General features: G+C 33.9%; 17 protein-coding genes, 1 long non-coding RNA gene, 1 other non-coding gene and 2 pseudogenes across 32 annotated transcripts; 9 read left to right on the top strand and 12 right to left on the bottom strand.

Annotated features, from left to right (window-relative positions):
- Nucleotides 1-12,038: 12,038 nt before the first annotated feature.
- CYP707A4 (cytochrome P450, family 707, subfamily A, polypeptide 4) lies at nt 12,039-15,499 on the top strand. 2 transcript variants are annotated; one of them, XM_021422061.1, is made up of 9 exons: nt 12,039-12,403; nt 12,536-12,860; nt 13,144-13,293; nt 13,385-13,633; nt 13,735-13,824; nt 13,912-13,990; nt 14,094-14,200; nt 14,297-14,415; nt 14,567-15,499. In XM_021422061.1, the coding sequence occupies exons 1-9, from the start codon at nt 12,198-12,200 to the stop codon at nt 14,736-14,738; spliced, it is 1,497 nt and encodes a 498-aa protein (XP_021277736.1). In that variant the 5' UTR covers nt 12,039-12,197; the 3' UTR covers nt 14,739-15,499. The 2 variants fall into 2 exon arrangements, with proteins under 2 accessions (XP_021277736.1, XP_021277734.1); XM_021422059.1 differs by having other exon boundaries at nt 14,294-14,415.
- Nucleotides 15,500-15,720: 221 nt separating this feature from the next.
- On the bottom strand, nt 15,721-18,548 carry LOC110411776 (uncharacterized). Of its 2 annotated transcripts, XR_016352332.1 has the most exons (3): nt 18,240-18,548; nt 17,878-17,952; nt 15,721-16,272 (listed from the first exon to the last, which is right to left on the bottom strand). It is a non-coding gene; the product is annotated as an uncharacterized LOC110411776 (long non-coding RNA). The 2 variants fall into 2 exon arrangements; XR_002444817.1 differs by having other exon boundaries at nt 15,721-17,952.
- A 2,901-nt stretch (nt 18,549-21,449) lies between these two features.
- On the top strand, nt 21,450-28,150 carry LOH2 (LAG1 homolog 2). The gene is made up of 6 exons (XM_021433223.2): nt 21,450-21,864; nt 24,427-24,635; nt 25,733-25,888; nt 26,677-26,862; nt 26,952-27,130; nt 27,817-28,150. Exons 1-6 carry the CDS (start codon nt 21,745-21,747, stop codon nt 27,834-27,836), a joined length of 870 nt encoding a protein of 289 aa, XP_021288898.1. The 5' UTR covers nt 21,450-21,744; the 3' UTR covers nt 27,837-28,150.
- Nucleotides 28,151-34,464: 6,314 nt separating this feature from the next.
- RRTF1 (redox responsive transcription factor 1) lies at nt 34,465-35,767 on the top strand. The gene is given in 2 exon segments (XM_021431363.2): nt 34,465-34,892; nt 34,895-35,767. Coding segments are annotated over 2 exon segments (873 nt in total). The 5' UTR covers nt 34,465-34,582; the 3' UTR covers nt 35,458-35,767.
- Nucleotides 35,768-38,465: 2,698 nt separating this feature from the next.
- On the bottom strand, nt 38,466-41,318 carry LOC110424232 (Vacuolar import/degradation, Vid27-related protein). Its single transcript, XM_021438772.2, has 2 exons — nt 39,573-41,318; nt 38,466-39,049 (listed from the first exon to the last, which is right to left on the bottom strand). Exons 1-2 carry the CDS (start codon nt 41,220-41,222, stop codon nt 38,768-38,770), a joined length of 1,932 nt encoding a protein of 643 aa, XP_021294447.1. The 5' UTR covers nt 41,223-41,318; the 3' UTR covers nt 38,466-38,767.
- A 1,513-nt stretch (nt 41,319-42,831) lies between these two features.
- Nucleotides 42,832-44,551, bottom strand: LOC110421157 (EKC/KEOPS complex subunit tprkb-like protein). 2 transcript variants are annotated; one of them, XM_021434665.2, is made up of 7 exons: nt 44,422-44,551; nt 43,924-43,990; nt 43,687-43,809; nt 43,512-43,595; nt 43,338-43,424; nt 43,142-43,233; nt 42,832-43,038 (listed from the first exon to the last, which is right to left on the bottom strand). In XM_021434665.2, exons 1-6 carry the CDS (start codon nt 44,487-44,489, stop codon nt 43,147-43,149), a joined length of 516 nt encoding a protein of 171 aa, XP_021290340.1. In that variant the 5' UTR covers nt 44,490-44,551; the 3' UTR covers nt 42,832-43,038; nt 43,142-43,146. The 2 variants fall into 2 exon arrangements, with proteins under 2 accessions (XP_021290340.1, XP_021290332.1); XM_021434657.2 differs by having other exon boundaries at nt 42,832-43,233.
- A 63-nt stretch (nt 44,552-44,614) lies between these two features.
- Nucleotides 44,615-44,687, bottom strand: TRNAR-CCU (transfer RNA arginine (anticodon CCU)). Its single transcript has one exon. It is a non-coding gene; the product is annotated as a tRNA-Arg (tRNA).
- Nucleotides 44,688-45,040: 353 nt separating this feature from the next.
- LOC110428119 (Leucine-rich repeat (LRR) family protein) lies at nt 45,041-48,296 on the top strand. Its single transcript, XM_021443840.1, has 9 exons — nt 45,041-45,172; nt 45,373-45,916; nt 46,345-46,808; nt 46,907-47,042; nt 47,214-47,285; nt 47,395-47,463; nt 47,575-47,646; nt 47,745-47,816; nt 47,931-48,296. Exons 1-9 carry the CDS (start codon nt 45,097-45,099, stop codon nt 47,959-47,961), a joined length of 1,536 nt encoding a protein of 511 aa, XP_021299515.1. The 5' UTR covers nt 45,041-45,096; the 3' UTR covers nt 47,962-48,296.
- A 183-nt stretch (nt 48,297-48,479) lies between these two features.
- On the top strand, nt 48,480-50,740 carry SCO2 (protein disulfide isomerase). Of its 2 annotated transcripts, none has more exons than XM_021443852.2 (3): nt 48,480-48,998; nt 49,101-49,287; nt 50,143-50,740. In XM_021443852.2, exons 1-3 carry the CDS (start codon nt 48,630-48,632, stop codon nt 50,214-50,216), a joined length of 630 nt encoding a protein of 209 aa, XP_021299527.1. In that variant the 5' UTR covers nt 48,480-48,629; the 3' UTR covers nt 50,217-50,740. The 2 variants fall into 2 exon arrangements, with proteins under 2 accessions (XP_021299527.1, XP_021299534.1); XM_021443859.2 differs by having other exon boundaries at nt 48,482-48,998; nt 49,101-49,227.
- On the top strand, nt 50,732-51,407 carry CML30 (Calcium-binding EF-hand family protein). The gene is given in 1 exon segment (XM_021443870.1): nt 50,732-51,407. A coding segment is annotated over 1 exon segment (555 nt). The 3' UTR covers nt 51,287-51,407.
- Nucleotides 51,408-52,140: 733 nt separating this feature from the next.
- Nucleotides 52,141-54,257, bottom strand: LOC110412445 (Tetratricopeptide repeat (TPR)-like superfamily protein). Its single transcript, XM_021422979.1, has one exon. The coding sequence runs from the start codon at nt 54,169-54,171 to the stop codon at nt 52,330-52,332; it is 1,842 nt and encodes a 613-aa protein (XP_021278654.1). The 5' UTR covers nt 54,172-54,257; the 3' UTR covers nt 52,141-52,329.
- Nucleotides 54,258-56,610: 2,353 nt separating this feature from the next.
- Nucleotides 56,611-58,564, bottom strand: LOC110411693 (protein PLANT CADMIUM RESISTANCE 2-like; annotated as a pseudogene).
- A 4,367-nt stretch (nt 58,565-62,931) lies between these two features.
- On the top strand, nt 62,932-70,303 carry RAD54 (DNA repair/recombination protein). Its single transcript, XM_021421950.2, has 21 exons — nt 62,932-63,262; nt 63,558-63,938; nt 64,296-64,382; nt 64,482-64,722; nt 64,817-64,942; nt 65,215-65,271; nt 65,365-65,451; nt 65,855-65,950; nt 66,174-66,224; nt 66,379-66,453; nt 66,548-66,634; nt 66,929-67,020; nt 67,108-67,240; nt 67,498-67,617; nt 67,722-67,835; nt 67,931-68,014; nt 68,115-68,192; nt 68,272-68,330; nt 68,851-69,040; nt 69,132-69,230; nt 69,857-70,303. Exons 1-21 carry the CDS (start codon nt 63,033-63,035, stop codon nt 70,271-70,273), a joined length of 2,904 nt encoding a protein of 967 aa, XP_021277625.1. The 5' UTR covers nt 62,932-63,032; the 3' UTR covers nt 70,274-70,303.
- Nucleotides 70,304-71,733: 1,430 nt separating this feature from the next.
- Nucleotides 71,734-73,214, top strand: LOC110427544 (uncharacterized). Of its 3 annotated transcripts, none has more exons than XM_021443104.1 (2): nt 71,734-72,302; nt 72,880-73,214. In XM_021443104.1, the coding sequence occupies exon 1, from the start codon at nt 71,820-71,822 to the stop codon at nt 72,300-72,302; it is 483 nt and encodes a 160-aa protein (XP_021298779.1). In that variant the 5' UTR covers nt 71,734-71,819; the 3' UTR covers nt 72,880-73,214. The 3 variants fall into 3 exon arrangements, with proteins under 3 accessions (XP_021298779.1, XP_021298785.1, XP_021298775.1); XM_021443110.2 differs by lacking the exon at nt 72,880-73,214 and adding an exon at nt 72,711-72,850; XM_021443100.2 differs by lacking the exon at nt 72,880-73,214 and adding an exon at nt 72,485-72,850.
- Nucleotides 73,033-84,819, bottom strand: LOC110427524 (autophagy 2). 3 transcript variants are annotated; one of them, XM_021443088.2, is made up of 15 exons: nt 84,266-84,819; nt 82,596-83,695; nt 81,998-82,146; nt 81,400-81,575; nt 78,069-81,281; nt 77,863-77,975; nt 76,983-77,181; nt 76,389-76,502; nt 75,627-75,734; nt 75,395-75,527; nt 75,117-75,319; nt 74,735-74,931; nt 73,854-73,954; nt 73,651-73,744; nt 73,033-73,354 (listed from the first exon to the last, which is right to left on the bottom strand). In XM_021443088.2, exons 1-13 carry the CDS (start codon nt 84,473-84,475, stop codon nt 73,882-73,884), a joined length of 5,988 nt encoding a protein of 1,995 aa, XP_021298763.1. In that variant the 5' UTR covers nt 84,476-84,819; the 3' UTR covers nt 73,033-73,354; nt 73,651-73,744; nt 73,854-73,881. The 3 variants fall into 3 exon arrangements, with proteins under 3 accessions (XP_021298763.1, XP_021298769.1, XP_021298756.1); XM_021443094.2 differs by having other exon boundaries at nt 73,651-73,954; nt 82,596-83,500; nt 83,623-83,695; nt 84,266-84,318; XM_021443081.2 differs by having other exon boundaries at nt 73,651-73,954.
- A 2,884-nt stretch (nt 84,820-87,703) lies between these two features.
- On the top strand, nt 87,704-95,941 carry LOC110413300 (ARP protein (REF)). Its single transcript, XM_021424064.2, has 18 exons — nt 87,704-88,017; nt 88,236-88,409; nt 88,513-88,694; nt 88,782-88,887; nt 89,226-89,302; nt 89,505-89,592; nt 90,041-90,233; nt 91,260-91,386; nt 92,285-92,365; nt 92,502-92,603; nt 92,749-92,844; nt 93,087-93,161; nt 93,591-93,710; nt 94,197-94,325; nt 94,775-94,852; nt 95,189-95,275; nt 95,489-95,575; nt 95,678-95,941. Exons 1-18 carry the CDS (start codon nt 87,963-87,965, stop codon nt 95,726-95,728), a joined length of 1,908 nt encoding a protein of 635 aa, XP_021279739.1. The 5' UTR covers nt 87,704-87,962; the 3' UTR covers nt 95,729-95,941.
- A 225-nt stretch (nt 95,942-96,166) lies between these two features.
- LOC110413309 (B3 domain-containing protein At3g19184-like) lies at nt 96,167-98,365 on the bottom strand. Of its 3 annotated transcripts, none has more exons than XM_021424075.2 (7): nt 97,969-98,365; nt 97,782-97,883; nt 97,627-97,658; nt 97,352-97,514; nt 96,979-97,185; nt 96,681-96,798; nt 96,167-96,378 (listed from the first exon to the last, which is right to left on the bottom strand). In XM_021424075.2, the coding sequence occupies exons 1-7, from the start codon at nt 98,104-98,106 to the stop codon at nt 96,371-96,373; spliced, it is 768 nt and encodes a 255-aa protein (XP_021279750.1). In that variant the 5' UTR covers nt 98,107-98,365; the 3' UTR covers nt 96,167-96,370. The 3 variants fall into 3 exon arrangements, with proteins under 3 accessions (XP_021279750.1, XP_021279764.1, XP_021279758.1); XM_021424089.2 differs by having other exon boundaries at nt 97,782-97,874; nt 97,975-98,365; XM_021424083.2 differs by having other exon boundaries at nt 97,975-98,364.
- Nucleotides 98,366-99,677: 1,312 nt separating this feature from the next.
- On the bottom strand, nt 99,678-102,514 carry LOC110425630 (B3 domain-containing protein Os01g0234100-like). The gene is made up of 7 exons (XM_089785031.1): nt 102,476-102,514; nt 102,233-102,310; nt 101,705-101,736; nt 101,460-101,616; nt 101,163-101,369; nt 100,694-100,784; nt 99,678-100,507 (listed from the first exon to the last, which is right to left on the bottom strand). Exons 1-7 carry the CDS (start codon nt 102,512-102,514, stop codon nt 99,804-99,806), a joined length of 1,308 nt encoding a protein of 435 aa, XP_089641157.1. The 3' UTR covers nt 99,678-99,803.
- An 821-nt stretch (nt 102,515-103,335) lies between these two features.
- LOC110415615 (B3 domain-containing protein Os01g0234100-like) lies at nt 103,336-106,861 on the bottom strand. 3 transcript variants are annotated; one of them, XM_021427329.1, is made up of 6 exons: nt 106,644-106,861; nt 106,455-106,542; nt 105,086-105,193; nt 104,777-104,983; nt 104,405-104,495; nt 103,336-104,258 (listed from the first exon to the last, which is right to left on the bottom strand). In XM_021427329.1, the coding sequence occupies exons 2-6, from the start codon at nt 106,521-106,523 to the stop codon at nt 103,507-103,509; spliced, it is 1,227 nt and encodes a 408-aa protein (XP_021283004.1). In that variant the 5' UTR covers nt 106,524-106,542; nt 106,644-106,861; the 3' UTR covers nt 103,336-103,506. The 3 variants fall into 3 exon arrangements, with proteins under 3 accessions (XP_021283004.1, XP_021282996.1, XP_021283010.1); XM_021427321.2 differs by having other exon boundaries at nt 106,455-106,546; nt 106,644-106,860; XM_021427335.2 differs by lacking the exons at nt 106,455-106,542; nt 106,644-106,861 and adding an exon at nt 105,868-106,437 and having other exon boundaries at nt 105,086-105,331.
- Nucleotides 106,862-107,969: 1,108 nt separating this feature from the next.
- On the bottom strand, nt 107,970-111,276 carry LOC110420576 (B3 domain-containing protein Os01g0234100-like; annotated as a pseudogene). Its single transcript, XR_016351626.1, has 6 exons — nt 110,940-111,276; nt 110,289-110,320; nt 109,986-110,181; nt 109,666-109,872; nt 109,162-109,252; nt 107,970-109,044 (listed from the first exon to the last, which is right to left on the bottom strand). The product of XR_016351626.1 is annotated as a B3 domain-containing protein Os01g0234100-like (transcript).
- A 374-nt stretch (nt 111,277-111,650) lies between these two features.
- LOC110425256 (peptide methionine sulfoxide reductase (Protein of unknown function DUF829, transmembrane 53)) lies at nt 111,651-116,535 on the bottom strand. Its single transcript, XM_021440121.2, has 7 exons — nt 116,175-116,535; nt 115,391-115,448; nt 115,206-115,286; nt 115,060-115,095; nt 113,580-113,819; nt 113,357-113,498; nt 111,651-112,813 (listed from the first exon to the last, which is right to left on the bottom strand). Exons 1-7 carry the CDS (start codon nt 116,348-116,350, stop codon nt 112,332-112,334), a joined length of 1,215 nt encoding a protein of 404 aa, XP_021295796.1. The 5' UTR covers nt 116,351-116,535; the 3' UTR covers nt 111,651-112,331.
- Between the last annotated feature and the right edge of the window lie 3,039 nt (nt 116,536-119,574).

Below are 119,574 nucleotides of genomic sequence, written 5' to 3'. Positions count from 1 at the left end.
TAACAGACAAAAAAATTCCCTTGAAATTGGTAAAAGGACATTTGTTTTCCCGAAATTTAGTAACAATTTAAGTTCACCAGTTATAGTAGTTTTTTGGTTCTAGTTGTTTCATGCATAAGCATAACATGTGCAATGTGTCACAGCTTTTGTGGATAATTGTGAGCTAGATTTGAGTGGATTAAAGTGGAGGGAATAGTGCATTTGGGCAATGGTTTTATTGGGGGAGGGGATTTTGTTCTAGTGATAGGTCACAGTCTGGGGAGGAAAAGTGGGTGGAGAGCCCATCCTTTAAGAATCATGTTGAAATTATCATAACTGAGAGGGATGGTTCAGTGCCGTACTGCTCTGGCAATCTGTCTCAAATGGAAATCTAATTGAAGATTTCAATCTTTACCTATTTGGAGGTCGCCTAGGAAGCTACATGTCCAAAATGTGCTCAATGTAAACTTTGGCATGATTGCAAGCATGGAGAAAGAGAGAGAGAAGAAAGCACTCCCCCTGGATGATCTTATTTGGCCCATTCTGATTCGAATTTCTGAATATCTTACGCAAAAAGGACCCATAAGATGATGAATCGATTGAACCATGGGATACCTATCCGCAGCCGCAATGTTCTGGTTTATCAGTTGCTAGAACCTTTACTGCTGTTTTCTCCTTGCTGATCCAACAATCAGCTCAGTAGCATATAATCTTTAAGAGATAATTGGAAAACGAGAGGATCTCAGTTCTCCTTATTGATGTGTTATCCAATCTTTCTATAATGCTTTCGTCGTTTATATTATGAACTTCTTTCCCTTTTATATAATTTGTCCTTGCTCTGCTCGTTTTTCCTCGATAATATTATTTCTTGAATGCAACATCACGTACAATAATGGCTCAAACATCCTTGGTATTCTATTCTAGTCAAATCAGTTCGATCAATTTAGGTCACACAAGCTTCAAGTACGACAGCCTAGACATAGTGTCCAGTTTCTTTTACAATTTGTTCAAGTTTGCCTAAGCTTTTATTGATGAAACCCATGGTGGCCATGGCAGACCTTGAAATGTGACATGCACCAACTAAGCAATTATAAGTACCAAACAGATCGTGTACCTAAGGAATAATTCAATATTCCATGGCCGCATGATTAATTGTTCACGTCAAAAAGGGATATCGAAAGCATGTGTGCCTGGTTATATATAGTTAGAAAATTGGGTTATTCATGTCTGATTAGCTAAACAACTCAAGAATTAGAACATGTGAAGAATAGGATAATGAGGAAAGATCTAGCAAATGTAATTAATTCGAGTCGTTCTCAGGGACATGCTTTCCTTGCTTTTTTTTTTTTTTTTCAGTTTGAGTTTGAAGTGCATGAATTGCTTCCACGTATATATATAGTTTTAGCTTTGCTAAAATTGGATGGTCCTTATGAGATTAATTATATATTCTTTTTGGATTAATTCATATAACTTATATGATAATTGGCAAGTGTAACTTCCTTTTGCATGGCCGATCATTGATTCATTTATCATATCATACCCACATTTTGTGATTTCTCTTCCAATTCTTAATGTACTTATGACATTTGGGTATGGGGAGTGAGTGTTGTAGGATTGTTTTTCCTATGAATATGATTTATTAATCTATAGATGTTAGCAATCAAGCAAAATTTTTTTAAAAAAAATGAGTTTATTATTATAATATAACCTACATGCCATAACAAGTCTTGAATCTTATATAAAAGACTTATAGTAGCATATTAAATTAAGCTATAGAGGAAAATAACAGAACAATTATAAAAAGGTCCACCACTTATACAGATAATGGCGGCTCAATCTCAACAATGAGTTCCTTACAAAAAAAGATTAAAATTCTCAACTTTTAAAACAATTTCTGAGATTACATTATAATCACGATTCAAATGTTATAAACCATGTCACTACATCTAAAAACATTCAACTTGAATTACAAAAGCTAATTAACTTCTATCATACCCTCATGACAAAGCAAACCAGTAAAATCTAGAGAATGTTCACCTCTTCTATCACACCCTCAATGAATTAATACTTCTAAGTTCTAAAAATAAACCTAATTTTTATTGTTATAAATATTGATTGACTTTTTTTTTCCTTATAACTTTCAGTTAATGTTCAATTGTTAATCAGCCTCTTACATTGTTACCTAATTTTTTTTAAAAAAAAGCTATAAATTATTTCATTGCATTTCAAATAGTAAAGACAATTTTCAACAATGTCGGCAAAGGCCAAAAAATTATATTCTTATTCTAAGAAAAAGGTTTGTTTGCTCCTAAGAAGTAGTAAAGACTAACAATGGATGCCAAGTTGCCAACTCAAGATCCTGAAAACCCAAAAAGGAAAAACAAATAATTGATGCCAACTTTGCAGGTTGATGACTTCCTGTAAGCCTTAGCTATTATCAAGAGTGAGTGAGCAATATATTATTCATGATTTCAGGCGACAAAGGTTTTGGGAGAAAGTGGCTTTTTGGCCACAAAGTTTTAGTATTGTTTCTATAAGATTTTCATAACCTCTCCTTCCTTAAGAACATACTATTTTAACCAAAATGTGTTGTCAATTAAATTTTTTTTTGACATAATATCTTAAAACATTTTTAAATTATTCAAAAAAATTTAAATAAATCCTTACTTTTAGGTCAAATAAACTTTTAGTTCCAAAAATATCGTTAGTCAATATATCATTTATTTTTATATATATCAAGTGACGTTGATTTAATACTAAGAAAAAAATAGAGTAAGGTTAGATTTTTTTTTTTTTGAGTATATGCAAATTGCAATAGAATAAAAATATATTCCGGAACCTACAACATAGAACAAAATTTTTGGAAATATTTTATTTATTTATAAAATTTTATTATTATTTCTTATCAGGTTACCAATTAAATAAATTTGTTGCATTTTCAATAAATAAATAAATAAATGTGTTGCAAAAATTCTTGTATATATGGAGAGTGTTTTATAAATTAGGTGCTCTATCTAAAAATCTTTATTCAAATACTTAGACTTTGACTTTCAAATGCTAAGGTTGGTGAGAGTTTAATTAGATTTTGAATTTTGAGTCTGCAAACAACAAAAACATTTATTATTTTTGTCTCAATTTATTTTTTTTCATTTGTTTTTCTTTGGGTGGGGAGGAAAGGGGGGAGTAGCATTTGGCATTAAAAGACAATAATAGAGACCCAAAGAAGGTACTCCCAATCTCTCATGAAATATTACATTTTTTGGACCTATCATAGTCCTGAAGAAAACGTTTCTTTTTCAAAAAAAAGGGTTACAAAATACATAAGATAAGTACAGTATACCATAATTAATGTGTGAGTTTGATTTTTTTTCAATCAATTCTTTTTTTTAAAGTTCAACCATCTTTTATTTATAAAATTAAAATTTTTTTTGAAAACTATGAATAACGTAGTTCTTTAATATATATTTGTTAAAACTTAATGTAAATCAAATATTTAAAACAATTAAAGTGAAATTTGAAAAGTTTTAATTAAAAGAAAATCAAATTATGACAATATTTGTGAAATAGAAAAAGTGTCAAATACTTCCTTCGTCAAGTTTTATTTGTTCTTATTTAACTTTCAAATTGTGTTAGAAAAAAATTTTAATTTTAGTGTATTTATATTAAACTTTTAAATTGTTATTCTAAAATTAATGTTTCAAGATTTTTGCTTTTAAATATATATAAATATATAAAATAATTTTAAAAATATTTAAAAGTAAACGGATTAAGTGTATAAAAAAATAAATTATATAATTTTGAGATATTAAAAAAATGAGATGGAAAGAGTTGCATTTAGTTACCTATAGAGGCAGAGCGATGGGGGCTAGTGGAGTACATCCTTTCAACGTTTTAAAATTTGTAAATTTTTTAGTTTTTTTTATTTTATTCAAATTTTATAATTTTGTTTATACAAATAATTAATTTTTTTTTCTGCTCTTTATACATGAAATCTTGGTTTCGCCATTAGTTACTAATAAAGTTTTTTCTTGACAAAATATATAAAAAAACCCTTACACTATTTTAAAAAATTTAAATAGATCTTTATACTTTTATTACGTTCAATCATATTTTTGTATTTTTATTTTGAATCAGATAAATTTTTATATTTTTTTTTGAATCAAATAAGTTTTTATAACGAATGATTAACTGAATCAAAATGTCATTTGTTATTTTATATCATATGATATTGATGTCGTAAGTTAAAATTTCATAATTGATTATAAGATAACATGATAATTTGACAATATAATATAATCATGTCAAAATTTTCACTCTTTATATCAATATCATGTCAACATCATATGGATATAAAATGATAAATAATATTTTTACTAATGATAATTAATCAATCATTAATTATAAAAATTTATTTGATAAAAATAAAAATAAAAAACTTAATTAAACTTAATAAAAATAAAAATTTATTTAAATATTTTTAAATAATTTAAAATTTTATTTAAACATAATGTCTTTCTTCTTCTAAACTTTCTTTATCTTTCCCATCAAAATTTTGACACGTGTTCAAGTTACAAGAAAAATTTTACTAGAATGACAATAGTTTCACTTCTGCACAAGTATATACGTAATCTAACGTTGCTTAACATTATGTATCATATGCTATTCAATATTAATTATTGATGTGTGATTTCTTTTAAGTTTTCCATTAACTTTACATGGCTAAAAAAGGAAAAATATAAAGGAGATAATAATGAAAAATTTGTCAAAAAAAACAATAAAAGAGGTGATAAAAATTCAGATTTTTCGCCTAATATGCGAAATATCACATTTTCTGGACATAATCACACAAAACAAAACGACGCAATGACCGATAATATTTGGTAACCGACATGTCGACCAATCAGACGGCTTGGATGTGAAATGCTTGATTTGGTTCCGTCTCCGAACTCTCTCGATCTCCACCAGCAGATCCATGACACGTGTTTGAACGGCTCTGCTCGGATCGTGATCTTTACTGCCTGATGGGTGGCTCCCGCGTACTGATCATGACGTCACAGTCTTATGACTTATGGGTCGTTTTCCTTGTGGGCCCTTGACCCTCGGGCGCCATCCCGTATACTCTTGAAGCTTCCAAGTCTGCAATCGTCCGTACCGTTGCGCCCCACTTCTAGAAATGTGACTTGACGTGGCGTAGGCCCAGCTGATTTGCCTTGGTTAATCAAGAAGATCATAACGGCTAGAACTTGTGAGCTGTGGTGCACCGCCGTATCAATTCTGGTTCCTCCATGGGTCCCCTCGGCCCAGCCCAGGGTGTCGTTACCTGCCCCACGGTTTTCCCATTTTAATGTTTTCACGTCTTTATCAGGTAATAGCTTTTTTGTTTCAAAAACTGTAGCCAATTTTATGCTAATCATGATCGTTAATTAGGGTCTTTTTATTCTGAAAAAATTACCTAAAAAGTTTTTAAATTGTATTTAAAATTTTAAATAAATTTTTATATTTTTATTACTCTTAATCATATTTTTATATTTTTATTTTAAATAAAATAAATTTTTATATTTTTATTTAAAATTAAATAAATTTTTATAATTAATAATTAATTTAATTAAAATATAATTTATTATTTTATGTCACATGATATTGACATGAAATACTAATATATTATAATTAATAATGTAACATACTGATATATCATAATTAATAATAATATTATATATTAATATAATATGATAATATGATCATTTTATATTTTTCACTCACATTAGGATTATGTCAGTGTCATGTGAATATAAAATAAAAATTAATGTTTTAATTAATAGAAGTTAATAAACTATTAATTATAAAAATTTATTTAATTTTAAATAAAAATATAAAATTTAATTAAATTTGATAAAAAATAAAAATTTATTTAAAATTTTTTAAATACCTTAGAGATTTTTTTAAGTATCATACTTGAAATTTTTTTTAGTTATATATTTCTTTTAAGTGTTAAAAAAAAAGGGAAAAAGAGATAAGGATAGTATCAACCGACAAATAGGATACGGAATTTATTATCTTTTTCTCGTTTGGCAAATATCAATTTCAATATCCAAGATCCAGGTAAAGGAATGTGGCACGAGTAACTTTACACATGTAAAGGCTTTTAGCCTTATCCGTGAATTCTTTTCTAAGTATGTTTTATTATGATTTTTGGAGGAAGGTGTTTAAATTCAAAGTATCAAAGGAGCACTCTTTAGTTACCATCTTTTCCTTGGTCTGGTCAACGAGATTTGCTACGCAACTGTACATAGAAGAAATAATAACATCTCATGACACGTTTAATGAAATAGAACGGGAATGAAATGATTATTTTGTTAAAATAAGATAAAAATAAGTTTTATGTGCTTCATTTATAAATTGAAATTTTTATTTTTTTTATTTTAATGTTTGATTGGTAAAAATAATTTTAAAATAATAAAAATTATATGATACAAGACAAAAGTACTTTTTATTAAAATTTATGATTTTTAATTTGATATTTTTTTTTATAATTTATTAAAATTATTAATAATTTTTAATTTAAACATTTGATGTGACTATTTATTTTTATTTTATTTTATTTTTTCCTCTATTTTTAATTTTTAAAATGTATGGGTTTAAGGAGGTTGATATTTTCTTTTCTGATGTAGGAGATAGCAAAAAAAATTCAAATCCTGCTTTGTGAGTTGGACTATATGGTGCACTACAAGGACATTACAAAAAATCTATATTTAGTTATTTATACATTTAAAAATAAATAAATTAGTTTAAAGTTCATCTGCATAAAAAATCTTGCATTGTTTTATGTAATGTTACCCAAACACAATCCAAGATAAAAATAAAGGTAAACTACTCTATTTTTAAGTTTGAATCGAAATTCTAAACCGGTTTATTAGTTTTTGAAATAACTAATTTATTTTAAAAAAATATATTTCGCTAGACATATAGATTCAATTGTTAGTTAACTGTTAGTGTTTTTATTAGTTTGATGACTTGATAATATTGAAATGATGATTTTACTTTTATTAATTTTAAAAATTACTATTATATAATTTTTATTAATTTTTTATTAATTTTTTTATTTTAAAATTTATATAATACTTTTTTAAATTAATAAAAAAATATTTTAATTTTTACATATTTTCTGTTAAAGATATTACATTTTTGAGACGCAGTGTCTATTTTAAAAACTAATAAGGATAAAATATCCCATCACTCTAAGTTTTAATCAAAATTCTAAGTAGATCCATTAGTTTTAGAAATAGACTATGTCCCAAAAGTGTAAATATCATTAACAAAAATTATGAAAAGATTAAAATATTTTTTTGTTTTTTGATTAATTTAAAAATATTATTATATTTTTAAAAAATATAAAAAAAAGCATCTCCAAGAAAAAGGAGCACTAGTGCTCCCAAGGGAAGAGAGCTACTCGTATGGGAGCTTTTTTTAATTAATAAAATTATATAATAGTAATTTTAAAAATTAATAAAAGATAAAATTATTTTTTCACTCTTATCACGTCATCAAATTGATAAAAATATTAACAGTTAACTAATAACTGGATTTAAGTATCCAATAAAAAATATTTTTTTGAAATAAAATATCAATTTTAAAAATTAATAGACTTTTGTATAATTTTAATCAAAACTTTGAAAGGTAAAAATATTTTACTCTAAAAACAAAAAAACTGAAATTTGTCATTTTTCATTTTCAAAATTGTAATTGATAGAATTATATTTAACATAAAAAAACCAAAGGATTCACATAAAAAAAATTTTAAATGTACATTGAAGAATTTAAACTAATTATATAAAAAAGTGTAATGGTACTGTTAAAATTATAAAGGGGGCCAAGTAAAAGTTTATACGAAAATGAGAAGAAATTTTGTGGGTTAAAAAGTAATTTTGGCAAAGTCGAGGGACCCATGACACTTATTATTAAACCAAATGTCGGAATCAAGGAAGTCGCTACTTGAGTTTGCGTGAAATGCTGCTAAGTGACCTTTTCCGTCGGATATACCTGTTGGCTGCTGACATGCCTCATTCCCTAATCGAGCCACGTAGCACATGGTTAAGGACATGACGATCTTTTAGGCATTTGCTATGGCTAAAGCCAGTCGCTTTTAAAGGGCCGGTCTTGTGATCCTTCTGGAAGGGTTTAATATGACCCTTTTGTGCTAATGCCCTTTAATCATCGCCTAAATACTCATTTAGTATAATTAGTTAATCAAGATTTCATTGTTACTCAAATTTTTTCTTGGCCTTCTCTTGTTAGCACAATTATTTTGCATGGTAATGGTTATTTGAGTCTTCCTTCACCGTAATCGTCCCAAATTTCTAATTTAAAAGCAAACTTCACCTGCCTTTTTTATAATTTTAATATTTGTTTCACATGATATTTTGTATTTTTTTCTCAATTATGTCTCACAAAAAGTCAACTATTAATTTTATTCAATAAAATTATAAAAATATTCTTAAATGTGAATAAATAAGTTAACTTTGAATTAAGAGTATTTTAGTAATTTTATTGAATAAATTCCACAGTTTAACTTTTGTAAAAAATTGAAATTTATCTCTAATCAATAGTGAATATATATGGAGTTAATGAAAAAATTAAAAAAGACGTATAATTATAAAATTCAATACAGAATTCCATGAGAAAAACGTAGATCACGCGAACTTAATTTCATTTCAAAATCAAATTAAAGACCAAAATGATTTCTATATTATAAATATTTTTTTTTAAAAAAAGAAGGGGAATCACAAGAGTACTTCCATTTCCATAAGTTGACGAACTTTACTAAACAATTTTCAAAGGAAGACATCATTATTTATAGCTGCGTCCACAGTCCTTGGCATGTGTGTTTTGATTTCAACCAATTTCATTTTATAAAACATCTGACTTTACTTGGCACTGCAAAATTAAATATTCCACATTAAACATTATAATATCCCAAAAAATGAATGTCGAGAACAATGCAATAAGCAAATTAACTGCCACGTCTCATATGTTCCTTCTATATGCGATTGCGTGTGTTCATGCACACACAGCTAAGCTTAGTGAGATTTTTTACCCAATCAAATGTTTCACCACTACATTCTTTTCTACCAACTTGATACCCTTTTATAATTTGGATCCATTCAATTTTTTAATATTTAATTAAATTGATGGAATAATTTAGGCACAATATTAAAAAATTTATTTGAAGTAATAAAAAATTCAAATAAATCTTTATTTAAATATAAACTAACCATTGACTAAATATTATAATTGAAAATATTATGAATCTATTTTATATCACATGGCATTCATATGATATGCTGACATATCATAATGGATAATAATGTATTATGTTGATATGATATAATGATATTATCAAGTAACATTTTCATCCTTCACATCATTATTATGCAAATATCATATTTGATTAAAGATAGTTAATCAATCGTTAGTTTTAACAATTTATTTAATCTAAAATAAAAATATAATAGGGTGAGCAAATGTCACGTGCTTGGAACTTTATACAAAATCCATTCGGCGTTTAAGGTTTGGGGTTTAAAAGCCTAAGCAAGCTTAATTTAGAATTTTGCACAAAGGTGCAAAAGGCAAAAACTCTTTGCACAAACATGCAAAAAGCAAAAACTCAATAAATTTGAAAAACAAACTTTGAAAAAAATAATTATATTATTCAAAGAGAAAAACAAATACATAAAATTTTAAGCAAAAAACATAATGCTTAAATGGCACTCGGACATTTGACTTATTGGTTGATACATTTGGCTCATTTTAAGCAAAATTCAAATCTCCTCTCTTTCAATTATATTAAAAAAAATATAATGCCTAAATGCTTGAATATAGACTATTGGGGCAATTGACTCTAATTGCCTTTGCCTAATATCTTAAGGTCCTAATGATATAAGATTTCTCTAATCTTAAAACAACTCTACTTCAAGTGGTCTAATACGATTAGGGTAGGTAACAAGAGATTAAAGTAAATAAATATTCTACAATTGGCCTAAAGTCTTAATAGGAGACTAGGTGGTGTGGTGTGTCTGTGACCCATTGGTTGTTGATGGGCCTATTTCTCTAATCTTAAAACAACTCTATTTCTAATAGTCTAATACAACTAAGGTAAATAATAAGAGATTAAAGTAAATAACTATTCTACGATTAGCCTAAAGTCTTAATACGAGACCAAGTGGCGTGATGTGTCTACGACCTATTGGTTGTCGACGGGCCTCCAATCAATGTTGGCCCAGGATCGATTTTTGACCCTAAGACGTGTGCGTCACTTGTTTTTGATGCTATCACAACTAGTTTTGTAGGTTGTGCATGTCACTGTTCATAGAACTATGACGAAAAAACTAGATCAAACTAATTACTCACCCGAATCAAATGTGATTTTAGTAAAACAGTTCTATCCAATTAGTCCATTGGGTCAATTAGTCTAAGACGTTTGATCCAATTGATTTATTTGGTCAATTTTTAACTTTAAAATTTTTAGATCAAATAGATAAAAAAATCAAATTAATTATATATATAATATTATATATTATTTTAAAATTTATATAAAATATAATATATATTTAATATTTTTAATTACTATTTACTAAGTTACATTTTAGACCTTTCACTTCTTCATTTTTATTTTTTAACCACCCATCTTTTACTCTTTCTTTTTTTCTCACCGAGTCACCTTTATACTTTACTTTTTCTTTTCTTCAAAACCTAAACTGAAATCCTAAACTCTCTAAGCAAGTTGAAAATTTTCGATGGTTAATGGTCTTGTATTAGATAATTTTATTTTGTAAATGTTAATTTTATTATCTTTGACTCTTTGGTATGTTGAATTGTGAATGGTAATTTGAAGATTTATGTAAAGAACATAATTATGTGAGTGAAAAAACATATGTTATATATTGTTTTAGATTATTTGTATATTTTATAATTATGGATAAAGTTTATAAATTTTAATATTGTAATTTGTAAAAACAAAAGTGATAAAATTTTACACTATTGGTTCAAAACCAAACTGATTGAACCAATTCAATATTTGGTCGAGTTGGTTTTTCTTTATGTTTAGTCGGTTTTAGTCAATGTTTTAAAAATGTTTAGTTTATTTGATCCTTAGTTATGGCAGACCAAATCGACCAAATTGTCCAATTGCTCACCTCTAAAGTATAAAGACTTAATTGAAAATAATAAAAACATAAAAATTTATTTTTATTTTCTTAAATAATTTAAAAACTTTTAAAAACATTTATCAAAATTTTATTATCCAAAATAACAAAACAATCTAAAACAACAAAAGTTACAACTTAATATCTTTACTTGTTAAAAACTATTTTCCTTATCTTTTTATCCTATAATTTTCATAAACTAGAATATAGTTAAGCCGCATTATTTCTTTTTGTTTTTCTTTTTGGGTATTGAAAATTTACTCTATAATGCTTAAGACTCAAGAAATAAAGAGAAATTACATATGAACATTTAATTTATTAATTGATATGTGATGTTTTACTTAAAAAATAAAATTAAAAATTATGACATTAAAAAATATATAAAGCAATTCTCTAATTTTAAATTGATAAAAAAAAAAAAAACTTCACCATATGCAGTAGATGTTATCAATGCCTATGACTTTCTTCAATAACAAGTAACTCAAAATATTGGAGAGAATCTTCCCAACTGTTAACAACCTGGTTCGCAAGTCAACTCCCAAGCTCATTTTCGAGATTCAAATTTTTTCCCCAGTCAGCCGGTCATTAATGGTTGATGTTCATCCAGGCCTGAGTAAATTCTAGGAGTCACTCGTTCTTTTCAGTATTTTCTTACGACTCGAAAGAGCTGACGTACGTCAATGTAATTCTCTGTAGCTTTAGTGTCAATATTACAAATCAAACACTAGCGAAGCCGAATTAGAGCAATCCACCATATCTACAAAAATTGTTGTCCCTATCAACTTCAGGCTGCACAAGTTCTTTTCACTCTATATAAACCCCGAACCACCTCGCCCTTCTCCCCACTGAAATCATCTTCACAAAGAAAAGCAGTCGTTCACCATATCGACTGATCATACTTTGGCAGAAACACATCGCTAGCGCTGCAACACCAAAATCTCATTGGGGAGAGAGAGAGAGAGAGGGGGGGAGGGGAAAGAGATAGGAGAAAGAAAGGGAGAGAAACATATACATTTCTCAATGGAGACTGTTTCTATTTTATTCTACGTAATTCTCTTTCTCTCCACTCTTCTTTCGTATCCTTTCCTAAGGAAGCAAAAGAGAGGACTGATTCCTATGAACAGATTTAAGCTTCCACCAGGCTCAATGGGTTGGCCATATGTTGGAGAAACTCTCCAACTCTACTCTCAAGACCCAAATATCTTCTTTTTAACAAAACAAAAAAGGTTCTTGCCTTATTAATTACTCTATAGGATATGTATTTTTTTTCTTGTTCATTTCCCTTCTCTTTATTAGCTCTCTGCTTTTGCATGTGGTACTGAACTTGGCTGGTGGGTGCCATCGTTTTCCATGTTCAGATATGGAGAGATTTTCAAAACCCACATACTTGGTTGCCCTTGTGTCATGCTGGCTAGCCCCGAAGCTGCAAGGTTTGTGCTGGTGACTCATGCTCACTTGTTCAAGCCAACGTACCCCAAAAGCAAAGAGAGGATGATCGGCCCTTACGCGCTGTTCTTTCACCAGGGTGAATACCACAATCGACTACGGAAGTTGGTTCAAAGCTCGCTAGCCCCTGATACCATCAGGAAGCTAATTCCTGGTATCGAAGACATAGCTGTTTCTGCCCTGGAGTCGTGGGCTGGCTCTGGACAAGTTATAAACACCTTTTATGAGATGAAGAAGGTTTGTTTAAGTAGAAAAGAAATAGAGCATTACAAAATTGGATTAGACCATATTTCTAATGTGAACCTCATGGTGCTTAAAGCATTTTTAAAAGGTTTTTTTGGCTCATCTATATCGTTTAATCAAGTGAAGAGTTTTTGATTCTCTTGTCCTATCCCTCACCTTTTTTTAACATGGGTTTCTTTTAGAATTTTGTTTTTATTGATGCTGGCTCTGAACCTGGGACCTCCACTTTGTTTGGATCATGATTTTCTAACGTGCGGGTTTCCTTGACTCTGCACAGTGCTCTTTCGACGTCGGCATTCTTTCCATTTTTGGTCACCTAGATAGAGGCTACAGAGAGAACTTGAAGGAGAACTACCGTATAGTAGATAAAGGTTACAACTCTTTTCCTACAAACATTCCTGGGACTGCATATCACAAAGCACTCCTGGTAAGATAAAGCATGTCCTCTGTCGCTATCAGAGAAACACATCTGATTACTTGGAGGCAATTCTGATGTAAATTTTTTCGGTGTTCAAAAGGCTAGAAAAAGATTAAATCAGATTCTGGGTGAAATAATTTGTGAGAGGAAGGAGAAAAGGCTGGTGGAGAAAGATCTGTTGGGCCATTTTTTGAACTTCAAGGATGAAAAGGGGCAAACTTTGACTGAGGATAAAATAGCCGATAACATCATTGGAGTACTTTTTGCTGCCCAGGACACCACAGCCAGTGTTATGACATGGATTCTCAAATTCCTCCATGATGACCCCAAACTTCTAGAAGCTGTTAAGGTAATCATAGAATTCCACTTGAGAAACCTTCCCGCAAGTTTAGAATTTTGTCATCAGACAAATCGAATTGTCTCAATTCATGATTTCCACAATCATTACAGGAGGAGCAAAAGGCGATATACGACTCAAACGATGGAGGAAAGAGGCCCCTAACATGGGCACAGACAAGGAGCATGCCTCTTACATATAGGGTATGTACTGTCTAAAAGTCATGTAGCTTTGTTTTAGGAAAAGCCAACTTCAAGAAACGTCTCTGAGTTTTTTTGGCTGATTTTCAGGTTGTACTAGAGAGCTTGAGGATGGCAAGCATCATATCTTTCACATTCAGGGAAGCAGTAGCTGATGTGGAATACAAGGGTAATTAAAGGCTTACAACTGGAATATTCTTTATCTTGGTTGTATTTGAGGGGCTTCCAATAATTAGTATCATCACTGTTTCTTTCAATTTTAAATGTTACAGGGTACCTGATACCGAGGGGTTGGAAAGTGATGCCATTGTTTAGGAACATTCATCACAATCCAGAATTCTTTTCTGACCCTCATGATTTTGATCCATCTAGATTTGAGGTACCTAATCTTGTCCATATCGTTTAAAGCATAATTTCATTTATTAAAACACACTAGTTTACATTAATTTATTTCCTTGGCTATGGCTTCAAGCAGGTAGCTCCAAGACCCAATACCTTCATGCCATTTGGCAACGGTGTTCACGCTTGCCCCGGCAACGAGCTTGCCAAGCTGGAGGCGTTCATTTTGATCCACCATCTGGTAACAAAATTCAGGTACTTTTGACTCGCAGTTTAGTATTACAAAAGATAGGTCATAATCTAAAGTGGCATAAGATTTTGTTAAGAAAAAAAAAAAGAAAATTGTTGTGCTCAATAATTTTGACAAGTCTCTTTCTGTTTGGGTGAAATGATGTTTTATTTGCAGGTGGGAGGTGGTGGGTTCTCAAAGTGGGATTCAATATGGCCCATTCCCAGTCCCTCGACAGGGACTCCCAGCCAGATTTTGGAAAGATTCCAGCAGAGATGTATGCCCTTTAGTTAGAGATTTGGGAAAGAATTCAACCAGCATTGAAGCAACAAAACTTTTCTGCTCCTGACCAAACCCTACTATTTTTCACCATGGGGTTTATGGGTCCATATCGGCTTTATCCTTCATGTTATTCTTGCAGCTAGTAATTGTAACTTTTATTATGTATATTAATCATTATGTAGTAATAAGGAAAAAAAAGAGTATTAACGGGAAAAAGAAATCATATTCCCAACTTTCTGATCTCTATATCTGTAGCCATGCGTGATTGTTATGTAACTTTCATTTTAACTATAAAATAAATATGAGAATTAGTAGGAAAATATTGCCAGCTTGCCACCCGCCATGACCCTCTGGAAAAAAAACACGTGTCTACTAGTGCATCTTGATTCACGTGGCAGTCGGCAGAAGTGGCCTTAAATAGGCGACGTGTCTGTCGTTTCAATTTGCCCGTGTAAAAAAAGACAGGTGCCCTTGGCTGGAGGGCACATTCTCTGTTAACGGCACAAAACTTTGGTGACAACTGAGGAGAGGTGGGGGGTGGCCTCATGGAACAATTCACGTCACAACGAGCCTACCTCTATTTTGGGTACAAATACAATGGGCCTACCTATATATCTTTCAACTTCGAAGGCCAAGGTGCCTTTGCCGGTGTCCCCAATGCACGTTCTTTCCTAAGCCTCGAATCTGCTTGCGAATGAGGGCACACTCTTGTTGAATGACCTAATAACCAAAGGCAGTGCACCAACAGGTGGCCCAAAGCACTTGGCCCCCACACTTCATCTGGAATTTTCCGACCAGTTATCCCTTCAAGCAAAAGTGATTGCTTAAGCTAAGCAGACACGATTCAAAATCAGATCAGTCAAATGATACTGCATAGGAACGTGAATGTGATGGAGAAGACAATTTAAAAACGACTAAGAAACTGAGAAAGAGAGTTTTAACAAGAGAAGATAAGTTCACAAAGTTAAGAAGTAGCTTTGAAGAAACAATATAAAAATTGTAGAGATAACGAGCAAAGAAAGAAAGAGAGAAGCAAACTACAGTACTCGAAAACAAAGTATAAACCTCGAATTTGAGGGTAAAACAATCTGAAACAACATTGAATCATTCAGGAGGATGAAGCAGCAGAGTGAAAGGCAAAACAACAGTATAAAAAACAATCTCAAACTTTACTTGGTGGTCGTTGCCTAGAGATCATTATAGCCGTCCCGGTTTGTTTCAATCATTTCTCTAGGAAGGACAAAGAACAGTGCATAACACTGCAAGTTCATAAGCATACTGTTAATGACCCACATGAGAACAGAAGACTGAACAGCACTTGTTATCCCGTTGTGCCTCGGGGATAATTTTAACCAACAACTTAGGTATTTTACAAACTCTTTCCTCCAAAAAACAGATTATTTACTCTTGTTGGGATAAAACCAAAAGCAATACTAGCACTGCCATCTTCATGCCTTAGAACAGTGCCATCCTTATTAAAACATGAGATGTATCACAACCATCAGCAGCTGGTTCACTACCATCATAGCAACACCATGCCAACGATCTTTTACACTGGATCCTATTATCATCATTACCGAATCACAGTGCCACAGCTGTACCTACATTCACATGGACCCATCAACATCAAGACTATAAGTTCAGAATACTATTAAAACATTTCCATCCTTACACAGATGCCACCTGCTGCTTGCTTCATGTTATCACATGCCGACAGTACGTCCAGCTTAATTATCTATCATGGCTAGAAATACTCAATATAGATAAAATTTCTTAAAACTACTTCAGAATGACAAACATCATAACAAGATTTGAGGGGAAAACTTAAGATGCTGATTAACTTTTGTTTATCACCACAGCCATGGGCACTGTACCACCTCAAGTCCTGGAAAATATCTCCATATTTCAGAAATTCTAGTAATGTGTATGAAATCCACTGAAATGTTGTATTGATTGGTCATAACACGACATGTAAGTGCCTAACTCCCATGTAGAGTAATCGTAGAAATAAATGGTAAGGAAGATCATTGTAAGAAAGATACTGACAGTTCAGCAATTCTCCATCAATCATATTCCTACAGCCAGTATAGCCACATTTTTCAACTGACCCCATCCCCTTTTTAAGAAGAAATCACATAGCTATGTTTTCAGAATTTAAAAATCGCATATTTTATCATACTCTACAGCAATTATAGCCACATCTCTCAACCAACACCATCTCATTGTTAAGGAATAATCCCCATGATTAAGGTTTCACAATTTAAGTATATCACGTCATTGTTGAGCAATTAGAATAAACAAAGTTCTTGCTCAAAACATAAAAAGACCTTTCAAACTATCTCAAACAAATTGCTAATCTCTATTGGTGTGAAAGATCATGAACCTTTGAGCACCAACAAAACAAATTGGGAAATACATCTGAGAAACAAAATTGTCTATTAACAGAATCAGGCTTGTCCTTAACTCTACTTTCTATGCTGTACCAATCTAATGTCGGCTTATCAGTCTAGATATTACATTTATATAGCAAAAGTATATGTCCTTGTATCCAAGCAAAGGGAAAATCAGGATCCTGATTATCTAAAAAATGTAAAAAAAAAAAAAAAATCTTGTGTGCCGAGATTTTGATTTACAGAACAATCAGCAAAGTCAAGATAAGTCACCACAATTTATGGTTTTTCTACTGTTGAATTCTTTTTGTAGTAATTTTTCCCCACTCACTGCTGCTAATGATACACCTAGTTACACCAGGATACCAGTTGTCCAACTCTTAGTTTCAATTTTTGAAACTATCAAAGCTTTTGGCTGAATGAGAATGGTGAACGAAAATTTCTAGATCACACTAAAGCTACTTACAGAATCAATATGCTCTAAAAAATTACAACACTTAATGACCTTCTTCTAGATGCTATTTGCCAAGTATTCGAATAACAGTCCATGTTCACATGTTATAAAAGATGAGGACAAAAAATATCTTGCATCTAAAATGGACTTTCTTAACGGATGGAGACACAGGTAAGTAACTAGGCAACTTCCTTCATAACAGAACTATCAAACAAGTCAGCAATAAAAATGCCATGTAAGTAATCCAGTGAGTTTTGGGTCATTACAAATTAAAATTTTATACGTAAATTAAAAGAATTAAAAGATATTGACAATGAAATGCAAGAATGACTGATGAAGCATGTAAAGTTAGAAGCACGAACAGTTACAGAAACAGATTAACATGCAAGTGATTGCCCTCCTTGATTCCACTTTCAGAAAGCAAAGAAGGAGGCCGCCTGCACCGGTTGGGATCCATTGAAACATAAGATAAATTCAAAGAACAAATCAGAACAAATCAACTTTCTCCAATTAACTAATCAGAACAAATCACGGTGAAACGACACATGCAGTGAAAGAATAACACACATAAACAGATTCAACCTTTGTATCCAATGATTCTCCTACATTGATTCGCGTCCGCGTAGATCTATTATCTATTCTTAATAAATAAATGCTTCATTACAAAAAATCACGGGGAATCGTTTATTATATACCGAAAGCGATCAGAAAGTACCACACTTACAGCATCGAAACTCGTTGGAAGATGCAAATCCATGAAAGACTAATCGACGAGATGTACAGTGGAGTCCGTTGACGTTGATATTGATCTTGTAGTTGTAGCTGCAGGCCGTTCACAACTCGTTTGTCAAACGCCGAGTCGCCCATTCTTTTTCCCTTTTTTGGACTCGGAGGGCTATTGGGCCTGTTAGGCCCAATTATAACCATCCTGCTTTTCGATTTTTCCTTTGCTTTCTCGGGCAGGTGCATCCTTTGAGTGGAAATATTTCTTGCTGGTAGTATAAAGTTTTCTTTCTGAAATTCCAGGACTTCTTTTTGGACAACCGAACCTAGATCGGATCACATCTTTTCATAAGGATTCGTTCCACTAATTTAATTTAAGCCCCACCGTCAAAATCGAACAGCCTTTTTTTTTTTAATTACTGTTTTGGTTATGAATCAACCATGGTTATGGCTTAAAATTGGATTGCCAATATTGAATGGACCATAAATCCAACAGCCGGTGGACCCAAAACCGCGATGTATTGGAGACATAGCTAAAGGTTTTGAGGTTGCATGAATAAATGTAAATACTATATCATTTGCAACGTAATTGTTCGAGGTAGTAGTTGAAATTATTGAAATACGTGACTCTCACGAGTCACGTTTTGTCTTACCGTGGAGGGTACTCTTACCCTAACCTGGAGTAAGCAATTTGACATCTGTGCATTTGTTCACCAAAGTAACCAAATGTAGCCTATGATCACTACTAGACTTGCACATTACACCAAGAGCCCACGGCTTGGTCTACTAATCTACTATGATACTCCTTTTTTATTTTGTTAGAATTTTGGTATTGTTTGAGATTTTCACTAAAAGCCTGCTTGGGAACTTGAATTTGAGGGGTCGAAGATTGTTCAATTAAAAAAAATTAATATCTCATTTGATAATTCTATCAAAAATTCGTTCCATTTTGTAATGTTAAAAATAAACTATATATACTCTATGTGTTAAACAAAATAGATAATGCTTTAATTGTTTTGAGATCATCTGATTCCTTTCGAAAGAAAGAAATTTGAAATTAACAAATAATAAAAGAAATGAAAGAAAAATAAAATTCATATTATGGCCTGCATAATTCCTTATCTCTTGTTACAAGATTCTACTTCAAAAAATGTCAAAATCTGTCTATCTAATGCCAGGAAATTCCATCTTTGTTTTGTAGAGATTCAGAAATTGAAACACCTAATTTCATGTATTTGCCTCCGAGAAATAAACAGAAAAAATCGAGCTGAAGCACTCTGTTTTTTTTTGGTGGAAGAGTTGAAGCATAATAGAAAAAGGACATGAACATGGAGAGAGAGAGAGACAGAGAGAGAGAGAGAGAGAGAGAGAGAGAGATCCAATATTGTTTGTTTCAAAACGCCATGAGAGAGAGAGAGAGAGAGTAAACAGAGTTACCATTGCCGAGAATAGCATAATTTTTCCAGTTTCTTGCCAAGAGAAATTCCAAACGTTCATTTCAATCAAAAAACTTGTGCGTTACCGCAAGGTAATCAGTAGCCAGGGGCGAAACTAGAGTAATTTTTAAGAGAAATCAAATAAAAAAAGATATTAAACAGTTAAAAAGAATTTTATATATAATTTAATTATTATTTATTTAAAAAATTAAATTAAATTTAAAAAATATTAAACATATAAAAAAATGTAAATTAACATTAATGGTATTGTCATTTATATATATATATATATATATATGATTGAAAATAACTATAAAATGAGTCTCTTTCACTCTTCACTCTTCGTGCATAATGGTGGAAGAGAAAATAATTTTTCAAACTCCAATAAATATAGTAATGAAATCCTTAACAATAGTGCAACACTACAATTTATATTTAAAATTTATAAAATAATTTATTTATTTTTAAAAATTAAAAATATAAAAAATAAAATTTATATAATAAAAAAAAGAAAAATATGAAAAGTAAAAAATAGAATACATATATGACATCATAAAAAAATAAAAAAATATAATTAATGGTTCGTAAAAATTTGTGAAATAAAATTTATAGAGATTTAGAATGTATGAGTAAATAGCATATAAATAAATAAATATTAATATTAATGATATAAATTAAAAAAACCTTTAAAATTGAGCCAAACATATAAAATTATTTTTTTATTATTTATTTATATTAATTATTAAATTAAAAATTATTTTAAAAATTATTAAAAATTTATAAATAATTTAAAAATTTTATATATTATATAAAAAAATTTAAAATTCCTATAAGGAGGCTCCGTGTAACTTGTTTGAAACTTTAGTCAAGTTTTGTGTAGCGTTGTAGTCTCATGTTCGTAAGACTAAGTAAACGTAAATGAAGTTTATTGATGATCGGAGCAAAAAAATATTAGAGAGAATAAATAAGTATTATATTTCAGTGAAAGAAAATTAAAATATTTAAAATCTACGTACAAAGTAAATTATTTGATCCGATAAACTTGATTTGATTACTTTTTAATGATTCTGAATGGTGCTATTTATAATAATTTATTAATCTAAATTTAGTGCGCAAGTAAATGTAATTACGAAAATATCTAACCTAAACTTTCTTAGAACATAAAATAAAATAAAATCTTAAAACTATACTTCATTGATGAACAAGTTATCAATAAAAAAGATTTTATTTTTAAAAAATAGTTCAATTATCCCATAATACTTTATTTAGTTGCTAAGACGACCATTGATGTACCCCTACATGTGAACTAACTCGATAATCTATACGAATTAAACTAATTACGGATTTACGGATTGTAACACTTCATCTAGAGGTGAAGCAGGTAAAATACTATTCAACAGCCAAATGGAATAAGCAATGTGCTCAAATTTGACAAAATATTGGTAAAATTATTCAACAGTCAAATGGAATAGGTAATGTGTTCAAATTTGACTAAATATTGGAAAATCATTGGCCAAAGCCAATCAATCAAATCTAATGAATGAGCCTTTTTTCCATTAAAATGAAAATCTCAATTACGCAAAATTTTTGGTGCTACATGTCACGCGGTGGAAGAGGAAGGACCCACATTACGAGAAAACTGGTTGAACCCTCAAGGGCGCAAGAAATGAAAAAAAGAAATAAAAAAACTTAAAAAAGAAAAAAATCCAGCGAAGCTAAGTAGCGCCTCACAGAAACATTCCGTTGCTGTGTTTGTTAAATAAAGCACGCGAGATCTTAACCTCAAAGTCTCGCTTTCTATTTTCCTCATTGTTTTTTTTATCATTTCCCGTTCCCACTCTCTCTCTTGAAAACCAGCTAAAATCTTCTCTTTCTCTCTCTAACTTTCTTTCTTTTGCTTTCTTCTTCCTATTTCTTTTAGCTGCAAAAAATTAGGGCTAAAAAGGCAGATCTCTCTTCATCTTCTCCAATGGAAGCGCAGTGCATGGGATTCTTGCATTAAGAATCTGGTTCTTTTACGAAATTTTGGAGTCATTTTGATTGATGCTTTCTCTTTGAAACTGGTGTCTGATGGAGTCATTTATTTGGAGCCGCAACGCCAAGCCAGACGCGTTGCATTTCCTCTTGGCGGTTTACTTCGCGTTCGGTTTCGTTGCCGCCAGGTTCTTCCTTGACAAAGTCATTTTTCGCGTAAGATTCTTTTATCTCTGTCTTTGTGTTCTTTGATTCCTAAATGAGTTATTGCTTTTTTAGTTTTCATAATATTTCGTTCTGTATGGATAAGCTTATAAAGGATAGAAATTTTTTTAATTCGAATTGAAATTCCTCGCATCCAGAAGGCCGTTTTCAACTTTGGTTGATTATACAGAAGTCCATTCTTTGAATCCTGGTTCTCTTTTTTTTTTTTATGCTTATATTTGGAAGGAAAGTTATCTTTAGTGGTTGAGCTTAATTAATAGTGCGTTGACTTGAGTCTTGGTCTGGATATGTTAATAAAGTATGTCGCTACTGAAAGAACAATAATAAAAAAGAATGAAAGAACGAAAGCATTGTAAGAATAAATAAGATAAGAGAAGAAAAGAGACGGGGTATAATGGTAGTTGGATGGCACCAGGCAATTCAGTCGTTTTCAGGTTAAGATGGTCACATCCAAGGTCAATTTCCTGGAGCTTTACATATGTAAGGATGATCTTTTGATGAAATGGTTAGATTTAGAGAAAAATGTGCTTAAGCCTTGAAAAGGTTATAGAAGATGGTGAGAAGAAGCATGTGCTCTGTTAATTGAAGTGTGTTAAGGCCGTGTTTGATGCATTAGATTACGGATAGGATATGAGTAACTTTCCTTTTATTTATCACATTTCTTTTTTATATGCACAACTGAAATGTTTAAAACCCCTTTTGCATCATGGTATTTATGTTGAATTGCTCAATCCTATGGAAAGAAAGGTAGGATTCCATAATTCCACATGGACAGGATTATGTAGGATGAGATGAGAACGTTTTAGTCATATATAAACAGACAAAATGAAAACAATTTACTTATCCCTATTGTCTTATCCTACCATAATCATAATCTGTTACACCCAATCCAACCTAAAATTTTGAGGATGAGATTTCCACTAGAAACCAAAGTGCAGGGAAGATATTCCTTGTCTTCTGGAAGTCATTGTGCAATGTAAGTACTACTAACAGATAAGTGTCGTTTTCAATAATTAGATTTTTCAAATTGTTTCTACCTGCTTTTCAATCGAAGTTTGAGCCTCTGTTTATAAACCTTGAAAAATAATTGGCTATTTCAGCAAAACTGAAATTTAAGGAAATCTTTTGCCATATGTGTGGGCTGTCTTGGAATTGATTTATCTAAGTTTTCAGAGCAGAGGATTTGCTTGCAGTGTATTAAGTAAAATGTCTCAAAATCCTAAATGAAGTTGTTACTCCAAGTGTCCTTGTGTCTCAGGGCTTAGGCATGGGTGATTTCAACTATACTTGTTACACTGATAGATAATTATCCTTTTGCATAAAAGCTCCTGATAAGTGAAGTGTATGTTTCACCAAAAAGGTGTATCCTCATGATATATTTCAAGAAATATTATGGGAATGTATGTTTGGTTCAATTGGGAATTGAAGAAACATTTCGGTTCCTAAATCTTGCATTGATGACTTGGGTACTATATGGTCATTATTCATGTTAATAGTCAGGTGGGGAGATATCATCGCAATACAATGTAGAATCACAGAATTCTCTTTGTTGCGTTTTCCAGTATGATGCCTTAGGATATGTAGATCTCCCATGATATTTCAGAGTTATAAAATTATTATCAAGCCTCATTGAAACAAAATACAAGGATATCGTGGAATTTGGATTAGAGAGACTAAAAGAAGTGTGTCAGGCCACCACAATATTTGCTATCCAAGGATTTGGTAACTGTTCAGAAAGTTCTCTCTTGTCCAGCAACACTTTGTGAGGTGGAAGTTTAATCAAATGCATTTGTACCGCATTGATTCAATTGTACCCAAACAAGGTGTAGCTGTAGAAACCTTTATGATGTACAGCAGGATCGTGTTAAATAAACTTTTGGAGGCTTTGGCCAAAAACAAAAATGAACTTTTAGTGGCAGTTTCTTAATGCAGAGACTGCTCCTCCCTGACATTTCTCCATCTTGTCATTGACTACATCTCTCATTATCTAGCCTATGCATTCATGTTAAACTTTTCCCCCTCTGCTCTTGAAAGCAAACATGCTAGTAATTCAACGGCTAGCTTTTGCTTTCAATATCTTGTAAAAATTGAATTTTAAGTTATGGATGAGCATTAACTTGCTCCAAGTATTTTCCTACTAGAACTTCTTGGAGGCAATTCTACTTTCCAAGTGAAGAAGCAAATATATTGCAGTTTAAAGTGGCAAGTGTAGGGAATGGATAAATGAGCTTTTATCGGCTAAGTAGCCAGCAATCTATGCTTCAGTTCCATAAGTTGATTGTTCCTCAATCTTGATATTTGAAATTTCTACTTTCATTAGAAATGATGTGCGTCTGTTTGAAAGTTCTGCTTAAATGTAATGCCTTGCTTATGATAGTAAAGAAAGCAATAACTTTGTTTAGTATATTGGTCATAATACACAGTAGATCAGATTTGTTCTTTCAATAGTTTCATTTCATATTTATATTACATGCAAGTGCATCTGCATAAAACTGGGTATAAAAAACTTGATCTTTTGTTAATACAAGTTGATTTTTCTTTATGTTCTTTAAGAGGTTGGCTATCTGGTTGTTGAGTAAGGGATCTGGTCCTTTGAAGATGAATGAGGCTACACGGGCAAAAATTGTGAAATGCTCAGAGTCTATGTGGAAGCTAGCCTACTATGCTACTGTTGAAACATGTGTTCTCAGAATCACCTACTATGAGCCATGGTTCAGTGATACAAAAGAGTACTTAAGGGGCTGGCCAGATCAAGAGTTGAAGTGAGTAACCTATATTCCTGGACTTACATTCAGCTGTTGTATTTATCAATCTCATATTTTGTGCTTGTATGCAGTCTTATGACATTTTTACTAAGATATATTGTCTTTGTCACTAATTGACAGAAAGTTGCTGTTTGTCTTAAATGTTGAGGCTCTACTTTTCTGATCCTTACATTGATATTGCATGAAAGGCTCTTCTCTTGTTTGTAATTATTCTTTTAAGAGAGGATGGCCAAAACTATTATTGCTCTTGTATTTAGGGATTAAAATGCTTTGATAACCACTCTTCTATTTACGGATGGAAAGGATGTATCTGTACTCAAAAAGCAAAAAAAAAAAGATTCCCTATCTTATTTTCTAATTCAGACAAATGGTTTATTTTTGTATGTGAAATCTGTGCGTTTTATGTGCTCAAAATGTTTCCCCTTTTTTTTATTTAAAAAAAAATCTGTTTGAAATTAGTTGTAGACAATTGTGTAGAAAAGATGGTATTTATTTGCGTGCACCTCTTTGTAAAGCTTTTGTGAATGCGTAATCTTTCTTGTATTAATGTATTTGAAAGCGAATTTGCATACAACATCTGATTTTTGTTGTTGTCTTTCTTGTTTTGTTTTTAGCACCCTTTGTCCTCCTATCTGATACAAATCTTAACCTTTTACCTTTCACTATTAGCAGATAAGCCTATGTTAAACTCATTGAGGTACACATTGTTATCTTCAAATGAGCTTGCGAGCTTGTTTTACTTGTCATTTGATTTAGTCTCTACTTTTCATTGGTGTTGGTTTAAATGTTCTCTTACCGTCCTTTGAGTGAATGTATCAGTTTTGACTCTGGAGTGTCTTGCTTGTCAACATCTCAAGGCAAAACATTTTCTCATGGGATATTATTCTCTTTCAAGGAATAAATCTGCTTTATCAGTATTTTATTGAAAATCATCTGCCTTTCCGTTGATGCATGGCCCTACTCATTTTGTTTCGTTCTTTTTAAATTTCCCTTTTCTTTGATTGCACAGTTCTGCATGGTGTGGAGTACTAGGGCTTCTTACACCTACTGACAACCTATTTGAATGTTAATGTCTTCCATTTTTTTTGGTTCAGTCTTCCCTTAAGCCTTTACTACATGTGCCAATGTGGATTCTACATCTATAGCATTGCGGCACTCCTTACATGGGAGACTCGAAGGAAGGATTTTGCTGTGATGATGTCTCATCATATAATTACTGTTATCCTGATTGGATACTCATACATTACAAGGTAACTTACCAGTTTCTGTGGAAGTGCGCCAAATTGCCAATCATTACCACATAGCAGAAAAGCAAATATTCTTTTGGTAGTCATTGTTGCTTACCTCTTGGCATCTTTGGAATCTCATCATTGGACCATTTTCTCTAGATTGCATAATTTTGATCTGGATATCTAACCTTTGGTTGTAACGAATTTTTAGTATTCCTTGTTGGTTTTTTTTATTATCATTTTGAATGCTACATTTTGAAAATTTTAATATTTTCTATTAATCTATACAAAGTTTCTAAAATTGTTTGCTATCTGTATCCATATATTGTGGGGTACAATAGCTGACAAAGTGTATGGTATGGTCAAATTAGTGCATCCCTGGTTCAATGTGCTATCGCTTTGTTGTTCTTTCAATTTACTTTCAGCAAGCCTCAATAAGCAGGCAGATTGTTGTTCTTTTAAAATCTTCTGTGATATGTTAACTTTTTTCATCAAATCATGGTGAAAATGCAGGCATTTTTCCACTTCTTCATTGCTATGATCACTTTCATATCCTCAGCATCTTATTTTAATGTTGCAAGTGCTGGAGTCATTACCTAATCAATGACCAAGATCAATGAAAGCTATTACTTGCAAGTTTTTAGGAATAGATGCTTACATCAGAATTGAGGAGTATTTAACGGAATTCTTGTGAAGGAAGAACATAGGACTTGAGAGTTTTACACTTTTCTTCATAAGAGTTGGTTTAATAAATTAAATTAACTTGAAGATATCCAAGTGGAAGAAGATTTTAATTTGCTTGTTTACAGGTTTTTCCGCATTGGTACAATTATCCTTGCCCTACATGATGCAAGTGACGTGTTTATGGAAGCAGCTAAAGTTTTCAAATATTCTGAAAGGGAGCTTGGAGCAAGTGTGTTCTTTGGATTGTTTGCCATCTCTTGGCTCTTGTTACGTTTAATATTCTTTCCATTTTGGGTCATCAGAACTTCAAGGTTTGCCCTTATGGTTAATAATTCGGTTTCAGTATGATATCTGCATAGTGATTGATCACTTAACTACTCTTGTGGTTGGCCTCTGACAGCTATGATGTGAGGGAGTACATGAATCTTTCCGAGGCATTCCCCAGATTCCTGTACTATGTTTGCAATACTCTGTTGCTGATGCTGCTTGTGTTCCATGTCTATTGGTGGGTTCTTATATGCTCAATGATCAGGAGACAATTGAACAATAGAGGGAAGGTTGGAGAAGATATTAGATCTGGTAAGCCTTTCTTTTTATCAAAATAAAAAAGGAAAAATCAATCTGTCTCTTGTTTTATGATATTAGGGAAATTGTGTGCAACTTTATGTTGTTATTCCTTGGAAATTGTTAATGCTTCTGTTTGCTATTGTCATTTAATGTTGGAAGATGTTAAAATTTCTCTCTCCCTCTCCACTCTTTCCCCCGAAACATGAGTCATAGAAAGCAGGAATGAGAGCAGGAGCAGAAGCATGAAAGTGCTGGAATTTAAAATTCTTGATAGGAAGACAATTTTAAAAGCACCTTAAAAATATATATATATATATGATGTAAAATAAATAACAACATTCCAAAGTATACCTACCAAATGTTTGGTCACATCATTTAAGTTTCTATGTAAAAGAAGGAAAACTTGGTATTAGACTTATAATGGAGAAAACTACTAATTCTCATCTAATTCTGTGGTAGTGGCTACATGTGGCTTCTTATCTCATAGTTGATATTAGACTTGTAAAACAAGGAAAACTTGCAACATTAGCCCTAAAATGTTTGAAAATAAAAATAAAAACTCTTAGATTTATAAAATTAGAATTCGGGAATTCAGTTTGTTTAATTTGCAAAAATCTTTATACACAAACTCCCAATGAGCAATTTCAGCTCTTGTCTCATCTTACTTGATAATTGTTATTTCTCTATGTTGAATGCAGATTCTGAGGATGATGATTAGACAGAAGATTTCATAAATTTTTTTGCTCTTGCTGGCAATGTTAAGCCCTGAGGAGATTACTTCTTGTAGGTTTTTCTCTGCACTCAATTGGTCATATTACTTTGGGGTAAAAATCCTCTATTTGTTTCAATTTTTGATTGATTCTTCTCAGGATAGAGATGTAGGAAGTAGGATGATCAAGCATGCCTTGATTTCTTTTTTACTGTATAAACGATAGGCAATTACTGTATAATTGTTTTCTTTGGATAAACTCCTGTTTTGGGATTAGTCATCATAAGGAGAAATGAATACAAGGGAAGGTTATCTTTGTTGAATGTGTCTCTTTCTCTTGTTTTTAGTAACACCTTTGAAACTGGATAGGCTGCCCTTTTTTTTCTTCTGATACTTCTAGAGGAAGATGCTTTTCTAGCAAATATGAACATATTAACTGTAAATACGAAGTAGAAGATAAGTTTTTATTGATGAGCGCTAGTAAATTATTTTTATTCTTTTTAACTCGGAAATTAAGATGTATAAATGTGCGTTGCTAAATCAACAGGTATTCATTTTGGTAAAAGGTTGATGAGTATATATATAAACTTATAATTGGTCTTACTTTCTACATTTTTACGTTAACTTTCATCTTAAGGAAAAGACAATGAGAAGAGGGTTTAAAACTCTTTAAATTTTCTTTTGTAAGTAAGGTGTGATCATACTTAAAAATATTGTCTTCACCGCTTTAATTTCGTCAAAGAAACAAACAGGGAGAAAACTGTAGAATAACATTTCAAAGCGGCTAGGCTGCTCGGCTGAGCTAGCCAGTCTTATCACAAAAATTTCTTGTCTGGGCACATGCCGCATTGCTTCGATGAAATTTCTCCAACGCTGTGGCTTCTTCTCGAGGGAGCATTGCCTGCAATTCGATTGTTGGGTTGGATGCAACTTTTGTTTGTGGATACCTTCCCGACACGAAATGACATTTTTTGTTCTGCTGTTGTTCGGGTTTTGGAATAAGGACTAGGAATCAAAATTAAAGTGTAATATGGGTGTAGCGGAGGAGGGGACAACTATAAATGAGCATGTACCTTGAATCATACATGTGTGGAAAGTGGGATCTCCGTAGACCCGATTACCGTTTTGTAAAAAGAGGATTATTCTTCGGATTTTGGTAACTTCTTTCCAGCACAAGGTCATTTTTATCTTATAAACAGTTGAGGCCTGATGGCGATCTTTTGGTGGAAAACAATCACTTCACCAAAGACACAGGAGAAAAAGAAACTTTCCAAAGTTAGAAAGAAATCACCGTCGAAATAATTAGTAAAATACGAACATTTAATTATGATCAAGACCTACACAAAATAAGGTTATCTGCCTTAGGACTTACTGATGTGAACCTACTCTATGATATATTCAAATATGTCTACGTACTTATTCTAAGATCATGAAATCATACTTTATTCGGTCAAACCATATTTATTTTTATTTAATTTGATTTTAATTGTTTTTTCTCATGTTATCAACCTCAAATAAAAACAAAACCCCAGCTGTCACGATCTAATCCTCTTACATGTTCTAAACGCAGCGTTGCGTCGCCTGTTTAAGGCTTCACCGTCCAAATTCAAAGCATCGCTTTCACACCCCAGTTGACCTGTGCCCTATGGTTCGGGCAGTATTATAGAAACGGCTGCAATCTGCGATGTGGCGACTTGGGTTTTACTTTCTGCGCCTGCATGTATTGTTTGGATGCTTGCTTTCCCTCCTCTAAAAGACGTTTCAGAATTTGACTCCAAATTCCAGTGGTCAAAGCCTCGGTGTTTCTTTATTAATATTTGAATTTGTCAAAGCAAGAGGGATGCTTCAGTCTGTTTCAAGTTGGTCTGTCGTACGTATCCTTACAGTTGCCCGCTAACTGTTTCTCCGCTGTCAAGTAACAAACTGTCAAACGAAAACAAACTGGCGACAGCAAGTGCCCCTGGTTGACGCCGTAGAAAGGGTAGCTGTCATGACCATGACAACAAACTGTCAAACTAAAACGGTTTGAGAAAGTCTTAGAGTAATTGCAAGAGCTAGAGTTGTCAGCGAAGTTTAAATGCTTCCCCAAAACTAGAATGGACGTTAATGCGAAAGAGTTTTCTATTTCCTAAGTTCATACGGATTGGCAGTTGGACTTTTTAATTTTTACCCTAATTTTCACTTGCACCAATTACTTGAAAATTTATATCAAGAAAAAGTATCATGTAAAATGATCTTTGTATATGTTGGATATTTTAAAATAATTTGTTTTTGAATTTAGAAATCATGTTATGATAAAAATTATTCGTCTAAAAATCTGTTTTATATAAACCACTAACACTTTGAGATCTGTTTATAAACCTTTGAGAACATGAATTATATTAACATCTATTCTAAAAATTAATAATTTTTTAAATATATATATTTTGCATCCTACATTTGTTTTAAAGTTATGATTTCATAAGTTTAAAAAATTTTACTTATGAGAGTTACTCTCTAAGCAATTCGATAAGACTTGTTTAAAGTTTTTAAGATACCATATTTTAAAGTATTTAGAAATGTCTCAATTTGATCTCTTTTGCTTTTACCCTAGCTATTTGGATGTCATTTTCTTAATTATGGTTAGTCTACTTGTTAGGCGTTGTGGTTTACGGAATTTTATTTTATTTTTAGATTAAGTTCAATATTGATTTGGATGCAAGTTTGACTGTTCAACAACTCACTCATTAGTTGGTGTATTATCCCTTTGTCAATGAGTAAAGTTTGAATTCCCCTCCCCCACTCTTAAAAAAAAAAAAACAATGATTTGCAAGAAAATAATATTAAATTTTAAAAGGAATTTCTTGATATTTAGAGTAGTTTTTGTAACTTTGAAATTTAACATTGTGTTTATATATGAAAATGATGTACAAACCTTGTGAACATATGAATAGTTACTTTTAACATTAAGCTGATACATGAAATCATTTATTTTAAACTATTTGGATAAGTTGTGACCTGGATATATGTTACGATGTTCGCACTTTGAATTATAAGTTAAACTGTAAATTTGAGATGTGACAAAAATTACCTAAAACATACGAAATTTTTGTTTTCAGAGACATGTATTTTAAGACAAAAATAATGAAAAGTAAATGTATCAAAAGTGAATTTATATGACCTTAATGGGGACCGTTCTGAAAAATTATTCTTCAGGAAAGGTTACACATTGGCTTATTAAGAAAGATACAAGAATATTGATAGGAGAATCTGCACTTAGCATAGTTACTGATACAGGCTAGTTGATAAGGAGATGTGCTAGGAAAACAAAATTAAATATAAATGCTTCACTTTTTTTGTTTGGAAAAAAAAAGAGATATGATTGGTGACATTATTAGATAGTTTCATGCATAAATATATAAACAAAAAGAGAAGAACACAACATTTTTCTGAAGGCATATACAAAAGATAAATAAAATTGACATAATATTTAAAAAGGCTCTTAAATTATTCAAGAAAATTTAAATAAATTATTATATTTTTATTATTTTTAATCAAATTTTTATATTTTATTTTAAATCAAATAAACTGTTATATTTTTATTTTAAACCAAATAAGTCCATATACTTTACTTTAAATCAAATAAACTCTTATTGTTAATAATTGATTTAGTCAAAATGTTATTTATCATTTTAAATTGCGTGACGCTGACATGGTATATTAACATATCATAATTGATAATTATATAACATGCTGATATAACGATAATTGATTATAGCATAATATGTTAATTTGGCATAATAATATAACCATGTGACATTTTTCACCTTCCACATCAATGCTACATAGATATAAATGATAAGTAGTATTTTGATTAATAATAATTAGTAAATTATTAATTATAAATACTTATTTGATTTAAAATAATAGTATAGAGACTTAATTTAACACAATAAAAGAATGGTCAAAAGACCTATCCCATCCCCGTACTCTTTAATTTTATTTAATTTAGTCCCTGAACTCAAAATAAAAGCAATTTGGTAATTAATTTTGAAAATTTATTCAATTTAGTCATTTCTCCCAATAGCATCTAATTTGGTAGTTAAAAAGGATGACGTTAGCCATGATGTGGCATATTTTGATAACATTGTGTTGAGATGATGACGTAACATGCTATGTGGCACTAACGTCATGACATGGCAATGCCAAGTGACACTAATATGAGAATATGATAATGTTGACATGGTAGATGAAAAATTTCAAAATAAAAAATTCTATTACGTCATAGGGACTAAATTGAATAAAAATATATAATACAGAGATTAAATTAAATAAAATTGAGATGTTGATGAACCAAATTGAAAAATATATTTGACAAATACAAGTCTTTAAATAGATTATTGATATATTTATTAATAAATTAAATATTTAAATGTAAAAGATTTATGGTATTAAAATATATATATTTTCTTACTTGATTATTTAATTATATAATGATGACATTAATTTATCATTTTTTGTAAAAATTAAGTTTGAATTCTCCTTCTATAAAAAAATTTAAAAAAATTTCATATCTAAAGTTAAATTTAGATGAATAACTGCATTACGTTATAATAAAATAATATAAAATAATTAAATAAATTATTTTTTCTTTTATTTATAATAATGTAAATTTTCAATTTAAAATTTATTTAATTTAGTTTTCAACTTGAGCTAAGCTCAAATTAGCAAAATAAGCTGATTTAGTTTTTCTTTTCAAAAAATGACGAACAAAGATATAGAGTTAATGATGATTATAAAAATAATTCTTCATTCTAACTTGCTTAATTTGGATATAATAAATCTCTTATTGCAACTATAGAATTTGAGCTCCACCTTTTTAATTTTTTATTTATTTTTTATGTTTTTACTTTTTTAATATTTCAAGTTATATTTTGTAAGTTAAAATTTTTTATATTAAAGACTACATTTATGATTGATAAATTTAAATATAATTGTAAATATTTATGCCATTTTATTTTATTAATAAATTTTTTATATATCTAAATTAATAATTTAAATTTAAATTTAACAGAATTGATTATGGTATTTGAACTTAAATAAAATTGTTTTATAAGAAAATTTGAGTAAATTTAAATAAAAGGTAATTTGAGCAAGAGTTGAATAATTTCAAATGAATGGGTATTTGTAAATTATGAAAGTTGAATTTAAATCTATCTATTTTACTAATTTGAGTTCAACTCAAGTTAAAAACTAAAGTTAAATAAAATTTAAATTTTTATACTATTACAAACAGAAGAAAAAAAATTATTTTGTCATTTTATATTATTTTATTATAATGTAATACAAGTTACTCATCTAAATTTAACTCTAACTATACAATTTTTTCAAAATTTTTTTTATAGAATGGGAATTCAAATTTAATTTTTACAAAAAAGATAAATTACTGTACATATTCTAAAATTAAATAGTCAAGTAAAATATATATATATATATATTTTCACGCCATAAATTTTTTACATTTAAATATTTGACTTTTTAATAAGTATATCGATAATTTGCTTAAAGATTTGTATTTTTTAAATATTTTTTTAATTTAGTCCCTTAACATATTAATTTTATTTAATTTAGTCTCTATATTATATATTATTATTCAATTTAATCTCTATAACGTGACAAATTTTTTTTATTTTAAAATTTTTTTAATTGGTCACATGATACTAACATATCAGCATGTCAGTACCACGTCAGCATTGTCATGTCATCATTTTAGTGTTACGTGGTATTACCACATCATCACGTTGTTACCAAGTGGCATGCCACGTCATCATCTTAATACCACATCATTAAAAGGTGCCATGTTAATGTTGGTATTATCAATTTTTAATGACAAAATTGGATACCGTTAAGAGGAGAGACTAAATTAAAAAAAATTTTAAAATTAAAAAATTAAATTATTTTGATTTTAAGTTCAAGAATTAAATTAGATAAAATTGAAGAGTACATGGACTCAATAAGTCTTTGATTATTAAAAATAAAAATTTATTTAAATTTTTTAAATAACTGAAAAACTTATTTGAGCAGTATGTAAATAATAATTAATCATCAATTTTTGTGAAAAAATAAATATATTTTTTACAGTAATTATTTGAAATTTAAATGATATCGTTGGATACTGAGTAGATAAATGAAAGTTATTGAAATATTAAAATATAAAATGAAAATTTTTATTATTGGAAGAGTATACTTGCGGTCGTGGTTGCATATTTACTGGGTCAAACAATTAAATAAAATGAGAAGTCCTTTTCACAGGGCTTTGGTTGAGCGAAACTTCTTGGGCCTCTGATCCACACTGGAAGTTTGTCACTCTGTCCACCCGTTAGCGGAAACATTTTATCTGCCACGACACTTTTGTTCCCATTTTTTAGCCGTCCAAAACCCCGCGTGTAAATTAATCTTTGTCACTGTCATAAATGACGTCATCTGCCACCTAATAAATGGGTCACTTTCTTTTATTTGTCCCTTTGCTATCCTATAAAATAATACCATGTGCCCGCTCTTAAAATCTCATAACCCCGTGTCCGTGTGTGATCGGTGTTGGCAGCTGGCATGCCACGTTGGCATCCTTACAGGTCTCCGTATAAAAGGCCTCTTTACTCTCTTTTCCCTTGTCCGACGAGAATCGAAATCTGGAAACTCATATGCGAAGACCAAGTTAGAAGTCCGGAAATTTCAAAAATACATCTCAACAATTACCAGAAGTCTATACCACGCTTATGCAGAGGTGCATGAAAAGGCAGAGACTTAGCCCAGCTCCGCAGTCAATGTCCCCGTCACCACCACCGCATCACCGTCTTTCTCCTGAACAAGAACTTTCCGTCATGGTCTCGCGCCTTAAAAACGTCATCACTGGTTCCACGCCCACCACCTTCACCGGAACCGCCGTTGATTTTCCTTTCCAATTCGGTGCCTCCGGGGCTTCTACTTCTACTGTTGCTGCTGGGTACAACGCTGATTGTGGAAACATGGTACTCCAAGCGAGTGAAGTCATGGACAAGTGCCACGTGTGCAAATTTGACGGTTGCCTCGGTGCAATCTTTTCCCGCCAAGTCAGCAAGAAGTAAAAAAGGGGAGTACTACTAAAACTAAACGAGTAAAGAAAAACTACAGGGGCGTAAGGCAAAGGCCATGGGGCAAATGGGCCGCGGAGATTCGAGATCCGAGACGCGCTACACGGGTATGGCTTGGAACCTTCAACACGGCGGAAGAAGCAGCTCGGGCTTACGATAAAGCAGCCATTGATTTCCGTGGACCCAGAGCTAAACTTAACTTCCCATTTCCTGATAGCAGCAGCAATGGCACTGTCACAACAACACCACCACCACCACCAGGAGCAGCGACAACAACAGTAACAACTGCTGTTGGGCTTGATCAAGGAAACAGTAGCTCGTTACATGTGCAACAAGAGAGTGAGAGAAATGCGATCAGCTTGGAAAGGAACGCGGAATTGGGTTTCGGGACTGATCAGTTTTGGGATGGAATAGGCGAATTAGATGAGATTCAGCAATGGATGATGACGATGACTGATTTTGGTGGGGACAATAATTCGTCAGATTCTGCTACAACCACCGGAAATGCTAATAGTTATTAAGTTTGAGGCCAAATATTATGAATCTGGTGTAAGCAGGCGACTTCATCTTCTACATATTTCTTTCCTCATGGCTTCCGGTAAAGAACTCAAAGTTATGCTGTTTGCAGAGGAGGTTTATTAAATTTTATGCGGGCGGTTGGCTCTTTCTTATTTTATTAGTTGCAAGAAAGAGTTTAATCAAGGTGATAAAACTTTGTGGGATGTTACGTGATTAAATTAGTGCATAATTGTAACTTCTCTTTGTCTACTAGATAGGACGTACTTCTGCTGTAGATCATTCATTATTAATCACTACAATCTCTTTGCAAGATTCGGGTCTTTGTTCTTCCCCTTTTTTTTTTTTTTGCCTCTTCGCTTTTTGACCTTCTGGTTTATGGGAAGAACGCTGCAAAATGCCCAAAAAGCAAAAAGCGTACTTGGTTCATTCTGGCGGCTTAGAACGCACCGGACTAATTCAAAGACTTGCCTTGGGACCCACAAACCCCGAATGAGATTGCATACGAAAGGAACGTTTCGTCTCACCTGACGAAAGCAGCACAGTGAGTTTCGCTTCTGCCCACGAGGTGGGGACCGCGTTGTAATCATGATCCAGAAGATCAAAAAAAACCCCCGACACGTGCAAACGGAATGTTTCGCAAGTGGGACCCTGTAATTCAACACGTGCAAAATGCTTGTTCCAAACTCCAATATTTTAAAGTAGAATAAGGAAACAAGTTATGCTAATTGAGCACAATAATACTATAAAGAAGATTTTCGGTTTTGATCACGTTTGACATCTGCCCAATTTCATCACGTGCTGATTAATTAGTTTACGATTAGAGAAACCGTAAGCATTAAATAAATGAAGAGATGACCTGAGATTCCTGCTTCATATTTATGAGATAATTGTATAAACGTCAGAGAGAGAGAGAGAGAGAGAGAAAGTGGCGGAATCTCACCCCCGCCGGGTGGTTGTATTTCAAGTCATTTCAATCGGAGTCAAAAGTACTAACTAGTAGGTGCGTGCTAGTGGAGGGGTCTTATTTCTACTTGATTTTAAAGAGCAACAACACGCTTCCTTGTTCATCCCACTCGTTGCATCTGGTCTAATGGTGTGATTGTGGACTTAACTTTCACGGGGTTTGGATCTTAAATTATAATAATTATTATTATTAAAAAAATAAATTATAAATGATAAATGTGATAAAAAGAAAATGAAAGCTATACATTTCTTTTTAATTTCCATTAGCCCAATGCGTTAAAAACTCTCATTTATGTTTAAAAAAACATTTCATATTTATGTTTTAAGAAAATTGAAAACTCTCCCACTTTGGAGAACGGAATAAACATTAGGACAAACTTTAGTTACACCTTTTATAATTTTAACTTTTTCCACATTGTACCAATATTTTTTCTCAATTTGCATTATGTAGATTTTTTTTTTTTGCAATTAGTATCTTGTGAAAAAGTTTTATTTTATAAGAGTTTACTCTTTTTTTTTCAATTAGTATCTTGTAAGTAACTTTTATTTTATAAGAGTTAAGTTGTTAATTGTATCTGATAAAATTATCAAAATATTCTTCATTTAAAGTTAATCTATTTGTTCACATTTAAAGATATTTTTGTAATTTTATTGAATAAAATTTACAATCTAATCCCTTAGGGGAGTAAAAGTTATTCACAATATATTAATTGAGAAAACAATATCTTTAGGATATTAATTGAGAAAAAAATTTATAATATATCAAGTGAAAATCACAAAAAATTTAAATAAAGTTACATCCGGAGTTACTATAATTTATCATAACAATTTTTTTTTTTAAAAAATGACCATATAAACAAGAGAATATGATACGAGGAGAGAGTAATTTGACCTTTTGTTAGAATTACAATACTCGGTAATCTATGCGGTAAAGTGTTTTTTATCATCCTTTTTTATTTTATGATTTGTTCATATCGGAAAAAGCTGCATGGCCCAGGGGCCGGGTGGACTCAGGAGTTGGCTAAAGCCAAAAGTTGACGGCTTGGTGCTGAATTGCATCAGCATTGTCCCTTGACGAAGAGACCAAGCAAAAAGACCGTGCAAGCTCACGTGGAGGAAACACGCCCGTTGTCTGGCACTCCGAGGAATTCCCTTTCTTAGGTAAGTTTCTCTCCTCCCAGTTCCGACCCAACAACAGTCTTTACCCCCAATGGAATTTTCCACGTGATCAACGTGGAGACAACAAAGATCCACTTCATATATTTTTTATAGGAGTTTTTCTTCAATATCCTAGTATTATTGTTCGGACCAAAGTCTTATCAATCCTAAGATGAGTATCATCGGTCATTTAAACGTAAAGACAGAGACGCAATCTCAAACATCATGGTATTGGGAATTTGGGATTGATATGATTCATGGTCTCCCTCTGAGGCGAAGATTACTATTTCCGTGCAGGAACAGACAGCAAATGCGTTCAAAATGAGCCCCATTTCTTGAAGAACTAACAGACCCATGTCGGCTGAGATTTGATTTGACATTGCAATTAGATTGCAAAACTATAAGTAAGTGTAGCATTTCAGATTAAAAATTGATTGAACTCATTGATATTTGCAGCAGCGATCCAACTAGCCATACATAACGTAAATCTAAATGGGGTCGGGGCACGTTAGTTTCTCACTTTGTCAAGTATCAATCAATGTGAAGTTAGACCTAGTTATGATAATCAAAATTGGGTCTAATGGCTTTTCGTGATCTTCACCTCCTCCACCTTCATTGGTCTTCTTTTAGTGCGGCTGTTTGTTTCAATTGGATGGAAAAAGTCAGGACTATTAGCCCAATAAGAGCCCAATTAGGTCAGCTTAGATAACATGCTGAGTCTCATCTGATCACAATTCAATGGAATTGGAACCATCATAACCCAATAAAGGGAAAGGTCTCCGCCCATCGCAATCCTAAAGGTTTGGGCCAAATCTCTGGTTTTGTCGGCCTCAATTGCACCTCAAGCACAAATCACACGGCAATGGATTGTATCCTAGTCTCTCTTGCCTTTGGTGAACCAAGCAAACTAAAATTCACTAGCAAGAAATTCACAAAAGATAATTTACAAGCGCAAGAACAATCAATCCCAGCTCTTTTCACCAACTATAAAGCCTATAACTATTTGCAAATGTATCAACCAGAGAATGAGAATCATAGATACAAAAACCCAAGATTTGGTATGCTATGGGGTTAAAAAAGAAGAAAAAAATTACACAAATTTAGATACAGAAACAAAGCATATTAATGCCGTAGAAGCAAGCCTACAAACAGATGGGAGTACAAGCATCTGAAGTAAGGTGTTGAGCAATGTCATCGTCTGCCAGAAAGGCTGATCGAGCTGACTTTCATGGGAGTTGCCACAACCAGCGGAGCTTCTGGTGAGTCACTAACAGCAAACTTGTCATGCATGAATCGAGACTCTACAATAGACTCGTCCTTCAATACAATCTTGTAGCAATAACAACTCTTGAGGCCCTGCTGATTCCGATAGCATTCATGAGCACTGTTCTTCACTTGCTGGAAATCCCATATCACACTGAACTTGCCCACAGTTGCAACTAGGTGACGCTCTTGTTTACCATTCTCAGTGACCTAAAGTGAGTGACAAGATGTAGTATCAGAGTGGCAAGATGTAGCAACACAAATGGACACTTAAACTATCCAATATCAATGATTAAGAATGGAGAAAAATTATTTAATAAGATTCACCATGACATTATATGACTTAAAGCGAACACAAAGCCTGGCCTGGCCCAAGCAACTAACAATTTTCAGACATGTGTATAGGCTCTTCAGGTAAAACAAATATGCCAATGACAAATGCAATAATTATGATGCATTTAGAAGGACATTCATAATGAAGAAAAACATCAAGCTAAACATGAATGAATATATGATGTGAGGTTTAGGACATCAAGGAAATATAAAAAGAAAGATTAAATAAACCTATTAGGCTAATACATGAGACATCAAATGATATGCACATTAAATAAGAATCCAGACATAAAGAAACACGAAGTTCAGTTCAGCAGATTACAAGAAAAGGCTGAAAAATAATAACGTGGATGAAAACTTATAAAGGAATGTGTCACGTATTAAAGTAATTTGATCTTACCCATGAGAAATGGCCACCATGAAATTTATTATGGTTCCCAGCAAGATGCGAATCCAAAGGAGTCAACTTCAACAATCTGGGTGCCGGAATCCTATTCCCCATTCTACCACTAAATCCAGTCTTTGTCTTTCCATCTTTATCAGTAAAAAGAGTGCAAATAAGAATCAGATATGTATCAGTTGTGCCCAACACCCACTTCCCATCATAGGTAACATCTACATGAGTTATTGGCGAGCCAAGTCCTGGGAAGGCAGTCTTGGCCTGCCTCATTGAGGTCTTTGAATACAACCTGATCTTCCCATCAAGCGACCCAACCACAATGGATCCATCACCAGTACTTGCAAAGCACTGAAAATTCGTCCCTCTTGAGAACTGATGCCCTTGTGTCCAATGCAATACAGGTGAACCACTTGTGGCAATATTCTGGACCATCCCTTTCCTATCTCTCATATCCCATTGGCACAACCTATTATCATCCAAGCCCAAAAAGGTTGATTCAGATGGATCCAATTGTGACCCTTTGGTATCGTTGGTAATATCCCTCATCGTAATATCAGTCCCATCCTTCTCAAACTTCCATTCTGTAACAATCTTCCCTGTCTCTATATCAACCTGCTTAAGCCCAGTAGCATTAGGCTTCCCTTCATTCGCCGGACTCATAAGCATCATATTAGTCTCAGCTCTCATCAGCAGAGCCTTTTTCGGGGTTGAATTTTCCATATTGCCCCCACTCCTATAACTCCCACCATCAAACTTAACACAAATACCTTTCCCATGAATCCCACGGTTAAAGTTCCTGTAAACCTGAACACCCAAATCATTTACCAGGAAACTATTATCCAATGCACCTAACGCCAAACTCTGAACACCTCCATTTGCCGCCTCCTCAAACTCCTCCATCAATTCTTGGCTCCCTTTCACAGGAGTTGAATCCAAATTATGATCCTCTGCATCTTCCCACATCGAATCATCTGCTGCCTCGGGTTTCAACCACCCCATAAACTCCTTCCCATAGGCCTTAACCTTATTCTCCTCACTAGCTTCCATGCCATAAACATTCTCAAACAAACAATTTTGAAATTGGGTCACAAAATTCCTATACCCTTCATCAGTTAAAAACTTCAAAGCCCAAACAGCTTTATCAACAAAGTCAACTCTTTTTTGATCCCCAAACATTTTCAATTGCATTTCAGTTGAAACCCTAGCCCTAACTTTAGACCCCACTTTCAAAACCCACCAAGACTCCCCCTTTCCTCCTCCACCATCTGATTCATCACCATCCTCATCATCATCACCGTTAATTTTCGATGTCTTGATGAAATTATACGAAGTGAGTTTATCAGAAACTACCCATTTGGCTTTGGGGGTGTTTCCTCCTATGTGAAGATAGAGCTTTACTGGGTTTTTGAGATTAGGATTTTGCTGTTGTTGAGGAGAATTATATTTCAGCTTAAGGGATTTGAGTTTAACATCTATATCGTCGATGCTTTTGTGAGTACCTGAAGAGGAAGTAGAAGAAGAAGATTGAGGGTTTTGGTGATCGCCTGAAACGTCGTCGTATTGCTCCTCCTCCTCCTCCTCTTCTTCTTCATAGTCTTCTTCGGATTCTGAGTCTGTGATGCGATCTTCCCGGCTTTGAGAAGTGCCCATTTTTCAGATTCTATTGATTTGCAGAAATGATTGAAAAGAGCAAACTTTCAAACTACTTTTGGGAGTTAGAGCTTATGATTGCCGATTCAGATTATGGTGTAGTCGGTTACTGCTTTTATAGACTAGACTTTGCCACTTTGGTGACCGGCTATTACCAGTTAGTACCTCCTTTCTCCCTTCTTTAGTCTGCCTTCTTCTTTTTCTTTTATACTTTGTTTTGTTTTTTTTTTATAATTAAAGAGATTCGAACCCTGCCTAAAAAATAGATGATAATATATTAATTAATAAATTAAATAATTAATTTTTTATTATTTAAAAAAATGATAACTAATTATCTAGCAAATAAGAGGCAAATTGGCTTAAGAATTTGAAAGGTTGATGTGTGTATTACCTATTAATATTTGGATGAAAAAATCGACATGATAGTAATAATCAAGATCTTTGTAAGGTTTGAATTTCTTATTTGAATTAAGATTGATCGAATTCAAAAAATTTCTCAATCAAATTCATCATGATCTATTTTGATTACGTATCAATTTTAAAATGAGAAAAAGTTGATTTAAGTTCAAAATTAAGAATTTTAGAAATTAAGCTACTAATTGTATTGCCATTCATAAAGTCTGTTTACATAACTCTCTCTCTCTCTCTCTCTCTCTATATATATATATATATATATATATATATATATATATACTTGCTTCTAATTTTGTATTTACATTTGTTAAGCATCACCTAATCATTGGATAAAAGAAATAAATTAACTAATTCCTAATCAATTAATTATTAGAGCATATTGTGATTAATTTTTAGATTTGTTAATTGTTAATATATATTACTCACATATAAATTATTATGTATAGTTCACGTGTTATTTTATAATTTAATAAATTTATTATTTTATATAATAACTAATTTTTGAATTCTTTAATTATTAATATATTCCACTTATATATATATATATCTTATCATATGCAGTTCTCGTCTATAATTTAATAAATTCATTATTTTACAATGGCTTTCAAGGCTATTGGCCTTTAAGACTGTTGGCAAGTGTGAATGGAGACAACAAACTAATCATATTTCTTTTCTAAATTGGGGGCCAATGATAATACCCAAAGCATTGCAGTGCTATGTTCAATCCCAATAAGGCAATTGGAAACAGGTGTAAGGTGATTTTAGTTTGTTTTGAGTTCATTTGAGAAGACATTGAATTAGAGGTTGGTAGCTAGTATTACCTAATAGCAATATTAAAATTTATTTAACATTTCCAATTACTTTCAAAACCAGGGTAGATGGGAAAACCGAGGGGACCCATACCCATCAAACGAGAAATTTTAAAGGGGATTATTAATTATTAGTGATAAAATAAAATGCTTCCTTGATTTTGCTAAAGCACCGGCTATTACCGGTTACCAGCGTCGAGAGTAACGTCGTGCGACATCTTCGCAGCTAAGCAAAAACGCCGCGTTGGCCAAAGCTAGCCTTTGCCTCGCGTTATGAGAACGCAACCATTAGTACGTGTTTGGGTCGCGTCGTCAGAAAGTCCGAAACATGGAGTAAAGCTTTGGATTTTGCTTCCCCATTAAACATATAAATAACACTTGAGGGCAACGGCTTACAACTTTTTATATAGAAAGAAGCTGTAACATAACATGATTCATAGCACAAAAAATAACAGTTTATGTTTGAACTCTAGCGTTACATAGAATTACATAATCTAAATTTCCAAGCATTTTAACCAGAACTGTTTAACCACAAATACTTCGGCATTGGCATTCCTTTCGCTCCATCCCCTACGAAGCAATGCCTCGCGAATCTACATTGTAATTACAGAACACTAATCTTCATTACTGAAAGACAAGAGAAGCATAGGAAGCCCGAAAAACAATGAAAGGATGAAGATAAGACAGCAACTTCACCATTCTCATAAAGCATCCCGAGCAGCAATCCGGCATGTTATGGCATCTGCAAGGGTGGATACCCCTAGCTCTGGGCCAGTTATTTTGTAGTGCTGAAGAATTACCAGAATATAATCAATTGATCATCGAGTGTTACAAGAAGGATAAATGTGATGAATAGAAACAAAATCAAATCCGGGAGATCAAGTTCACAAACCTTTTGTATCTGAGCTTGGTCTGCTCTTCCTTCCAAATCCTCTAAATCAATCTCTTTTCCCTTGATAAGCTTCTCCACAGCTTTCATCTACCAGGATTCTAATAAATCATTAACATATTGTAGAAGGGATATATTTGAAAACAAAATCAGTGAGTGCAGATGATGTAGTATTACCTCATCAGGAGAAGCATTAAATCGGGCAGCAAGGATGTAACTTGAATTGTCAGAGATACCACATCTTTTCAACGACTCTGTAATCTGGAGATAAATTTTGTTTCCGTGGTTGTTAAATTTCAAAAACTGCAAATTGGGTAATGAACTAGAGTCATAAATGGTTGAAGAACATTACATGCTTAGATCCTGAGTAATTGTAAACAAGTTCAGAATGTTGTGTGCGTGTAGTCAATGACTCCCGCGACTTGACAATAAGTGTCTTATGTGCCGCAGCTAGAACAGGGAAAACATCTGGAATCTGTCTCAATCATCAATACACATGATATCAGAAAGCCTATAGGAAAAAGAAAATCTGGACATTGAACTAGAGCAAAATTAGAATTGGCTAGAAATAAGAACTCAGGAATCATACAAGTGATGCATTAAGAAATGCAACTTCAGGATCAAGTTTCCCAGATTGCATTGAGTCTAGGAGTTCCCTGCGAGATGAGAAGCAAATTTAGGAACTAAGTCTATATAACAAACTCTTTCCCTTATCTGGAGAAAAACAAAAGTGTTTCTTCATTTCTCTTGGAGGCATTTTTTATCAAATTTGACAAGTTAAGTACCCAATGTTAGCACATAAAAGAATACTTGTCAGTACTATTTTCTAAGAAATCCCATACTAAAAGAGCTTCATGGGGTCTGAAAATTCTCGAATAGGCTAACGGAATTAAAGACCAACACCTCATATTGGTTGGTACAGCCCTTAGATACCACAGTTGCATAAATTATCAACAAATTTGAGAGTTTTTGCAACAATTAGAATGGTATAAAAAAACAGCAAATAGAAACCACTGCATAAATCTTTCATTAAACTAATAAAATAAAGCGGTTGCCTTTGAGATAAGGAAGGAAAGGGAGAGAGTACTTGGAGTTGGTGACGTCGGTGAAGAGGGAAAGAGAGAGAGTGTTGCCATTGATTTCAAAGACCTTCATCTCTATTTTCCGCTCTGCCAAACCAACAATCAGAGCCTTCGAAATGGGCGCTAGGGTTTTAGGTTGCGTATAAACCAAATACGGCGCGTTTGATTGGAAAGACAAAGAAAAAAAATTGGATCTTGCGCGTCAGGTAGGGGTCGAACCTACGACTTTCTGCTTAGGAAACAGACGCTCTATCCACTGAGCTACAGACGCTTTGGTGGTGTCTAGTGTAACTGTAACAGTATATATTTATGTAAATCTTTATCTGTTTAACGCATGATTTTATTCAAACCATATGGATGGTTTAACAAAAATAATAATAAATAAAAGGATGAATTCTTAATATACAGATCCAATAAAAACCGTAATTAGCTATTACATAGTTTTTTAATAAGTGAGAGAATGGAAAGGTGGGTCATGGGGGTGACCTGGTCAAGCATGTTCATCGATTCTGAATTGCATTTCTATCTTCATGCATAGCCCTTGACGTGTCACCCTGAAGAATTAGAAGCATCCGGGTATCCAACCTTTCCTTCTCATTCCCTCTCCCAAGAAAAACACAAAAAGAGAACCTCTCAAATTCATATTCTTTCTGGAGGTTAATTTGCTTTCCCCCTTGACAATGTCTCTCTCCATCTTCCTCTTATGGCTGGTCAGCATTCCCTTGTTGGTCCATTCTTCTCCTGATCAGCCTAGAGGTAACATATTTTACCAATGCATGTATGTTTCTCTACAAAATATATACATTCGTAATGGTTCAGGATAAGAAATACACATTTTGCCAATTTGGCTACTTTGTTTTGTCTTTTAATTTTACCTGCAGAGCATACTTTCTGGGTCATTGAAGTATATGTTTCTTTCTGTTTCTTTTACCCGTGGTCGCCTTGCCTTGATGCAGGTCTGTTGGTAACCTGCGGCTCCTCGGTTAAACAGACTGTACCCGACACCAAAGTCACTTATATCCCTGATGATGGCTTCACATTCGTCGGAAACAAAACAGCTCTTAAGAACAAAGATTTGCTGCCCGTATTGACAACATTGCGATACTTTCCCGACAAGTCAGCCAGAAAATATTGCTACAAATTCCAAGCAATTAAAGGAGGGAAATATCTAGTGAGAACTATCTACTATTATGGAGGTTTTGATGGAGGAAAAGAGCCGCCGGTTTTTGATCAGATCATTGGAGGGACTAAATGGAGCATTGTTAATACCACGGAGGATTATGCAAATGGACTGACTTCATTTTATGAGATTATTGTGGTTGCCCCTACCAAAACCCTGAGCGTTTGCCTTGCAAGAAACACGCACACGGCTTCCAGCCCTTTTGTATCAGCTATTGAAGTGATTACTCTTGATGATTCTATGTATAATTCCACAGATTTTGCTAACTATGCGCTTGTTACTGTGGCAAGAAGTGCCTTTGGAAATGAGGACAGCATCAGGTAAGGAAACTAAACCATTTCTTTCCCCTTCAGTTTGAAAGTTTGAATGCATAGAATGATTATATTGTTGTGTTTCTATATATGCATATGTGCAATCAATGATGGTTGCTTAGGAATCTGTCTGAGAAATAATAGTTTCCCCGCTAGAATAGATGCACTTTTAGAAATGTTATCTCAGGATAAAATGCCTGAAAAATAGAGTATGGCAATAGGAACAAATTGAATTCCCTAATTGGCTTTAGAAGAGAGTATTAGGGACAATATCACACATTTGGATTTAAATTAAATAGAGTTAATTTGAATTGCACTTGCAATTACCTTGAATTTTGGAAATGAAACAAAAGATAACAGAAGGAAAAAGGAATTATGTAGAACTACAAGCTTGGAAGAATTGATCAGGTGTTAAATGTGCAATCTTTGGAACCTAGCTTTCCAGATGATCCACAATATCGGCTGTGGCAACCATTCAAGGACAGTAACTCCGTTGTTTCAAGCCAATCCAGTGTAAGCACTTCAGAATTTTGGAACAAGCCACCAGCCAAGGCATTTGAAAGGGCAATCACAACAAGCCCAGGGAAGAAACTTGAAGTCCAGTGGCCACCTCTGTCACTTCCGAGCACCAACTATCACATTTCATTGTATTTCCAGGACAATCGAAAACCGAGCACAAATAGCTGGAGAGTCTTCAGTGTTTCAGTAAATGGGAAGACTTTCTACAGTAATCTCAATGTCACAACTGATGGTGTGACTGTGTATGCATCGCAATGGCCTCTATCTGGGCAGACACAGATCAGCCTGACTCCTGATGCTAAAAGTTCTGATGGGCCCCTAATCAATGCTGGTGAAGTCTATCAGATTCTGCCTCTTGGTGGAAGAACTCTTACAAGAGATGGTAACTGTCTCTCAGTCACTTGCTTCACCAACCATGCATCCATCATAATACTCCCTTTTTGACTGGTTTTAATAATGTGTGCTCTTTGGATTTCCCAGTGGTGGTTATGGAAGAATTGGCGAGAAGCTTCGACAACCCACCACCTGATTGGACAGGTGATCCATGCCTGCCTCGGGAGAACTCATGGACAGGAGTTACTTGTTCTAACGATGAAATGGCTAGAGTTGTCTCTATGTAAGTTGTGCTTAATTACTAATATCATTTCAAGCAGCCCCTTGAGCACAGTTATTATCTCTAAAAAGGGGTGCGAAAAGTATATTATAGCACATATTTGGTCACTTACATACTGATTGTGTCGCTGTATTTCTCCTTTTTCTTCCATTTTTTTCCCTTACTGATATGAAGGGATCTTACAAACTTTGGGCTATCTGGCGTTCTACATCCAAGTATAGATAATTTAACTGCACTCCACCATCTGTAAGTAAACTAGCTTCTTCAGTTATGCCACCAAACTCTCCTACCTCCTCACCTGTTCTTTGCTTGCAAGTTGCAATGATTGCTATTCATTGGAATCATCTGCTTGCAGTTGGTTAGGTGGGAATCACATCTCTGGTTCCATCCCAGAAATGAATTCATTGGGTCGGCTTGAAACTCTGTATGTTCTCTGACAAATCCTTGCTGACTGTATTCCCTGCTATATTTTATTCTCTGCTTTATTCAATTTATTGCATTAAATTAATCTGGTGTTGTTCATTATCCCTGGAAGGCATTTGGAGAACAACAATTTTACAGGGCCAATCCCCATATCGTTGGGCAAACTTGGGAATCTTCGTGAGATGTAAGTGGGTGCCAGTGAGAACAAAAATCGAAATCCTTAGGAAAGAGTCTCCTTTTTCATTTCAAAACATTAACCTGATGGTTTGTGAATGGTGACAGATTGCTTCAGAACAACAATCTTGATGGTCCGATCCCTAAAGCACTACAACGAAAAAAAGGCATAAATCTTCAGTAAGAACAATTCCTTAATCTCTCTCTCTATCAGAATGAGTCTGATTTGCTTTCTCCAAAGCTTATGGCAAGACTTAATTTGGATTGCACCAATGATTATGCTTCTGGTTTTAGGGTGTCCCCTGGAAATAGTCTATCAGCATAATGCTAACGAAGAAGGTTACAAGAGACAGGAACAAAAGTTTCAGCACCAAGTATAAGAATGCATTGGGACTGCTGGGAAGTGGGAACCAATTGCAGCAGGAGGACAGTGGAGAGAGATCCATTGGCTGCTTTGTTTCTTCCGGGAAGCTCTTAGATATTTCTGTGTGTCTGATCTCACCCTGTAATTATGCAATGCTAGAATTGCTTGGTCTTGGTAAATCAAAATTGAGCTGAGGAAATACTGTAACTATACACAAAAATCCTGTATACAGTAAAAAACATACTGCTTGCATTACAGATACTACTTAAAAACTCCTTTGACAGTTAAATGGTGAAAGCTGATAGCCAATGTCTCTTTGATCTTTTTGTTTATTTCTTATTATTTAATCAACTTTTAGTGTGTAAAAGGGTCAACTGATATTGTGACCTTGTACGATTAGGACCAAAAATCTAGTTAGAGAATTAAGAAGTGGGCCCGCCAAAATCCTCTTGGGTTAATCCACAGCCAAAACTGCGGCGAAGCTTTGCAAAATTTCCCATTCTTGTCGGTCACCAGTCTCCGCTCTCCAAATTTTGCCTTCCCACTTTACACTTTCTCTGCGTCCTTTAAACGATACAATCATTAGTAGAATCGTTTCAAAGTTACCTTTTGTATTTATTTTTACCCGAATGTTTCCTCCAAACCCTAGCCTTTTTCACGCAAAGCCATCCCCACTACCCCCTTTCCCATCCAGGACCTCCGTCCGCTGCTCCGCCACCGGCGAAATTCCCGCCGGCCCAATATTCCCCAAGTGGTTCCACTTCCCGACCACGACCACGGCAGGTTCCGACATTTTTGGAGGAGGTGTCCGAATCGGACAAGACAACTTAGAAGCTCCCGCTGGTAGCAGCATTAAGGTTAAGAAATGGTCGAGGAACAGAGAGAGTTATTTGAGTAATGACGATGATCCTCTCCCTCTTCCCATGACTTACCCTGATACTTCCCCTGTTACCCCAGAGGAAATTGATAAGCGACTCCAATGTGATCCCAAAATTCAGGTCTTTTTTTTTTTTTGTTTTGATCTTTCTAAATGTGGTCCAACATTAAAGTTTTAGCTTTAGAGATTGAATTGGTTTAATTTTTATTGGTTTTGTTTGTAGAATTGCAAAGAAGTGGTATATGAATGGACTGGGGAGTGCAGGAGTTGTCAAGGGACTGGACTTGTCAGCTACTACAATAAAAGAGGCAAAGAGATTATTTGCAAATGTATACCTTGCCTTGGAATTGGTACATGCTTCTTCTTCTTATTTGCTACCACAAAGTTGCAATTGAATTCCAATTTGGAAGGTTTCTGCCTTTTCTTATGACTTCAATTATGGTACTACTTAATTAGTTTTACTAGGAAGCATAGTTCAATATGTAAAGAGTAAAGCAATTTATCGATTCAAGTTAATATTTGATGAGAAGGAGATCTGGAGAGTCCCTCAAGTTACAACTATGGGTCATCTTATGGTCTAGATTTCAAACAAAAGTTGCTGGTTAAGGTTCAGTCATTTCATGTAGTAGAGATTTTAATATATGTTTAAAACTTCTTTTTTTCTCGTCCTCGTCCGCTGTTGGCACTGGATGTAAACCTGAAGCTTTCCAAGGTTTTGATGAACTGCGTATGTTGTTTTAACACATCTAATATGAATTTTGATGCTTTTTGAGACGTTTAAATCATATGCTTCTGTTTTCTGTGATTTTATTACTGTTCTGATCATGTCTTGAATAGTCCTATTGTTGGTAGTAGTTAAAATTTGATTAAAAGGAGTAAAGGTAACCCCTTTTACTATGTTTTTAAGAAGGAAAAATTAGAATACTTGACAATAGAGAAGTCATTAAGATTTTAACTTATCAAGAAACTTTATCTATGAGGGTGCTTTGAATGCTTTGGATTGAGTCATTATCTGATTACTTTTTAGATTCCAGGATCTTGTTCTCTGGCTCTGTGTGCATATCTCCGATATTGAGAAAATCTTGAATAACTTATGTTAATATTATTTGTTTCTTTAACTTTGGTTTTGAATGTAGACACTGAACAAAGTTGCTGAATTTGATTAGTAATTTTCTTTGATTGTTTGATGACTAATGTAACAAGTTTTTGGCTTTTGTTTTCAAATACCGACCAGAATGTTACATTCAATATTGTCACCATTGCAGGTTACGTGCAGAAGATAACAGCTCGTAAGGACATTGAAGTGATGGAGGATTTGGATAATGGAAAACCAGCGTGACACAAATACAGCTTTTCTTTTTAAGCGGGAATAATTTGTAAACAGCTTGTCTGAGTTCTATTCTTTCAACACCTTTTTCCACATTTCATGTAGATTACCCTTTACATGGATAGAGGTGAAAGGCAGCCTCTTGGCGAGAAAAGTTAGGTTAAAAGATTAGTCTGGTTGACACTTAACAGAGGCAAAAGGAATTGCTTGTAACTTTATCAAAGAATGTATTCTTAAGGTTCTCTTCCTCTGCCACATCTCTGTTCTCATCCTACTTTGTCACTTTAGAGTCTTTGTTCATTGGTGGACTGCAAGCTGATCGAGAAAGAAACAGTAACCTCAAAACCAATTTATCTCTTGCTTTAGAATTAGAATAACAAGTCTCACCTGGCCCGAATTCTATAAAATTGAAAGGCACCTGACTTCCGCAATTCAAACGTTGAAAGTTGTATACGTATGCGCAATGTACTAAGTATTGCATCCATACTTATATTTCTTGCTCTCATCCGCGCACAGCTCCAGCAGTCATGTGAACTTTCAGTTTTCTTGAATTCCAGTACAAGCTTTCAAGGAACAAGTTCTTGTGCAAACCATCTCGCTTATTTTCCAGAGACAGGCAGCACTTGGGCTTACTACCTGCTTTCCAGCTCGATTTAAATGAGCTGAGGGAAGTTTTTAATAAGTTTGATTCCAACAAAGATGGGAAGATTTCTCAGATGGAGTACAAGGCCATGTTGAGGGCTCTAAGGCTAGGAAACACGACTCGAGATGTGCCCACGATTTTCCAGGTGGCAGATATTGATGGAGATGGGTTTATCAATTTTAAAGACTTCGTGGAAGTACACAGGAGGAGTGGTGGGGTTAAGACCATGGACATACAGAACGCATTCCGCACTTTTGATCTGAACTGTGATGGAAAGACAAGTGCAGAGGAAGTGACGGAAATATTATGGAGGCTTGGGGAGAGGTGCACCCTCCAAGATTGCCAGAAAATGGTGGCAGCAGTAGACACTGACAGCGACGGTATGGTTGGCATGGATGAATTCATGACTATGATGACTAGCACTATGAAGCTTGCTTAAAAGGGCCCTTTCTGTTATATTTCCCGGGTTTCTTTCTTTAATAGCCCAATCTAAAAAATGCCGTTTCGTTGCTACCTTTGTTTTCTCCGTTTAGCAGATGACAGTTGTTTGTTTCAAAGAACAAAACTAGCAGCACATTTGTTTATATTCTAATTACAATCACTGTCCAAACTAATAGTCATGACGCATTGTTGTTCTGATTGATGATTTTGATATAACCAGGCTCGCTAAATACAGGCGTAGATCAAATCCACGCCAGGAATAAAGATCTCTGACTTTAAACATCATTTTCATAACTCTTCAAGTCAATCAGACATCTCTAAGATTGTGTTTAATTTTCGATTTTAACTCTAACAAACACACAGGATGGTTAACTGATGTTACATTCCATGTCAAACGCTTCAGTTGCACAATTACAACAGATTATCATGTGCATAACTGCCAACATTTTTTTTCTTTTTTGCATTTGAGATATTGGTAAATTCACTTGCCTTGGACCTACTGTTTAGTATTCACATCCCAACATTCGGTTCACTGTAACAGTCAAACAGATCAAGATGCCAAACCAATAACACATTACCACCAAGTTTATGTAACTCATGAATGACTAGAATACCGTTCGGACCAGTATGTTTTAGTTATTATCATTATATTTCTGAATCTTGGGGAAAACTACAATGGAGCCAAAGTTAAATGCCGTCTCTGTATTCCTCCGACTGAAAGTCTAATGAACTAGCCGCCACTTCTTGAAAGTTTCCACCCCTTAGCTTCTAAGATTATTTTAACTGAAGAAACAGAAATCTCCAGACAATTGAATTCAGAAAATGGTTATGTTGGAGGCAGTCACTAAAAACTTCGTAAAAAAAATATATTAATTGAGCATCAGAACAAGCAGAAGTGTTCCTAAGATAGTGAACCATTCACTTCCAAACACTAGCAACAACAGCTCTTCTGTTCATAGCGATGCATATCACCTAAAATTCTGGAACTTTACATGTCAAATCTAAAATGGGAAGAGTTCACAACATAAAAAGTGAGGCCTTTTACCAGTAATCACCACAAGAACATAAGCCATCCTTGAAATGATGGAAACGCTTGTTGTCTCTAATAATCAATTCCCTCCCAACAATCCTAGATATGATCTTGATGGCATTGTGACAGTCACCACATACACGGAGATTCTTGATGATCCTCAGAGTTTGCCTTGCAGGGGTGCTGATTAGACCAAATGCAATCGCCAATCTCTCACTGTGGTATAGCAAAGCTTGCTCTTTTGCCTCTTGATCAATGTCATGAAGCACATACCTTGTGTCCGGCACATAACCTCCTTCTTTCATTGATTTCAAAGCCTTCAATTTTTCATCATCCTTGTAAAGCGTTGGATTTCGAAATTCACTGATTCTATTTTTTCCATCCAGCATACTGATTGCAGTACGCTTCTTTGGTGGTGGCGTGGGGATCTTATTAGCAACAGCCTTTGACGGGTCAAGAGCAACCATCAACTCCTCAGCATAATCTTCAAGATCAACATCTCCATGAATTTGAGCATAATCCCTCAATGCCTCCCACACTTCAGCAGTTGGCACAAAAGGCAGGTTTTTCCCAATATACTCTTTAGCTTCATGAAGATGGCCAGATTTTCCAAGAACACCTATAAGCCCCATATAATGCTCAAACCCTGGAGAAATTCCATACTCTCTCTCCATCGATGCAAAATGTATAAAGCCTTCTTCAATAGCTTCTGCACTACCACAAGCTGAGAGAACTGCAAGGAAAGTCTGCTCATTTGGTTTCAACCCCAATTTTCTCATCTGCTCAAACAATTGCAACCCATCATCTCCCAAGCCATTGTCTGCATACCCATTTATCATCAAATGCCAAGAATCCATATTCCTATCAGGCATGTGATCAAAAACTCTTCGCGCATCAATCATGCTAGCACATTTTGCATACATTTCAATCACCTTATTGTTCAATCCAAGGTCACTCCTACAAGTCGACTGCAAGAAGTAATCATGAACTTTCTTTGCATCCTCAAGTGACTTAGGATTGTCAATTGACTCAAACAAAGATGAAAAACAATTAGCATCCGCTTTAACTCCTTTATCCATCAATTCAATAGCTTCTTTGACTTTCCCATCATGACACAACTGCGTTAAATCTAGTAGCGAGGGAACTGGCTCAGGCAGCGGATGCTCCACCACATGCCTTTGATTCCAGCTCTCCTGGTGCAATTGACTAGGGTTTTGACTGTGCGGGGCCCTTTCATTAAAATTTCTACCTTGAGGGTACCCTTGATTTTGGTTATTCCACTGGTTTGGGCTTCTGGGCATTTGAGTATTCATCTGATCAGCGTTTTGGTATTGAGGATAGCTCTGATTCTGCTGGAATTCCACTGATTTTGGTATCGGGCTTTTAGGCATTTGTGTATTCATCTGGGAATTCCACTGATTTGGGCTTTCACGTTGTGGAAAGCCCTGTCCTTGATTGGGATAACCCTGACCCTGATTAGGATATCCCCTTCCCTGATTTTGATAATTAAACTGATTATTACCAGGACCTCCGCGCTGTTGCGGGGGATGGTGGTAACCCTGGTTTTGTGGGGTCCACTGGTGATTAAAATTAGGGTTTTGTTGGCCATGAAAAACCCTAGGATCAGATGACGTTGGCGGTTGTTGGTTTTGGTGGTGTTGCACTGGTGGCATCAGGTACTCGTTTGGGATAGGGGAGGTGCTAAGATATTTTGCGTTTAGGATCGAAACCTGGGTTCTGTCTAAGTGGCTAGTGAAAGTGAAATGCGCGGAGTTAGAACGTACCTTGAAGAGAAGAGAACAAATAGTTGGCGATGGGCTCCGTCCGCAACGTATTGCCATAAGAGACGCCATTTTTTTGCTCTTCTTTTATTATTTCGAAGGGGAAATGGAGGATCCTGAATAAAACCCCTAATAAACCCTAGAGAGAAGACGGTGACAGGAGGCTGTGGTCTTTGTAATTTTATATTTTTGGGCTTCCCGGCCCCTCCATCTTCGGTGTACCCCAATCCAGGTCCGTTTTGGGGTTGGGTTTTGAGAGCATGACGCTTCATGATCCATTTGCCCTCGAAGCAAAAAACTAACACAACAACGACTTGTCTTTGTTAATTACTATTATTTTTTAAAATTGGATTAAGAATAAATTTTTCAATATTAAATTTTATAATTATTTTTTAATTATTTCAAAATTTACTATTACATTTTATTTTTTTATTTTTAACAAAAATATAAAATTTTATTTATATTATTTTTTATGAGATGTAAAAATTATGTCGATCATTTGGTGAGATGGGAAATTGTTAAGTTGTGTAACTTAAAACTTATTAATCTTTACAAAAATTCTTTTGATATTATGATGAATTAGTAACTATGTTGTACTATGAGATAAAAATAATGATTTCTTTATCTTCCCAAAAAAAAAAAAGAATTTGTAGCAATTCCTTTATACAATTTGTAAGAAGGTGTAATCTATGTTGGAACTCGTGTGCAAATTTCATTTGGGCTTTGTTTACTTCAGTGAAATTATGAGTGACAAGATAAATGTCTTGACCCAAGTTTGATAAAACCAAACTATTTGTTGAAATATTATTAGTCTAGATAATATGGACATTTACTCTTTTGAAGGTTACAAGAACCATTCATTATATGAATTTATTAATAGAAGTATTAGGCCTTTACCTACCCTTCTAACACCTATAAATACGGTCCTACCTAACCACTTGATACACTTATGTTATGTAATCTCATAATAGATAAATAAAAAAATTTAAATTTATAAACATAAATGTTACATGTTTCAATATGTTAATTTTTTTTTAAATAATGATCTCATAACAAAGTGATAACAAAATTAACTAAAATTCGATTTTAATGTCACGTCAAGTGTTTAAATAGATAGAGTAAATAAGATGATCTAACTCTTAATGAGAATGTTGCAATAACGATAGAATATTATGAAATCTCATATTAAAAAAGTAAATAAAAAATTTTATACTTATAAATGTAAGTATTACATATACTAATAATATTTTAAAAAATAATACTCCCTCGACATTTACACATCACTCTCATTTTCTACATCTATGTTCTACTTTTTTTTCTTCCACATTTCGCTTATATTATATTATGAATCTATTATGCTGTAGGCTTATAAGATAAAGAAAAAAGGTGTTATTCTTGGAGCTATTTACTGATTAGGTGATGTAGACTATTTTTCTTCCACATTTCTCTTATATTATACTAAATTATATGAGATAGTGAATGAAGAAAGAAGGTGGTGCCTTTGGTGATGTATACAACGAAAGTACATGTCGGGCTGTGACTTACTCTGGAGGTGTGAACCCGCTACATCGTTTTAGCATTGACTTTAGAGGTGTCCTATTAAAAGAGAGAGAGAGAATCGCGTCACAATCTAGACGCTTCAACAATACTTGCCTAATTCTACCATGATTTTGTATATTTATAAGTTTTAATTTATTAAATTTTATATTTGTGATATACAAACTTCATTTATTATATGGTAAATTATATTTTTGAGAGTTATTATTAGTTTATTATATTTGGTATAAAATTCAATAAACTATTTTTAAACTTATAGATGGAAAAAGTGTTAATAAGACCAGTTTGTGAGTTAAGCTGAACTTGAGCATGGGTTATGTATCATAGGTTGAAATTTAAGTTTAGTCTTGTGCGATTTAAATTTTAAATTTAGAATTAAGTCTATAAATTATGGATTCATGTTTTCAATTTAAAAACATACACGATAGATGATAAAAAATTCATATTTATATAATTAAGACCCACCTCATCTATTACTAATACGAAATTCATTGTATTTTACTCTACGTTCATTGCATTAGCTCTTTACTATTAAAGAAAATGACCTATTATACTAATTTGAGTTTATTTCGACTCTTGTATCTCTCATGGGGATTTCTCATCAGTAAAAATTTAAAATTGTCATGGGTTGAAACTTAAACTCAATCTCATGCAATTTAGTTGGACTAGCGCTTTATCTGTAGGGGAGAAAACTCTTACATTAATCTAACTCTATCTCAACTTTTGTGTCTCTCATAAGAGCCTCATATCAATGAAAATTCAGATCTATTTTAATACCAAATGTCATGAATTAAAATTTGAGCTCAATATCATGCAGCTTTAAACTCTGAAAATAAAACGTAAGTAAATTTATAAATTTTATATCTACGTTATTAATCCAAAAGATATACATGATAAATAGTAGAATGCTTATTTATATATTTAAGATTCATCTCAATTAATAATGACCTGAAATGCATAATATATGTTTGAACTTAAAAAAAAAATTTATTTGACTGAATTTCATAAAAAAGATAGAACATTCGCGAGAGGTTGAGAGGCATTTCCAAACTAAATTTGGTTGAACCTGTTTTCTCAAGGCAAAACCGCTATTCCTTTTTCTTTTTTTCAATCTGTGGCAAACATCACATGGGCAAAGCACACACCGAACAGGAGGCAAATAGCATAAACACAACCGAAACAGGTAGCTTCATAAGCGCACAGGGGGAGGCAGCAGCAGCAGCAAAGCCATGTCAGCTATGAGACGTGATAAACGATGTTAATTATCATCTTGCCATTCCGGGGATTACTATCGGAGCCACCGTAACCCCACGCTTTTGTCTGTCCATGTTGGCTTCCCAACCTTCATTTCCAACAACCCAAAAAGACAAAAATAAAAATAAATATTAGATTAGATAATACTAGTTGTAGGAGTACTACTAAAAGTTTCAAGTCAGAAACTAATCCAGAATAAACAAACAAACATGTCAGAACCCACGTAACATGTGGTTATTTTAATTTATTTTGTAAGATTTAAAAAAAATTTCAACATGGGTGATTTTCGGTTTCATACTAGTGGAGACAAATCCAAATATAATGATTAACTAAGTTTTGTGGGTTCATTTTATGATTAGCTCATAGGACGCCTTCATCCTTAAAGATGCATAATCAGGATCATGTTGACCTAGTCATCCTGTCACATTGTTCGTTATTCATGTTGCAATAATAAACTTTTGTGGAATAGTTTATTACTGCGAATTTAGCCTTTAGGGGAGATTTATTATAAATATATATTGTAGTAGTATATATTTTTTTCCCATAGTCAAATATTAAGTTAGATAGACAAATTGATATGCACCCAACTACACAGTTATTTAATTTGTTTTTTTTTTTCTAAAAATATGCTAAAAAACTAGCATTCGTCAAACCTTACTAATGCTTGAAGAAAAGGATCACTAATCCAGGAAGGAATATCAAAATTTTCTAACATACTTTGTTCAAACAAGGAGAATTCATCTCATGCCTTGGCTACAGATTGCATACCATTACAGAAGGAAAAAAGGATAGACTTGGACATATATACAGAACTGCTACACTAGTTTAAGTCAGACAAGGATTTCTACTAAACAAACTAGAATCAAGACTCCTAAATGCATCAGAAAAAGAATAGTTTGACCGCGAAGGGTGGGGGAGAAACCTATTAGCAAGTGTCACACAAATTCTTACCAGTCACTACCATATAACATAAGCTAGGAAGTGAAATTGTTATAGTATCAAGGCTAGTGATCTATTTTTTTTACACATTTCATATCGATTGATGAGCTGAAAAAGTGTTACCTATCCCCATGTCAAACCCACGATTCTTGAGCTCTCTGTATTCTTGACAGAGAGCACATGCACTACAGCAGAAGTGAACTAGGCAATCAGTGCATGGTTCCTCTGGTAAGTCATACTGTCCCCTCAGTTTTGAGCGATAGAAACATGAATAAAAGCATGCACAGCCAGTGAAAGCCAGTAGCCCAAACAGCAAACCCCTTGAAACACAAGCTGCAAACACCCGCCATCAAAAATAAAAAATTTAAACTAATTACAGATGATCATCGTGAAATCTTTCAACATCTGTTTGAAGTTGGTTGCTAAGTAAACTAACATTTGGATCCTCTGTTCACGATCTCAGTAATCTGTCCAAAAGTGACAGGGTTTTTATCTGCTTACAATTGACAGGGTCATCGAAACAATGGCAAAGACCAGATGTCCACTGCCCAGGTGCAGGGAGAGGGGGAGCCCGGGGCAAGCTGTTGGAGATATATGCATGATGGTGAACAGGATAAGGCTGTGTAGGGCTAGGCTCCGGAACTCCTGAAGCTGGGACAGGACCCATATGGCTGTCAGATGAATAGCTTGGACAATCATTCATTGTCGGATACATTTTGTGGGATTCAATTTGGGATAGCTAGCCTTTTGTAAGGTACAAGTTCTTCTTGCATATATATATATATATATGATATTGGTGGAAAGTTTTAAGAGGTGGAAACAGTCATATGGTCGAAGGCTTAAAATGCTCAATTTCTGGTGATGCTCTCGAGTAAATCATTGTAAATTTTTCTTTTCAATTATTTAATTTTAACCACCATAACAGAACAATAATGCAGGTCCTTTTCCGTGGCTTTAAAAATCTAGAAGGTAGAAAGGTATATCGTATATTTCTTCTTCCACATTTCTTTACTATAAAATTAGGTGATGATTTTAGCATGTATTATGTGTTCCATACAACTTCGATGCAAGTTGGTAGGAAGAAGACCATTAACATTATTCAAAATTGACCAAGACTTGAGGAATTTAATACTATCAAGGGGCTTTTTCTTAATTCCAAACAGATGAGGCGGCGGATACCAAGATGCAACACTGAAAATGACTACTTTTTTTCCTTCCTGCTAATCCACTCGTATGGTCCATCGCTGTGATGCTTGCCTCTTGTGCACGGCAGCCTTTAAATCATAGCATGTTTGGTTGGGTTTATTCGGGACTTTTGTTCTTTTATTTAGTTTAGGAATAATTTAAGAAATAATTATTCTTATAAAATGATTATTCTTTAAAATTTTTTAAATTTGAGGAGTGGCTAATACTACTTTTCTCATAATCTTAGCTATTCCATGCTTAAGGAATAAATTTAAAAAATTATAAAAATCAAAATACCCTTTACAAATTAAAAAAATTACAATCCTATTTTTATAAAATATTTTTTTTTCTCTCTCCTCCTTCTCTCCCTACTCCAACTTCTAATAAAATATTAATTTTAAAATATTAATGATCAAATTATAAATAAAATATTATTATTTAAATTATCAATTATTAATATTTAAAATAAATTATTAATTATTAATATTTAAAATAAATTATTAATTATTAATATTTAAAAATTAAATTAAAAATAAATAGTCATAATAATATATCAATTATAAATAAAATATTAATATTTTAAAATATTAATGATTAAATTATAAATAAAAGGTTAATAATTAAATCATCAATTATTAATATTTTAAATAAATTATCAATTATTAATATTTCCAAAATAAAATAAACTAAAAAAGTAATCATAATAATAATTAAATAAAATAAAATATTAGTGTTTTAAAATATTGATGATTAAATTTTAAATAAAATATTAATATTTAAATGATCGATATTTAATGTTTTAAATAAATTATTAATTATTAATATTTAAAAATAAAATAAAATTTTGATCATAATAATATTTAAATCAAATTAAATATTAATATTTTAAAATATTAATGATCAAATAATAATAAAATATTATTATTTAAATGATCTATTATTAATTTTTGAAATAAATTATCAATTATTAGTATTTAAAAAATAAAATAAAATAAAAAATTTAATCATAATAATATTTAAATTAAATAAAATATCAATATTTAAATTATCTAAATATTAATGATTAAATTACAAATAAAATATCAATATTTAAATTATCTAATAGTAATTTTAAAAAATAAAAATGATCATAATAATATTTAAATTAAATAAAATATTAGTATTTTAAAATATGAATGATTAAATTATAAATAAAATAATAATATTTAAATTATCAATTATTAATATTTGAAAATAAAATAAAAAGTTAATAATAATAATATTTAAATAAATAAAATATTAATAATTAAATTATAAATAAAATATTATTATTTTAAAATTAATATTATTAATATTTTAAATAAATTATCAATTATTAATATTTTAAAAATAAAATAAAATAATCATATATTATAATAAAATATATTTTTATCTTTTTATTTTTTAATTTTAAAATTATTTTTACTAATCAAACATAACAACAAATTATAATAACTATTCTTGTTTTATTTCATTTATTGTATCAAATTACATAATAATATATTTTATTTTTATATAATAATTATTTTATTTTATTTTTATCAACTAACCTTAACTTGCTACGGAAGAAACCGCAGAACCAAAAAACTTTGGCTCCTAGTTCATTTTCAGGCTGAGCTAAGTTAACAAATTTTGACTTTTCCTGTTTAACCCTAGCTGCAAGAACACTAGCCATATCCTCTTAATTAATACTAAGACTATGTTTGGCAGGAAAGAAGAAAACCTGAAAAAAAAAATGAAGGAAACCTTTTTTTTTTGTATGTAGTGTAAAAGATAAAAAATCATAAGGAAAGAAATAGATTACAGGTAAAACTGTAAACAAAATAATTAATTTAAATAGAAGGAATTTTTCTCAATTGAAAAAGATTATATTTAAAAAAAAAGCACAAATTCATTTATTTTCTTTCCTCACTTATATTCCTCTCTTATATCAAACAAAATAAGAGAACCAAAGAAATATTATTTTTATTGCACTTGCTTTTTCCTTTCGCTTTCCTTGTTGCCTACGAAGTAGTGTACGAAGTTTAACCGCTGAACTGAAGTCCACAGCGGCAATCCTAATCGTCATTTAGCTTGGGTCAATGCCTACTAAGGACAAAAAATATTAATTTACGTTAAAAGAGAAAAAAAAATTCAAAATAGAAAGCCAACTGGGGAGTATTCTGCTGTTCAACTATGGGATGTAGGGCCAGATTTACTCGCGCGATCTCCTAGTCCACGGATTTAGTAGTTGTTACCAGAAGACGGATTAAATTAGAACCCTCAACTTGCAAATTAACAAGCTTCGTGGACTGATTAAAATTATTGTAATGTAATTGTCAGCATTTTTGTGCGTTTTAAAAATAAAATCAACTATTTTTGTTAGTTCGTTTTGCATAATCCAAGTCAAAAGTCGTTACGAATACTGACAATAATCCCTGGAAGTTGCGTTGTGTTTTCTAAATTTATATTTTTAAAATGAACATACTGACCTCGTGTTCTCGACCAAGCTTCATGAATCCTTAACGAGTTCCATGGCCGCCATTCCGCCAACTAGATTGCACGAGATATGATGAGTCCTTGATGGATCCTTTCTTTGCTGGCAAGAAATGATCAAAGCCGAAGATGACACTCATGATCGTTTTATGCTCAACAAATCCAGCTTGTTGAATACGTTATTTTGGTCAAAGTATTTATAGTTTACTGCAAAGGTTTCTTCTTCGGCTATTGAAGTGGAGAAGTTCATCCTCTATTGCCTGACTAAGGGGTTAGCATTTCTTGTCATTGTTTTTACTGATGCCATATCTTTTTAACACAAGAATTCAGGTTTAATAATTAAAAATTGAATAAATAATTTACAATTCTAATTTTCTCCTTTTTCTCCCTTATTTTTTACCTCCTATTCAAAGCACCCCTCACCCCCCCCCCCCCCCCCCAAAAAAAAAAAAAAACTGAAAAGGAATGCAAAATTCAACTTATTTTCTTTTGCTCATTTACATTTTTTCATCTTTAAATACGAGGATATAAGCTTATTCAAGTCACGATCTTCAATCATTACAGATATATATTTTAAATTTATATTTGATACATTGATGATGTATTGAAATATTTAAAAATAAATATTATATATATATTTTAAAAAAGTTATGTTTTATGTATAACTTGACATAAATGCTAGGAAATTCATAATAGTAATTTAAAACCAACCTTACTCGTATTTATGGTGATTATATTTTTCAAGCTTTGCACTGGGACTTCACAATCATGTCTTTAATTCCTTTTCTTCCTCTTCGGTGTACAATTTTGAAATTTCTTTTTTCAAATTTTCAAGGAAAAAGATGGATGATAAAGAGAACATTCCTGGCATCCAATGACATTCTCAATTACGTTTTCTAGATTGAATATACTTTTCAAAAATAATAATAAGGTATTTACTTAATAAATTATATAATTTTTATCTTCAAATCGATATAGCTTTCTAACATTAAATTGCAAGTAAGACAACAACCTTTTAGAATTCTTTCAATTTAAAAATTGATTACTTTTATTATTATCTTTTTTTTTTAAAAAAAGAAATTGGTCACTCTTCAAATTAAATTAAAAAATAAGTTTTTTTTCAAAGATTATTAGGTTGGAAAAGAAGAAGAGAAAGATAAAAAAATTATATTTTATTATTTTTTAAAAATTAATAATACATATTTTTAAGTTTTTAAAAATTTAAAAATTATTTTTTAATAAAGTGACATTATTTATAACCCGTTAGTGTATCAAATATAGATTTTATATTTTTAATACAATTTTATTAATAATGGATTGAGCTTTGTGGGATTATATGAACCAAACTGAACCCTGGTCACCAAGGCCCTAGTCCTCCCGCACCCTGCCCAATACCTCAATCTTTCCAGATCCAAGTCCAACCTTTCACTCATTTCATTTACCGCCAAATTTCGTGATTTTCAAAAAGCCCTCCTTCTCTCTCCCCTCTTTCTTACACCGTAAATATGGCGAGAGAAACACAGTCCACGTCATCAATGGAGGAAGAAGAGGAGGAAGAAATTTTCTCCGATTCCGACCCAAGCGATTCAAGCGATGAATACACCGTTGATCGTCAAGAAGACGAAGAAGAAGAAGCGAACGATCATGACGACTACGGTGACAGTGGACAATCCACCGCTCACCATCCACCGTCCGATCAAGATCTCAAATCTAAAAACGTCGATGCTTTGCTAAGGTACTCTTCATTTCCAAAATCAAATACTTAAACTCTAAAAGAAAAACGAAGAACTCGAATGACAAGATAATTTTTTTTCTTTTAAATTAATCTAGGGTTTCGCTTTTGGTTTCCTGAAAGTTTGAAATGAAAATAATGTCTGATCTAGGGTTGATTTGTTTATGCAATAATTCTTTTATTATTCTTTTGATATCGTTTGTTGTGTGTAACTCCCAGAATATCGATATAGTCAAATAATTTAAGGGAAACTTTCTTCAGTTTTGTGAAATTGAATTCTAAGGTAATGATTTTCTAGGGGCAACCTAATTGTGAGGAGACAACCGCTGCTTCCACGAGTTCTTTCAGTGACAGAAGGAGCTGCAGTTTGTAGGAAACCATTCAAGCTTCCATGTTCTAACGGCTACAGTAATGGGAATGAACAGCTTGCACGTCGTCTTTGGGCCCGGAAGCGGTTTGTTCCTTGGGCCTCTTCAAGGCCAGCGTTAGTTGCAATAACCAATCGGCTGGATGTAAATAGAACAGATGGGACCGATGTCGTGGAAGAAATTGTGACTCTGCCACCTGGTGTTGGTCCTCTGGTATTGTGGCAACCTGAAGAATCTGAAGATGGGCCCGACAACTTAGTGCCAATAGCAGTTGATCCCTTGCTTGTTCGTTTTCTTCGACCCCATCAAAGGTATTGTTCATCAGTGAGAATCCTGCAGTTCGATTTTGGTATATGCAGGATGTGCTTATGTACCTAATTTATATGTGTTTATATTTGCAAGTTTGTTTGTGCATGCATGTGTCATGTAGATGGAATTCAGAAATGAACACGTTCAGTTCTAAACTATAGTTGTTAATAGCCAATTGGGACATATTGCTACCTGTCTCTATATGGATTTGATTTGTGTATCGTTGTGGTTATTAACAGGCAAGATGTTAGATTTAGAATGAGCATGTTAACAGTTATAGACTCTGGTGTTTAGATTATGGATTTATCTGCTTCTTACTTTTTGTAATTGGTGAGATGAAATTTTTACTTTGTATGCAGAGAAGGGGTTCAGTTCATGTTTGAATGTGTTTCCGGGTTATATAGTGCTGCTAATATATATGGATGCATTCTTGCTGATGATATGGGGTAAATATCTTATCCTTTCAGGGTAAATTCCTGCACACTGAGTTTATGACCTCAGTTATTTTGCTCTTTATGTTAGTTACATAACTTTCATATTTGCAGTTTGGGAAAGACATTGCAGTCAATCACTTTACTATATACTCTTCTACGTCAAGGTTTTGATGGGAAGCCAATGGTTAAGAAGGCCATTATTGTTACCCCAACCAGTCTTGTCAGTAACTGGGAGGCAGAAATCAAGAAGTGGGTTGGAGAAAGAGTTCAGCTTATAGCTCTCTGTGAAAGCAGCAGAGATGATGTTGTGTGTGGAATTGACAGCTTCACAAGTCCCTGCAGCTCTTTACAGGTAATCTTTGTACTCAATGATTGATATGGTAATATTTTTGGAAATAATTATTTTTTTTATGGAAATAATAATTAATCTAATCAATCCTTTCCAGGTATTGATTGTTTCATATGAGACATTTAGGATGCATTCATCAAAATTTTGCCAAAGTGAGTCTTGTGATCTTCTCATTTGTGATGAGGCTCACAGGCTGAAAAATGACCAGACAATAACAAACCGGGTATGTTTCTGAAGAAATGCCTTTCTCTTCTATTCGTGCTTGGTAGATGTCATCTTGTCTGTCAGTCTGTTTGTTTGTTTTCTTCTTTTGGGTAATTGAATTTTTCCAATATCCAAAAAAGGCAGAACGAGTCTGCTACTAAAGGTACATTAAAGGGAATAACCCCCACTAAAGCAGCTAGCTAGCTAATTCTTTTTGACCATCTAAACATATAAAAAGTCATTTTATTTGTTACTTTTCTAACAATGTCCATGAATATGTCTCTGGGCTAGGCATTGGCTGCTCTCTCATGTAAGCGCCGGATTCTGTTATCTGGAACTCCCATGCAGGTATAGACATTTGCATATGATTTTTAATATGCTTTATGGACTTAAGTTTGTCTTCCTAACATATAAATTTCCCCTCCTTTTGTATTCAAACAGAATGACCTTGAAGAGTTCTTTGCAATGGTCAACTTCACTAATCCAGGGATTTTGGGTGATGTTGCATACTTTCGTCGCTACTATGAGGTATGCTGGTTGCTTGAGATTGTGGTTTAGAGGTTAAATATGAAATGCAAAGAGCACATGGAAATTTATGTCTCTGGGCGAGTTCAAGATGTTTAGTATTTTAACTCCAAAATCACCTTTCAAGTTATGTGTTTGAATTGAAAACTCATACTGTATATCCTAAAGTATGAAGGGTATAGTATCATGGTGGAAACCATTATAGTGTCTTGTTAAATTAATCTATACATATTTAAATTAGGCTTTTCAAAAAAAAAAAAGAATTAGAGATAATAAATCTGTTAGGAATGTATACTAAGTTGTATTATTGGTGACCACATAATTTTTCCTTTTCTTTCTTTTTTTTCTCACTCTATTGACATGTGCTGGTTTGTTATATATACTGTCATGCATACAAATAATGAAGGCACCAATTATTTGTGGAAGAGAACCAACTGCTAGTGAAGAAGAGAAGATGCTAGCTTCAGAACGTTCTTCAGAATTAAGTGCAAAAGTGAATCAGGTGATTTAAGTTCATTATTATTATCTTGAAAAATAGTGCAATTGAAGAGAGTTTCTTGAGGATTGTATCGGCATTTTCACTGGTATTTGAGAATTATTTAGTAGACTAGTAGTTTCTCTCATCCTGAAATAAGTCACTTTCTGTACTGATAATGACTGCAATTCTTTTCAAATAACTGCTTCCTGTGTTTTTCACAATTGACTAAAAGTGTACATTATTGCAGTTCATATTGAGGAGGACTAATGTGTTGCTATCAAATCATCTGCCTCCAAAAGTATGGCCCTTACGTTGACTTTCTTTTCACTTTTTTACATGCCACCATCCTCTTACATTTTTTTTAATCTTTTACTTAAGCCTTATTATTTAAATATAAATATTTAATGGCTTATCTGAATTTTCCCTGTTGGACATTTTTGTTTTTCTTTCAGATAGTTGAAGTAGTTTGCTGCAAGTTGACTCCTCTACAGTCCGAGTTATACAACCATTTTATACACTCCAAAAATGTAGGTTTATTTGTTATTGATTTACTGTGAACCACCTGAATATGCACCATGTATAGACTGAAAATAATTGTTATATTGTCCCTCTTGAACACAGGTTAAACGAGCCATCACTGAAGAAGCAAAGCAATCGAAGATATTGGCTTATATTACAGCTCTTAAGAAGCTATGCAATCATCCAAAGGTACTATAGTTTCCGGGAAAAACAGATTTCTGGAGTTGTTTCTTAGTGAAAATTGAGTTTCGTACTTATTGTGAGGACATGATGTCCTTTTCTTTGGTGGTTGTTGTTATTTTTACATTTAGCATTCCATATTCGACATGATGTCCTTCTCTGTGTTCAACATTTTACATTGACCTGGATGTATAGGCATTTGTTTTATTTGACTTCTCTTGTTTACCTTTCTATTTGATTTCTCTTCTATTTCTAAGTTTCAGAAAATCACTTTGTCCTCGTGGATGATATTTCTTTATGTAGCTCATTTATGATACTATAAGAAGTGGAAGTCCAGGAACTACAGGTTTTGAGGACTGTATGCGCTTTTTCCCACCAGAAATGTTCTCAGGAAGGTAGGCTTCTTGCTTTATCTGTTATTTTTATGCTTCATGTCAACAATCTAAGATCTCATATGATTTTTTTTCTCCTTTGATTGTTAGATCTGGATCATGGACTGGTGGTGATGGGGCTTGGGTTGAACTGTCTGGGAAAATGCATGTATTAGCCCGATTGCTGGCTCATCTGCATCAGAGAACTGATGACCGCATTGTTCTTGTCTCAAACTATACACAGGTCAATTTAAATGGCTAAAAAATGTGGTTCAATTGTATGGAACAATTTTTTTTATTTGAATCATATAGAACATCATAAATGAGCAAAACATTCATGTTTGTCAAACTTGCTCATGGGGAAACACCACTTTATCATGGACCACTTCTGTTCCTATTGCAACATGCATCAATGTTTATGTTGAGCATTAAATAGATTTTTCTGGGGATAAATCATCATCTAGTTAATTTTTTGGTGAAAATTAAGTTATTGTGCATCAGACGCTGGACCTATTTTCTCAATTGTGTCGTGAAAGAAGATATCCGTACTTGAGGCTTGATGGAACCACATCAATTAGCAAAAGGCAGAAACTAGTTAATCGTTTTAATGACCCCACCAAGGTATGAAATTTCTCACATGAATACATTTGTGGATAAGGCTTCTCTAGTTCATAGTTTTGCTCGAGGGCTACACTCATAATCCAGATTGATTCAACATTTTGCAGGATGAGTTTGTGTTTCTATTAAGTAGCAAGGCTGGTGGTTGTGGTCTCAATTTGATAGGTGGTAACCGGCTTGTCTTGTTTGATCCTGATTGGAACCCTGCTAATGATAAGCAAGTAATATCTTTTCTAAGCTCTGATTATTTCTGAAGTCACTAAAGTAGGAACTTGTCATTTGCCCCAATATCTGACTATTTGCTAACATAAATTAGGCTGCTGCAAGGGTCTGGAGAGATGGGCAAAAAAAGAGAGTTTACATCTACAGATTCCTAAGCACTGGAACAATTGAAGAAAAGGTTTTGATGTCACTTTAACTGAATATAAATCAGTTTTTGCATAATAAAACTTCCAATGTATATATAGTTGGAATGAGAGGGCATATTTATATTTCTGTAGGTGTACCAGCGTCAAATGTCGAAGGAAGGGCTTCAAAAAGTTATCCAGCAGGAGCAAGTGGACAGCCTTATGGCACAGGTTCCTATTTGTTGGTTTTTCATGCTTTTTGTTGAAACTTGATCTTAGTTCATCTTGTACCAACTGTTTTGGATTGCAGGGAAACTTTTTCTCAACAGAAGATTTACGTGACCTTTTCACAGTTTATGATAATGTGAGGTATTGTGTTTCCCTAATTTGTAATATACTATTAAATGCATTACATAAAATTGTTTATTTATTTATCAGGATTAGGGTAACATCTTCGGTAGTGAACCTGAAGGCTTGCGAGGTTACATGAACTGTGGGTATTTTGTTATCAAATAATATGAATTAAGAGCATAAGCATCTTGTGAGCCTCTTAACTTTCAGCAACAAGACATAACATTAGCTCAGACAATAGCCTCTTTTTTACTAAAGGCTACAAATTACCACAGGAATAAAGAAATCAAAATGAAAATTATTGCATTGTCTTTGGTAGCAAGTCAAGCATGGCCATGGCTTATATAGTAACATGGACATGTAAATTAGTTTTGCTGGTTTTGTCAAGCATGCCACTTCTTATTTCACTTGTACGTAGCTATGCTGCTCCAGTTCACTCTATCTTTGAACAATTGATTGCAATGTTTTTTAGCTGAAGCAATCCCCAGTTCATCTTCGTGCTTGTGTAACATGACCCTGTATCTCATAAACTATGCAGGTCTGAAATTCATGAAAAGATGAATTGCAACCGTTGTGAAAATTATGATACTGGCCCTGAGAATATAGGAGAGCAGGAAGAATATGAATCAAAAAATGGAAGTTCTGGATCTGATCAAGAAGTTTTTGACGTAGGTGGATTTGCAGGATTAGCCGGATGTTTGGATAAGTTAAAGAGCTCAGAAAAACAGGTTTGGCTGTTACTGAGTTAGTGAATATACTGGTGCCTTATTTCCTTCTAATATGTTTGATTCTGTTTATCTTCTTTGGTATGGTTTTCAGGTGGGGACTCCCTTAGAAGAGGATTTAGTTAGCTGGGGGCATCATTTTCGCTCAGAATCAGTTCCTGATGCTATTCTTCAAGCTTCAGCTGGTGATGAGGTATGCCAATTTTTATGAAGTGTCATTTTTTCTGTTGACTGATGAGGTTTATTTTGCAAAACACAGTTTTGGATCTAAGGGTTGTTATTTCTCTCCAATCATCTCTCTTTGGCTGCAAATCGTAGAACAACTGCACAGATTGCTGGAAACCTAAATGAAGCATGTCTTAATTTAAAGTCTAACCTGACGGTGAACAGTTTACAGTACAGAAATGCTTATACTACATACATACGTATACATACATATGCATATGCATGAAAAATACTTTTAGAAGTATTTTATATTGTTTGAAAAGATATGCTCTATATTAAATGTTTTCTTGTGAAAGATGAGAAGGAATTTTCCAGTTTCTTTTTTCTTTCTAAATCTTTTGACTGTTTGGCACTTTGATATGATACTTAGCACTTTTTCCACATTACCATTTCAGAGGAAACAGAGAACTGGAATATCAACAAAACCTCATTTTGCATCTAAACTAAGAAGTTTTATGTTGTCATACAACCCTAAACGATGCTACAAGTCTATGCAAATTAATGGTCTTGAGCATATGAAGAATGAGCTTCCTCTTGTGAAATTTATGCATTTAGTATAAAATTTGTAATGCAAGTGCTAACTTCATATTGCAGGTCACATTCGTCTTCACAAATCAAGTAGATGGGAAGCTTGTTCCTATTGAATCAAAGGTAAACCCAAGGATGCGGGAAAAGGAAGGAAATAAGAGCCAAAATATAGGAAAGGCAAACATGATCGAAACAGAAGGAACTAAGATCCAGAAGACCGCCAAGCAAAACCTGGATTCTAAGTCAAACTTTTTGTCCAAACATCACAAATTATTAAATTCTGTTTCTTCAACTAGAAATTCTTTGAGGGTAACACCTGTTACTTCCTCCACCCCTTTCCAAGGGCAAATTGTGAAATCGATGAGAAGTTCCCTAAGAGGTGAACTTCATGATTCAATAAAGGGTGGACTTTCTCTTGGAAATCAATTACCCCTGAAAAGATCATCCCCTGCTTCTGTAGAACATGATGATGATTTTCAATGAAGCTTTTGGCAGCATATATAGAGCATTATAAATTATTGCCCCCCCTCCCTTCCCTCTGGAAATGGAAGTAAAGTGCAGTCGTAAACAGATGGGCAATGGTGATTTTCATTCACTGAAAAAGGCAGGATTTTGAGCTTTTTGTGCCCTGTCTAAGCTCAAACTTATTCTAAACAACATTAAGACAAAAACATGGGAAATCAAATCAAAGCATGCTCCTTACTTCTCATTATACCTCTTCTGGCTTTTTTAACCAAAGGCCAAGATTAGTGCATGTTTTATTATGGTACAATACAAAGTAAAACTTACCATAATGTAGTTTAGATTCAAAGCACCTGAATAAGAAAGTAGAGGTTCTCTCCGAGATGCAACATTGGAAACAGAGCCTTGTATTGAACACGAAATATAAGATAGATTCTTCCCAGATTAAGAGTACAAAAAGACAAGTTTGCTAGCGAAGTGGGAGACCAAAAGCAGACACACTGCCAATTAGACCAGCGTTTTCTCCACTAATCCATGAAGTTGGCACTTTGGCACATTGTCTCTAGCTAATCCATAGTTTCTCTCACTCTTTAAGCATCAAATTGGGAACCGAACACTTGTCAAATTCCCATTTGGGGGAATCAATGGGGAAAAATTCCATTTCGATGAGAATGAATGAAGCATGTGAAAGGTCAATAGGGGGCCAAAACGAAAATGTCATTCATCTTCACAAATTATTGATGGTCAAACAGAGGACTAAATTAAACTTTTCTGGTTTTGTTGTGTAGGTAAGAGTTGAGAAACTTTATATCTACTTAATCTTTGCGCTCAAAGATCACACCAGCTAAGGTCCACATGGGTGTCTTTGAAAGACTTCTCAACACTGTAAGATGGATGGACATGGAGAACATATGAACTTAAAATATAGGACCCCTAACATGGGAAACCAGCCATGGTAAACTGGCCATAGAAACAACATGGACAAAGTCCACCAACATGCCAGTAAAAATCATTAGTTAACTAAGAAAAAACTTTTGTTTTCATGGATAAATCTGAGATGACTTAGATTGATCCTAACCCAATCATGAAGATGCTAGAATTTAGAATTCAACCGACTTTAGATTGAGAGTAACTCCTTTTATACTGACAAAATCAGGCAGTTTAGAAACTGTGCACATATCATCAGTTTGATAGAGTTTTAACAATCATTGGGTCCAACTTGGTTTTGTCTGGTCGTTTTTCCTTTTGTGAAAAAGACTCATGAGTTGGCCAAACCCAAATTGGTGGGATAGTGAAAAACAATTAGGCCTTTGGGGTCTATATAGGCTTTGCCAGCTTACATTTGCACAGCCGTTAAAAAACAAATGCAAAGTTATTTTTAGGAGGAAAATGATTTACCCATATTAGTTAATCACTAGGTGACAAATCTAAGTAACATGAGATGTCTAGAAAGCCCAATATAAATGCAAACATCTGCATGTGGATTCTAACAACTGCGAGAGAAGGAACAACTTTTTAAGTTTTTAATTCGGAGGTTGTGCTGTGAACATCTAAAGCATGCCTAAAGATGTTCAACAATGAACAGAAACAGCAGCAGCAGCAGCAAGGTCTCTTCAGTCCCACTATGGACCCAAGAATCTCCTTCTCCAATGATTTTGCAGACCCTCATCAAGGTCTCAAATATGAGAGCAACTATAGGGAAGCTCCAGTCTCTTCGGACTTCGAATTCTCTGTCAAAAACTATGCCATGATACCTGCAGATGAGATCTTCTTCAAGGGCATGTTGCTGCCCTTGAAAGATAACGTCGGGACTGAACAAGGGAGAAAGCTGACTTTGCGAGATACACTGCTTGTAGATGATGAGTTGGAGGACTCACTCCCAAGGTTGCACAAGGGTTCGGGCTGGTGGAAAGAGAGGTTGGGGCTCAAAAGGACTAACGTAGTATCTAAAAATGGGAACAGGAATGACCCAATTCTTGAGAAAGTAGTTGAAGACAAAATTAGTCCTACGTTTGTCTACCATGAAGATCTTATCAGCACACAACCCTAGGTGAGACTATACTTCCTTATCTCCTTTTTTTCTGTTGTTCTTCTAAATGAAGTAGCAGTAGGAGAGAATTACAATACAATAGTGTACATCTCCCCTTTTGCTTCAATTTGGCCTTTGCTACAGTTGGGAAAGTCTCGAAGATGTGTTTTTCTATTTTCTTTTTCTTGGCTTAATTATTACAGGAAAGTGGACAAGCAGGGATGATGTGATTGGCAAATTTAAGGGGATGGGAAAATTTCCTTTGCTAACTGTATAGGGTAACAACGTAAGAGAGGAAGATTTGGCCTTTGACGAGAAAAATCCTTGCAAATTTAGTCTTCAGAAGAGACTTCTCCTTCTCTTTTACTTCTTTTGTTTCTCTTGGCTTCATTTGTTTTTTTTTTTTTTTTTGTTTTTGTGTTTTTTCAGTTTAGTGTGAAGAAACACCCTGTCCCCTACTGAGTTTCCCAGGAAGAAGTAGACAAGTGTTTTGTCCTCTTTTCCTTCTGGTTCTGTATAAATGTCAGCGGTTAACGATCTTTACATGAGAAGATCCATGTCTTACTATTCCTTTGTTTCTACATTTCTCATTTTTCAGTTCATGTCTACTGGGGGATGAAGTTGGACCTTTCTGCCTCTCTACCCTCTCGTTTCTCTTTTCTTGTCTCAAATAAGACAAAGAAGGCCTGTTTCCCGTAATAAAATTCAGTGAAAGGTGGCTCCACCCATAATTTATGGGAAAACAAAAACAGACGAAGAAGAAGGGTTTGACAGAGGAAATGGATTTTCCTATTTCCCCATTTCTTTTTCAATAACAAATATGACAAAGAATTTATGTACAGCAAGCTGAAGCAATATGCACAGTGCCTGAGGCTTGAAAAGAATTAACACTGTACAACTCACAATTTTCAGTGGGAAAACCTATGATTACGAGACTTCATCTGTGTTGCTAAAAGCTAATAACTCTGGCTCTTAAATTACCAGTGTACATATTTACATTTTGTACAAAATTTACCGCCTCATCCTGTCTCTGACGGGAAAGAATCAGTGTGATGGCTTCATTAACTGGAAACCTGCAGCCAGAAAATACAGTGGATTCAAAATTCAGGCAGCACATGTTATGGAAACTGTCTAGTAAATCCAGCTAACAACGTATTGTTCGATATCAGGTCTGGACAGAACTTGATTTGTGACTGCTATATGCCTCAATGGACATTTACCTTAGAAGCAGTGTACCATAAATGCTTACAATAGCATGTTCACAACAAAATACAATTACAATAAAATGTTTACTGAAGCTGTTTCAACACCAAAGAAAATGCATACTTCTTGTTCTATGGTAAAATAAACTTTAAAAGGTTCAACTTACATGAAAAGTGGAACTCTAGCCAGGCAAAATAGAGCTAAATGACAATCCCCTTTGTCATTGAGGTAAGAACACTCTTCAGTCAATCACAATACTCCTGTGTACCAACAAGAAGATAAAAACAAGAAACTGCGAAATTTCTGCTGATGCACAATGGATAAGCTGAAAATAAATTTCCACTGTCGATGCAAGTACCGGTAAAATACCAGAATTTTTATACTACTGGGTACACGATCAGTTTTGATCCTGTGGCAGAGTGGGACCAAAATATTTCTCCATCGACTCTTTCTTGCGTTCAGGATCAAGGCTGCAAGCAAGGACAGCATCATTAGTTGTTCATTCTAGATCTAGAAAGTTACTTAGAACTCATTTGTCAGAAAAACTTAAAAGAAGACAACAAATAAATGATAAAAGAAGGCAGAATTGGGTTTCAATCATGGCGAACCAAAGCAAATATACTGATACGTTGCTGCTCAATTAATCAACACTTCCATATACAAGAAAATGATTATTAAGGTTAGTCCCCATATGTAGCATAGATTCTTGCAAGTTATAATTATAGTCCTGATTTTATTACAGGTCATGTTACACACTGTAATTTTAATAACACTCTTTGTAATAAGCCATCTCCTTACTTTCTTATATAAATGGTATTTTAATTATCTCCAAAAAAACCTTTAACAACAATTTATCTCCTAAATGCACAATCACAATTGATAAAATTTAATTGTGTTAAAATATAATATCAAAATTTTCAATGAACCACAAAGAATTAAAATTAATATAATAATTACCTATTTTAATATACAGAAAAATAAAACTATGGCATCTCGTGGGCTCATTTCTAGTTTAAATTCTATGTTTTTCAGTCATCAAATCCATAACAAAGCAGCATAAAAGACAGTTTAGATCAGTAAGGAGTTCAAAACTTCAAATTAAGATAATAAATCATAAAAAATATTTTGAAAGCTTGATATCTTGAAAATCTTAGTCTAATAAATCGGTAAATTAATTAAGAAAGTCAAAGGGGATGGGTGGGAGGGAGCCACAGCTCCTTTGACCTAACCCTAGATCATTGATAAAATACCTGTTTCTAAGTCCAAGGAGAGCACAGTGTAGTGCACTTGCACAAGCAGAAGCTGGAGCTATAGCAGCTGCAGGAACTGCCCGAACAGCAGTTGCCAATGCAGAACCAGCACTGGCTCCGCGTTGGTATTTTTTCAGAGGTGTCTGAACCAAAGCAGAGGCGGATTTCTCTAAGCCATCACTGATGCTCTCATAAGCCTGCCAAATTTAAACCATCAAAACCTTGTTTGAAATATAATTTGCATAAAGCATATATTTACATGTTTTTGTCACCCATACTGAATACTAGAAAAGACATGTTTAATTCTTCTAGAAAACATATGTACCAACATTAACAAGGAGGAAACCAGTTTATCTGAAAACAAGTATAACGGAATCCTTACCTGTTGAATTCCTTGTTGGGCATCTTTAGGTTGATTATGTCTCACATTTGTCTTCGTCTTGCCTTGTGAAGGCCATGATACAGGAGGAGGGATGCTTGTGAACATATATTCAGCTTGAAGCAGAAAGTCACGAGTCCCTGCTGCCAAATGCACACCGAGTCCAACAGCTTCAATTGATATACTTCGGAGGAATGCAATTGTACCTGAAAAGCAAATCTTAGATTGCACACAAGGCGAATCCAAATTCTAAACGAAAAATCTTGCTTGACACAACCTACCTCTTTGCATTCCCTTCAGTACCCTCTGATCTTTCCTGTAGTTCTCAAGTGGCAAGGAAACCAGCTTTGCAGCACCAGCACCAACAGCAACCAAGGATCGGATGGTAGGAAGGCCATGCAATACTTTATGAATCTATGTTATGAAAAAGAAAGGGCATATTATGAATAAAATATTTGCAAAACGACCAACAATATTGATACTCTCAATAAACACTCAGAAGGGTGGTAAAACCTGATTTTGAGAAATATCCTCCAGCCACTCCCCTATAATTGTTTCACATACGCTGCCCCAACCATATACACCAACAGCATGAACTTGTTTAAGTTCTAACTCAACTCCCTGCATAAAAACTTTATTTCAGTATGATAGTGACATGTCAAACACATAACATCTCTTTGCAATCACACATTTGAAGGCTAATGTACATTTATGAGGGCAGAGATACAGAGAGAGGACTAATTTTTAGTTAATAAGAGGTGCTGCAGGTATAAGTTCAAAAGCAAACAGAAAAAGCTTAATCTTTGCAAACAATTTTTCAACTTGAGGGAAGTGGAGCATTGTTAATAATGCTAGGAAGAAAGCACACTATACAACAGTCTGTTAAGTCACAACAAAAAAAGAAGAAATTTAAAAGAATTTTTGTTGATATTAATGTGTATTGTTGATAGGATGATAAAAGAGTAGTAAAAGCTCACTTAAGCAGGGAGGTCCAGCATGTGTTTGGAACAGTACCAAACTAGAATAGGACATTTTATAGATCCTTTCTCCTTAATGAAAATGCCATTGAAATCATGCATAGCCAGCATATATAGAGTGTAAAATCGAAATATTGTCCTACTTCACTAATGGTTTAATTAAGGTGTAAACAATTCAAAAATTAAAAAGCCAAAATAAAACATAACAAAACCAATAAACAGTCGCAGCATCAAATGTAACACTGGAAAATACATAACGGCATCCCCAAAAAAGTGGCAAAAGAAAGAAACAGTTCACCTTCCAAGGAACAATGTTTACAAGTTCCACATATTTTCCACCTTTCAGTGCAGCCAGATCAACATGGTGGGGAGTATAGTCAACTCGAACAAGAAAAGGCCATATATCAAACTTCTGAAAAAAAATTTGTTTAATCAGTATTCAGTAAATAAGTAGATAAAATAAAAAAAAATCCAAACAATACCCTACCCTCCTCCCCACACCACCACCCCCCAAAAAAAAAAAAAAGAAAAAAAGGCAGAAAAGGTGACAGTACCCATAGATTAACCAGCAAAATTATCTCACAGATTAGCCCAAAGCCCAAGTTGGATCATTCAATCACTCATCAAAAACCACACAAGGTATCAGAATAACACAAATAATGCCAAAGTGATAAAAGATAGAATAAAGAAAAAGAATATTGTCTTGCCAACCTCTCCTACCATAACTAGAATCATATCATAATTAATGTTGATACATTCTAATCACATGTTCATTTGCTACATCAACCACTAAGGTGGCAACACACACAAAAGGACTAATAATGAAAATCCAATTTAAAAGTGAAGCAAGAATTCGACAGTTTAATAAAAATATGAATTCATCCACACTTGCCTGAAAATAAGGGAGCAAAGCTTCATTTGCAATGCCATGACCAGCAAGATTATTGGTCTTCCTTACCAACAAATCAGGATCTTGAGGACAACCTGTAGGCTGGTCAATTGATGAGCTTCTTTCACCAAAAAAGCTTATGAGAAAATCAAGTTGGCTTTGATGAAGATGTAATAGCATAGGAAGGAAAGCAATACGTAACCTGAAAGAAAACAAAAAGCAAAGCAATCAAATTGGTTCATCAGAAGCGAATGGATAGATTCAGAAACAGAAATAAAACAAGCAGAATAATGGTGACAACAAACTGTGGTTCTAACATTTGCTTCTGCTATGAATTGCATCTAACACAATAATAAATTATGGTCAAACCTGTGGTGGCAGCCTATACCATTTTGATAACACAAATTCTTGTCTTTTAGAAATTATTACAAAAATAATTAGCAAAGCAAGGCTCCATTAGAAGAATACAGCACATAGAATTAAAACACGACTTCATACATATGTCGACTAATAAAGTGATTTTCAATTCTTTTTCTTCCATTGTTGTAATACTATGATGAGTAATTGAGGGTCTAATAAGTGATAACAAAGAAGGCTGTCACTAAGGTTCCTATCAGATCAGCATCTGAAACTCTAAGCAGACGGTGATGGACCCAAGAGGGGCAGACCAGCCCAAAACCTGAAACTATGAAAACTAAAGTGGCCAATTCGACTAAAAACGAGTCCTCACCAATTGAACAGTGATCAACTAAATGATAATTAATTTAGGACATGCATATGGCAATGTGTTTCATGGAAAGGCTGACACATAAGTTTCCTCAATGCAACATCAGAGAAAAGATTCAGTGCTCATTCAAAATTATAAGAAAAGCAGTAAATATACCGGTATTCCTCAAGAGGTGTACAAGGATCTGGTCTGACAGCTTCTAGGTCCAGTTTGAATGCCTTTGAAGAGGATTCTCTAGGATGACCTTTCGAATCATAGTATCCTAGCACCTACAAGTTAAACAAGGATAAGAAAAGTTCAAAATTTTGTTTATATAAGGCAGGTAGAGTCAATTATTCAAAGTATAATGATAATTTACATACCAGTTTCCATGGGGCATTTGTGCTCTCGTCATAAAGATGAAAATCATGGACTGAAAGAGAAAGCTTGGACACAGATATTCCACCCGCTGGAAAAACGTCATATTGAAATCCTATCCCAGATACTGCAAGCTCTAGACATACAGTTGTATCCCTTCCATGTATACTTTTGGACTGCTTATTATCTTTTCTAGTTTCACGCCAGTCAGAGCCAGTATACATTCTCCATCTAACACTAATGTTCTTAAGGAGTACACGTCCTATGACATTGACCTTATCATCAGGAAAACTACAGTCACCATATGAAAGCTTGCCTTCCACAATTTGTTTCAAACCAGCTTGCTCACTTGGTTCTGAAATGTGGTTTTCTACAATTCTTAAAGAAGTATCGTTATACCATCCATAATTCTCCCTTCCAAGATCACCCTCCCCCACATGCATGGATTTGTATTTAAGGACCTCATTTGATGATTTTATTCCTGTAGATAACTCTGTAAGGGGGCGTAAGTCAGATAAGCAGTAATTTTCTATGAATTCTGGGGTACAACCTTTTGGCAAAAAGGAAGTTTGACTACTTTCAAGACCTACCCCATTCACAAGTAGATCGTGAGAAAACATCTCAGCATTTTCAAAACTTAAGCTACAAGTCTCTTCAGCAACACTTTCCTCAAGGGGAAGGTGAAATTGAGACTCAGAAGAATTAAACTGGAAGGTCTTATTTCCATCCAAGCAAAATGCATCTTCACATATCTCATCCATCAAGCCAACCACCCCACATTTACTCTCTATATCTACATCAGATGTATGAATTTGAGAAGTTGATGGGCCAAAGTCACAACTTAAGACCCTACTTTTCTCATCATTCCTCTGTTGTGCCTGCTGAAAATTATTCCACCGTGTTTGTAAGTGGACAATTGATTCCTCTAGATCAGGGGCAAATAACTGTTGGAGTTGAGCAGCCAAGCGAATCAAACCAGATGTGGTATCGTGGCAGGTTTCCACATAAATTTGAGATTTAGAACATCCTACCTCCCAGAGAAGGCTATTGTTACAGTTAGTTTTCACAACAGCTTCAATAAGTGCCTCCCGAGCAACTTTAACATAACCACCCTGATTAAGTTGATCAACACTGTAAGTACCCCCAAGTTTGTCACACTCTGAGACTGCACGAAGAAGAAGACCCAGATCTTGTACCCTAATATTATATTCATTATACATGGAATCTGCCAGGACTGAATTCGAAAGGCAGAAGGACGATGCAGCTAAAAGGCAAGCCACATAGGGTTCGGACAAGTCTTCTCTGGCATTTAAAGAAGCAGACTCTGAAGCAAGAACTCCATTATGAAAAGCCAAATTCTTTAAGTGCGGCTCATAACTCAAGGCAACATCAACCAATTTAAGAACAAAAGAAACTCTGTGAAAGGGTGTGTCTAAGTCTCTTTTCTGTAAACTGTTATCAACAGATTGTTCAGAGTCCATCGAGGGCAAACTGAAAAAAGAGGATATCACGTCCATCCAATCCAAACGACCACCTACCGCAACAATTGTGCTGCATCTCACAGTTATAGATGTAAAATCTTGGCACCTCTCTGGCTCCCAGAAGTGTACAATATCTGAACCAGCCAACCTAGATGATAAAGCATTTGAACCTCCTCCATCACCACGTTTCATTGTTGAGTTGCTACATGAGATTAAAAGAAACTCCTGATCTTGAACCCCAGAAACTGAACCCCATAATGTACCTTCACTGTGGGTTAACCATAGGAAACTGGAACCCGTAATACCCCCAATATTCGAGACAGACAGCAAATCAGCTTTCTGAATTTTCAGTTTCAGACAACCCCATGATCCTGGAAGCTCACTCTGCATTAGACCTTTTGCATTTTCAACAGCATCTGGTCTGATCAAAATTTCTATAGAATCACATTCCAGTAGAACTGAAGTTTGAGAAATGGAATGCTCTTCTTTGCTACAGGTTGCATCATGGGAAAAACATGATAATCCAGCAATCATCTGGTTTAAAAGGTTATATACGCCACTATATTGAGAACTGTCTAGATCAACTATAACAGGAAACAGATGAATGTGAATAAAAAATGCAGAGCTGAAAATTATCTCCTGTCGTGTTTGAGAACTTATATCATCCAGATCTTTCAGTGTAGTAGTAACAGTAGCAAACTCATAACCTTTCCCCATGCATTTATTTCCGCTCCTGTTTTCTTCTAGAGTTGCCAAGAACTTGGCTCTCTCAGCTATCCAAGGGCCAGTCACATCACCTTTCTGCCAATACAGACTAATGACAGAAAAACACCCAGTCCTATTGCTGACAGACAAAACCTTTTGAGCAGAAAATTTATGATTCTGCATACCACCATGGTCAATTCCAATACCATTTTTAGGAGTAGATGTAACCAAATAAAAGCCAAGATTACCAATATTCAAGTGCAAAGAACATGTGGTAGATGAAGAAAACTGTTTTTGCAAACTTCCATCAAAATGTGGACTATCATCTTGCATTCCATCCTTCAATGTTGATGGTGAAGAAATATCAAGAACAATAAATTGATTCCATGAAGAGTATCCTCCATCATCTTTACCACTTTTAAAAGGGAAACACAGAATTACTCTTGCATTGAGGATTGATATGTTACCTCGCAAAGTTTCTGCTGAAGACAAGGTTGTAATGCTAGGGCCAGAACCACTTTTCACATGCCGATAAGATGATTCACACTTCTCATTGCAATGACCAGATGAGAGCTTCTCACTATTACTACCCATTTCACCAGATTTTCCAACTTCCTTCAAGAGATCTGATAAAGTCTTTATCAAGCTGAAGCTAAACCAAAAGATAAGAGGTGGAAGTTTCAAGGAGAACGATGTTGGCCCTGAAAAACTACCATCCGATGAACTAGAACTCACAGTACATTGGTAATGAGTGACACCAGAAGTTGTAAACAACATAATTTTGACCAGATCACCCTTGTCTATGAATGGAAAATCAACAGAAACTAACCCACCAAATTCATCAGATGATCGATCTCCAGCAGATGAAAACAGAGGGAGAGCACGCTGAACTTCAGCTTGCAGATTTCTGATTGAACAAGTTCGACTGTCAATGTTATTGCCACAATGCCCCCCATCCTTCTTACAGCACAAATAATCAGCAGCTTCAACATGCTTCACTACTCCTTCAAACCTCATTTCTTGAGGACATACCTGTTTACCTTATGCATGTTTCAAGTTAGTGTAGATATGTTGTGAAGAACAAACATAAAAAATATGTTTCAATAATAGATGGGGAAGGGAAAAGGGGATTCTCCAAGTATAATATTACCTGCACAACAAGAGAGATATCTTTGCATTCCATGCCCAAATAATGAATATTGGAACTGATATTGATTTGATCACCATTTAGATCAGACAAATGATCCCAAACTTCATCATGAAAGGACAACACAATAGAAACTCCAGCAAAGGCTGCCTTAAGGTTAGTTAGAACATGCTGCTGTTCTGTTTAGGAACAAGGGAAAATAAATGTTAAACAAAATCACATCTGCCAAAGACTGAAAATAATTGTTCATGAGGATGTGTAAGATAACAACAATGATAAAAATTTCATCAGGTGTCAACTACATGGATCAGATTGTGGCCTTAAGCTCCAATTATGACCACATATGTGCAACAGCAATAAAATCAACCATGCTCAAAGTGCACTTATATCTCCTAGATCTTAATCAACAGCCTTGCTTACAAACATCAACAGGCATTGTTGGTTACAAACGGATGCACACAATGCTGTCTTTTCTTTTTTTTTTTTGGCTTTTTCTTTTTCTACAACAAAATTATTACTTAAAGACTTAAATCCCTTCAACTCATTCTAAAAGAACCAAATTTCCATCAGGAGCCACAAAAGTTGAAAACATAGCACATACCAGAAGGAACATGCAAAGATCCAGATGCAAGGCTAGATGCAGCAGTTATCGCACTGAAAACAGAACATGTCCAGTTCCACATTCCACTGCTTCCCAAAGCTGATCGTGAACTTCTCATTCCATCCAAACACTCAAAAAATTGGTCCACGCTATACAGATGCCAGAAAGCCAACATATAAGAAGAAATACATTGGCAAATATTTATGATAGAAGATCTTGAAAGGTAAGTTTAGGCATTAAATTCTCCTTCAGTAATAAATGATGCAGAAGCATTAAAGGAAGTTACTTTTTTCATTCTTGTTTATAAATTTCTAGAAATGCTTTTGTCAAGAACCTAGGCTTAGATACTAATTAGAAATTTGTAAGACTCCAAAGGAAAAAAAAAAGGAATGAATAAACAGAGATAACAAGTAGAACAATGATTGTAAATACTACATGCATTTTAGGACTGCATTTTTTTCATGGCATTTTATATAATTTTACCGCTTGTTGGTATGATATAGAGGAAAAATAGAATCCTAGAATTTCTGATGCAAGTTCCTAATCCCTTTCACAAGAACTGTACAGAAAATTCAGTTGTCCATTAAGTGATACCAACCTTGCCCCAAAATCAACTTCTTCTCCAATACAGTCTCTCTGGCTTTTGCCAACAGAAATTGGTACCCAATTAGGTATAAGATGTGAACCAGGCAGCACAACTTCAGCTACAGGTTCTTGCACATGCAAGGAAGTACAATCTGAAGAAAAACTACCCTGATTTTCTGTCACTTTATCGATTATAGTCACAGCAGAAACAGGTACAGATGATTGGAATTGAGAATTGGAATTCAAGTATATAGAGTCTGCTGTCTCATAGTGCATAATATTCCCCCCAACTTTGTCAAAATTTTTGTAAGTTTCCCATGAAAGTAAGAACCATTTAATTGTACTAGGTTGAAATCTTAATTCTATAGGGTCAATAGAAACATCCACATCCACTTTGCGAATGTCCAAGGAACCATTCTTCCAAGGAATGCTTAGCATCAAATTCCCTGAAAATCCACCTCTTTTCCCTGACATGATTGGAGTAGTAGTATTTGAAGGCAAGCAATCTGAAAACAATCCAGAAAAAGTCATTCCTGACATGCGTGGAGAGCAAGATTGATTGTCAACATCCTCCATATGAAGGATCTCGAGTACAGCTCCTTGGAATTTAACAAAGTTCATAAGTTGACTAATTCCAAGAAAACTTTGTGCTCTAGCTTCATAAGCTAAACCAGCATCCTCTGAAACACAAGTCCCGCATTCTGTTTCTGATATCCGGAGCACCAAAGCCCCATGGCAGCCCACTTTTTCATCCTTCTCTAGTGATGGATCAAATGCAACAATTAGCTTTTTAATCTTTACATTAAAACTGGTAAGAAACCATTTTACCATCTTTGCAATAGTCTTTACACCTTCATGGACATCATCAGACTTCCCAGCACTTCCTGCCATGTCATTCGAAAATTTCCCCAAGTCGTTCTGCATATAGTGGTTACCATCATCACTAGAACTACAATTTTCATCTGCAGTTGAAAAATGATTCTTCGAACAAGGAGCAAGCAATAGCTCAAGTTCATCAACCTCAACTTGACATCCTTTACCTTTCCAAGGCATTTTAACTAACAAAGAGCCTATAGACCCCTCTTTTATAACCAAAGATGCTGCTGGACCAAACTGAAAAATCACACACAAAAGGAGCAATATAACCATGAGAGAACAGATTGAATAATCTAAATGTAAAAGAAAAAAAAGAGAGTATTGCCCTTAGTTGCCCTCTACGTTCTGCTAATATCCTTACCAGAACCCTGGTTACGAAAAGGCATACCGGAAACCTAGAGTCTCGTGTGGCAATAAATACCACTTGAACCCTGCTCTAACAATATTGCTACTCTTATCTAAAAGAAGTACATGGAGTACTTGGTTCCACTGATCTTCATTTTGGATTTTTTCCGTTCCACAGATAGATGTGATGCCTGTATCCTATACTCATATAAACACTAGCTTGAATTCTAACGAAGTACATGCTCTTAGGAAAGTTCAAAGCAAACAAACATTGAATTTACTTAATTAACATAAGACAATTGTATATATTCTTCTTCTTCTTCTTTTTTACCGTCAAATAAAAAGTTCACAGAATTTGAAGACTTAATCATAATTAAGCAGACTTCTTATTCAGCTTCATGAAAACGTAAATTTAAAATTGAACCCCAAAAAAAAAAAAAGCCACAACAAAAAGCGGCGTACCTTCTGGTTAAGATAATCGACGTTAAGGGCGAGATCAGAGAGCTGGATGGTGCCTTCAGTAAGCTGAACATCAAGCTGGTCCAAATCAATATCCCCCAAAATAAATTGCCCAAGCTTCTTCTTCAACAAGAATTTAAACACCCTCTTCACCGCCCACCGAGAAAACACCGCCTCAGCCGATTTCGCTATATTATTCCACGCGCCAAACATCTTGTCCCTTCTCAAATTCGCCGCCGTTCCAATCCAAACTCGCAGCGAATTGGAGAAGGCGAGAAAGGTCCTTTTTTTCTTTTGCTCCGGTTTTGGAGTTCACGGTGACACTAGGGTTTTGAAAGGGTAAGTTCTGTGCTCGTGATGGAAGATTGCGACTTCCATCAAGAGCGCGAAACGATGAGGGAGAGAGAGCGAATGAGGATTTTGTGATGAGAGAGAGAGAAAAAAATAAAGGATTTATTTCGAAGGGGGAGTGGATTGATTTTGATGAAATTGAATGACCTTTTGTTCAAAGTTTTCGGATGTTTGGAATCAGAGACGAACTTGTCCCTTATGTACGCTACAAATATTTACCTGTTATTTTTTGGTCTACTATAAGTGACCACCTTCTTGGGTTTCATTAACGGTTACGTCTTTAATTTTGGAACCACCATTGAGTTTATCAAACCATTTCTTTTCTTTCTAAAACTCCTCTTAAAAAATTGGATTTAATAGTATAAGCCAGTACGTCTTTACTGTTGAGATTTCGTCTCTAATAACATGTCACATAAAAATTAATATTTATACAAATAATATATATATATATATATATATATTCTCTTAACGCTATATTTGGAAATGGTGCAGATCATTTCAATGGTGAGATTTAGCCAAAAATAGTAATTTTTTAACGATATTGGTAAAGACGTCGTTTTACTTGTCGTTTTATTTTGACAGCTTGCATCATTTCAAATTTATTGGACTATACCGATCTACTTAGTTACCAAGTCATTGGAACCAAAAGTCTTATCTCTCCTTTATCTTAATTGACATAGGATCGAAGCTTTGGCAGCCAATTATTCAGCGACGATAAAAGAAAACGTCCTTTCAAGTTAAATACAGGCATCTTTTCCCCCTTTCTAACTTTGCTTTTAAAGCAAGGATTCCTTGAACCGTGAAAACGGCGATTCCTTGAAACAAAAGACTGACGCTGTGTCACGACATGCGACTAATTAAGAAACACAAACCTCAATATTATATTATTATCCCAGGTTCTGAATTCCAGCACGTGATTGCAAAAAATGTCTTGACACTCCAAAATATTTCCTTACATGAATTTTAATTTTTTTTTCTTCTTTCTCAATTTTGTGAAAGTTAGTTTAAATTTGAAGAGTTTTAATCATGACATTATACTTTTAAAAATTTATTTTTTATTTTATTTAATTAAAATTTTATATTTTATTTTGTATAATATATATTATAATTAAAAAATAATTAATAATTATTAATCAAAATATTATTTATCATTTTATATATATATATTATACTAATGTTAAGAAGAAAAAAATTTACGTAATTAATTATAATTTATTTTAAAGTTTTTTATATATTATGTCTTTCAATTATTTGCATGTATTTTTTATAGAATGACAAATATATTTTTTTATAATTAGAATAAATGAATTCGATTACTATTCTTTAAACAAAAAATCATATATCAATTAATAAATTAAATATTCAAGTGTAGAATGATAAATATTTTTAATATTTCATTGTTTTGTTTTAAACTTATTAATTAAAGTATTATACAGATAAAATTTAAACAAAGCATTCGGGGATGCGAATTTCACATCATTTAAAATTGTGACATATTGTCGGTAAGAGTTAAAGATCAATGATGTCACAAGTGATGATTAATTATTATTTTTATACTTTGTAAACGGTCCATGAATGTGATGGTGGTGTAAATAATTTCAATCGTTGACACTAATCGCATTTAATCCTCACTTAATCGGTTTCATTGAAGACATATGAAGAATGGTGAGTGTCTAGCTGCGGTCCCAAATTAGCATTCCTCAATGCTCTTTTGTTTATGGATTTGAATTTATTAGCATTAAAGATGAATTATAGTATTTGAAATTCAATAAAATTGTATTAACCTCTAAAAACAATCATAGGCCAAAGTGTCGGACATCCAAGCTGGGCGGGCCTGTCTCAGGAGGAATGATATGTCGTGACGGACCAATAGTTAGATTCTGCAATCCAGCCTGGGAAAACGCACATCAAAAAAGATTTAAAAATGTAAAACGACAAGCTACCGATTGCAAGGCATGGTCTGACACTTGCCAAAGAGAACGAATAACACGTGGGTCTATCCTGATGTAATCATAACCTCCCACGGAAAAAGTTTTAGTTATCTTTAAATAATAATGTTTTAAAAATAAAAAATAGAATTATTAGCAGATAAATTAAAAATTAAAATATATTTATTTTATTATTATTTTAAAATTATTAAAATATAAATATTACTTTTTATTACACTGTTTGTGATATGGTTTTTATTTATAGTTTTGCATATTTATGACAAGATTTTAAAAATAATTTAATTTTATAGTATATTTTATTAATTTATGTTAAATTATAATGAGGTTATACTTATTGTAACGTTTAAAAATATTATAATTCTTTTTAAATATTTAGATATTTTAAACTTATTTGATACTAAATTTTACATATTTTCTCTTTATTTTCATAAATTTATATTAAAATTTAAAAATATTATATTTTTAACATTAATTTTTTTATTTAATTATGTGAAATTTTTTTTGTGTAAAAATTTTTAGTAGCTAGAATGAGAGATAGACATTACTTTAAAGTTGTTTTGAAAAAAAATAATTTTTTTTATTTTATGATAAGTAAATGACTTTTTACTTTTACTTTTATATATTTGTGTTAAGTTTTGATGAAATAAATTTTTATTTTATCATTCAAATTACTTATTTAATAAAGTAATTTTTATTATTATATTTTATTGCATTTAAAATCATTATAATTTATTTGATTACTACATTTTTTACACATTTTATTTAAGATGATATGTAATTTTATTCTTATCTTCAAGGGTTTATATTATAATCTTAATAATTTTTAAATATTAACATTTTATTTAATTATGTAAAATTGTATTTTTCAAGCAAAAATGTATAATATTTAGTTTAAAAAATACAAATTATTGTAAAATTATTTTAAAAAAGCTAAAAAAGAAGAGAAGGAATTTTAATTTAATATTAATTAAAAAACAACCTATTGACTTATATTTATTTGCAAATTAAATATTAATCTCTAATGATTGATTTTAATCACTTTAGAAATAAGGTCAAAGTGACCGTAAGGTGGAAGTCACCAATCATAACACATGGCAATCACGCGCGGAGAAAGGCGATTAGGCAAATCTTTCGGTTCGTCCGGATAATTACATAACATTTTCGACAAAATCCAAGATGCGAAGACAAGAAGGCCGGCGTTTCCTCGTGTTGTGCGTTTTGGGGAATGGTAATGATATTTGCTTTCATAGCCGATGCCTCCGAGAACAGTAACCACAAGATAGAGTAAATTTCTACCTCCAACTAAGTACCAAAATCCAATCCTAGTACTGACAATTAGGGAAGGACTATTTCTTTCGAATAAATCAACGAACCCCTGAATCACAGAGAACAAAAAAAAAATGGAGCTTAAACCTGGCTTATCAGCTCTGGTCACTGGTGGTGCTTCCGGGATTGGTAAACTTTCCAAAGCTTTCCTTTCTTTTATCATATTGTTATCCAGGATTGGTTATTTCAGTTTAGCTGGAGTATTAATTTCACTGTCTTCGATGGAAAATAACTTCCAAGAATTCATCAGTTGATCGGTGTGATTTAGTGTAGTAGCTTTTGAATTGCTTACGCTTGAGATTGTGAAGCAGATGAATTAATTTGAATTTGTGTTGAATTATGTGCAGGTAAAGCCTTGAGCTTAGCTTTGGCAGGGAAAGGAATATTCGTGACAGTTGTGGATTTCTCCGAAGAGAGAGGAAAGGAAGTTGCATCTCTGGTTGAGAAAGAGAATTCCAAATTCCACAGAAACTTAGGGTTTCCATCTGCTATTTTTGTGAAATGCGACGTTACTAACACTAGTAAGTTCCATTGGATATCCGTTTTCTCAACTGCTAAGAGGCTTGGTTGTTTCAGATAATTGCAATACTATTTTTTATAAGTTTTTGCTTCTTATTTGAATAGGAGATATAACTCTTGCATTTGAGAAGCATTTGGCTACGTATGGAGGATTGGATATTTGTATTAACAGCGCCGGCATCAGTAATCCAGTACCATTCCGGAAGGATGAAACTGATGGCACTAAGACATGGAGACATACAATTAATGTCAACCTCATTGCCGTTGTTGATTGTACACGCCTTGCGGTAATGCTTCAACTCGGACTTTCTGGAAGTTTCCTTGATAGCAGTCCTAGGGGCAGCAATGGATAATAGTCTTGAGTTTTTGAACAGATTAAAACTATGCAAGCTTTGCAAAAGCCAGGGGTGATAATCAATCTGGGATCCTCTGCAGGTCTTTATCCCATGTACATGGACCCTATCTACTCTGGCTCAAAAGGTTTGTGGGTTCATTTTGCCTCAATTTGACTGTTTTCAGTGATCTTTTAAGTTAGCTTATAATCTTTCTTCTGCATCGTTATACACACATAAATCCACACATCTTTTAATTTTTAAATAATGCATTAATAAGGATATTGGTTAGGAATTATCACCAAGTCATATTTTCTCATACTATTTGCTGAGATAATGAGATTATTGCCATGAAAGGGCAAATGGATAAATTATGAATGGGTTGGTATGGATAAAGATCTAAGCAAAAGAGATCTATCTACATAATTCTTGCATGTAACACATTTATGTAATTTGATCGTTTGCTTAAAACATCTGTTTCTCCAGGTGGTGTTGTCATGTTTACTAGATCACTAGCTCCTTACAAACGTCAAGGAATACGTGTCAATGTTCTTTGCCCTGAGGTAAAACTCTAGTTTTAAGAATTCTGGACGTTCTCAATTAGCACAGCCTCCTTGAAATGTCATAAAAGTAATCAGTGATTTGTTTTTACTAGTGTATATTATTTTTTTGGTAGGAGAGAGGGGGGTTCTTTCGGGATTGGAGGATGTTATTATGTCTACAAACTATTTCTATTATATAACTTGCCTTTGAATTTGGATGTAGTTTGTTCAAACAGACATGGGAGAAAAAGTGGGCCACAGATATATTTCTCTAATGGGAGGCTTTGTGCCAATGGAAATGGTGGTGAAAGGTATCTTTTATGGAATAGTCTCTGTTCAGTGAAATCTTATTTGGGGCAATGAGCGTCAGGAAATTCTTATTTTGTGTTCCAGATTAAGAATTTTTTCAAGTCGTTTCTTCTTCCTTATTTATGCAATGATAAGTATAAAAGCAAGATGCTTTAATTAATTGAAAACATAATAACGCATTCCCCCTTGGGTTTATCAGTGCATTTATTTGAGACCCAATCAAAGATGAGCTCTATCTGATCGAAAGAAAGACTATGGGTTAGGTCCCACTTGCTTGTCATTTTCTTTTTCAGAGGCTTGTCGTTGACAAACTTTCAGTTATATAAACGATGAAATTAAAACCAAGTCTTTGCATGTCAGATCGCTTCTTGTTCCTCAAAAGTTTTCTTCTACTTCCTCTACTTCTGAAAAACTTAATTTCCTATTTTCTAAGCACCTTTGCTTTTCTAGGTGCTTTGGAGCTTATCATGGATGAGAGCAGAGCTGGTTCTTGCCTATGGATTACAAATCGCAGAAGCATGGAGTATTGGCCCACTCCAACAGAAGAAGCAAAATACTTGTTGCGTTCTTCCGCAAGTTCCAGGAAAAAAATCTCATTACGAGCTCCTTTAAGCACCCAACTTCCTCCGAGTTTTGAGAAAGTGTAAGTTAAATGTCATATGGCTTCAGTTTTGAGTTATTTAAGTACAATTCTTGGGTTGGCCAGCGTAAAACCCTAGATTTGGTTCTTGCATGGTTGCAGAAAGGTATAATTTTGAGATAACATGTAAGAATCTAGAGGTTTTTATTTAGTAGACATTTTTGAACTTGATTACTTTTATTATTGGCGTAGGTTGAATGTCAAGATCTGCTTCAATTGAGACAGCTACCAAGGCCTTCCATTTTTAAGTAACCCATTTGTCTTTAGAAATTGTGAACTCCTCAAATTACTGAAGATGAAGTTTATTCTGAAACATTCGTGTAAAAGAAAATCCTAAAAACACCTTTCCTTCTATTGCCCTACATGTCATTGGCAGCAAACTATAGCAACTGCCTCCAGTTCATCCTGAAATCTGATACCTCCTCATTCTGGATGTCTACACTAATCTAATAGCAAAGTCTGCAAAAAAGAAAAAAGATAGAAAAAGAATCAGGAAGAACAAGATATGGGGGTAGGTGAAGTGTAATAAATCTTGAATAAAAATAGATGGGTAGGTGAAATGTAATAAATCTTGAAAGATAGGTCTGTGGAATATAGAAAATATAGACAGGGTGAACTGCTAAATTTACCTTGGCAGGCTGAATATTGAGGGGCATTTATGATGAAAGCTTATCTACTGTCAAGTGTCAACTGCTTTTACAGCATTTAACTAATATACATTACTTTTTTCATCATTTTCCCTACTATTTAAAATTTCCACATCTGCTTATTAATTTCAAACTTATGTCCTTGGCCTTGGTGAATTAACTAATAGTACATTACGTTTTTTTATCATTATTTGTCCTACTGTTTAAGATTTCCTCATCTGATCATTAATCTCAAACTCTTAACTCACAGAAGTAAGCTAACATAAATATTTTCCGGTCAACTTTCTTTTCTATTAATTACCAGTAATCCTTGTAAAAAATAGGATGTGTCTGTTGGTTTCTTACAGCTACTTACCGGTGCCTTTTTTCTCTTCTTCTTCAGAGTTGTGCATACTTTGAGTCACCATTTTCGTGATGCTACTCATATAGTACGTGTTCCATTGAAACTACCTATTGAATCGGATCATGTTCTTCTGAAAATCATTTATGCTGGTGTGAACGCAAGTGATGTAAGCTTTTTAGTATCCTTTAAATGATTAATTTAATTTTGCCTTTTCCTTTATTTTCCCCTTTTTTTAATTAAATGTTTGTGTGCACTCATTGTTTCTAATTTATTGGGAGATGTGTAAGATTCTTGTTTAAGAAATGAAGCTATATGTAAGAAGGTAGAGATGACACCAATTGACTAAATATTGAAAGCACGGCTTAGATGGCAATGACTAGGACATGCGCAACAAAGGATGGGAGAATCACCTTTAAGTGAGTGATTTAATAGAGGTGAAATGTCTAGAGGCTTGGAGGATAACCCAAAATCATGTAGATTGATGTTGTAAGGAGTGATTTGGCATCTTAACATGTTCTTGAGAGTATAGCCTTGCATTGTGTGGATTAAAGAAAAGGGTTAACTGAGTTTAAGAATGTAGGATATATATTTGGAGAGAGCACAGTGGGTGGAGACTTTGAAAAGAAAACGAAAGAGAAGAGATGGATGAAAGAAAGGAATTCCTTCTTAATTTTGGGGTACTTTCAAGCCAAGGGGAGAAAACAGATCACTTGGATCTAGTGGCTGTGGGTTCTTTGCCTCTGAAGGATCAAAGCTTGGGAAAGTAAGAAGGGGAAATGGTTAGCAAACCGCTTATTTATCCTCATTTACTATTAAATAACAAAAACAATTCTGTTTATCTTTCTTTTCCTACAAAGACAGTGAGGGTATGGGTGAGGTATGAAAGAGAACAAGTCTCATGATTTTCTTCTTCTTTCTTCATTAAGCTTACTGTTCGTTAGTAAATATTACTATGCTGAGTATTTCTGCCTTTGTTCAAATAAATTTGTCAGTTACTGCTCTTTGATGTATAATTATGTACTATCTACTTACATGTATATACTTGAATGACATGTTACACACAGGTGAACTTTAGCTCAGGTCGTTATTTTCAAGGCAGCAATAAAGACCTTAGTACCCTTCTTCCATTCGATGCCGGATTTGAGGTGCGGGAAAAATATTAACTTAAAATGCTAACTTTGGTAATATAGTTCAATTATGCTGATATCATATGGTTCATTCGTTGTAAAATCATCACTGCATGTGATAGCTAGTTGACTTCATGTTATTTTGTTGTTCTAGGCAGTGGGAATAATTGCTGCAGTTGGAGATTCTGTAAGTGATTTGAAAGTCGGAACTCCTGCTGCAGTCATGACTTTTGGAGGTTATGCTGAATTCATAATGGTATAATATTCATTTTTGTTTGTTTATTATTTTTATGAAGAACTTATTTCAATATTTTTTTTCATACCTTTTTCTACTTAATCATGAACCTACTAAAATTAATTGTTTAGTTAATAAATATTATTGGATATTGAACAAAACATAGGTCCCTTCAAGGCACATACTTCCCATTGGTAGACCTGACCCTGAAGTTATTGCTATGCTTACTTCAGGATTAACAGCATCAATTGCGTTGGACAAGGTACCTCATTGTTCTAATTTTTCTTATTTAGAAGCAAAGTTTCCCATTCTCCCAACCCCCTTATCATTCATGAACTCCTTTTTCCCTCGTCACGTGTCTGTATGTGTCTGAGTTCTGCTCCCTTGTAAGATTTTGTGGCCATATTCTCTTCTTTGTTCATTTTTTTCTAACTCTACATTGTAGCCCTCTGTTGTTTTCTTTTCTCTGAAACCTTTTCTATCTCCTTTTCTTTGACCTTATAGGCTGGTCAGATGGAATCCAGAAAAGTTGTCCTCGTAACAGCTGCTGCTGGAGGGACTGGACAATTTGCAGTCCAGGTTCGTATAATAATGAGAAGATATTTCTCATTACTTGAATTTGTATAAGCTGTATCTGACAGTTGCCAACTTTAATCTGGACTAAACATTATCAATTCATTTTTTTCCCTATTGTTTGTTTGAATAAAGAGTGGCTTTTTTATTTTATTATTATCTTATTGTACTTTCATGCTTATCTTAGTTTTCTACATATTGAATTATTATATTTCATTCATTTGCTAAAACATCAAACACATATTTTATATGACCATCATAATTCCTTCCTCTATGGCAAATGTAGTTCTGTACTTGTTCAGTTTAGTGTTATCTTATGATTGTATTTTCAACATAATATTGCCTTTTATTTCCTTGATATATCATTTCTGTAAGCTCCTAACCCCACCTTTTTTGGGCAGTAAGCAAAAATGTTAATCATAAATACATATGCAGCTTGCAAAACTGGCAGGAAATAAAGTTGTTGCCACTTGCGGAGGGAAAGAAAAGGCAAGGCTTTTGAAAGAATTGGGTGTTGATCGAGTCATAGACTATAAAATTGAAGATATCAAAACTGTACGTATCTGAAATTCTTATTTTAAAATTTTCTTCTTTTTTCACCATTCTACCTTTTTCTTTTCTTATTTCGTTTTTTGGGGCAGGGGTATTCAGGTTAGGAAGATGAAGTTAACTTCATTGGTTTCATTCAAAGAAATATTTTAGTGAATAAAATTTGATTACATGAGTGCAACTGTTTTAACTCGATCACTTGGATTTTAAGATTTTTTAACATTTAAGTACTGTTGTATCTCATTGTCTCTGTATGATATAATTGAAGTCATTTGAACTCTCAATTAAGAGGGATTGTTGTCTACTTTGCTGGTTTTCCAATGGTTGCATCCTTTAATCATCATCCATGGCCTGGCTTCTGAGATTGATCTCAACACCTTTTCTGTGATCTTACTAAGATCTTGGGTGCTATCCTTCAATCATCATCCATGCCCCGACTTTTGAGATTGATCTCAACACGGAAGGAACATCTATGACTTTGTAGTTTTCCAGGTTCTCAAGAAGGAGTTTCCTAAAGGGGTCGACATCGTCTACGAATCTGTTGGTGGGGACATGTTTGATTTATGCTTGAATGCTTTGGCTATCCATGGACGACTCATTGTGATAGGAATGATATCTCAGGTTGTTTTTCTATAATGAGCTAACAATTTTTAAAGAACTTTTGACACATAGCTTTTAGTTTTTAACGTATTTGATATTGAGTTTGCATGTTATCTCTTTAGCTCATATTTGATTTTTTTTTTGGTAATTTTAAAGATGGATATTTGTTAAAAAATACATTAAATTTGCATGAATTTGGAGTGCAGATTTATTTGTTTCACTGCTGCACTCTATGGATATATTAGTTGTGTTTGTGAGAACAAACTATGCATTCCCAATCTTACATAAAATATATATTTTTTTTGATAGGCGCAATCTTACATAATATTCTTACTACTGAATTGTTAATTTACCCCAATACAATCTAGTTAATCTTCATGTATGCAACTTTTATAGCTTCTGATGTTTTTCTTGGGGCCTGATGTTATATTTCTTATTTAGTTCTATCAAACTAATTCTTTTTTATATAGTATCAAGGGGAGCATGGATGGAAGCCGTCAAATTATCCTGGACTTGTTGAGAAGCTTTTGTCTAAAAGCCAAACTGTGGTATGTAATTGCTAAATGAACTTTTAAGCTGTTTAGAAGTTGTCCTTTGATTATGATTCCTTTACACAAGAAAAAGGGTCTTGTAATAATGACCCACTAACTTCTGAGAGTATAAAAATCCCAACATGGGTTAGCGAAATAGACTTAGAAAAATTTATCGAGCAATATTCTTTTCTTCGTTTTCTGGTGATCGAAGCAACGAAGACAGTGGCTCATATTGTCTTCTTTGAACCTTATTCCTTTTCAGGGTAGGGTTGTGGGGTAGTGGGCTGGGGAGAAGCACATGGCATTGAAAATCTTGTGGTTTGATTGTTTTGACAATGCTTTTGTTTTCAGGCCGGCTTTTTCCTGGTTCAATATAACCATTTATGGAAAGAACACCTGGATAGACTATTTCAACTTTACTCTTCGGGAAAGCTTAAGGTAATATATATCATGTTTTATGTTTGATATACTTCTCCCTCAATAATATGAATTACAGTCTAAATTTCAATCTATTTAGGATGCATAAGATCAATTTAAATGATCAGTTCTCTGCGCATTATTTAGTCATATTTTTTTTTTCTTTGATACCATTTGAATTGATTGCTTGCAGTGATTTGAATTCCTTACATGCGCTTAATTCAATTGTAATAGGTTGCAATAGACCCGAAAAGATTTTTGGGCTTGCGTTCTGTTGCAGATGCTGTTGAATATCTCCATTCGGGTAAAAGTGCTGGCAAGGTCAGTATTTGCTTGTTTATTCAATTGATCCTTGTTAAAATGAGCATTCAGGCAAACCATCTAGGCCCCTAACGTGTTTATGTAACTATAAACTCCTAACAGGTGGTTGTTTGCATCGATCCGACTTTTGAACAGCAAATGGCTAAGTTATGATGTGACGATGTTGAAAAAAACATCCTTCTGGGTGAAGCCTCTCCCAATTCTTCAAATAAGTATACACGTGAGAAGAGATTGAGCTGTATTACACTCTTTGCATCTCATACCAAAATACACACATTCTGTTGGAAATGTAGCTGGATTGTGTTCCAATAAAATGAATGGAGGATTATAATAAGAGGCCTATAGAAAGGGCAAAAAGTTGGTTTATCCTTTCTTTGTATTGTATGGATATCAGACAAATTTTATGGATAATCATGCATCGAACATATCACTGTTAAATCTCAGTCCGTTCATATTTTAATTAATGTCAAACTCAGCCATTCAAAAATAATGTGTGAAATCAAGCAAATAATCGGACCTAAACCCAATATTTTTCCAATCCTTAATTAGGTTTGTGCAAAACGCATACTGGTCATCAGCTAATGACAATCATTTTCCCACCTTTTCTGGGTTAGTAATCTCTGAGTAACTACCTTACGTTTGATCACTTTAAAGATCCAAAAGGCCTCAAGAAGCTGGCGAATTTCCTTGCAAGTCATCAGCTGAATGTTTGTGTGCTTTCAAACTTTATGTTATAAGTTCTGCCCCCATCGCATCTCTGCAGCGATACATGGGGTGTCGGCTGTAAAATGTCTTTTACTTCCCTGCAAAAACCAGTTAAAATTCAGAGTGCCAACATTTAAATATCAAATTATTAAAATGCAAAAAGGATATTTCCGACATTTTCCCAAACAGTTAGCTATATCTCGTCTTTTAGTAATAGGGTTCAGATTCCCAACCTAATCGTTCCAAAAAATTAAAAGAAAAAATCTGGGATTTGAAAGATACTGTAAGCTTGGTTGAATTGACTTATCAAATCTCTTTTGTACTGACGAGCTTGGTGGAAAAGCAAAGTCCTGAACATGCTGTACAAATTGAAGGTTTAGGAGGAGCAGAAAGTAGTTACTTGCTCGGATTCGTTTTGCACTTCTGTCCAAAACTTGGACGTCTGGCTCCTTGTCATCTTCTTCTCCAGGTTCACCATCTTCATTGTCTTCTGACTCGTACGCCCTGATAATATACACCTAAGGAAAAAAAGTGGTTGACATAACTTATAAAAGAGCAAACATCCATCGAGATAAAAGCTCAAGACCATTTATTTCATTTGTCAAGCTTAATATACAAGAAAGTAGCCACATATAAGGTGCTCCTACAAGAGCTAAAATGAATGAGGCGAAAAATTCAAGTTTGAGTTTGTTGGTCACCTTAAATTCTGTAGGGGTGACAAGCTGGAATACTAAAGCGTCCCCATCAACCAGATTGTGATCAAGTGAAAACCCTCTCCATCCACCGCTAAGACCCGTTTTTTCAGCAAGGTATTTGGTTGGAAACTCCTCTCCTTTCTCATCCACCAAAGTAATCATTTCGTCTTGATCAGGCAAGTGCTTCTTGCAAAATTGGACTGGCAGACCCTGTTGAACATGTCACAAACAACATCTCATCACCATGGCAAGCCAAATTAATACCATTTCATTTTCCAATTAGAACATAGCAATCAAAATACATGTAATGATATTTTTTAGTAGGGAGGACAACAAAAATCGAAAGAATCAAATGGATAGTGAGCAGTCATCTTACTAGCCAAAATCCCCCAGTTACATGTGATTGGAGCATGGGCTTCACAAAACTTGGATAATCAGATTCTAAAGTAGATTGAAGATGTTCTGCTCTTTCAATTGCATAGGCTCTTTCTTCATCTGAAGCATAAACTCGATCCCACAGGTTTCTCCGCGAGTGGCCCCTGCAAGTAAACTCTAACTATGAAGTGTAAAACAGGGCCAACCTTAGAAGCTTAACGACTGGCCAAACGCACGCACAACAACAAAAAAGGAATATTGAGTTGCATTTTTAACCTTCTGGGTCTCTCCAAAGGTTCAAGAGGGATCTGCCAACCATCAAGAAATTGGGCTATCAACATTAACAATAAACAGAGTATTGCTAAATATGTGAAAGACTTCCACCTTTCAAAAAAACTCAATCCTGTTGCTAATAGATAGAGAAAGCTTACGTCTTTGTAGTTCGGTTTGGGCTTGTCTGCAACACGGCTAGACCTTCTCACTGCTGTTAAGTCCACTCGTTGTCGAGGCGTTCGGGGCTTCATCTGCTTCATCTGCGTGTATGTAAACTCAAAATCCTCGAAGATAGATAGTCATATTATAACATGTAACCCATCAAATAAAAATACGGTTGCATATACTCACGGGAGATGGCTTGGGGCTAGTATTCTTCAAAGCCTGAGAGAGGTTCTTGAGATTGAGTTCTTCCATCCTCTTCTTGTTCTCCTCCAATCTCCTTTTACGCATCTGTTCATACGTTGACTTTGCTGCCACCATTTTCTTTGTCACTCTGTTTCAGCCGATGGATTCAGGAAATGGAACAGGATTGATCGAAAACAGAAATGGATTGAAAGGGGTTCTCTTCTTTTCTTGTCCAAAAGAGAAAACTGAAAAAAGGGGTGACCTTTGGGTTTATGGTTTAGACCCAGGAAGGAAACACAGTCTTTAATGCTCTGTTTCTGGGGTTTTGGTTAGGGAGAGGAGCAGAGTACGGTGTCTAGATGTCTGAGCGTGCGCGGTTTGTTTCTTTAGGTCGAAGTTTTGAAATTCAAATGTAACCATGTTGATGTCAGCAGCAAAAGGCTTTTTGAGGACCCGACTGAGCCTTCTTTCATTTCTATAATCTATGCTGCCTGGTAGCTAGTATTTACTAAGATTAGTAGATTTGAAAATGAGTAAAAAGAGTTATATAAATTTAAAATTCTCAATATGTGTTCAGATATTTAATTTATTAATTAGTATATAATTTTTTTATTAAAAAAATAAAATATAAATTTTTTTAATATAAAAGATAAAAAAAAGTTTAAAATTCTCAATAAAAAAATTTTAAAAGATAAATTTTGAAGCATAAATAAGTAAATATATTTAATTTAAAAAATTATATGGATACTAATATAATGGTATAACACTTGAAAATTTTTCAAAAAATTTAAATAAATTTTTATTTTTATTATATTTAATTAAATTTTTATATTTTTATTTTAAATCAAATAAATTTTTATTATTATTAATTGATTAAAAAATTATGTTACGTGATCTTAATATGACATATTATTATGTACTAATAAAAGTAGATGAGACATGATATTATGACCACGTAGCTTTTTCACGTTTCATTGTTAATTAGTCTACTGAATCTAAAATAAAAATATAAAAACTTGATAAAACATATTAAAATAATAAAAATTTTATTTAAATTTTTTAAAATATAATTTAGAGATGTTTTAAACCATTATATCTAAAATGATTTAATAGCATTGCAATTAGAATTAAGAAATTAGGATATTGGATAACTTAAAAGTCTTTTGAAGCATAAATTTTGCAATGTCCACAGGTAAAGTGGCTTTGCCAGTATTTGAAGCAGTCATATGGAAATTTCTCACCTTGGATGGCAGGACTATGTTTTGCTTTTACTAACTTTTTACTAAATATTCAAGACTCTTTGTTTGGACTGAACAAAAACATATGTATCTTACATTTGGTTTGGTACCAAGCACTGTAATATTATTTTCCTTATAATTACATTGCTTGTAATCATATTACTTGCAATTATATTACTTGTAATCACATTATATTGTAAAATACTAACATCACTGTTTGAACATCTTATTGCTGCTAGGATATGGATATTTGTCTTTTAAGTCTAAACAAATTGGACAAAAATCCACTTCCAAAGGTAAGAAAAGGGAGAGCAAAACAGAATGATTACATCAAACACTAAAACACTTTTGATTTATAAACATACAACAATACACACTTTTGATTTATGGCAATTCAAAAGCTATCTCCCTAACAAAAATATAAGTACATGTACTGATGTCTTCTTCACAAAATACTGTTTGCTGCTGTGCCTGGGATCCACAAAGAGACTCACCAAAGCATGAAAGCCGGGATCTTTCAGAAAATGGATAACCATGAAACATGGATCTTTCTTCCAAAACAAAAGGCTCATGTTCAACACAAAGTGCCCACTATCACCAAGGGGCACTTGCCTTTTCTTGAAACAGAAGCTCAAGCCTGTCAGCATTCTCCTCCTCCAACGACCCTATCTCTATATCAAGCCTATTTAGTGCCTCAGTTACTTCCAGAAGCTTGGCTTCAAGTTTCCTCTTCTCCTCCTTTGCATGAACTTGTTCAAGTCTAGCCTCTTGGTATCTCTTTGCCTTCAAAGAAAGGTTCATCAGTTGATCCAATCGAGAACGTAACATGCCTACTTTCATACCCAACCCCTCAAACGATTTCAAAGTCTGGTCCCAAGTTAGAAAATTATGGTGGGAGGTTGTAAGCTTGGCAGCTCTTATGGCATCAGCAATATTGACGGTCTCAGCAATAACTCCAGCAACCAACTTATAGTTAAGTCCCCCGAGAAGATGATCATGAAGGAATGACTTTTGACTACAACAAAGCTCATAGTACTTCATTTGAACATATTTGGCAAGCTCAGAATTTATGATTAAACCATTTGCTAGAATTTTAAAGTTCTCAATGCTTTTCACTTCTTTAAACTCAACAATGGATTCAGACAACCTGATTCCATCCAAAACTTCAGACCCAAGATCCTCGCTATCATTTTCAGAGTGATATGGAGTAGGTCCCAAATTAGTGCTGGAGAGTGTCGGGTCATTGTTATGAATAGTTTTTGGATAAATGCCCAGTGGAAGGACCTCCAAAGATTTACCTGTTGTTTCTACACAAATCCTGTTTTCCTCCACCCCATAATTTCCCAAAGACTCATCTCTTATTCCTTCACAAAACTTGGGTTCCTTCACTGATCATTGAGAGACCTTAATTAAGGTATAATTCTCAAGAAAGTTACAATTGATAAAGAAGATAAAAATTGCTATTGGGGATAGAAATGACTTGCCAAGGTCCATTGGTTCGGTGGAAGACTCTAATTTCAGAAGGCCAAGGGCAACATTCACTTCATCTGAACCTTTGCTTCTAACAATGTACACCTAAATGAATGCAGGTAATCAAGCAGATGGTTAAAGATTTAAACATGTGGTGGTTTCATCCACTCTAAAACATGTGAAAATATAACTGGAAACAGAATATCAATACTCGGAGCACAAAGCCTGAGTTGGCCCCTTCTACTTCTCAAGAAAGATCAAGTCTAAAAATTCAACCAAACAATCAAGAATTATACCATGCAAAATTAGCAATATGTACTTCTCATGCAAATTTATGATCAGAAAAGTAAACAGATAGCTTTTTGGTACATTCAATTTGTCCTTCCATAAAATTTATTAAAAACAACAATCTGAAACAGGCAATCATAGGAGAATCAAATAAAATGCCAGATATGTAACGAATAGGATGGCTCAAACAATTACCTTCAATTTGGAGGTTTTGATTAAATGAAAGACACAGACATCTCCCTCCAGTAATTTGTGAGCAATGGAGAACCTTCTCCATCCACCACTGAGACCAGTCTTTTCCGCCAAATACTTTGCTTGAAACTCTATCCCCTCTTCATCTTCCAAAACAATCATTCTGTCCTCCTTGGGCAAATGCTTCAAGCAAAAGTCCTTGGGAAGACCCTGCCATTTGAAAAGTTGAACATCTATAGATCAATATTCTAATGCAGACGTAGTCCAAATTACAAAAGCATCGATAAAACTGAGGTATACCAGCCAAAATCCTCCAGTAACATGTGATGGGAGCATGTACTTAATCAGACTAGGGAATTCAGATGATAGATTAGCTTGAACCTCCACCGCTCGTTCCATTAAAGCAGACTTGACTTCATCATTTTCATACATGTCATCAACTCTCTTCCGTTTATGGCTGAGAGGAAATTATAGAGGCAACATCATCAGAATACAATGTAATTTCAGAATGTTTAAAAGAAGTATTTCGAAATAAATTAAACTACCGTTGGGCCTTCTCCTTTCCAAGAGAAACGAACTGTCAAAAGATTCACAAAATTTCTTCATCAGTTAACCATACACATTGCTGAGAGTCTGAGTCTAGGTCTAAAGACTGCCTTAAGGAAGCTTAAATGCAAAAGTAGCGTATTAGGAACAGCATGGAATAACATGATTGAAGCTAGATCATTCCTGTGGGAAGCTAGAGTTGGTTTTACAAAATAAAATATCAAGCACAAGGGTCCTTTTAACTTTCTACAGATTCACTAAGCCCTTTTCAGTTTCCTTTACAAAAACCCAGTCCTTTACACATTCCCTGTTTTCAAAAGCAGAAAACAGTCAAAGGGCGTGATTTTCAGATGGTGCTGCTGCATCCTGTGTCCATCTCAGTTAAGAAGTTGGTATTTTTTTTCTTTCAAAACTCAACAATGAGATCATCGTATTGCTTAGTAACTTCACAGTCTACAACATTAAGGGAAAGAAACTACAAAATGAACAGAATAAAAAAAAGGGTAAATGAGATATATGAGGCTCACTTGATTAGGAGTCCTTTTGTCTAGTCCTGAAAGCTTTTTCCTAAAGAACTTGATCTTGGGTGGCCTTCGTCGCTTAGCCTGAAATAAGCAAAAAAATTGTTACACACCCGGATACTCCTACAAAAACATGCATGGTACCATCGCATACATACGTATAAAAATACATGCATACATAAAACATTGTGACTGATGCTCATGTATGTATGTATGCATGAATGATGGTTGGATATAAGAGAAAGAGACCTTGACGGGGCTTATTCTCTGTTTCGGAGAAACAGCCATGGCCTGGTAAAGGGTGGGTGCTACAGTCACTCAAAAGCTATATTTGGGGTATTTGGAAATTTTGAATTTAACCAAAAATTTGAATTGAAAAATATTGTTTAATTAAAGTCTATCAACTTTTAAGAAGTAAATAAGAGGAAAAGAGATGAAAAGCCCGTTTGATTTGAAATCTGTTAATCAATTATCAGATTGGGTATTAAATTGTAATCAATTTTGTCTAAATTATTAAACAAAACATTATCTACTTTCGTGTTATGTCTAATTATGTTTTCTTTTATTATAACTAGTCAAGTGTAGAAACCGTTTTAAGGCTTCCTTTCATATATAAAATAGAAGTTTTTTGTCAAGTTTAATATAATTTTTAGTGGATTAAATGGTAAAAATTGTTGACAATATTAGTAATAAATTAATTATTTTTTTTTTGAAAGATGAGAAATTAATTATTTTTATTGAGAGGTTTTCCTTTATATATATATATATAGGAAAGGTACAGGAAACAGCGAAAAGTTCAAACTTAAGATTTCAATCCTCATACAAAAAATAATAATAAAAAATGTTAAATCATGCAAACCCAATTGCAAATGTTCACAAATAATTAAATACTTGTGCAATGAATGTATGTGAAACATTGTGCAGTTTTCCTGGTATACTGATAATCATCAGGATTGTAAGAGTTTTGCAAAGTTGTTGTTTGTAATGGAAGAATGAGAAGAAATCAATATGGAAGAGGAAATAATACCCTACAACTCATTACCTAGACTAGACTTAAAATCAAATGACATTGGACTGTAAAATGGTACCCCGATTGAAAAACTTGCCCATTTTTCAATACTAAGTCTCGTCATATGCAAATAGAACTTGAGATATTTCTACAACATTTTGCCTCTAAAAGTTACATGATCAGATATAGTCTTGATGACCCAAACATGCCATGGATGAGGGAATATAGATATATTACATTAAGTGGACATCATCTGTCTCGCAGGTAAAGATCACCATGCAGCATTAACCTCCTCCTGAAATATAAACTCATGCCTCTCAGCATTCGCTTTCAGGTTTTCTATCTCAGCATCAAGCCTATGCATTGCCTCTTTGAGTTTCACAAGCTTCATTTCAAGGGATTTTTTCTCTTCTTTCATGTGATCTTGCTCAAGACTAACTCTATGCCTCTCTGACTCCACAGCCTCCTGTAATTCCAAGGCAAGGGTCTTCAACCGGTTCAGTCGAGCTCGAAGAAAGCCAACATTCATGCCTAACAGCTCAAATCCTTTCAGAGTCTTGTCCCAGAGTGAATAATCTGCTTGAAAGGTGGAAAGTTTGCAGCCTTTAACAGCCTCTGCAATGTTAACAGTCTGAGTAATTATTTCAGCTGCCAATTTACTGCTAATACTCTTGAGAAGATGATCATGGAGAAATGAGTTCTGACTGCAGCAGAGTTCATAGTATTTAATTTTATGGTACTCTGAAAGCTCGGAGTCTATTCCTGAACCATTCACAGTGATGACGAAACTGTCAATGCTTTTGACCTCATTAAAATCAATAATGGATGCCAAAGACCTGATACCATCAAAAAGGCCAGCGCTAAGATCCTTGCTGTCATTATCAGATTGATCTACTAAACGCTCATTCTTGGTGTCTAATACCATCAGGCTGTTATTTTCAACATTGTCTTGTGCATGATTGAGTGGAAGAAGCTCCAAACACTTGGCCCTCTTAGAGGTTCTCTTTCTCCTCTTCATGCGAACTTTTATTGTTGTTTCAAGTTCAACATTTCAAGAAAAAAGGACAATTGGATCAACAACGTTGGGGAACCTTCCCGCTTATAAAAGGGAAAAAAAATTAAAATAAAAAAATGAAGAAGAAGAAAGAAGTTCAAAGAGAAGAACATACCTGACCTAATTGGTTTTGCATCAACATTCACATCTAGTGAGCCAAACCTGCCATCTACTTTGTTTGATTTGAATGCTCTGACAATGTAAACCTACAAGAATGGAATGGAAGGCACAAAGGAGTAAGTCCACTATCCTCAGAGGATCTACAGACCACTTGATGCACAAGAATTAAATAAATAAATAAAAAGTGTAAAAGGGGGGAGGAGAAGCGTTGCTTCCACAAAAACCCTGAAGGTGTTGTCTGCTCGATCAATATCCAAATTAATCAATCCAGCTCCATTGCAGAGTTTAGGACATGATGGAAAGGAAAAATTTCTCAAGAATTGCATTCTTTGACATACAAATACAGGAGAAAAAATTCAGACGGTACCTTAAACTTTGAAGAACTGACCAAATGGAAGACTAGAACATCCCCCTCAACTAATTTATGACCAGCTGAGAATGCTTTCCATCCAGCACTCAATGCTGTCCTTTCTGCAATATAGGTTGTTTTGTATTCTTCCCCACTTTCATCTTCCAAAATTACTGTTGCATCATGCTTGGGCATATGCAATTTGCAGAATGGCATAGGAAGATGCTGTCACCACTCACCATAAGAGTTAGAAGTTAGAACATTTAAAGCTTTCTGGAATGATGGATATCACCTCATGTTTGACTTGCTAACATATTTTGGGCTTACCAGCCAAAATCCATGTCTAACATTTGAGCGAACCATTGTCTTCATACAGCTAGGGAATCCCGCAGCAAGATTTGCTTGAAGCTCCTCCACTCGCTCCATAACAGAAGGCTTGACATGATCACAAATTATCAGAGATCTCCTCTATTTATAGCTTCATTTCATGAAGTAGTAAACACAAGGCAACTCCTACTTTGACTTCTTGTTAATTAGAAAACCCAACGACTTAAGATGATATCACTAACCTACCTGCTCCAGATTGCACAAAAAAATTTGCCTGTTACTTTAGCATTTGAACTTATGGAGCAGAACACCAACCAAAATGCTCAAGAAACTGGGAAGGAGGTCATTTAAATTAGCAGCGGAACCCAGCTGACCGGTCAAAGACAAATCAGCTCAACTTTAAATTTGTCACTTATAGGTTTATGGCAATTAAACATTACTGGACAAATGTTGTCAAGTATCCGTATAAAATGTGGAAACTATCCCAGTGTCAGAAAAGAAACAGAAGAACCTGACAAGGCTTGCCTAGATAAACAAAACCTCCATGATTGGAAAGAACATTATGTCAATCTTTTACTGTTTTTCTAATCATAATAGACTTACGGAGCTTTGTTTAATGCATTCCATTAATTAGTCCATGGATATTTTATCCCTCTCTTTTCAGGGGAAGGGGGAACAGTGATGCATTGGGGAGAAAGGTGCACTGGAGGAGTAGTTGGCTACAGGCTACGGCTGCTGGTACAGGAACAATGTTCAATCCTGAGGTTCCAGGTGAGACTCACTTTTGAGTTTGGAGAACTCTGAATAATTCCTTGACACAAAAATACTGCGACGCAATTAGATTTCGATCAGAATTGAAAAGGCGAAAGCTACTGCAAGTGGAAAATATATCAAGCAGCAAGTCCGGGAATGGCTAATTGCCCACTACCAGAATACCGCTCAAGTTGGCATTGATATGGAAGGACATCAGCTATCTTAGCTGCTAAACTATTTTGACGTTCTAGGTAAGATCTTCGATCCCATCTTGTTTCTACGACAATAACCTCGGGAATGGAAAAGATCCAGCTACTGCTTAAATCGAAAGCGAACTCGAGGTAGAGTTGCCCTTGACATCGGACAGATGACCGAGAACCATCTGCATGTACGGGTTTTTGGGCACATTTTTGTATATCTTGCTATCTATTTAAAAAAATTCCGAATCACCAAACCCTGTAAATCCCAGAGCAAAAGCAAGAAGCTGAAACAAGAACAGAACAAAAAGTGAAGCAAAACCCAGGAATAATTCTGTGATAACCTAAACAGGAAAAGCAACATTTGACACTAATCTCACATCAGGAGGTGAAAAAGCATGGCAGAAAGATCTTCTTACTTGTGGGTTAACATTATCAGGATCCAAAGACGTTTCAGAAATCTGGGGCTCCTCTATCTTGGTTCCCATTGGCTTCACTTGTCAGAATCTTGCTACGAACAAACAGATTCACAGTAATCAGTAACCTGAATCAGACATACAAAGGAAGAGAGAAATGGGGAAGCCTGCTAACAGGTGAAATTTGCAAACCTGGCACTGTTTTGAAGTTTTGGAGTGTGCTCAGGTTTTTGCTCTTCCAGGAGTCAGGACTTTCCGTTTATTTTTTCTCGGTCTTCATTATGTCGTGACATAAGGAAGCGAATTAGTGGCCCTGCCGATCCAATGGGTCAGGCTACAAGTTGAGACTCGATACCCCTTTCAAGATATTAATTCAGGGCGGATGTTCAGTTTTAAGACATGTTTCGGTCGGATGTTCAGGAATGTTATGGATTTACCATATCGTTTAGGTGCTATTAGTGGATTAGACGATTATTAGTTTCGGAAATTTGTTTTTCAGCTGACAAAGAGAAAAACGGTTAAGGAAAACCATCCCGATTTACACTCTGTAAAGTCTTTCAAATGAACCAAGTGCACCACACCTGCTTTACTTGGAGGAGTCCTATAGAATACTTTGATGTCTAGCATTATAAAATTTTGACGTGCATTTGAAATTTTAAAAACATTATGGGGGTTGAATTTGAAAATCATTTGAATGCAATTTTGCACATATATATATATATATATATTTTAAATAAAACTTAAGATAGCATGAATTTGTTGTTAAAAAAACAAAATCTTGTTTTATGGTCCAGCACACAAATTCGAATTCAAGATTTCTCTTTCAAAAGTAAATTTCATTAATTGTTAGTTTTTGACATTTTCATAATTTTTTATTTTTATTTATGATTTACAAATTCAAACTTTTTATTCATAATTTTTTAAATTGATTCCAAATCCATTCATTTGTTAATACTTCATCAAATTTCGAAAGTGACAATTTATCATATGACATTTTGATGAACATTTACATGATAAAATTTATCTAAAAATTAAAAGTGTATTAATCGATGAACGAGTTTAAAACAAAGTTAAAAAATTATGATTGAAAAATAAAAAAAAGTTTAAATTATAAATAAAAAATAAAATATTATTAAAAAGTTACAAACATACGATGAATTTACTTTTTATTCTAAAAGCGAAGCATGGCAAGGACTATCATTAAAATAATTTTTTGGTTAACAATTGAATTTTGTATTTAGTTATGTTTTAATTATCTTGGTACCTTCTTGCATTTTTAATAAAAACTTTTTTTTATTTAAAAGAAAAAATTCAAATCTTACCCTTTGAACAAAAAAATCATATACTAATTACTTAACCAAATATAAAATTTGTTAACCATGTGTACTTGATTTTTTTGTAATTTTAAAATTGTCAAATTATATAATATATGAATAAAGTTTGAATTTTCAACTTCTGGCCCATTGCAGAGATACCCATCCCCTAAAAATTTATTCAACATTATCAAAGAGAGTATTTCAAGAATCTTCCACACTGCCCACAAAATCAATTACAAAGTGCATTCGGAACATCAGAGCACTAGAGTATGTACTATGGTTATGAATCATGAACTATCTTCAAGTATTATCAATTCCCCCACCACTTTGAAGTTTGCATTGATCACCTAATCCCAATTAGTACAATATTGGTTCAAAAAATTCAAGTTCGGTCATATCCAAAACCTACCTAACTCCCCATGCTGAAAAAAAAAAAAAGAAAGAGAAAAGTATCAGTTAATTTTTCCTATATGAAATGAAATGATGAATAGTTGAGGTGTAGTTAAGAAGCCTATGCTAAACATTAATACTATGCGGTATATACCAACAGGGTAAAATGTTTCTCATTACCATGGAGCATTAACAGCTGCCTCAAAACATTAGCTTATGCCTCCTAGCATTCACTTTCAATGCCTCTATATCAGCATCCAGCCTGCCCATTTCCCCCCTTTTTTCCAGAAGCTGCAATTCAAGAGTCCTTGCGTCCTGTTCTACATAAGCTCTCTCAGGTTCGGCTTCCTTGAACCTCCTTGATTTCACTTGTGTTTTTGATTCAAAAGCACGGTCCAGAAGCCAGCTCGCCCGGTTGCGTCAAACACCAACATTCATACCCAAAAGCTCAAAGCCACACAAAGGGTTGTCCCAAGCCACAAAATCAGCTTGTGGTGGGGAAATCTTGGAAGCTCCAATGGCATCTGCAATGTTAACAGTCTCAGTAATTATTTCAGCTGCCAGTGTACTGTTTATATTCTAGTGAAGATTGTCATGCAGATATGATTTCTGGCAACAGCAGAGCTCATAAATATTTTGTCTTAATCCTTTTAGAAAGCTTAGAATCTGGGGCCAAGCTATTCACAAGAATAGCGAATTTCTCAGTACCTATTGTTTGAATTCAGCATTTGCTTCTGGTGATGACCTAATGCCTTCCACTTCACAGGAGCCAATATCAAAACTGCCATTGTCCGATTGATTTTCTTCAGCACTAGGATAAGACAAGCTATTCCTGTGTACTTCGTATTGATTAATATCTTGGGCAAAAGGCTCTGCATTATTCCTTCCTGCATAATCTTTTTCAGTTTCCAGTTAATGATAATAGTTAAATAATCAAACTGAATCTACTTTGTGGGGCTACACATGAATGCTAACGAAGAACAGCTGATAAGTAAATGACTTACTTATACATGTCTTCTTTGCACTAGTCTCTAATCTGAGTAGGCCAAGAGCTGCGTCCGCTTCACCTAAGCCATTCACTCTCAAAATATACACCTGCAAATTTGACAAAGGAAGAGTTAATGGAAAAGTTGAACTAGCCAACAACTTTAATCACATCCACAAATCGCACATTACAAGTATGGGGATTAGGCTCTGCTCCAGCCAATATGTATAGTTGGCATCCTCATACACTGTGGGTCTTTATTAGGCAAAACAAATGTTCCGATTTGAAAAATTATTCTGCCGTTAGTCCATTAATAAGAGTTAAGCTTTCCTCTTCTAAACTAACATAAAAAAGAAACAAAAAAGCATGGGCTAAAACTGCCACACCAGTGTCTTTCTCCGTGCACTTTTATTCAATATACAGGCAGCTGAATTGTACGATGACTTGGTTTTATCAACCATTTGAATGCCTTTGATCCATTAATTGTTAATGCAATAATGGAGAAAAGTATGAGAGGCAATACCTTAAATTTGGAAGGCCTGATCAAATGGAAAACTAAAGCATCCCCAACAAGTAAACCATGTTCTTGGGAAAACTTCCTCCACCCACCACTCAGCGCCCTCCTCTGAACAAGAAAATTTGTTTTGTATTCTTTTCCACCTTCATCAACCAAGACTACTGTCGTATTATGACTTGGCAAATGAAGTTGGCAGAATTCCTTGGGTAATGGCTGGCAGCGAAGAAATAGAAAAGAAAATCATTCCACAAAATTTCATCCTGGACTCGATAAGCTTGGTAAATGAACTTTATTAGGCTTGGGGAATAAATTTAAAATAAACTTACCATCCAAAAGCAACCACAAACCATTGATGGGATCATAATCTTAAAAAAACTAGGGAATTCAGCTGGTAAATTTGCTTGAACCTCTTCTGCTCTCTTGTTTACAGAGGAGTTCGCCCAAGCCTCTTCCGCTTTCCCTTTGACAGCTGGCAAAACCTTGATAACATGATCGTTGGAACGCTTGTCCCTTGGCCTCTTCCTTTTGCATCCACAAAGACGAACCAGATCAACGGTACTTAAAGACGAAGCAAATTTGTGTACAATACTGAGAATAGATAAAAAAAAGTTACCGATTAATTTACCAACCTTGCAGCCTTCTGAGGATAATCATGAATTTCCTGCTCAAGAAACCAATTACCCATTATTCCTTGGTTTGAATTAAAATCAATTTAGGTTTTGGGATACTCCAAAAATACGATAGAATGAACCAGCCAGATTCATGCACGAATTCAGCTTGCCACACAAGGGAGAAACCAATTCCAATCTGGCTTCTGGTTTTGGGTATCAATTTCCAAATGCATTCAAGCATTTTAATGGCTAAAATTTTTTGCACTTTATATATGGCTCCTAAAGCAAACACTAGACAAGCAAAACTATAAGATGAAGAACGTCAGACGAGCTTTAGTCCATATAACATTCTGGTGGTTCTCCGATATTTAGAGTAGTTTTTCAGGTATGATCACGTAGTTGAAAGGAAAATGGAAAAGGAAACATGAAAACCTCGGCTACATGAAAAGAAAACCACAGCAGATAAGCAGCTGGAGATCACCACCAATAACAATAAACAAAAAAAAAGAAGAACATTACAAAATGGGGAGCAAAATAGTCTCTGATGGTTGGATCAAACAGGCCTTTCTCTATTAGCTACGTACAAAACCATACATACTTACATGCACATGGCAGAGTATGTTATGTAGCATAACACGTTTTATGTACGTGGAGAGAGGGAGAGGATACCATGGACATGGAAGAAGAAGAAGAAAGAAGAGATTGGTGTTGGCGTTGTTTAAGGAGCTGAAAAAGTTGAGAAATGGGCAGATGTTCTTCTTCTTCTTCGCCAGCCGAAGACTCTTGCTGCATTTGCGTGGGCTCCTCCTCCTCCTCCTCCTCCTCTTTCACTCTCATTTTCATGTCCATCGTCATTCATCAATGCCACAATGCCTCTATTAATTTCTCCCCTGCTTTCCCATTTTTTTTCTTTTTTGTTTTTTTCCTTTATTCCAACCTCGATCCAAGTGGGTTAGCAAAATGATAATGAAGACCCAAATTTCTGTTTATGACCACTCACTGTCACTCTTTCATCTTCGTGCATAATGCATACATGTATTTATCAAGTATATTACAAAGGATTAAGGATGGATATAAAGGCTCAAATTTACCAAGACACTACAGAGGCTACGGTGTGGCCTTGCTTCCGTTTGGGACTTTGGATGGGAAATTGTGTGAGAGGTATCTGGGCCGTCCATTTTAATCAATCAAATTCAAGGATCTAACATTTGCTACGTTGCTGATATGGTACGCAGCATTTGCATGTGGTAAAATGAAGAAGAAAGGTGAAAGAATTTGAAGTGTAGCTTTCACTAATTAATATAAGGTAATTGTAGAGCATACGTTAGGCCACCTCAGAATATTACGTTGCAGCTGAGAGACATTGATAGAAAAGGAAAATGTAACAAGAGAGATGATACACGGCCATCATGACTTACCAACATCTTTAATCTACAGTGCAAGGGAAGGAGGGGGTAAAGGCCTCAGTTAAATTTACAAAGGGTAACACAATAGACAGTAAAATCAATCAAAATCGCTACCATATGCATTTAAATGTTCAGATCCAACTGAGACTACTCAAGTTGACTGAAAAAATAAATGAAGAAACGAATTGAATTCTTTACTATGAGCCTCTACGTGCAGATTATTTGGTACTTGCGGAGGGAAGGAGGGAAGATGACATCTTTGTACAGAACTTCATGCTTTATTATTTACATCTGGAAACCCTCCAAATCCAAGCCCAATTGATGACCTTTTTCTTTCTTCCAGGGCTTTCCATCTGATGATCATCATGACTGCTTCTTAGACGCAGATAAACTGTCAACTTATCATCTGTACAATTTCATACATGGCAAAAGTCCTGTACATATGTGTTCATACAATAAATATGTTCATATTCCTATACTACCTGTATACTCCTTGCCAGAGGATTATATCACAAACAAAAGGACACAATTTTCCACAAAATGTCCAAAAACCTCACGTTCAATACACCATCTAGATGGGAGTGTTTTGCTTGCAATTTCTCTAGACAGCATCCACGCCGACCTGATTCCCCTCAAATTCAATATGTAAGAGACATTACAATTTCGAACGACGATTACACTTGATACCAAGGAAAGGTGAACGCCTACGAGCAGATGCAAATGGCTGTCCTTTTACAGAACCTGAAAATCTAATGTCCCAACCTTCAATATTCTTCGGAACACAAGCATCAAAGAGAATTTGGCCAAGGACACCATGAGCATTGATGCTCGGGGGTGCAGGCAGAGAGATTAGTCTTTCTCTTTGTTCATCTTGTAGAGACGCCGACTCTCTATCATTGCGATATTCAGCCGAACTTGGCAAGAAAAAGTGGTCACTAGGTCCAAGAGCAACTCTCCTAAGGCTTTGGTTTGAGTTGACTGCTGCTTTCTGCAGGTCACAGATCAACTCAGAGATCTCATCATGCATACCATTTCTTTCTCGAAATTTCTGGATCCTATGGGAATAAACTGAAGTCGACTTCTCAAGAAAACTAGCCACAGCAGCCCTGTACTGGATAGGATAATACTTGTAGTGTTCTGTAATAGCAAAGCATGAGATTAGGTCATTTTTCATGTGTCACAAACACAGAAGTAACTAAACATTTTAAAAGTACAAAGACAGACTATGCTCAGCTACTTGCTCTCAATTTAGAGTGAGGCAACCTCAGCTTTTCATAAATCTACAAGAAAACATAAAATGAGCTGTTATTACAATAAATCAGCTGATTATCCCTTTACATTCTTATTAACTGAGCACATAAGATGTTATGTCTCCAATTTAGTCTCATCAACGCCCTTGATATGGGGTTGATGTCGTAGATGTCCTGTTTAGCTATCAGCCCTACAGCTGAATAGACTAGATAAATACCCAAAACTAGATCTTAAACACAATCGCCAAACATGGCTAGTCTACTTTAGGGGTCTGCTGAATGAGTAGAATTTTCCATTTCAGCTGAAGGAAAAAACCATAATATAGTATGTGCAGATACTCCTGATATTTATATATGGTAACTGATAATAATTTATGAAAGTCAACAATACTTGTTAGTAATAATAAACCAAACATGATTTGGAACAGACCTAGATGAGGAGAGCCATTCCACTTCACAACCTTAATATCTGCCCCAAGATCTTGTAAGCATTGAGCAAAATTGCTGATAACTGGATATGATGCAAGGTCATCATTCTCTGAGCATAAAATGAGATATGGAGCATTTAAGTCCTACAAAAGAGGAGAGGGAAAAATTAACTGATGGAAACAAACCAAAACAACTTAACAAGCTACAGGAATGAATAAACTCACAACTGAGGAGTAAAGGGTCTGCCAATACTCAGCACGTTGAGACTCAAACCCAGTTAGATAGAGACCATCCAGACTAGAAGTAACACCTTTTGCAATCCAAGAAACAAGTTTTGATGGTCCAGGCATTTTGCGTATGGAGGGATGCAAAGCAAATTGGGCATTCAGATCACTTGCAAAATCTACTGGACTAGAATCATAGATTTGTCCAGAAACACAATTTCTAACCAACTGGTTTCCTTCCTTCACAAAATGAAAAACATTAACAACAAAACTTCAGTTTAATTTCTAAAACAGAAAATGTCACATTTGGCCACTACAATATAGGAAAATGTAGAATGCGGTACCTGTACTACAAAAAAACTTCCATTCTATCTATCAATGGGATCCAACATCTAACACTCTTAAGGAAATCTGATGACGTGTGAATGGATCAATCAAAATGCACCATGTGGCCAAATAAATAACACATCACTCTTTGGATCCATGATTACGATGGACAGGTGGCAGATTGCCATTTATTGAAAGATTTTAAGTTTATTTTTTTGAAAAAAAAAAACAGAAAATTTTATTAAATAATTTCCTCTTCTTTTTTTTTCTCTCCTCTCCATCCTCTTGTCTCTCTTTGCCTGCCATCCCTACCATTTTGAGGCTGATACAACCAGATCTGGCCAGCCGAGACCCAATTCAACACAGGTATGGCCCGATCCAGCCTATTTCAGGCTGGAAAAGACCAGTGTTCAGCCCAAAAATGAACTACTTTCAAGCCATTTTCCAAGTTGAATCAAGTTGGATCTGGCCATATTGACACCAGATTGGGCCTCCAATGTCTAGATCTCAGTTCATGATGGCCCGATTCAGGCAACATGCAGAAGGAGAGAGAGAAGAGGAAATAAAGGAGAGAAGGAAAACAATTTTAAAAAAAAATAGATAAAGGAAAATTTTCAGCATTTTCTATTTCAAATGTAAAAATTAATTGTTCATAAAATAAAAAATATTTTTTAAATTTTTGAGTCTTTTTTCAAAAGAATATCAATTTATTTTATAAAATTTTCAGCTTTTTAATTTGAAAAATAGAAAAAACTATTTTTAAAAATTCCAAATTTTATTTTTTAAAGAATAAAAGTTTAAAATTTTAACCAATTGGTTCGCCATATGTCTATCCTAATCATTGACCTATAAAGTGAAGTGGCATTCGCTTGGCACCATGGAGCTTTCTGATTGTCCTATTGGGACATAAGTAAATTTTATTAAAAATTTTGGGCGTAGGGGCACACTGATAAACACAATGAAAGTTCAAGTACAAGCACCACATTGAATACTTTTTACCATATTGATTATTTTTTAGTATAGATATCACATTAGATATTTTCCCATGCATACAGCCTAATGTAACATTGTCCCTTTCTAAAAGTAGAGATTTTACAACAAGATTATATTTAACTCGTAAGTCACTAAAGTAATTGAGAGAGAGAAAGGATACCAGATTAAGCTGACTTTCACCTGTTCCCTGAATAATCTACATCAAACATAGAAAAATTATTTCAGCTGCAACAATGGAAATAAAAGCACAAAAAGTTTCCGAATCATTTGGAATTGAACTAAGACCTAAAGTTTCAATAAATGTACCTGAAAAACCTTGTACATACAAGCCTTAGCACTGCCAGAGAAAGCAACAAAGACTACAGGAGAAGTTCTAATCTTTAGCTCCTGCAAACCCAAAACCAACAAGTATTTTAAGTTTAAGATTTTCTTGAACATCCAACTGAAATTTTAAGACATCTTAAGAGATAGTAAACCTTAATGAAACTGACCTCAACAAGCTCATTTAGAAGAACAAATGCTAAGGACATAGCCCTCTCAGGATAATATCTGCATAAAGAATATAACATGAAACTTTAAAAACATAAAAAGAAAACAAGGAAAAAGCATCTTGCTAAAAGTGCAGCAAAGAAATGCCAAGCTCAAGATCCTAAAATCTAACAAATACCATCCACAAATGCCAAAATCTCTAATCAGTACAAACCCACAAATAACTTATACAACACACAACTACCACTCCTCCCCGACATCGCACATCTTCTATGTGTTCTATGTAAGCGAGCAATTCATTCTTCATAGCAGTAATGAACACTCATTTAAGCCATCATTTTGGGAACAGCCCCAACCCCAGACCAAACAACTTGTTGCTGAGGTCCTTACTTTCCCAAATCTTCTATCTTCCCTTCCTCGATAACTAAGATTACAGCTTCGGGCTTCTTTTCCGCAAACAATTAGAACCCTTCCTTGGCATAATACTCCCCTAATCCCATTCCACACCCCTATAAGCCAATTATTATCACAATCATTACCAGGACAAAAAAAAAACAAGCCAAAAAACACTCTAATTGAACTTCAAACATCAAAATAGAAGCACAAGCTCACCTACAAACACCCATTTTATGAGAATCCTGGACCAGAGAACCACCAACAAGACAAAAGAAACTATGAAATTATCGTCCAAATTATGATAAAATTTAGATATTTATTAGCTAAATTAAGCTAAACCCACTCTAAATTACTTCCTCAATAACCAAACTGAAGTAGAAAGAAACTTACGCGTTGAGAAAATCGGCACGAGAAACGAGGGAATTCCAACCGAGAGACGAATACAAATCCACGTAATTTTGAAGGTGCTTGTCGTGAATCGAAACCCAAGCAAATATCACCACTATTCCTTTCACTTCTTTACTCTCTTCTTTCCTTCCCCAATACACACTTCCACCGCCCATCATATCTTCAAGACTTCCCAATTCCTAGGTTTCCTTTTCCGGTTCCAACGATTTTCGCGACCCAGTTATCAAGAACTTAAACAAGATTTTAGTTGGTGAATTCTCATCGGGATTTTCCTTTTCTTTTTTATTGTGGAGTAAAAATTATGTGATATTGGTGGAGCAGGAGGTGCTGTAAAGATGCCATATGCCACGTTGGATATTACGCAGCGCGGCGCATTTTAGGATAAGGTTTTTTATCGTGCACCGGATTTAGGTGAACGAATGACGCCGGAAGGTCGATTTGGCTTTCGGCGTAACGGAATGGGAATTGGCCGTCCATTTCGGGTCGCGACCTTGAAGCTTAAGCCCATTGGTACTTAATGTTAAGTATTCTAAAAAGTTGAATAATTACTATTAGGATAAAATAATAAAAAATATATATTTATTTTTATTAATTTAAAAAATATTACATATCTAACGTGAATGAGAGATAAGATAGATTTTGAATATATAAATATGAATCTTTCATCATATATTAAACTATGTCTTTTGAATTAAAAATATAAATTCATGATTTATAAAATTATTTAAATTTTATTTTCAATGCTTAACGTTGCACGGAGTTGAACTTAAGTTTCGACTTGTGATGAATGATATTAAAACAAATCCTTTGTACGGAGTTGAGTTTAACTCTCGACTTGTAATAAATAATATCATAATAAATCAAAATCTTCATTGATGTAAAGTTTTCATTAAAGATACAAAGATCAACGTTCCTTCTCAAACCAAAGCCTTAAGCTCCGATTCATGACAACTGATATCAAAGTAAATTTAGATCTTCATTGATATGAAGTCCCCTCGAAGTTCCTTTTTGAACTAGTGCAATGGGGGTTTGCATAATTTGATAAAGTAGCAATTGAGGTTTGCATAATTGAGTGGGGTAAAATGTTAATATGAGTTTTTCATACACCTATCATATATGTCTTTTGGGTTAAGGACCTGAACTCGTAATTTATGTACTTACTTAAACTCTATTTTCACAGCTCAAGACCACGAGAGGTTGATCTTAAGTTTCAACCTACGACGAAAACATCTTCTTACTTTCTCGATATTTGGTTTTGAAAATGTAATAATGTTAATACCCAAATTACTTTTAAACGAAAAGATAAATATATCTTTTTGTTATTTATTTATTTATTCATTTTATATTTTATTTCTTCCTTTTCAAGACTTTTTTTATTTACAAATTGTGATATTTAATTAGTTATAAATATGATTGAAATATTTAATTAGTTTTAAATCACCTTTGATTACTATCAAATTCAATTTTAATAAGTTTAAACTATAAATTAATTATTCATTAAGTATGTTAAATTATATGCTATTAAATTAGAAAAAATAATTGTCATGCATGAGATTTTATTGAAAATAAACCTTTCGCATCCGTTTTGAAAATACATTTTATCTCTTTTTAAAAAGTAGTTGATATTAAAATACCATTAGTCAAATTAATATTTATTCAAATTTTATTGAAAACTAAAAATATCCTCTTTTTGTTTATATATCCTTTTTTTCTCCTTGTTCCAATTTTTTCTGTTTTAATCCATTTATTTACCACTAAATTTTTTTCACGCCAATGGTAATTACTTTATTTTAATTAAATAATTTATTACATTGTCTCAAAGTCAATATATAATTGAATTCAAAATAAACTTTAATAAACTTACTACGTAAGTGAATTATAATATAAAATAATTAAATTTTAATTTGATAGTAATTACAAATAATTTTAAAAACTAATTTTCTTTCTTTGTTTTTAATACAAGTTTTTATAAAAAATTATACTTTATACAATGAATTGAAAATTATGCCTTTAATCAAACAATTTATGATTTGGAAAATAAAAGATTACATCTTGTAAGAAATATGAAGCACGGAGAGCCAAATAAAAAAACATAATCGCATATTAAATATCATTTTTAAATTTAATTTTGATGTTTCTATAATGTTTTTGTGTGAATAATTTTTTTATAATATAATATCTAAATAAGTCCTTAAATTATTTAAGAAAGTTTATATAAGTCTTTATTTTTTTATTATATTCGATTAAATTTTTATATTTTTATTTTAACTAAATAAACTTTTAAGATTAATATTTAACTTAATTAAAATATTATTTCGACGTTTATCTAAACGTTAATAATTAACAATTATAGAAATATGTCTTTCCATTGTCGAGATAAAAACATGAGAATTTTAGTTTCAATATATACTTTGAAATTAAGCAGCAGCAGCAGCATTATTTAGTTTAGAAAAGTTTGGATAAGGTATTTGTGGAGATAAAGAAGAGTGCTGAACATCCAAAAATAAGTACAAATTTCTTATTTGAATGAAAAAAATGAGGCAATGTACGCTATTCTGATATGACACGTTTCTTGGACTTTCACATTATTGATGTCAAAATAGTACTCCAATTTTCAGTTGTTGGGAGAACCAAGCTTTAAACACTGTTTTCTTTTTTTTTTTCTTTTCATATCTGTCGTGACATCATGTTTTTTTATGTATTATTTATTATTTAATTTTCATTTTCGGCACTCCATAAAAATATAGTATTAGCACTGTGCATTAGCAGGCTATATAATGGTCCGACGGGACCATTGACGACAAGCTCCAGTGCATGGGTTCACGTACGTGGGGAATGAGGCCCAACGGTCTGTCAGAACTTTAGGGCTTGGGGGAGCCCTGTTTTCTTTTACTTTGGACACTTTCACTACAAACGGTTGTACCACCTTCCCCTTTTGAATGCAAAAACAGAGAAGAGAATTTTAAGTTGAGTTGAGTTAATGAATTATTCGCAAAGTTTGAAAGTGATTTTATGGTTATTAAACAAATTGTACTAAATAAATAATTTTTAAGCCACTTTAACCCCTTCCACTTGGCATACGCTGGCATTAGACGCCTTGGATATACTTCATTGCCAGCTTTCTCTCTGGCCTGCTGCTTTTGCAGGCCATGGCACTTGGGAGTTGTTGTCACTTGCAGCATTAGTATGTGTGTATATATATATATTTTATATTTATTTTTGTAATGCAAAACATGAAAAAAAAAATGGGTCCATTTTCAAGGTTGACCAAGAATGCAATAAATTAATTAATTAATAAAAAAAAAAAGAACAGAGTTTGCAACTTTGTCACATTGTCACTCAACTCCTCGGCAATTTTTTTTTTTTTGTTTTCATTGCATAT

The sequence above is a fragment of the Theobroma umbraticum genome, unplaced genomic scaffold, assembly GCF_002168275.2.
Source record: "Theobroma umbraticum cultivar Fairchild unplaced genomic scaffold, ASM216827v3 scaffold_30.0, whole genome shotgun sequence".
In the NCBI taxonomy this organism is placed as follows: domain Eukaryota; kingdom Viridiplantae; phylum Streptophyta; class Magnoliopsida; order Malvales; family Malvaceae; genus Theobroma; species Theobroma umbraticum.
Note: the sequence above shows the minus strand (reverse complement) of the source record. Positions and strands in the feature narration are given on the sequence as shown.

What these genes read in the sequence shown, in the direction of transcription:
- LOH2 (XM_021433223.2), top strand. Translation starts at nt 21,745, where the DNA reads ATGGAGTCATTTATTTGGAGCCGCAACGCCAAGCCAGACGCGTTGCAT. An exon ending in GGATACTCATACATTACAAG is followed by an intron (nt 25,889 to 26,676) that starts GTAACTTACCAG and finishes GCTTGTTTACAG; the next exon opens with GTTTTTCCGCATTGGTACAA. An exon ending in TGGGTCATCAGAACTTCAAG is followed by an intron (nt 26,863 to 26,951) that starts GTTTGCCCTTAT and finishes GGCCTCTGACAG; the next exon opens with CTATGATGTGAGGGAGTACA.
- LOC110427544 (XM_021443104.1), top strand. Translation starts at nt 71,820, where the DNA reads ATGTTCAACAATGAACAGAAACAGCAGCAGCAGCAGCAAGGTCTCTTC.
- LOC110415615 (XM_021427329.1), bottom strand. Translation starts at nt 106,523, where the DNA reads ATGGGAACCAAGATAGAGGAGCCCCAGATTTCTGAAACGTCTTTGGAT. An exon ending in TCAGTTCTTCAAAGTTTAAG is followed by an intron (nt 104,496 to 104,776) that starts GTACCGTCTGAA and finishes CCATTCTTGTAG; the next exon opens with GTTTACATTGTCAGAGCATT. An exon ending in TGCAAAACCAATTAGGTCAG is followed by an intron (nt 104,259 to 104,404) that starts GTATGTTCTTCT and finishes CAACAATAAAAG; the next exon opens with TTCGCATGAAGAGGAGAAAG.
- SCO2 (XM_021443852.2), top strand. Translation starts at nt 48,630, where the DNA reads ATGTTTCCTCCAAACCCTAGCCTTTTTCACGCAAAGCCATCCCCACTA. An exon ending in AATGTGATCCCAAAATTCAG is followed by an intron (nt 48,999 to 49,100) that starts GTCTTTTTTTTT and finishes TTTTGTTTGTAG; the next exon opens with AATTGCAAAGAAGTGGTATA. An exon ending in ATTGAATTCCAATTTGGAAG is followed by an intron (nt 49,288 to 50,142) that starts GTTTCTGCCTTT and finishes TCACCATTGCAG; the next exon opens with GTTACGTGCAGAAGATAACA.
- CYP707A4 (XM_021422059.1), top strand. Translation starts at nt 12,198, where the DNA reads ATGGAGACTGTTTCTATTTTATTCTACGTAATTCTCTTTCTCTCCACT. An exon ending in AACTTCTAGAAGCTGTTAAG is followed by an intron (nt 13,634 to 13,734) that starts GTAATCATAGAA and finishes CAATCATTACAG; the next exon opens with GAGGAGCAAAAGGCGATATA. An exon ending in TTGATCCATCTAGATTTGAG is followed by an intron (nt 14,201 to 14,293) that starts GTACCTAATCTT and finishes TATGGCTTCAAG; the next exon opens with CAGGTAGCTCCAAGACCCAA.
- LOC110425630 (XM_089785031.1), bottom strand. Translation starts at nt 102,514, where the DNA reads ATGGCTGTTTCTCCGAAACAGAGAATAAGCCCCGTCAAG. An exon ending in GGAAAGGAGAAGGCCCAACG is followed by an intron (nt 101,617 to 101,704) that starts GTAGTTTAATTT and finishes ATTTCCTCTCAG; the next exon opens with CCATAAACGGAAGAGAGTTG. An exon ending in TTACTGGAGGATTTTGGCTG is followed by an intron (nt 101,370 to 101,459) that starts GTATACCTCAGT and finishes TTCAAATGGCAG; the next exon opens with GGTCTTCCCAAGGACTTTTG.
- LOC110413309 (XM_021424075.2), bottom strand. Translation starts at nt 98,106, where the DNA reads ATGGTGGCAGCAAAGTCAACGTATGAACAGATGCGTAAAAGGAGATTG. An exon ending in CCTTTGGAGAGACCCAGAAG is followed by an intron (nt 97,515 to 97,626) that starts GTTAAAAATGCA and finishes GTTTACTTGCAG; the next exon opens with GGGCCACTCGCGGAGAAACC. An exon ending in TAACTGGGGGATTTTGGCTA is followed by an intron (nt 97,186 to 97,351) that starts GTAAGATGACTG and finishes CATGTTCAACAG; the next exon opens with GGTCTGCCAGTCCAATTTTG.
- LOC110421157 (XM_021434657.2), bottom strand. Translation starts at nt 44,489, where the DNA reads ATGAAGGTCTTTGAAATCAATGGCAACACTCTCTCTCTTTCCCTCTTC. An exon ending in ACCGACGTCACCAACTCCAA is followed by an intron (nt 43,991 to 44,421) that starts GTACTCTCTCCC and finishes CTCATCTCGCAG; the next exon opens with GGAACTCCTAGACTCAATGC. An exon ending in ACCAAGCTCAGATACAAAAG is followed by an intron (nt 43,234 to 43,337) that starts GTTTGTGAACTT and finishes GTAATTCTTCAG; the next exon opens with CACTACAAAATAACTGGCCC.
- LOC110412445 (XM_021422979.1), bottom strand. Translation starts at nt 54,171, where the DNA reads ATGGCGTCTCTTATGGCAATACGTTGCGGACGGAGCCCATCGCCAACT.
- LOC110413300 (XM_021424064.2), top strand. Translation starts at nt 87,963, where the DNA reads ATGGAGCTTAAACCTGGCTTATCAGCTCTGGTCACTGGTGGTGCTTCC. An exon ending in TTGATTGTACACGCCTTGCG is followed by an intron (nt 88,695 to 88,781) that starts GTAATGCTTCAA and finishes GTTTTTGAACAG; the next exon opens with ATTAAAACTATGCAAGCTTT. An exon ending in ACTCTTCGGGAAAGCTTAAG is followed by an intron (nt 95,276 to 95,488) that starts GTAATATATATC and finishes CAATTGTAATAG; the next exon opens with GTTGCAATAGACCCGAAAAG.
- LOC110427524 (XM_021443081.2), bottom strand. Translation starts at nt 84,475, where the DNA reads ATGTTTGGCGCGTGGAATAATATAGCGAAATCGGCTGAGGCGGTGTTT. An exon ending in ACACCTCTTGAGGAATACCG is followed by an intron (nt 77,182 to 77,862) that starts GTATATTTACTG and finishes GTTTTCTTTCAG; the next exon opens with GTTACGTATTGCTTTCCTTC. An exon ending in CTCCTTGGACTTAGAAACAG is followed by an intron (nt 73,955 to 74,734) that starts GTATTTTATCAA and finishes CCTTGCTTGCAG; the next exon opens with CCTTGATCCTGAACGCAAGA.
- RAD54 (XM_021421950.2), top strand. Translation starts at nt 63,033, where the DNA reads ATGGCGAGAGAAACACAGTCCACGTCATCAATGGAGGAAGAAGAGGAG. An exon ending in TAAGTGCAAAAGTGAATCAG is followed by an intron (nt 65,951 to 66,173) that starts GTGATTTAAGTT and finishes ACATTATTGCAG; the next exon opens with TTCATATTGAGGAGGACTAA. An exon ending in TTGTCTCAAACTATACACAG is followed by an intron (nt 67,241 to 67,497) that starts GTCAATTTAAAT and finishes ATTGTGCATCAG; the next exon opens with ACGCTGGACCTATTTTCTCA.
- LOC110428119 (XM_021443840.1), top strand. Translation starts at nt 45,097, where the DNA reads ATGTCTCTCTCCATCTTCCTCTTATGGCTGGTCAGCATTCCCTTGTTG. An exon ending in TTCTCCTGATCAGCCTAGAG is followed by an intron (nt 45,173 to 45,372) that starts GTAACATATTTT and finishes GCCTTGATGCAG; the next exon opens with GTCTGTTGGTAACCTGCGGC. An exon ending in AAGAACTCTTACAAGAGATG is followed by an intron (nt 46,809 to 46,906) that starts GTAACTGTCTCT and finishes TGGATTTCCCAG; the next exon opens with TGGTGGTTATGGAAGAATTG.
- LOC110425256 (XM_021440121.2), bottom strand. Translation starts at nt 116,350, where the DNA reads ATGATGGGCGGTGGAAGTGTGTATTGGGGAAGGAAAGAAGAGAGTAAA. An exon ending in GTGAAAGTCAGCTTAATCTG is followed by an intron (nt 113,820 to 115,059) that starts GTATCCTTTCTC and finishes CATTTTGTGAAG; the next exon opens with GAAGGAAACCAGTTGGTTAG. An exon ending in GAATGGCTCTCCTCATCTAG is followed by an intron (nt 112,814 to 113,356) that starts GTCTGTTCCAAA and finishes TTGCTATTACAG; the next exon opens with AACACTACAAGTATTATCCT.
- LOC110424232 (XM_021438772.2), bottom strand. Translation starts at nt 41,222, where the DNA reads ATGGGCACTTCTCAAAGCCGGGAAGATCGCATCACAGACTCAGAATCC. An exon ending in ATGGTGGCCATTTCTCATGG is followed by an intron (nt 39,050 to 39,572) that starts GTAAGATCAAAT and finishes CACTCACTTTAG; the next exon opens with GTCACTGAGAATGGTAAACA.